We start from the raw sequence: 143,863 nt of genomic DNA on the forward strand, positions 1-143,863 counted from the left end.
GAGCACACGAGCGAATGAATTTCCGCAGGTAGTTATACATGCCACGCCAATAAAATCTGAGTCGAAGCCTAGCGTATGTCTTGAAGAGGCCTGCGTGGGCACACTGTGGGTCCGCGTGAAAAGCTTCGCAGATAGCAGCTCGAAGATGGCGGGGTATCACAAGGAGGCACTTGCGACCGTCAGAAAGGTAGTTGCGTCGATAAAGAAGATCATCCCTTAGGCAAAAGTTGCTAGCCTGGCGGCGAAGAGCGCGAGACGGCGAAGGAGTGAGAGGATCAGAAAGAATGCTTATGAGGCCACTGATCCAGGGATCCTTTTGTTGTTCCACCGTCATGTTGCGCAAGGCGGATGACGCAAGTGCAGGCTCGAGGGAAGAGAGGCAAACACCTTCATCCGATATGGGTGAGCGAGAAAGGGCGTCGGTGTCCGTGTGCTTACGACCAGATCTGTAATTAACGCGGATGTCGTATTCCTGAAGTTTGAGCGCCCAGCGAGCAAGTCGTCTGGAAGGGTCTTTAAGTGTGGATAGCCAACAAAGGGCGTGGTGGTCAGTGACGACGTCGAATGCGTGACCATACAGGTAGGGGCGAAATTTTCCAAGGACCCAAATAATAGCTAAACACTCTTTCTCGGTCACGGAGTAGTTAGCCTCGGCTTTCGTCGAAGTTCGGCTTGCGTAGGCGACGACATATTCATCAAACCCTGCCTTTCGTTGCGCGAGCACAGCGCCAAGTCCAACACCGCTGGCATCAGTATGAACCTCCGTGGGAGCGGCAGGATCGTAGTGGCGGAGGACGGGTGGTGAAGTCAGCAGGTGGTGTAATTTGGTGAATGCATCGTCGCATGCTGGTGACCAGGTGGAAAGGTCCTTGTCGCCGCTAAGAAGGTCTGTAAGGGGCGCACATACGGAAGCAAAATTTCTAATAAAGCGTCGGAAGTATGACGACAAGCCAACAAAACTTCAAGTTCCTTCAAGTTCTTTGGCTTCGGAAAATCGGCGACTGCTCGAAGCTTGGCGTGGTCGGGAAGTATGCCATCCCGCGATACGACGTGGCCAAGAATGGTGAGCTGCCGGGCACCAAAACGACACTTCTTGAGGTTGAGTTGAAGGCCGGCGTCGGTGAGACGTGTGAGGACGTGCTCGAGACGATTTAAATGGGTGTCGAAATCGGTGGAAAAGACAACCACGTCATCGAGGTAGCATAAACTTGTGTTCCACTTGAGGCCTCGTAAAATAGTGTCCATCATTCTTTCAAAAGTGGCTGGAGCGTTACAAAGGCCGAAAGGCATAACGGTAAACTCGTATAATCCATCAGGTGTGACAAATGCTGTTTTCGGACGGTCAGATGCTTCTATAGGAACTTGCCAGTATCCAGACCGTAAATCCAGCAAAGAGAAGTATTCTGCTCCCTGCAAACAGTCAAGGGCGTCATCTATTCGCGGTAACGGGTAAACGTCCTTGCGGGTGATCTTGTTTAAACGTCGATAGTCCACACAGAACCGAATGGAGCCGTTCTTCTTCTTAACAAGAACGACCGGTGACGCCCAGGAACTGTTAGAAGGCTGTACAATACCCCGCTGGAGCATGTCAGCAACCTGGTCGTCAATAACACGGCGCTCCGACGCTGAGACTCGGTAGGGGCGCTGCCGTAGAGGCATATGGCTTCCTGTGTCAATCTTGTGAGATATGTTCGATGTGTGACTGAGGCCAGAAGCGTGGCTGTCAAAAGAAGTACGAAACTTTTGCAGCAGGTTCACTAACTGGCTTCGTTCTGAAGAAGATGTTGCGACATCGATGGAGCGGTGGAAAGCGTCAAGGAGTGACTGGTCAACAACAGAGTCAGAAATGAGTGCGCTGAGTTTCGTAGAAAGTAAACTAGATGGAGCGTCAAAAATGCGACGGGCGTCGATCGGACGCACGTGACCGAGACATTCACCGTAGAATAAAGGTAAAGGCCCTTCTAGCGTATTGTACACGAGCGTCTTCGTGACGCCATGGTGGAGAGTAAGGAGAGCAAGGGGCAGTAGAGAACATTTGCGTTGAATGAACAGGGCAGAGGGCGTAAATAGAACATCACCGTCGGAAATAGCGTCACACGACACAGTCACCATCAGAGAAGAGCGCGGTGGTACGGTGGTGTCGTCGGAAACAAACAGTTTATAACACGGCAGGGAGGCTTCGACAGCGTCTACATCAGGAAGTGCAGATAGCTCAAGTTCAGCGCGACAGCAGTCAATGACGGCATTATTATTCGCAAGGAAGTCCCAGCCGAGTATCATGTCATGGGAACACGAGGGCAGCACTACGAATTCGACGATATACACAATCCCTTCGATGACGACTCGTGTGGTACAGGCTGCGAGAGGTGTTACACTTTGTGCGTTAGCCGTTCTAAAAGAGAGGCCGGATAATGGCGTCAGAACTTTGCGGAGTTTGCGGCACAGGTTGATGGAAACGACGGATAGAGCGGCTCCGGTGTCGACAAGCGCCATGACGACGATACCATCGACTGACACTTCAATGACGTTAGCTGGACAGGGGCGAGGACTTGTGCATGGCGACGGGGACGCAGTTCGTGCCTCGGGAACTGCGGTCGTTAGTTTTCCTGGTCGGTGGGTCCGGAACGGCGACGCATAGGGGAAAGTGAACGTCGACGTGGGGATGGGGAGCGGCGGGTCGGGCCGTGTGGACGATCAGAAGGAAAGGAAGAGGAAGGAGGGCTTAAAGGCGTAGAAGAAAACTGAGGGTCGAAAGAGGGCATTCGTCGAATGTTCTGAGCAGCCTGGCGACGATGACAATAACGTGCCACGTGGCCAACACCACCACAAGCAAAACATGTGGGACGGTTGTCGTAGGTCCGCCATTGGTCGGAGTAGACTCCGACTTGCGGCTGGGGGGCAGAAAACTGCGGCCGAGGTGGTATCGGCATAGGCGGCGGTGAATAGATTGGCGGCGAAAAGGGCGGCGGCGAATACATAGGCGCTGGCTGGAACGCAGGCTGTCGACGTCGAGCAACAGCCTCGGCGTACGTGAGAGGTGCGGCGACTGTGGGCGGTTCACGGGCGGGAGGAAGAACTTGTGCGACCTGGTCTTGAATGAAGTCGCGGAGTGTAGACGTCAATCTGCGTGGTTGATCGGGTACGCCGGACATCAAAGAGAGCTGACGAGCGACTTCAGCGCGGATGAACTCTTGGATCTTGGAGAGAAGAGGGGCATGTTCTTCTCCTATGCCAAGGGTGGAAAGGTTGGACGAAGAGTCGACGAGCACCGATGGACGTCGGGTGGAAAGACATTGCCTGCTCAACTCGTCAAAACTCTGGCATAACTCGGTCAGTTATAGGACAGTGCGAGGACTCTTAGAAAGCAACATTTGGAAAGCGTCGTCCTCAATGCCCTTCATGATATGCTTGATCTTAAGCTCTTCGGACATCGACTCGTTGACTCGCTTGCAAAGGTCCAGAACGTCCTCAATATAGCTTGTGAAATTCTCACCAAGCTGCTGGGATCAAGTATGTAAGCGTTGTTCGGCACGGCGTTTGCATACCTCAGGCCGCCCAAAAACTTGTGTGAGGCTCGTTTTGAAGACCGACCATGTAGGGAGTTCCGCTTCGTGGTTTATAAACCACAGCTTGGCCACATTCGACAGGTAGAAGGAGACGTAGGCCAACTTGGCGGCGTCATCCCATTTGTTGTGAGTACTCACTCACTCGTACATTGAAATCCAGTCGTCAACGTCCTTGTCTTCTGTGCCTGAGAAAACAGGGGGATCTCGCAGACGCAGAGAACCGGCGCAGAGAACAGTAGGCGGTGCCAGTGGAGGAGTTGGAGCGGCGCTTGCGTCGGTAGGCATAATGGATGGTAAAATGCGATTCCGAAGCTCCAGGGTGATTGAAACCCAGCATCTCCACCACTTGTAACGGGGTTTACTTGCAGAGCAGAGCACAGAAAGCGAAGCAGTCAGCAGCGTCCGGCGAAGCGCAGCAAGCACGAGCTTATGCTAATGGCGATGCCCCTGATGCGCCGAGAAATGCCGCTGAAACTCCTCCTCTTCACTACAATCTATTTGTCAGAACACAACTTCATGTAGACATTAACTACATTGTAGCCTTGAAACCCATTAAATATTACTGTTCTACTCAAAAAAAGAAAAATGTTATTTACTCATAAACTTGCATTGTTTTGCCCATTTTAATTGGAGCCTGCACCACTTTCTAATTACTTTACTTGTAATATATTTTCAAAGAAACCTTGCATAACAGTTCATTAAGAGGCTCAGAAAATTTCATTTGGTTATGTTGGAACAGTTTTGCTGCACTGCCAGTACAATCGAGGCTTGTACAGCAAAATTTTTTGTTCACAGTTTTCATTGCTGTGCAGTACTGCTTCGGACTAGGCAACAATGCTAGCTGTCATTAGAAAGTGGAGAACGTAAGCTGTCTAATGCAATACAATGCACATCAATACGACGAGTGGAGTAAGCGTAGTTCATCAGCAAACAATGACCGAAATGCGGAGTGGGTGTCGCTGGAGTGGGGCTGCCACCTTAAGTTATTAGCTGCATTATCGAGTGGACACCAGTGCACGGCAAATTGCAGCAAATTTTGCTTATGAAATGCATCACAAGCTTCAAGATGTTTATTCTGTCTAAAGGAGTTACTGGTACAGCAAGGTGGTTTTCTTTCCGTGCACTTTATAATCTGTTTGTCCATCTGTGTGAAACGCTTTTTATGTTTTTTTGTTTTGCCTTCCTCTAATCAGGATATGCAAATATGTATTGCACACTTGCAGTAAACCCTGCATTTGCTAGCAAATGCCTTTGTTCTCTCTCTCTTGTCTCCATTGTGAATTCTCCTCCTTCCAGCCATAGTCATGGTGACGAATGTATTTGAAAGTTTACAAAAGTATTTGTAGAATCAAAAGGTGAATGTTGTTATTTGCATGAAAGTCCTTCAGCCAAGAATATGGAGGTTGTTCCATTATTTACTTTTGCATGTATGTGCAATGACACATTGCATCTCTTTCAGGTGGCATGTTGAGACCACGAAGAAATACGCTTTTCTAGGCTTGTACGAATAGTGAATTTTCGGTCTCCTTTCTCCATGGTCTCCTGCGCCACATGGCGCAGCAGCCAGCCTCATACTAGAGTTATAGTGCCTAGAATATATTCTAGGCACTATAGTTTTTGTGTGGAGGTGGCTCGTGCGCCGCATGGCGCAGCAGCACTCTGCCTAAAAAAATGCAATGATGTCTGTACACATGCCTTTTTTTTTGTTTTTGTTCTCGTTCTGAAGAAAAGGAAACAACTTTAAATAGTAGCAGGATTTGACTTTCGGTAGAATGCAAGTGATTAGTGATTACCTGTAAAATATGTTACGTTTTAAAGTTTACTATACTTGGAGCATATAAGCCAATATAGCAGTATTAAACCTAAATAATGATTAATCAATGTGAGGGTAATATGATCATTTGACCTTGAAGTGGAGCTTCACGTTCTCATTTCAAGGTTTCCTTCTGATTAGGTGTTTTTCAAGGCTTATCACTCCTTTGGTGCAGTGAAACTGCCTTTACGAGGGGGATTACATGCGGATTAATATACACCTATTTATTAGTTTTGAACATTTCAAAATTTTGAATCATATAAGTGTGAATTGAAGCAAATTAATATACTGTAGTATTCGTTTGAATATTCGAAGCAATCGAGTATTTGCACAAGCCTACACATTTCACTTACCTTCTGTATGCTAATTATATAAATGGCACGACTGTGTTCATGATATTTTGTCCCTACCATAAAGTTGCTTTTGCTGTGAATAGTATAAAAAAGTTCTGACTTCATGTGACATAGCAGAGAAGGATTAAATGTGGCAAGCATTATTTTCAGCATTGTGCGTGAATATTGATAAATGAAGTGTAGTTAGTTGTGAACCCAAGTGACTTAAAATTTACATGACACTCACGTACACAATTAACTGTGGTGTATGCCGACATGGTGCTTTGAACTTTTTATTTATTTGCTTATTTAATTATTTACTTGTTTACTGTTTTTAAATGAAAGTACTTAAATTACTAGAGGAAATATTGGCAAGCCTTGAAATGTACTGAATAACTCGCTATGACAGTCTGTCTGATACCAGTTTTGGTTTTGTTCTTGAGGCGTGTGATGACACTTACACACAGACAGTCTCGAGTGTAATGTCGCAAATTTTGGTGCTTGCTTCAAATCATTTGGCTGTCTATTACTCTGATGCATTGACCCGTGCACTGAACAGTTTCATAACAACTGTGGAGCAAGCAAGAGAGGTGTTGAAATGCATTATAAAAGAATGATGGCCCGTTGCTTCAGAATGTGACCTTTTTTTTTTTTTTTTTACTTTCCAAGAACTATGCAATGCAAGAGAATCTAATATCCATGGTAGTTGAGTACATTAGTCTTGCAAGTTCGCTACTTTCTCTCTAGTCCCTATAGTGTGTGCTTGTCTCGAAGCTGCTTGGTCCAGCTTTAACTTTAATTAATTTTTGCTTGTTTAAAGATAACTCTGCAGTGATGGAAGTGCTGCTCCAATTGCTCCAAACTACTCCAAAAAAGAAATGTTGTACCATGATGCTTTAATCTTTAATTGTTGTTACTAATTGCTCCAAACCTACTCCAAAATGACATTGAAAGATTGAGAATGATGAACTTTTACTCGGTAGTCCTAAAAACTAAAAAGAATCTGTACTGTCATCTGAGTGTGCTAGTATAGTGTGCAGCATAGTCGGCTTTGATATCATTTATGCAACAAGAACTGGCATATTAAGCAGATAGCTCATTTGACAGTTTTTTTTTATCTAGACATGCAGTCTAGTGAGATGAAATCTGAGCAGGATAGCTTTTGTCTCATACCGATTATCTACTGCTTATTTGGCAACAATTGTATGGGACTGTGGTTACTTCTAAGATATGGTGCTCAGCCTTTCCCATTTGACGATTTCTGCCACAAATATATATTTTAATTTATAGCTGATTTCACAGCACAATTTTGACAACCCGCCATTGTTTGCTTCATGAAATTTACATTGATTGTTGTCGGTTAAATATATTTCATAATAAATGTTAATATTCACAAGATGCTTCGAAAATGCTTCCAACTCTAATTAATGTATTGAAAATTTAGTATCAGCTCTTAAAACACCAATAGCTGTTCCAAACTAGAATTTTTTCTGCTCTAAAAACACTTATGGCTGCTCCAAAGCAGTAATTTTCCTGCTCCAAAGTATGCTCCAAAAAGTAAAAAGTTACTTTCATCACTGACTCTATTTTTTTAAGACTACTTAAATATGTTAAGGTAACTGGATTCACATTATTAAATCAGCTACTTTGTAGTGATAAAAATCATTGCTGGTATTTTCTAGGTGTTCTACATGCAATGGTTGTACTGCTTAAGAATTTATACTACATGTTATAGTACAATGTACTTGAACAATGAAACAGCTTTTTCAGCTCTCAGCCCCAGTATGTGTATTTGTCATAGTATTAGTTAGCTTTGTGTTATTAAAAGCCACATGTCTTGTATTGCCAACTGAAAGTGAATCATATTTGCACACTTATTTCAATTTAGGCATCAGGCTACTGGGCAAGCAGTCATGCTTTTATAGACGATAGTCTATCTTGGGATACTTTGACGGAAAAATTTTGGTCTGTCTGTTAATCTAAACGGCTCATCTCTTTGCCTTTTATTATGTTTGCCTTTCAATTCTAAAATCCAACCACATTCGCAGTGCCCACCAATATTACTCTGGTTTCTGCATTGACACTTGTACGTAGTATCGATTAAAAAGCAAATTTTGTGCATATCAGAGGCAGAACATTAAGACGTCAATATACTGTGGCAGGTTTCTTTATACTATAAAAGCCATACATAAGTAATTCTAAGGAACATAGCTTTTATTACTCTAAGCTGACAATGGAACGCTATGCATGAAAAAGCGGGTGTTTCCTGCGCTTTGCTAAGATGATACAGTGGTGGCACCTACCCACAGCGTGCATCGAGGCACTTTAACGCAGCGCCTCCAGAATCCCATTCACCGACTTTATCATGCAGAACATCAAATAAATGCTTTATTCACTCTCTCCAGATGGAAAACTGTCGTCATTCGATGACATTTGCAGTGAAACATCCAGATACGGGCCAATTTTTTTTTATTTTGTGACTTAACGATATTTTCATTGTTTATATTATGCTAGTATGGTAAGTTTTCTTTAAATGAAGCTAACCCGAATCAAACTCGTGGGCAAAGGAACTATGGCATGAACTTCATTTGGACGCTTAGATGCAGACTTCCAAACTTTGTTTAAACAGAGCTTCTCTTTATTGTGAAATGAAGTTAAACAGAACCAATTCTGAAAAAAAAATTCAACCCTCGCCAGCTGTAACAAATAATATAAGCAGCAGCACTTGAACTGCAGTGCGAGGTGCTAACGCAAAAGGCGAGAGATGTTCATTCCATTATGCTACTGGTAGCTGTCCGTTTCTGCACAATAAATGAGTGACCACATTAAGGTCCTATCCGTCACTGTGGTCTTCCACATTATCCCAATGATTTGTTGCACTAAAGTAATGGTGCTACTGAGACAGTGAAATGCAAGGCTTTTGTGACTGTAACGTGGATAACTGTGATACATACACTGTAGTATCGCACCAACTGTAATGATAAGGAGTTGAAATCGTGCAGTTGTACTGCATGATTAAACATGAAGTATGCGCAGAATTTCTGAACTACCTTTTTCTATAGGAAATTCGCCAAGCGAAACTCAGCTGCAAATATTGGAAGACGGTCACATGGTACACTTGAACTCCTTTATAATAGATGTGCACCAAATAACATTGAAGACGGTCACATGATGCACTTAAACTCCTTTATCAGAAACATGCACCAAAGAACAAGTCTCGTTTTTTATATGGGGTGCCTCTTATAGGCATGGTACCACACATGCATTTTCTTATGAAACCCCTACTTTAATGCAGGCTTACTGGTGTCTCTTATACCCATTTCTCTTTTACATTAGTGCTTCTGATAAAGGGATTCAAGTGTACGTGCTTTTCAGCATTTCACTAACACTGTGGTGTCTTGTTATACACCCTGTAGTATAAACAAAATTTTTAGTGAGCGCTTGTTGGCCATTCGCTGCTTCATTAATATAAAAAATAGTAGTCTGGACTATAGACAGTTTTTACAAGAAGAAATGTAGATAATGCATTCAATTTTATTTTTATCATTTTTTTTTTTTTCGAGATGCTGTTTCACATTGGATCAAAGCAGTGTGCAGGTGGGGGGCAAGCAGGAAAAAAAGGCACTTGACAGTGCTGTTTACATCAGGACAGCCAAACAGGAACAAAGTGTAACTTGATAACAGTAACACCATGATTCTGGGGAAGTTTGATAGCAAAGTTCTATCCACCTCTACTTTGCCCCTTGTCTGATCTATTAACCTCTGGTGTGTCATCTGATATACAGTTTTAACCCTTTTATAAGAGACATGCACCAGGCAGCAATTATTGTCTCTTGTATGAGGTGTCTTTTCTAAGCAGAGTACAGTGCATACATTTTTCTATCGACACCTATTTTAACGAGAGCATACAAGCGTCTCTTATATCCATTAGTCTGTTGCATCAATGTCTCTTATAAAAGGGTTCAACTGTACTAACACTACGGGGGCATATGAAGGTCAAGGTTGAACACCCTCTGGGCAGTTCTTAGGCGAAAGGAGATTGTAGCAAGTGTAAAAGATAAGTGGATGCAGCTCTCTGCTCAGAAAAGCGAATCATGCAAATTCAAAGCAGCCGTAAGATATTCCAAATATTCATTCAGAGCGGCTGACATTTTGTGCATCTTTTGCCCTGAGGTATCATTAAAATCATCAGTGCAAATCTTCATTTACTCACTTTTGACTAAATAAATGTTGTGTTTTCATGATGCTTAAAGCTTTTTTGTTGTTGTTTTCGTGGTAATCTTGATACATTATAAACAGCTCACATTATTCATGGTTTTCCTGAAAAACATGAACATCCATATTAATGACATGACTGTACTAACAACACTCCACACCTTTAAAATGAAGGGTTATGCAAGGGCTTTATTTACCTTACTCGACAGACATTAATTTTAATTGGAAATTGCAGGAATGAGACAAAAGTGTGGGCATGCACCCCAGAGTTGTAGCTATACCCTTCTCCCCCATCATTAAGCGGAAGGGGTGCCATCTGCCTCGTACCTTTACTTAGATCTGACCTGTAATTGTTTAATGTGGAGTATTATGGCCATGCAAATGTTTTGTGATGATAACGACCAAGGTCCCCTGATGCTGCATTTGGAGAACTGTTGACTATTTTTAACTTTGCCCTCTCGGAAAGCCAGGAACCAAAGGGATTCCTGGCTTTTTGTTGTTACAAGCACGTCTTTGCTTCTTGTTTTATTTTGCATCCAACCAATGTGAGAGCTGCAGGTAAACTTGACTCCTCCTAATGTGGGACTGTGCACATGCCTGTGAACATATGCACAAATTTCAGCAGGCAGAAATGCACCAGAAGCAATGAGCAATCGTGGTCGTAACTAGAGGGGGTTCTGACACACCCTAAAATTAAAAATTTTCAGGTGATACTAAGGTATTTACATGCCCTCACATCGACCACCGGTTGCCATAGTTAGCCGTTCTGCACACAAGAACACGCCCCGAAAAAAATTTCTGGATACAGCCCTGGAGGATGCATACTATAAGAATATACCAAAACAAACCAGAGATGTGGCTTGTAAGAATGTTAATTCAATCGTTACAACTTCAGGAAACAAAGAAATATTAGAAGCCATTGTTTGCTCCATAGAAAGCATTTATTATGAGGTCATGTCTTGTAACACTGGCCTTTGAGATTGTGGTATATAGCTGACCTGGTTTCATTTCTCTGGTACTGATAACTGTCAACTCTGGCACCATAAAGAAAGCATTTGTATCCTAAACTGACACCTAAAATGAAGGAATACGAATAATGTGGCACACTGCTCAAATTTGCCTTTCTTTTTTGTGATTTTCTTAGAAAGTGCCTAGCCAACGATATTAGTGGAATACAATGGCATGCGAACTCATCAGTACAATAATACAGAATGCGATATTTTCCCCCTGCACTCACTACATCCAGTGGCGTGTGATTATTTCTGCTGGCTGCCTTGAAAGAGGACAGACAGACAGACAAAGAACTTTATTGGGTCCTGAGGAACGCTGCTCCTTTAGAGCAACATCGCGGGGCGCTCCCATGTAGGAACGGGGAGGCCTAGCCTCACCACCGCATCGTGGGCTCTCTGGACAGCCCGTAGTTGTGGTAGCAACTCTGAACTTCGTAAGGCAGAGTCCCAATCTTGGTCTGTGAGCCGACTTGGGCCCCGTAACGAGGGGCACTGCCAGAGCATATGTGCTAAGTCACTAACCTCACCACAATAAGGGCAAGTAAAGTCAAAAGCCTCTGAGGAGACTATGCTGAGGAAAAATAGGCTTGGATAGGACCTGGTCTGGAACATTCTAAACCCGATGGCCTGAGGTCTAGACAACTTGTTGTGCGGAGGAGCAAATGACCGCCTACTCAACTGGTAGTGTTAAGCCACTTCACTGAATGTAAGTAAAGCGTCCCTGAACATCTCACTGCCAACCTGCGGACCTACGTCCTCCCCAGCGTGGAGGGTTAGTGCGCGCGCCCGGGAGTGAGCAGTGTCATTCAGGTTTACTAGAGAGTCCAGTAGAGGTTCGAGATGTGCAGGAAACCAGGTAATGGTATGTGGAGAAAGTGTCCTATTTTCAAGTAGTTTGAATACTTCAGTACAGATGGAACCAGATGCGAAAGCCTTGACCGCTGACCTTGAGTCGGTGAAGATTTGCGATCTACTGTCATCCAAAAGGGCAAGGGCTACAGCCAACTGTTCGGCTCTTGAGGGAGTTGTGTCCCTAACTGACGCAGCATTGATAGTAGAACCCACATGATTGACGGAAATAACAGAAAACCTAGCTGAGCAACTGTACTGAGCGGCATCGACAAAACACACTGAATGAGGATCGTTCCTGATGTTCTTCAGAAGTGTGATGGCCCTAGCCCGGCGCCTTCCTACATTGTGCTGAGGATGGACGTTTCGCGGGAATGGAGAGACCTGGATGGCAGTACGCTGTTCATTCGGTAGTTGAAGACTGTGATCCTCTACGAGCACCGGACTGAGGCCTAGGACGCACAGAATCTTCCTACCAGCCGGCGTACACGACAGGCGCATTAGCTGTGCAGTCTTTTGGGCTTCAGTGATCTCATCTAGGGTGTTATGAACTCTTAGCTGCATAAGCCGTTCAGTGCTTGTTCGCACGGGGATACCCAACACCCTCTTTACGCTTTTTTGATCAGAGTTTCCAGCTTCTTCTTTTCGAATCCATACCAAGAGTGCATGGCAGCAATGTACGTTATGTGACTCATCAGGAATGCATGAAAGAGCCTCAGTAGATTGTCCTCTCTGAGTCCCCCCCTTCTGTTCAAAACCCTATTAATCAACCTGATCATGTACTTTGTCTTGGTTGAAATCTTAGCGATGGTTTGTCCGTTGTAGCCGTGCGACTCTATAATCATGCCCAGCACTCTAATAGTGTCCACTCTCGGAAGGGGGGTGCCATTTTCGGTGTGAAGTACTATGTTTACCTCTGATAAAGGCTTCAAGTTTTTTGGCCTGGCTCCTTTTCTATTGGGCCTGTATAAAAGCAGCTCCGATTTACTCGAGGAGCACCTCAGCCCTGTGCCAGCGAGGAAGAGCTCTGTCTTCCTGGAGTGCAGTCTCGACTTCCTCTTTGCTACCTCCGGGACACCAGATGGCAATATCATCAGCGTAAAGCGTATGGCTGATGCCCTTCACGTTAGATAGCAGTGGACAACTTGCGTATAGCGAAGTTGAAGAGAAGCGGAGATATCACCGCTCCTTGCGGCGTGCCTTTGGGGCGAGGATAATCTTCCCTGCCAAATTAAATTTCATATTGAGATCATCTTTCACCACTTGGAGCGAAATTGCAGCTTCAATGTGACCTTAGAAATATTAGAAACCTAGTAGGGTGAAATGCTGGATGAATATTTTACTCGAACTGTGCTAACCACAATATAGAGATTGCAATTTTATAGCCTGGTACTATGCATTGACAGGTTCAGGTTCAATTCTTCAATTATAGATTATGGCATTGCTAGACTTCAATAAATATTTTACACGATTTACATGCAAACACTGCTTAGTTACCATGAACCAGTACATGGACCTGCATTTTGCTTAGAGGACTTGTTTCATAGCATGATTTCAGCTTGTAAAAGCACATCACAACTGTCCTTGTAATTTGGTTTATGGGTGAGTAGCTCTTCAAATTTGAGTATCCCATGTATATGGATTCCTGTAAAGCAAGTCCATGTGCCTGCTTTTTGTAATAAGTGTTATCAGTTCACATGCATCACGACACAATGGTTGCCAAGGTGTGCAACAAAGGCTTTTTTTTTTAACTGCAATACCACTTACTGAGGGTGTTGAACGTAGCAAAACTGACAGCAGTTGAAAGACAAGTGCATAATAGCAGTATGCACATAAGAACAACACTAAAGCTTGTGAAATGCTTTGTGTACACTATGGCTTAGCTGAGCTAGAGGTTTGCATTGACCAGTGGCCAGCACTGTACATACAAAAACCTGCTTGTCGTACATGATAGCAGCTTGGGCTAGGCAGTACATAACGGAACGCTGTGTGCTGTCTTGTCTCCTTTGCCTTAAGCCTTGAATCAGGGCAACTTATATTTTCAACCTTAGCACAACACAAAACTTTGTGTACAGAATAAGCCAGGGACCGGTTTTAATGGGACGCAAAACAGGGTTTAGAGTGCTACTCTAGTTAGTGTACATTGCTCTAAGACGTTAAATTTAAATTACCCTATTTACTGTCCTGTTGCTTAAGCTGTTGTTCTTACCACATGTCTTAAAACAGCAAGAAAAAAAAAACTGATCTTCAAATAAAACACTGTTGTAAGAGCAGACAAAAACCGACTGTTAAAATGTTTTTAGTCACTGAACGATTTTAAAATCAATACTTTTATATTGAAGCATATTCATTATTAAATACCTAGTGTTCTGTCACACACTATGTCACTAGCTTACACCATCAACATTATTCACTAGGTAATTATGGCATGGAGCAACTAAATGGAAAAAGGCACTTTTGGCTGTTGGTTCAAGGTTATATTAACGTGGATGGAAGTGCTAATTCTGTGCTTCTCTGTGCCTCATCGCACAGCATGGAAAGAAAAAAAACATAGGTTACTTAATTTAATGTACAAGGAATTGGGTGCCCTGGCCATCGCAAAGATATGGCCAGTTGTGTTCCTGTGCGGTTGGTGCACCCTAACTATGGGGTTCTTTCATTTCCAGCGGCACTACAAAGGCTCACATGTATGCATATGCTACACTGCAAACAGCACAGAAAAGCTTGGCATGTTTTGGCGACGGCTCAAGCACTTGATTTCCTGTAATCGCTTAAAATACTGATCTCTCGTTTCTTCAAAGAACTACACTATGCATCAACAAATGTCCCGTGGCAAGGCTTCCAAGAACACTTGAATTTGTGCATACACATAATTTGCTCACAACTTTAAGAGCACATTAATTGTATATGCAAATGTGACTGCTTGCTTGGCATCAATTGTCTGCTTAGCAGAAAACCATACAGCTTCTAGGGGTGCGATATTGTAAATGTTTTATTGTAAAGACCATACAAGATTGCACCCCTGGTAAGCCAACCTAGCCATAACATAGGAAAGCAGGCTATGGGAGCACTACTTACCATCCACAGACTAACATTAACAAAATTTCTTTTGTATCATGACCCAAATGGAAGAACAATGAAAGTCCACTTTACAGATGACATATTTGCTAAGCATTTATTGGCTCATCAGATTCACAAGAGCATCTAGTAGCCGAAAAAAATCTTTACATAAAATGAGTTTCCATTTACACTTTAAAACACTGATCAATGCCAGCAGCATGCCAAGTTCACTGCCTGCAGCAAAAATATTGTGCGAATACCCCCCCCACAACACCAAACACAATTTCCCTGCAAGTGCTCGTTAACACCTTGGAATAGCATAACGCTTGCAGTATGCAACGAACACCTGCCCACGAATCGAGGCTAACTATCAACAGCAGTGTATAACACTACATTCATGCGAATGTCACACGACTACACAATTTGAACAATTTGAATGCTTCAAGCAAAGCTAGTTTCTTCACATAGCCAAATGCTTTGCGAAACACTTAGTAAAGCAGCAATACAGTTATGTTCATGCTGCCTTTCCAAGCTGAGGTGTGTGCAATGCAGAGTTTGGGAAAGGTAAGAATGAGCAGTTCTTTATTACAGCGCCCAGAGCAACATTAGACAAAACAAAAGGCCCAGTGGTCATACTGGAGAATGTGCACAGTGCACATAACCATGTTTTATCAGTGACTTAAATATAACTACACAAGCCCTTTGCAATGTAAACATTCAAACATGGCACAATCTGTGTGCGAAAAATTGCAGGCTTCATTTTTATCAGTTGGACAAGAGTGGTATCAATGCACAGCTACACTAAAGTTACAGGAGTACACGTAAGTCCCGACAATGGACTTTACAGGGAACTGCAGGTGTAGAGGAAAAGCATAACACACTATATTGGAATGTCAGGGAAGCAAACCTAGAATTTCACGCCAATAGGTAAATTGCAAGCACAAAACTATTACACAGCTATTACACCAGATAAAGTAACCACTTAAATTTTGAGGAGTTACAAAGACCCTCACAATCTCAATATCAATGAGAATAAACAAAAGACAGCTTATTACACAGCCTAGCCTACCATTATACTACAGCAGCACAAACAAGATTCATTTCAAGAGCGTGTGACAAAAGGACAAAGAACCAAAGGGCACATTTCAAACAGACAATGGTGACCATCACATGCGAATAACCGCATAAAAAGACGAGGTATCACAATTGACCATAGTGTAACAGACAACATGAAAAAAAAAGGACCTCTCTTGTGCTTGAATCTCAATGAAGTGAGCTACTTAATCAGTAGAAAAAAATTAAAAAGAATGCAAGTGTCACACTGTACTGTGTTGCTCTTGATGTGACTAGCTTAAATCTTGCCACAGTTTGACATTACACATTCCTTTGCATGCTTACATAACCGGTACATTTCCATTTTCCTGGGACTTGTAGGAAAGGAGTGATGGAAAATACAACTGATCTGAGGTTTGATGAAAACTGCTCTGCTCATGCTAAGTACACAAACTAACAGCATAGAACAGTTACTGGCCAATAAAAAAAATAAGTGAAATAAACACATCCACAGGAAGAAACTCCAACACCAAGCTATTTAAGTACATTTCTTTTTAACAGCAGAGTAAAAAAAAAAAAAAAGGATCAGTCAGACTGATGAGGCCTGAAGATGGGCACTCTAGAAGTGCTCCTGGAGAAGGTCAACTAGTATTTTGGACACTCCATCCTTGCTGCTTCGTATGGTAAGCCGATACATCTGTGCTTGCCGGTTGGGCTCAAGTCGCAGCAAAGAACCAATTTGAAGAGCACGAGTGTGGATGATGCCAGCGCAGACAAAATTGTCCGGGTTCGGGTCGATACCATCCAGGAGCTGCATGCCAAAGCCAGAGAGTTTGCTGCGGATGCCCTCATTCTCCATGGGAAAACGTGCCTTGAATATCTTCTGTTCTTCTTGACCAGGGCTACTTAGGTTCTTCCAGCGTGAGAAGAATGACTCCGAGTTCATAATTGTTGGCTCCAAAAACTTGTTAAGAAATACTGGCAGCTGTAGAGTAAACTTCTGCTGCACACCACAATAAACAAACTGCACAACCAGTCCGGGAGCTTCTGCAAAGTCCTGAACGCACTCAACATTGACCATCTGCTCAACTTGTGCTCCTGCTTCAATGGCTGGTTCCACTGGCTTCAACTGAATGCTTAGTGCCATGTTGTCAATCGTCACGTTGGGCAGGAAGCTCTGAAACTGGGATGCAGTCTTGTTCCCATAAAAGAGCCCAACACGGCCAAGATTCTGGCGAAATTCGGCCTTGACACCAATCTGTAAAAGATCATTTTCAAACAAGATGCCATTATGCTTGCACACAAATTTTTTGAGACCCTCCTCACTAGAAACCACCACAGCTGTGCCGCCCTGTGCTCCTGAAGACTGGTCTTCAAACACATCTACTAAGCAAGCTGTTGTGCCATTTGTCGATGCTGCTGGGGCAGGTGGAGCAGTCTGGTCAAGAGAAAGGCCAAGCAGGTCCATAGTTGCAGGGGCTGTGGTTCCATTTGCAGGAGCAGCACCATCAACCAACAATGGCGCTGCACGAAGGTTTTCTTTATTGCTGGCGTTAATGCCTTCAGACATGCCCGGTTTTTTGCGCTTAAGGATTGCCAGGATTGAAGACTCTCTTTCAGGAAATGGGGGCATTTCTTCCAGAACTGTTGCCAGTACATCAGGTGAAGCAATCTGGCTCAAGCTCAAGTATTCGACTGCCCGCTGCTGTAATTCTGAGTCAGCACAGCGAATGTTGCTGTTGCTACGAAGAATGTTCTGGATTTCAGTTTTAATCTCTGGGAAAAGATTGATGAATTTTACATAGGTGGTCAACAGAAGCGCTCTGGTGCCAGCAGAACAAAGATGATATTTCGAGTGCAGTAGTTGAAACTGGATCAGCGGACTGGAACGCTGATCACCAGCAATTAAGTTGCCAAACTCTCCGAGGATATAACCAGCGACCTTGACCATGTTTTCGTGGCAAGCAGGTGCTTGCAGTGCCTCAAAGACTGTCTTTGCGGCATAACCTTGCACATCCTCTCTGTTGATAACTATTTGGATGACTCGGTACCAGACCTCCTCACTGACGTAGTCCCCAGCAATGCGGATGAGGTTCAGGATGACATCGACATACCACGTGTAGTCAGAGGCATACTTTTCTGCCAGAATGGCAACCTTGAGAACCATCTCTTCGCGGATGGAGTAGTCTGCTGTTTCAAGGTAAGCCAGCATCTCTGCCACAATCTCTTCAGCGTTGGACTTGTCACACATGGCGTAAAGCAGGTCAACGGCTCGCTGACGAACGCTCACATCGCGCTCCGTCTTGAGGGCATTCACAACCGTCTCCTGGTGCTTCTTCACGGCCTCGTGGGAGAACTCCGAAGTGGCCAACAGGCAGAGGCTCTCCAAGGCCAGATACCTCAGATTAGTCTCACGATGCTGTAAAAATTGCCCTAGCTGGTTGCAGGCTCGCACAAGCAGATTCGGCTCGATGACAGCGCCTAGGCGGTCCATGTGGATGATGAGCGATATCGCCTCAAAGAGCACCGCATTCTTCGCGTTGGAATGCTGCACTTTCTTAGATTTGGGCGGCTCCTGAGCCTTGTTGAGGATGGTCTCGAGACACTCGTTGAGACGACCTCGAACACCAGGGTCGTCAGGGGGCGGATAGTTCTGCAGCAGGCGCAGAAGCTTCATGCTCAGCCAGGGAGCCGGCACGAAGTAGTACGTGTAGTCTTGAAGGTCCGTGTACGATGCTGTCACAATGCGGCTAAGCCGAGACACCGCCAAGGACACGCAGCCCCTGTACTCGTCCGGGTTCTTTTTGACCAGTGCGTCAATGAGGCTCACGGCAGCAGTAACGACGCCCATGTGCTGGTCGTTGAGTAGGTGGATGATGCGCGACGTCCATTCACCGCTGGGTGTAATGTCCGGCAGGGTACGCAACAGCCGCAGCAGGCACAGCGCGGCGCTCTGCTTCACCACGTCGATGGTGTCGCCAGACACCAGGAGCTTGGGAATCTCGCCGCCAAATGTCTCGGCCATCTCGCGGCTGCCGATATTGGCGATACACTGCAGCGCAAGGTTCACGTGGATTGGGTTGCGGGCGCACAGGTCGTTTTTGATGCTTTGAATTATGAGTCGCATCAACTCGCTGTTTTCGTTCAACAGCACAGAAATAAACAAGTAGCCTATTTGCTTCTCGGAGTACTTGTTCGAGCTGAGCAGGTTTACCGCCTCCATGTGGCCAAAGTCAATATCGTGGCCCAGAAGGAAAATGAACAGGAGCTTACACACGTACTTCTTCTTTTGGTAACCATCAAGTGTCTTGTCCCCCTTAAACTTGGAACGAATGTTTGCAAGCTCCTTATTGATGCGCTTGATCTCCGCCTCCTTGCTCTTGCAGTTTCGGATATCCGATATGAACACCGCCAGGCCACGGATGCCGTCCCCTCGCACTGCAGGCATCTTGGCGCTTAGCAAATCGATCGGTTCTTCGTTTGCTCACCTTTCTCGCTTGCTCGCACAGGCGCGCGGATTCTCCAGCCTCTCAAAACGGCGCAATTACGGGAGAAAATGCACTAAGTGCAACGGTAACGTAAGAAACCCTTGCGATGGGCTCCGCGGAACAACCCCTCGAGAACGCTGCGGCGATCAGGGTTGTCTGCGCTGACCGGCGATTCCATGGTTGTTTATATATTTGCCTGAACGTTGTCCTGCAGAGAACAGCCACTGTCTCAAAAAAAGTTAGGAAATACTAACATCAATATTTTTGTTGGTAATTTTAACTAGTACGCATATGTTACTCAGCAACGCAGCTTTTTTTTTGTTTTGTGTAAAAAACTTGCGCTAAACACAACTTTTGTACTTTGTACATCAGTATAATTACTTTGCAACGTTAAATTCAAACGCAAACATTCATTTTAATATAATTACAAATATAGTTACATTGTGTGCTGTTCGCACTGTGAATACGCAACTTCACGTTCTGCAATGAAGTGGCCAAATTGACTCCGTTCAGTAAACCACGGTGTTCGGTAAATTTAGTGTGGCAAACATAGTTGTCCAGCGTGAACTCCTCTTCAATATGCCACGGGGGCCAGCAGAGGTCGCAGGCGTCTATATGGGGGTGAAGCTTCTTATTTTTCCAAGTCATTTTTAAGAGACTTTAAATAGGTGCAGATCATGCCTGTCGTGCGCTTCGCACAGCAGTGTAGTTGTAGTGGTGGTTCTGTGGAAGAAAGCAAAATGCCCGTATTTCTTTCACCTTAGAGGGGACATGGCCATGCGCCAAACAACAATGCAGTGTTGCTTAACTCTGCATTTCTGTTTTACTTTCTCCAACCATACACGCATACATGCGACCCCCGGCCCCGTCACTAGATAACGGACATTTTTCTGGGAAATCTTAAGTCTTGATGAAAAGCGTGTGTACTTGAAAAAGACTTTCCTTTCAGCTGCACATATGCACGCACATATATGTAGTCCACCAATGATTGTCATTTAGGCAAAGACTCCACTTTAATGATTTATTTGTTTCATCACCAAAGGTGTTTACACCTGATTCACGGATACAAGTAAGGCCTAGACACATCTTGTCTCCGAAATTTTCACTTTCGAACAAACACACAAGTGTTTCACTTTATTTGTATTAAGTACCCAAAAACATTCATTAAAGAGAAATTCTACATTGCAATAAACGATTCTTAGGCATCCACGTTGAAACAAAGCAGAAGTTTAGCATGTTTTTAATAAGTGTTTTGTGTTTTGACCATCTCTTGATGAAAGCACCCCTATTCGTACTGCAGCGCTCCACGCGTCAGTCAGCTGTCGACATTCATCGCATGCGATGCCACGCGGGAGCCTGTGGTTGATACACTACCTGTAGTTCTCGCTACTGAAAGTAACCGAAACGTATCTCTCCTACGCATGTATTAGTGTCTGGAATGTTATCTTCCAATTCTTTTTCAGGGAATAATTTTCAGAATTGCACCATAGGTCCATGGCACAATTATTGATTGATGCGCTAACAGGTAACTATTATTTGGCTCTTATTTCCTTTGTGCAACCTGCGCTTAACTGTGGAGGTATAGCAGGCACGTTTTGTTATATGCTCGCGCAGTGTTTCACTGAACTTCATTTGGATTGGCGTTAATTGGATTAAGACATCCGACTAATGACACTGATTGGGTACTGTACTTTATTATTCATCGTCATTCATCATCATTGATAAGCCATTACGTGTATTCATTCGTGCAAGGCCATGGCACGTACGTTCGCTCTGTGCAGTAACCATAGCTTGTGTCGTTCACGTTCCAACCGCTTTTTTGGTATCGATTTTCATTTCGCTTTCAGTAAGTTACATCGTGCATTGTTTTTTTCCCATTGCCCGTATACTTGGCCTAAAGTATTTGTTTGTGCGAATGTGTTGTCCGGCTACAGCGACATTCGAAGATTGTGTTTACGTTAAATTCGCTCACGGTGTGCTTCGTAAACACACTTCGGGGACGTCATGTGTGCTTATTCATGCAGTACCGTTTAGTGATAATTTGTTGTGTTTGACCCGTATCATGGTGTTTTTTTTTTTGTCTGATACCAGAGATGGGAGAACAAACTCGGATGATTATTGTCAACGCTACGAAAGGGATATGACCATTGATAATTAAGCACCGTAAAAGAGCGGGAAAGTTGGCCTGCCAGCAGTGAAGAAAATGTAATCGACACGCGTGCTCTACAAGTGACCGCATTTTGCACGGTTCCTATCGTTGGTTTTAAATACACACATTGACATTTCGAGAGGCACGGATTACACATTGTCAAGTCAACAGAAACGTTTACAGCACTTTTTCGGACTCCTTTGCGTGTGTGTGTATGCGCGCGTGTGTGCTTAAAATATAAAACGTCATTCGTCTTTAGCATGCATGCACGAACGTTAACCTTATTAATTTGTGCGGGTGACAGTCTCGACAAATTTATTTGTTAGGATGTCCAGCATGTTTGAAGATTGAAGAAATCGTGAAATGTTTTCCAAAAATTTTTCAACTACCTGTGCATTCAGAATCCATTCAATGCTATACCGTGGCTCGTTTCATCGTCTGGTTTATTTAATAGCTATTTGCAGCACCTATAGGTGGTGCAGCACTCCGCTGTACCAATGCACCGTGAGTGGCGACTTGTGGCCACTTCAGTTCCAACTAGCTTGCTACAAATTGTCTATGTCAGCTACACCCACGTTGTGTGCAAGTGCGTGTGCACTAAGGTGTCAGGTTTGGGCTTCCAGAAAATTAACAGTGCATGATTTTTTGGGGGTCCCAAACGAATAGAAAGGAATAAAAAAAACGTATGAAATCAATCATTTTTCGATGTGACGTAGCACAGACACGCGATCAAAGTGTTTTGAAAGGGTGATTCGAGAGGCCGGCCTGCGTAAAGCTCAAAGCATAAGTCGTCACTATCGTTGTTTCTAAACTTTCTTGTCATTTTGCCTGCTTATTGTTGAGTAAACGATGGTGTTTGTGGCTGGGATGTGTTAGACGACCCCTTGCTTTGCACGCAAGTAGTCACCAAACTGCACGTGTTGCATTATTTAGTAATGCGCCGCATTTGCGCGAAGTTTTGTGTGCAGAAGTTCAGCTTCAGTTGTTGTTGCTCAGACTGCATGAGTCTATGAGTAAATTTGTCACATTCCAGCTTTGCGTGCGATATCTCTGCTGTCACCTAGCGCAATAAAACGGGGCCGCTGCTTCGATCACTTGCATGCACAGTACTCTTAAGGGCTATGGCAGTTCATGGGAAATAAATTTTAAAGTTATCATGGTCTGCAATGCATTTTGCATGGCATAGGGACTGCTTCATTAATATTGGTGTTTATGAAGTGTGGTACAGCGGGAAAACAGCAGCAATGTACAGGGGAGTATGGTACGGTGGATCTGTTGCTAGATTTGTTGATTGCTTTTCATCCATGAAATGTGGTTTGCAGGCTCGAGATCACTTTCCTGGCTGCCCCTCGGTTCCTTCAGCACAGTAAAAAAAAGATATCAGTTCACATGTGCGCAGAGTAGGAGAGATAGAAAATGAGGTTGAGTGAAAGGCAGGGAGGTTAACTAGAAGAAAATGACCATGCCAGCGCATCACTTGCTTCGTGCGGCGTACACTAATTCAGTGTTCCCGCCGGTTTCTGAAGCACAGTCACGGCCGAAAAACGGAAAAACTTTGTTCCAGTTGCGTAGTTCTTATAGTTAATAGCACAGCTTATGACACAGCAGTTCATATGCGACATTGCAAAGCACTGTCAACTACCTGACACGGCTGCGCTCACGAGCAGGCTGTTGCACAGAGCATGCCGATTCCTTTTGTTCCCTCCTGCACCACGACGCCACCAAGTCAGTGCATGTCTCCTATGAAAGCACAACTTCGATTCCACAGCACATGTTCCTCTGATGTCCCTTTAGGTTAGTCAATGAAACGTCTCTGTTGTCGACAAAACATGGGGACGCTGCGATATTTTCTGAGCCATAGTTGACCGAGGTTTGTAGCATCGTACCAGTTCGATTGCGGCACCCTTAAGACGTCATGAACGTTGTTTCCACTTTGATAAGTTGTGCGGCATTGTCTGACAATGCATACAGCAGGCGCAGTAAGGACTAAGCCACCCAAAATACGCTGTAAAACGCAACCTAATGCAACCAGTAAGAAAACTGGGATGTTACACTGAGCGAGTGAATCTCAACACATCACAGGGCCCGGATGGGCTTCAAAGCGTAACCAAGCAAATCACTTGCTTCAGTTGCACAGTATACAACTCGGAGCACCAAAATTGCCGTGTTATTTTTTTTTCTTCTTAGTTTTCTGAATATTTAATACTTTAGAGTAAGAGAGACCTGATGCTGTACTCATAACTTCTCTTAGCATGATGTAACACTGATGGCACTTGTTTGTGCCTATGGCAGCCGGTGGTGCTGCATAGTCTTTTATGAGCTCAAGAAAACTGTGACTTTGAACGAGCATCAATAATTATAGACTGAATATTGTGCTAAAAGATTTCAGAATCGGTATGTCTAATCCTAATTGAAGCAGGAAAAAAACATGCCATTCACAGTTGCTTTGTCAAAACTGGTGTCAAAACTTGTGTCACTTGTGCTTCTCAAATAACTTGTAGACCTCCATTCATAGCTTTCTATCCTTGCTTTATGATTCTGGCTGCACTGTCTGCATTTTCAATGGAGGCGAAAATGCTGTAGGCCCATGTACTCAGCTTTAGGTGCACGTTGGAGAACCCCAGGGGGTCTAAATTTCCGGAGCCCTCCACTACGATGTCTCTCATAATCATATGGTGGTTTTGAGATATTAAACTCGACATATCATTATTGCTTTGTGGTTCACACGATATAACAGATAGAAAAAAAAAGTTGGAAATTCACTACTTTGCATTCTTCAAAGTTATATCTAATAAGATTTTTAAACTAATGTTATAAGTACAATCATGCTGATTATATATTCACTTGGTCACTTTCTGGTCGAGTACTTGCCTTGTGGTTTACATTTGGCTGATCAAAATTTCAGGTGATTGAGAGTACCCTAGTAACATGCAAGTAGCTGATGACATTATATTGATGAGTAATTTGGGGTTCAAATTACAATTCATGTTTACTGAATTGGACAGGGAATGCAGAAAGATAGATCTGAAAGCTAATATTCAGAAAACTAAAGTAGTGTGCAACAGTCTCGGAAGTGAACAAGAGCTTTGCAAAATGTAGCAAGACTCTGGAATACGCCTACTTAGGACAGATAGTGACGGTGGAGCCAAACCATGAAAGTGAAGTAACTATTAGAATAAGAATGGGGATAGAGCAACTTTGGCAGGCATTCTAAAATCGTAAATCGTAGTTTACCGTTATTCCTCAAGAGGATAATATACAGCTGCATCTTGCTGGTACATAACGACGGGGCAGAAACCTGGAGGCTTTTTGTACCAAGAGGGTTCAATTTACATTGAGGTCAATGCAAGCAATAGAAAGGAAAGTGATAAGCGTTATCTCAAGGGACAAGAAAAAAGTAGTGTGGCTCAGGAAACAAACAGGTGCTGGGAACGTCCTAGTCGAATTGAGCCTACTGCATGGTAGTCGCGTATCTCGGGACAGTTAATAAGCTTGACCAGCCAGCCTCCCAGTTGGTGTAAAGCACCTAAAAAATGGAGCACATCTTAGCGCCTTTGTGGAAGGAAGAGAGAGGGTGAGACATAAAGTAGAGGTGGAGAACAGGACAAAAACGCATGCACTCTGCACCTGTCGGGGTGGTGACTGTTACGTCCCAGCTCATGCTTGGGTGCAGCTACTGGGATGGCACGCTGACAATCTTCTTAAAATACAGCCAACTGTGCAAATTATGTGAAATGAACATTTATCAGAACAGTCATGTCTTTGAGTGGAATTTTTGTGTTTATATATATATTTATTTTTCTTCTTCATTGTTCCTTCAAGCAAACGAGAAAGCAATGTGAAAATGGCCCGATAACATTTTTCGTGTCTTACTCTTAGAGGTGAATCTTCTTGCAAGTTATACTCTAAGGCTGTTTATTCGGACCTTCTGTTGTTGCATTGTTGGCGAAGTCACACTAAAAAAGGTCACGTGACCAGGGTGGAGAGGAAAGGTCTGATGAAAAGAGGAAAAGGGGATCACATGATGATTAGGCAAGGTGGGGGATTCAAAGAGTGGACTGAAAGGGAGGGTTGTCACTAGATTAGGCTCGCGTAAAGTAGGTGTTTTAAAGAGTGATCATAAAGGGTGGGGGTGGCTGATGTGTTGAAGCTAGCGTGAGGTGACGATTAAACAGTGGATCGAGAGAGGAGCTGTTGCCTCTGATATGGCAGGAGGTAGTCTAGGGTGGTGACGGGTGACGACTTGCAGAAAGCAAGAAGAGTCTAGGGTAACCTATACTAGCCAGAGCCATGTAGTGCAACTGAAGACCTGAATTAGGTTAAATTAACGAAACAGTAACGAGAAGGTTTTAAGTGGGTAAAATGGAAGAAAATACTTGAAGGAACCAAATGAAAGTGGTAAAAACTACAAAGATGTGCTGTCTGCACAATAGCACCATACCACTATGTGGAAGTGCCGGGAATTTTATGGAAAATAATGTTCCACACTTGCCGCCATGGCTACTGGTGGCGCTGACTGACGCCCCCATGTTCAGTGCACATATATATCCCATAAAGTGGGCGGAGAGGTAGCCGTCATGGTAGCTCAGTGTATAGAGCATCGTACCCGTTATTTGAAAGCCGCAGGTTAGTCCTGCCCACGGCAAGTTATCTTTTTGCCCACTTTTCTTCTTTGACATTTACATTACAATTACTTCTAATAACATCTCCTATCCTTTCCTTGGCATGATTGTCTATTAGATCTCATTAATATTGTGTCTAACAAAAAAAACGAGCTCTTAAATGTACACTTCTTTCCTTTAGTGGTACTGTGGTGACAGTAGTCTGTAACCACGCCGTATTGCATGTTGCAAAAGGTGGTGTCCTTGAATTATTTTCGTTTGAGCACTTACTATTAAAATATAATGTCTTTTGAAGATGCTGCACTGGGTACCAAACTTCTCCTTCAAGAATATGCACTTGGAAGTACTGGTTAGCTGATGCGTATGAGTAAGGAATGGTATAGGTAGCCTACGTGCAAGATTTCCCTTGCATTCAGGCTCTCTGGCATCATGGTGAGGAGAACACATAGTGCATCATAGCGCCGTAACTAATAGCTTCAAAATTATGCTAAATACATTCCTAAATAGCAACTGGGGTTGGCTCTCTATATATCTTTATATGTGTAGCCGAAACTTACAAGGGAACACGTTTTGGTTAAATAACTTTGAAATTTGTTTTGTTCAGAGTGTGAAATAAGAATGACTATGCACTGAATGAATCTATCGTACACCCGTGAGCAGATGTGTAAGTACCAAGAGAACCTGTGTGCCGTAATGCCTGTCTGCAACATCTACTAGCAATCCATCTTCTGTTGAGAGCATTGCTCTGGCAAAGCTGTGGCCAGGATAATGCTCTTGACAGCAGACTACACATGCTCTCAACGACCGTGTACTTTTGCTCACAGGTGTATGTGTTCTTTATCCACAGAAACTATGATCCTTGATTTTGCAACAAAATAAGGTTGACATTAGTGTTATTTAGTTGATACATGAGACAAGGAGTCTACATTTTGCAAGCATTTACCTTATCCCATTGAGCCTGTACAAAGAAGTATCATTTTATAGTTATAATGCTGCTCCCTACAGGAAATGTCCTGGATGCCCAAACAGTATTAGCTGTACAGGAACTTCTTGAGGCTAGCCAGCCAGGAGCTCAAAATGAAAGGGGTATGTACAAAAAGCTTTTTCTTCTCTTGCAAGTTTTATTCCTGAAATGTTGTGCAAGGTACATGCAAGTGACTTGAAAAGAATTTTTGGCAGATTGTGAAGGCTTCCAAAGTGTATCGATTTCATATATACATTGTTTTATACTATTACCTGTTGCTACAAATGCACTACAAGGATTTTAATTTGACTGTTTTAGTGTCATAGGGTGGAAAGAAGGCATATTGGCTTACATCGTATTTCATAATGCCGCTGTTGTGAATGGCGCATGTTTCTCATTTTGTTGACGGTGACAAAACCTTTTCCTGCTACGCCGCTTTAGTGGGCCCCGCTTGGGGAAAGAGAGGCGTATATGAGGTGAAAAAAGTGTGCTCCGGGGGGACAAGTGGCGGCGGAGCAGAGAGTCTAAAAGAAAGAGCTGTTGAGTAAAGACGCACGGAGGGCCGCTCAGATGTTTTCCTTGTGATGTTTGGAAGTGCCTTTTTTTTTTGTGCCTGTGAATAGTGTAAAATAAATACAGTGTACTCTTATCGAACTGTGCTCTCTGTGATCGACATCTTATACAAGGAATTCACTACATTTTTTGGTGCCGAAACTCGGGGATGGATTATTCATAGACATCCACCACATTGACCGGACCCAAGCCGTACGGCATCAATGACAGTCATGGAGATGCTGAAGAAAAAACGACGGGTGCTTCGCGCTCAAGTAACCCGCATCACTAACATCATTAATGAGGCTGAAGAAATCTTGGGAAACAAACGAACCTCTGACATCGTTACGGTAGGTGCGCTCATCAAGCATTTACTTTTTCTTCAGAAGCAACTAAGCGATGTAAACACCGCTATTGAACTGCACTTATCAGACGATGCAAAGTTCGAACAGGTGCTGGAATGCGACGATAAGATTGCCAGCTATCTCAGCTCACTGAAAGCAACAAATCGAAGTTTCATTGAGAGAGCACAATCAAGAAATCTCCCTCTGAATCGACCAGCCGTGAAGTCCGGATTCAATCTAAAAAAACAGACTTCCCAAATTACAGTTTATCAAATTCAATGGCAAAAAGGAAAAAGTGGCAGCCATTCTGGCAGCAGTTCAAGGCAGCCATTCACAAAAACCCCGAACTGTCTAATATATACCGATTCAACTACCTCAAGGCACTTTTGTCAGGAGAAGCTGATGGAGCCATAGCAGGACTGCTGGCAATGGCTGAATGTTACGCAGATGCCATTGACATCTTGACCCAGCGGCTCGGAAACCCAACGGCACTGATTCAAGATCATATGCAAGGACTCGTAGATGTCAAGCTCGTGACATCAGCCCAAAATGTTCACGACCTGAAACGGCTCTACGACGACCTGCCACTGCACATGCGTGGACTAAAGGCACTCGGCGTTGGGGAAGACAGCTACAACTCCATGCTCTACCCTGTGCTGTTTCAGGCACTTCCGCGAGAAATCATCCTCAAATATCATCGTTCTCAGGCGCAAACACAGCAAGAGCAGAGTACTTTATCCATGGGTTGTAGCTTTTCATCAGCCGAATCGGCAACCAAGCATTGGACGGCACTCACCACTTTATTTCCCTACTTCAGATTGTAGTTGCACTGCCACGAAAGGACACACTATTGTCGATCCGACAATTCAGTAGGTAAGCCTGCATTTCCTTTCGATTGTCAGAATGCGAGGCCCTAGCAATCGAGTTGTCCAACATTGTCCGCTGCATCATCTTTTAAAGTCGCATGTAAGATTTGTGAATCCACAGATCATGAAAGTCAGTACTGTAACTCTAATTTGAAACTGACAGAAAAAAGGCGATTCTTGCTTCCGTACATGAAGAAGGGGCACATTGCAAAACACCAAGGTCGGAATCGCATGAAAAAAGCGCAGCCGCCAACATGTTAGGTCAATGTACAATCCCACCTTTTCCAGCGCCCAAAAAGACATGAATGCCAAAATGGCAGAAAATTAACTAGTGAGCATGCACACATCAGAAGCCAATGCTGTTGGCACAATGCAAACGGTATTAATGCCAACTATCGCAGCATGGAATGAGGAAGCCAAAACGAAAAAACTTTCTCGGATCCTTTTTGACAGTACTAGCCAAAAAATCTTTGTCACTGAAGAGTGCTCGCGAAAGCTTGGTTGTAAGCTCCTTGGAACTGAAATTCTCACAACTGGTGTTTTTGGGGGACAGAAAAAACAGAACAGTTTCCGCAGAGCAGAAGTACGTCTTCTTCCAAGGGATGCCTCTAAAGAAGAGCACGTATTTGATGCTTTGAAAGGGCCATCCATATGTGAGCAAGCCATTTCTTGCCCGGACGAGCAAACAAAGGAGACCTTGCGGGAACTGTCACTGCCCCTTGGTGATGATCAAATCAGCCCATGCACTATAGATGACGTGCTCATTGGTTTTGATAGCTTCCGAGAATGCCTGACCAGCAGAACAAAGAAAGTGAGCAGCAAATTAACAGGTATCGAAACCATCTTTGGCTGGGCAGTGCAAGGGCCAACCGTATTGATGTGCAAATCAGTTAACTGTGCCCAAGCAGTCAAGTTAAAAGCATTGGTGACTGAACAGAAAACTGAGCCCATTCTTCGGCTCTTCTGGGAGCTTGAGAGTGTTAGTGTGTCTGACCCACCGACAGAGTCCCCAAATATGCACTTGATAGAACACTTGAATGGATACTATAAGATGTCTGACAGATGGCATGAAGTAAAGCTTCCTTAGAGAATGTAGACCTATCGAACAACCGCTCCGTAGCAAAAAGACGGTTTTGTCTTTTGAACAAGAGGCTTGTCGAATCACTCGGCCTCATGGGCGAGTATGAGACCTAAATGCGACAACTGTTAACCGAGGGAATAACAGAGCCAGTTGCAGATGGGGTAGAAAGCGATGGTCATACCATTTTATATATGCCCAATCAGCCAATTCTTCGACAGTAGAGCAGCATGAACTTGAGGATCGTGTTTGATGCCTCGTCACACGGTGTTGACGCAAAATCAGTGAATGAAAACTTGAAAAGTGTTGTGCTTGTGTAGTGTGCATAGGTTATACAGTGCTACAAAAATACAGCTATTGACGGGACTCTTCTCACCCAATCGTACCACGCAGGCTGACCCCTTCGAGGTGGTTGGCATTGACGTTGCCGGACCTCTGTTCGTGAAAAAAAGATAAGAAAGTGAAATCATACATTTTACCTGTGCTATGGCGAGGGCCGAGCATTTTGAGCTGGTGACTGACATGAGTGCTGCCAGTTTTGTTTGGGCATTTTGCAGCTTTGTATCGCGTGGAGGACTGTGCTGGGTGTTGTATTCGGACAACGCCCAAACGTTTGGGCACGCTTCAAGAGAGCTAAAATATGTATACTTAGGGCAGGTAATAACTGCGGAGCCAAACCACGAGATTGAAGTAACTAGAAGAATAAGAATGGGGTGGAGCACATTTGGCAAGCACTCTCAAATAATGACAGGTAGATTGCCACTATCCCTCAAGAGGAAGGTATATAACAGCTGTATCTTGCCGGTACTTAGCTACGGAGCAGAAACCTGGAGACTTACAAAGAGGGTTCAGCTTAAATTGAGGACGACGCAGCGAGCAATGGAAAAAAAAATGGTAGGTGTAACTTTAAGAGACAAGAAGAGAGCAGAGTGGATTAGGGAACAAACGGGGGTTAAGGATATCATAGCTGAAATCAAGAAGAAGAAATGGACATGGGCCGGGCATGTAGCGCGTAGACAGGATAACCGCTGGTCATTAAGGGTAACTGACTGGATTCCCAGAGAACGCAAGCGGGTTAGTGGGCGACAGAAGGTTAGGTGGGTAGATGAGATTAAGAAGTTTGTGGGTATAAATTGGCAACAGCAAGCACAGGACCGGGTTAAGTGGCGGAACATGGGAGAGGCCTTTGTCTTGCAGTGGACGTAGTCAGGCTGATGATGATGATGATGATGAAGAGAGCTCGCACTTCTTTGCAAGGCTTTCTAGCCCCCTGAAATTGTAAACATTTTTGCTAATGCAAACATAGAGTGGAAATTCATCGAACATGCACTATGGGGGGACGGGGGGGGGGGGGGGGGTCAGCGGAATAACAGCTTTGAGGAAGGTTGTAGGCCACCGGTGCCTCGGCTTTGGTGAGCTTTCGACAGTACTAGCAGAAATATAGGTTGTCAAATCTCAAGTTCTAATGCATGTGCAGGACGATCCGAGCGACAGTGTCCCATTGACTCCAGCCGGTTTTCTTGCTCTCAGGCGTCTTAAGCCTTCCGTAAACAGAAACCATAACTTGAGAAACACTTCTTCCTGACATATACTTCGGAAGTGGTGAAGGCGGATACTCCACAGGTTTTGCCAGGCCTGGCGGCAGGACCTTAAGTTGGGGACATTGTATTAGTGCAAGGAAATATCCCATGCCAGCTGTGAAAACATAGTGCGATTGTTACAGTCCTTTTCGGAATGAATGAGAAGGTCCGCTCGTGTCTGGTCAGGATGCTGGAGGGCAAGCTTGTGAGGTGCTTCGTGCAGCGATTCTTTCCCGTAGAAGTTTCAGAACGTTGGAATGAGCATGCTTTTTTTGCGGGGCAGTGTCGTGAATGGTGGATATTTCTCCTTTCATTGACGGGAATACGGCGACAAAGCCTTTTCCTGCTACGCCACATCAGTGGGCCCGTTTGGGAAAAGAGGTGCCTAGGGGGAAAACAGGAATCTCCGGCGGAACAAGTGGCGGCAGAGCATAAAGTACAATAGAAATAACAATTGAAGAAAGATGTATGGACGACCGCTCAGATGTTTTTCTTGTGTTGTTCCGAAGTGCCTTCTTTAGTGCCTGTAAATGGTGTAAATAAATCCAGTGTACTCTTATCGAACTGTGCCTTCCCTGATCGACATCTTATACAAGGAACTCTCTACAGTCACCTTCACCATGTGTTACCAGCATAGAAATTTCTTCTACAGTCATTGAACAGCTTTGCCAAGATTTTTCACTTTCATTATCCAACTCTAGAATGGAATTTTATTAGAAAAGTGCTTGCCTAGTTTATTTGTAGTAAAATGCTATACTATAAAGTGTAGTTGTCGAATACGTGAATCGAACCTATGCTCTCACTGTCGGAAGCCAAACTCATTAGCACAACTCAAATAGACAAGCTATTTAGGAGCATTTTTTGTGAAAGGCAACGTTGTGTCCACAACATGCACACATTGGATGTGCATTCATGGCATGGAAAACCTTGGTTCATGAGTTTGTGAAGGTGCCAAGTACAAATGTGCATCATATGTGTACTGTTGCCAACAAAAAGATGTGGTCCCTCAATGTTGCCTGAAGTACTTGCTCCCCTCAGAAAAAAAAAATTGAAGCTTTTGTGCAGCGGTGACAGTGAGTAGATCCTGCAATACGATTCTGAAAGAGAAAGTGGCAGCTAATGTCAGCGTGAGATGTTTGGGTTTTTGCCTACTGGAGTTAAAGGGACACTAAAGGCAATTATTAAGTTGATGTTGATTGTTGAAATAGCGGTCCATAAACCTCGTAGTGTTTCATGCCAAGGAAGGGCCTATTCTGAAATAAAATCGCGTTTTAATTGTCCGTATCGGGTTAGCGCACTTCAAATTACGCGCCTCAAGAAGCAGACCGACCGGACCGACTCGCGTTGCTGTTGCCGTGCACAACGTTGCCCGGCTTTACTGCGCCAGTAGCAGCAGACGGAAAGCAGCAGGAGCCACAGCAGCAACAACGGCCATTGATCAATTTCCTGCCATTGGCTCCGAGATTGAAAACGTATTTTAGTTCAGCTGGGCCCCACTAGATGACACGACCTGTCCAATTTCACCACGGGGAAAAATTGAATTTTTGAACCACTCATTCCATTCCCCGTCAGTAACGTCCAATGCTTCTTTTTTTATTTATCAAACAAACGATTAAGCAGCATTTTATTGTGTCTCTTGATGAACGGAAGGTTCTTTATACAGTCCAGCTAGATTGATTACTAGTGATTAATTGTAGACGGTTCGTCTGATGTCATTTGGATCATTTTGAGAATGCCCTACTGTGGCGCATGTGTTCTTGTGCATTTACCTTAATTTCTCGGTAAGTGGGGCACTGTTGATAATATTGTCATTTTAGATGTTGTCATACATTGAGCTTTCACTCTGATGTAAACTGTTATTTGACTTTAGTGTTCCTTTAAGGAGGATGAATTGTGCAAGAGCTTGAAAAGAGACCAAGACAGAATGTCCTGGCATCTTATACTCTTGTACTATTCGTCCAACTTGATTATGATGTTCTGGGGTGATGAAAAGAAATATGAGCAGTGCAGCACCTTCGTGTCTTGCTATTTTTGTTTTCACCACACTCTTACTTTGGTGATAATAAAGACATGCAGTAGTTACATTTTATTGTATTGTGAGCGACTCTAGTTGCATTATATTACCAGGTAAGTTACAAGCACTTGGAAATCAATGTGAATAGCGAAGCATATAGGTGCCGCACTTGTCACATTTCTTTTTATAGGCCCAGTTCACTGCTGTAGTGCCTACTAACGCTCTTAGCCACATAGTACCAAGTAAATAGTTGAAGATGCTTGTCGCAATATGGCCGTTTATGATAGTTTATATGCTTTCTGTGAGAATTACTATAAAGGATCCTGCAGGGGTGGTGTCATCAAATATCTAGCTGGCACATTTTTTTGTACCAAACATTTCTTATTGCTTTAAGAAGCATGATAGACGCTGTAAGATGAATCTATTCTCTCTAAGTAATTTAATATCACCTTATTAATGTGAATAACTTTCAGTTTCCGTTTCTGGGTGCCAACTTTGGCAGGGACGTCACTTCGTAGGAAGCTTGGGCAGGCGGGTCCACAAAACTGTGATAGACAGTGCTCCATCATCTGCTCTCACATACACAGGGGCAACTATCCGGATGCCTTCACCACTCACTGAAATTCTTTTATAGAGAATATTATCATGTATGGTATTCTGACATGAGCAGAATTTTTCTGGAGTACCGGCATATGATATTAACTTCTTATGATGTTTTGCACAACTGCACTTATAGGTGCTTCTTTTTTACTCTAGGTAAGTGACTGTGGGGAGAAAAATGTTTAAAATGCAATGCATTTCAAACTGTGCCCCTGCCAAGAATTTATGCCAGCAGAGAAGTAAATACATTAGATTTCTGCAACAATAATTCTGTGCTTGCCTGGTTTATTTTAGTGCCACAAGGTGGCCCCACTTATTCCTCCTCATTTTCACGGCTACAGCAGCCCGGTAGACTAAAGCAAAGTTGTGTGTGAACATACTGAACTTCTCTAATGTTGTCTTCACATGTTTGGATGATGATGAAAAGCATTTTGCGAATTGTGAGCAAGTTCAGCTACTTGGGCAACAAGCTCAGAAAAAAGTGTGTAGTTCGCAGCCCACGCTATCTTGGGTTGCCTGGTGCTTTGGAGCAGGGGATCACAACTCATAACACATCACTTTAATGTGCTCTGATATCACTAAAACTTTGGTTACGATTTGTGGTGATGTCATGTTAGTCCCCCTAGCAATGAGTCTCAATTGCTAGAATGGGTATTTAGGCCCACTTTGGAAGTGAATTTAGATATTCTAAACATTTGCTGTGCCCTTCACTTCGTTTTGAGTCTCCTTACATACAGAGGTAGCTTACAGCATGCTTTTATAGCCTGAAAATTTGATGATACCATCCCTTTAAAAGCTCTGGAATCTGAGCAATCACTGTGATGAACAGTTTGGCCAAATTTTGTAGTCGTGCATGGCATGTAGGGTTTAGAAGCAGTGGGCAGAGTTTTCATATTCATTAGTGCCCTCATATCATAAGGAGGCCCATCCTCACTCTCTTTAAAGCTGCTGGCTGCAGCTCTATTTTGTCATTTAGCAGATTGCTGCTATTGGCAAATAGCTGACATAAATCATGAGCACCGTTTGAATCAGATGCTCTTCTTACCATGGGGTGGGGCCACAAGCCAGCACCACGCTATTTAGTCAGATAAAATTACACAGTAGCAACATTGACATACCTTCCTGCCCCCTTATGTAACTGTGTAGGTTCCAGCACACCTGTCGGCAGGCAAGAAGAGAGAAGGCGCTTCAAGTCTAACTCCATTCATACTTGACAAATCAAATGAAAAAAAAATTGCAAAAATTGATTCGTGAAGCAATGAACTCTTGGTAGTGAGATCTGTTGATAATTTCCTGAACTCTTGGTAGTGAGGTCTGTTGATAATTTCCTGGAACTCTTGGTAGTGAGGTCTGTTGATAATTTCCTGGAACAGTGCTTCAGACACATTTAGAGAGAGCCTGTGCTACAGGTGGTCTGTTAAGCAATGGGATAGATGCCAAGGGATGAGAATTGCAACTGTGGATGGCTGGTGTGATGAAATTGAGAAGTTCACAGGCATAACATGGAATCAGCTCATGAAAAATATGGTCAGTCGGAGATTATTGGGAGAGGCCTTTACCCTACAGTGGGCAGAAAGAAGGCTGACAATGATGATGTGGCAGTTATAGTCGTACTGGCATGTTCATCAGTGATTGCAGTCATGCCTCCATGTATTCCCAGTGCTTATATGTATAGCCATCTCCGCACATACCCTTAAGGCAATAGACCAAAAGTTCTTTTAGTGAAATAGTTGCATCAAATATTTAAGTCACTTTAAATACTTCAAAATTTTCAAATATTCAGTTAGTGAATCCAACATAATTAAAGCACATGTAATATTCATCTTGCATTCTCGCATCTCTACCTATTTGATAATACTTGCTTTATTCATAAATTCTTGACTGGGCTCATCAGGCATGCAAAAGCAGGCCTATTTTGTGGAGAGTGGCAAGTTATCAAGGAAAAGTTCATTTCTGAGGTTGCCATTGCTTGGGCTGATTCTAAGGAAAACACAGTTGTGTTCATATAACAGCATGCACTATCTGAAGGGTTTTCTCTCCTTTTTTGTTACTTCATTGCATGAAAGTTGAGCACGCGACAAGAAGCAAAAGTAAGAATTTCTCTTGCTTGAATGTCTACAGTGGAAGTGGTTCCGGCTGCTAATGAGAGTGAAGAAGAAGGGGAAGAAGACACATTCAAATGTGGCAAGTGCAAAAGGAAGTTCACCCAGATCACTGCCTACTTTGCACACAAGAAGGAGCCATGCACAGGCAAGCTACCAACGAGCCTGTGGCACAGGCCCACTCATAGCACCTCAACCACCGTGGGCTCCATTGACCGGTTGGCAGCTGCTTCTCAGACGGTGAGTTCTTCACGAATTTCAAGCGAAGATGTGTGGCAGTGTTTATGGTATGCTTGAACGTAGCCTGCTATATTGTGCTATATTGTCATGGGGTCGTGATGTAGACAAAGGCAGCAGTTGGCATGTCCAGGGATGAAACTTTATTTGGTCAAATTTGTGGCCAGTAAATGGTAATTCAAACTGCAGCAGTGCACACTGTATGATGATAGCGGCAAGCAAAGCTTCTGCCGTCGATAAACTGATCATCGTTGGGACGCGTCGTCTTTTATACACCACGCATTGAGCTTTCCAGCCTTATCACTAGTGGTCTTGCAAGCTCCTGAGTAATCTTGACTGTTCGCATCTTGAGCGCGATTTTTACAAAACAATCTACTACAATTGTGAAGCTTCTCGCAGACTGATGATGCGCAGTCTGCGCCAAGCACTGTTGAGAGTTTTGTGGGCGTAAACCGAGTAGTATAGCAAAGTTGCATGCAACAATAAAGATAAACAATAAACAAGTTAAAGCTTCAGTACGCAGGTTCCTTAACACGCATAAAAAGGTTAAAAGAATGCCACATGCATGACCTCCGGATGTGCCTAGCGTCGCTGAAAGTTTGTTATGCCGTTGGGGACAACCTCGTGGTTCAGTTCACCGGGACATCGAGGTACCCTAAATGGTCCAAAGTATCGTCGCCGAAGTTTTTCATTAAGTCTGCGCCCGCATATCGGTGTTCAGACCCACACATGGTCACCAGGATGGTACTCCATGTGGCGTCGCCGAAGATTATAGTGACTGCTGTTGATCCTCTGCTGGTTTTCGATGCCCAGGCAGACGAGCTGTCGAGCTTTTTCGGCATTTCACAAATAAGTGGTCACGTCGAGATTGTCCTCATAGGTGGACATTGGCAGTATTGTGTTGCACATTGTTGCCAAGCTTCTTTCGTAGACGAACTTGTACAGCAACAGCTGCGTCGTTTCTTGCACTGCCGTGTTGTACACCAAGGCCTCATACAGAAGGGTGGCATCCCATGTTACTTGAAAGATATGGTGAAAACTTAAAATCGAGAAGAACGAAGAATTCAATTTCTGTCTCTTCTTTGTTCATCTCGATTTAAGGTTGCTTGCCACGTCTTTCAAGTAACGATGCACCAACCGGCCCAACATAGGGTATATTAATCATCCCATGTCTTGTGCTTGACATTGACATATATGGCCGGCATGTCAGTGATGGTCTTGTTTAGGCGCTCGTTGAAGCCATTGGTCTGTGGGGTAGTAGGGAGTGGTCTGGTTGTGGCTTGTTTGGCTGTATTTCAAAATTGCCTGAGTTAGCTCCGCAGTAAAGGCCATATCTCTGTCAGTGGTGAGGACCTCTGGGGTGCCCTAACTCGGGACGATGTATTCCAACGAAGAACTTGGTCACACGTGCTTTTAACAGGCTTAACATGCCAAAAAACCCACATCATTTATTTCTTTATCTCGTGAGAGACGCCAATTTGACAACTTCGCTTTTAACGACACCAAAGCTTAAGCAATAAACACACACGTTCTTAGGCGTACTCCTTCTGCGGGGTGCTATTTCTTATGGTCTAGGCAGCTGTGGTGAAGTGACGCAAAATTGCTTGTAAATAATGATGCTACTATTAATTATACAATATGTTATGTTAGAGCATTTACAATTCAATTTCAGGATTACAAGACACAAAGCTACAAATCACAGTAAAAGAAGACAAAAAGCGAAATTTTCCTGTTAGGGGTCCTTAAGCAATAAGGGTGTTGTGCTGCTAATTTTTAGGGTGTGGGTTCTATTCTTAGCCACGTCGGCCATATTTCGATGGGGGTGAAATGCAAAGAACACTTTTGTACTTTCATCTAGGTGCACGTTAAAGGGGTACTGACATGAAAATTTTGAGTTGTTGGTCAAGCACGTCAAATGAAAGACCAAGACCTCGAAACTTTAGAAAATGTGCTGCTAAGTGTGAGCGCACCCTGAAAAACTAATTACACCATGTTTTGAAAAGATAGTTTTGGTTGATACTGTACGCTGACATCACAAGAAGCTTCCCAACACGCTTCCTAACCTCTCCCCGTGGCTCTGCTAGTGATGCACAAGCAGCTATTTTGAATGTTTCAATGATGCCTAAGCGATCATTTTGGAAGTTTTGATTGTTGACGTCGTCAAAACTAGCCTGACCTCAATCTAGTGCCGATGTCAGTTGATGCGCTATGGGAAAATTGACAGAATAAAATATCTCATCAGCATTTGCTGAGCTGTCTCTGTATACAAGAGATTTGTATAGAAGAGTAAACTCTCCTTCAAAAATGGTGTCCGTACCGCTTTAAAAAACCCTAGGGGATCAAATTTATTGGAGTCCCTCCACATTGTCACGTCCTGTAACCATATTGTAGCTTTGGTATGTAAAACCTTAACAATTATTATTATTACTTTCTTGCTTCTTGGAACAGGTGGAAAAATTTGTTACATAAACTTCATGCATTACAGCTGACAGCTCTGCGGCAGTCCTTACCTCGAAACGCACGTGTCATTTTGAGTGAAGCTGACCTTTTGGCACTTTCAAGCTCACTGGAAGGAGCCCCCCAGATTGCTCTTGAAGAGCAAACTGGCAACAGTGGCGAAGACCCCATGGGACAAGATGTTCTGCTGTCATCAGACCTGTCAGAAGCTGCCACTTGCTCGGCCGTTGTCACTGTGTCACAGGTTCGTTAGCTTAGTTATGCAGCTCTAATTTGCACTTTTAGTCAAGGTTCAGTATTTCAGATTGCAAAATTTCGTGCTCATTTTCTCCGCTTTCATGGCAACCGCCTATACGTATCTTCTTGCATGTTTTTGTATGTGTGTACATATGTATACTCACACAGATTGTAAATTTCTGTATGTTTAAACCCCTGAAGCTAATCCCAGAGGTGGAATTGCATTATTTTGCGCCAACTGTACCTGCTGCAACAGGCTGTGCATAAACGGCAATTTCAGTGATAATTGTCGATTGGAAGTGTAAACAGCCAAATCTAGCCCGTTATTATCGCTGATCTAGCAACACTGAGCATTGGCTACAGTACATGAAGGACGCGCCCGCATCCATATCCAATGTAGTTCTATCACACAATTCGGTTCATTCATCGAGCTTGCTAGTGCTCGTCTTATCACTGTTATCGCTGTGGTTTCTCCGCAAAAGCAGTGGCACCAACATGAGTAACTGTGAATTATCTAGTAATGCAATGAAACCTCGATAATTTTTACGTGCCAGGAATGTGGCATGATAATACACAAAATGGCAGTGCTTGTGCAAGTACAAATGTGCATCTCATGTGCACCATTGCAACCAATGAACAAATACAGTACCACAGCGGATGCTGCCCAAAGTACCCACCAGAAAGCCTTTTCTTCCTTTTTTTTTTTGAAGAAATGAGAAATAAGGAGCGTCACACAGAGACAACTGCTAAACTTGCACGAGCGTTTACTAGGGTGAAGACTGGCTACGATACACGCGGAGTAGTACATTTGCAGCATTGCACCTGATGTGTGAAACGGAGTATAGCGGTCATAAAAACAAGAGGTAAACATCGCTTATCTCTTGTTTTTTAAATTGTTTCACTGTAAACTGTGGTGTTTAATGATGGGAACACACACACACTTTTGTGGGTGTTAAGTTTGGTAAGCTCAGTAATACTGAATGTTTAGTGAAAAACCATTAAAACTTGTATTACCAGAAATAATGCTGATTGACGGTGATGTTCGACCCTAGACAGCTGCTTTAAAATTAACTCGCTTTTTTCAAAACACACCTTTTGGTGCTCCGAACCTGCTTCAACACACCTTTCTTGTGCCAAAGCTGCTCTAAAACCGCATTATTCCTGCTCCCTGAGATGCTTCAAAACACTGAAGTCCACTTTCACCCCTGTAACCCCTTGGCTATGGCACTGCTACTTTGTAAAAACAAGAAGTTTGTGTTTGAAGTTGTCATTTCACTCTACTCCCACCATGGTGGCTTAGCAGCTGTGGCACTGCACTGATAAGCGTGAGCTTTTATTTTCAATTCTCAGCCACAGTGGCTGCCTTTTTATTAGAGAAACATTGGTCTACTTTGATTTTGGAGGACATTAAAGAACACGAGACAGTCGAAATTTTCAATACAGCATGCTTCATAATCGCATCATAATTCTTTAGTGCCTAACACCACAGAGTTATTAATTTTTCTTCCTGGCAACATTTTGGAAAAACGGCATGTGTTCGCACAGCGCCACATTTGCTGAAACTGTATAGCAGCGCAAATAGTGAATTTTAGAACTGAATCAAATACAAACGTAATTCACGGGTGGAAGTGCTGTGCCAGTAGATCTCTACCAGGGTATGTCACAGCATGACGTCACCGGTGCACGTTCAAGGCGGCGGTTGGCAAAACACTCCCTCCGGTGGCTGAGTGGGGTGCAATTGCTCAGTGCTTGGGGCAAGTTATTTTTTTTTCTTTTTTAAAGCTTAATCTTCATCTCACAGTGGCAACATTAGCTACGGTATGTGTCAGAGAACATGTGTGGTAAAGTGCGTGATGAAATATTTGCCACTCTGGCTGGCTGTTTATCTCCGAGAAGTGAACACACATGGCGGCCTGTGCGAGGAACAGCAGCATCATCTTCGAAAATGTGCAGTGTTGACTGTGGCGTGTAGTGTGTGTTGGAAGGCATCGACAATATTGGTTCACCTTTACGAACTGTGAAACTGGGAATAGTATTGTGCACGGCGTGCGCAGTGTGAATAACGCAATGCATCCTGTTTGCGAAAACACTGGTATTTGTTGTGGGCCGGTTGCAGTAGCTGGTTGTCGATAGAACTTGACAATCTGACATTTTAGTCAAGGTTAGAATGCATTTGACGCGATCATCTGCGAGTGGGTACATCTCAGCGTATGCGCGGCGTGCATAAAAATTAAAGTGCATGATCTCCGGGTAATATATACTACTACGCGTGAGCTGTAAGCGTGTTGTAACCTTGCCGAATCTACATATACGCTTCACCACGGCTATAACTTGTATTAACGGATACCTGATACGTGTTAATGGAAACAGTGGAGATTTTCATTTCTAATATAATTTGTACTTCCACAGCTCTATCCTTATAAAGTGATAGTGCGCATTGTGTATGGGAGTACGGCGGCTTCATATGGTGGCTTTTCGTACTCTGTAATGTCAACGCAAACTGCGGCCCATTTGCTGATGTCTTGTGAGATAGCATGTGCGTTAGTGCAAACGATTCTTATTGTCAAAGTTCCAAGTTGCTGCTCTAACGACGCAGCCTCCCCTCACGCTGCTTAACCCAACGATAGACAGGTGGCGCCTTTCTGCTTTGCTTGATGTGCTATCAACAGCATGCTTCACACACAGGGCACCTTTTGTGCTGCGGAAATGGTCGGCTTGTTTTATATCTGTTTCAGTTGCGTTCGTCACAAACACTTACGCACACATGCTTGAAAATTTGGACGCTTTCACGGGAGCTTCACGAGCCGCATAGAGACGATGTATGACAACATCTGAAGTTTTGGATGCTGAAACTCTTGCAAATCTAAACTTTTTATTAAAAGTGCATGTCTGAAAATGCATTGACAAAGCCACCACCGCTCCCGTGCCGTAGCGCATTATGAAAGTTTACTTTGCTGCCATGCTACAATGCTGTGCGATAAAGCATTCCGCTGATTCCAAAGGGCACTGGGGGATGTTGGGGTTGTGAGTGGTAGTTCAGTAGATTCAATTTCTCGTGTTTATTGTTCTTTTCAAAGATTTCAGCTTTCATTACCTTTTGGCACAGACACCCAACAGCCGGAATTCATTTGCAGCTGCTGCATTTTCGATGAAGGCGAAAATGCTGTGGGCCCGTGTGCTCAGATATGAGTGCACGTTAAAGGAGCACTGACATCAAATTTCAAGATTGAGATGTGCCCATCATTCAATCACTCGGTATGCATAGGTCTTCTTGGTTAAATTTCAATGTCGTCCATCGCGTCAAAGTTATTTTATTTCAACGTCAAACAGCGTAGAAAAGCTAAGCAGAAAAAAAAACGAAAAATCGGCTGCCCTGCGACATCGATACTTGTGCTACGTGTTCGGTATGAGACATTCCACAATTACCATCCTGAGTGACGATTCCCTAGTATCGATGACGTGTACGATCCGAGTGTTCTTATCGTGGCGCCGAAGCGCAGAAACGCACTCGCTAGTCACGTCTGAGATTCGTCGCATTGGTTTGAATGATTTTGTGAAATTATCGAGATAAAAACCACCTTTAAAAGAACGCCAAAAGAAACGAGCATGATTAAACGTGTGCTTGTCGGTCAGCAAGTCGGGGAATCATTGCGAGTTGCAGGTGAGTTGCAGTCGTCTAGTTCGAAGCACGGAAAAAGCACAGTGAGGGTGTCTTTTCATATCCCGTATGTGTTGCACATCAACACGACCACAAGCTATCAAAAGTGGACAGCTTATAGTCAGATATCATCGATAACAAGTAACACGCAGGTATTGTTGAATTTTAGTTCATTTGTAGAATTTGCGTCCACGTAACAGTAGTAATACCGCGTTAACCGCGAGAGGCAGGATAAGTGGGTCCATCTGGAGGCGCAAAAAAAAACCTGGCAAGCAGGAAACGTATTCTATTTCTCCGCTGATGCTCATTCGCGATAACTATATTGCATTGACCCCTCTGCATATACCTGAATGATTTGCACGCCAAAACACACCAATATAGCTAATTGAGACACACGAGCGAACATGGCTGAAGCATGCATCCTCGGGCACCTCTGCAGTGCTGCTTGGAACGGCATCCATTTCGCAATCAATGTTCTGCAAAAGGTCGATCGAAGCAAAAATAATTCGCGACGTCGCGAATCACGGGGATTCCAAGCTCCAGACTATCGTACAGAACGCCAGTCGACACTTTGTATGGCAACAACAGCAATGCAGGTGACAAGGCATAACTGAATGTGTCCATCTAGCAGACGAAATGTTTGCAGAGCAGCTGAGCCTGACGTCACTCTTTTTTGTGGAGGTGTGGCGTGATCTGGAGGTGACTGTGAGGTAGCGCCACTGCTGATACTTTTAGCGCTAGAAATGGCAGGATTGTCCGCTGTTTTGAATAGTGCTAGATACCAGTGATATAAATCAATAAAAGTGATAGTTATTCATCCTTCAGTTGCGTTTTAAGTCGCGAATCGCTGCTATGGGGTCTATAGCTAATCGCTGACGCAAAAATCTTGGCATGAGTAAATTTGATGTCAGTGCTCTCCTTTAAAGAACCCCAGGTGGTCTAATTTTCCGAAGTCCTCCACTGCGACGTCTCTCATAATCATATGGGGGTTTTAGTACTTTAAACTTCACATACCAATCAATCAGCCAGAAAACATTGTTGTAATTGATTATGCAGCATATGGACACTGATATAAGCATCTAAACAGGTTATTTCACCATAAAACATACAAAAGCTGATGGTGCAGTAGCTTCTCGTTGTTATAAGTTCTCATTCTCAATGGGTAATGAGAACTTCTCATTCTCATTCTCATTCCCCATTGTATAGTGTCAGTCATTTATGGATGGGCAGGTGTGTGGACAATGAACAGTTCCATGGAGCCTGCAGTTTTTCCAGGCGGCATGTAACTTTTAGTACTTAGACTCGAATCATCTATGATGCTACAAGCCAAAATGAACATGTAGGCTCGCAAGGTTCAGAGGATGCCTGCTTGCTAGAAATAGTCAGCAAATCACTTGACCAAAACTAATGTCATACACTGCTCGACGTTCTATCTAATAACTCGAAAGTGTTCGATTTTTCTAAAAACAGCCAAAAGCCCTCAATTCCAACGTCCCGGATACGTCATCAGATCCGCACCGAGTCGGGGCATCCCATTATGCAAAAACCTTACAGAGTGGCATCATCAGAGTGCAAGATCATTGACGAGCAATTCCGAGAAATGCTGGAAAAGGGAATAATACAGGAATCGGCAAGTCCGTAGGCTGCTCTCGGGATTCTAGCGAGGAAGAAGGATGGTACGTGGAGATTTTGAATTGACTGCCGCCAACTGAACTCTGTTACCAAGAAAGATGTCTATCCAATGCTGTGCACCGATGACGCTCTAGACTGCCTGCATTCCGCGTCCTACTTTTCTTCTGTTGGCCTGATATCAGTTTACTGGCAAATTCCGATGCACACAGCTGGCAAAGAAAAGACGGCATTTGTTACGCCCAGTGGACTTTACCAAGGCATCATAATGCCATTCGGGTTATGTAATGCTCCTGCGACATTCGGAAGATTTATGGACTCTCTATTGTGTGGTTTAAAATGGCATATATGTATGTGTTACCTTGATGTCGTAATTTTTGGACGTACGTTTCAGGAGCACAACACTTGCCTACACCTCATGCTCAACTGCATTGACAAGCTTGGCCTCGTATTGAAGTAAAAGTGCCACTTTGGCCAGCGACAAACATTGGTGTTGGAACATCTCGTTGATAAAGATGGCATTAGACCTGACCCACAAAAGACAGCAGCCGTTGAATCGTTCGAGCGTCCTAAATCTGTGAAACAACTTCGTAGCTTCATCCAACTCTGCTTGTATTTCTGCCGGTTCGTATCCAGGTTTGGGGATGTCTGTGCAGAACATCGTTGGCGCAAACTTAAAAGACGTCGAAAGAAGAGACTCAGAAAAGCGCACACTCGCAACTGACTTTTATTGAACCGAAGCTCGTCTTATAAAACCCTCACGCATGCGTACAACCACAAGAAGAGACCAACGAACTATAATCACAATCTATCAGATAGAAAATCAAATTCATTATCATACAATGACAGAGATGGAACACTGATACATTATTCACCAAATTGTCTTATAAACATCCCCTCTGCCAATTCACATGCCGCTTTGTCTTTGCTTCTTAGCAATATTCTCGTACGGTGCAGTAGCGGTTCACACGAGCATTCCTTACAATGATACGGCAAATGCGAACCCGTGCCGTTTCTCATTGACAGTGCATGTTCCCTTAAGCGATCGTTTATACAACGGCCCGACTGGCCAATGTACACCTTGCCACAACTGAGCAGGATCAAGTAGACAATGCCTACCAAGCAATTCAAAAACTTCCTTTCGTGCTTCTTTAAACAATGAGCACTTGGTACGCCACACGAATGAGCACAAATGCGCGAAAGCCTCCGAGATGCCGAGAACACAACAGGGACCTCAAAACGAGAGGCGACGTGCTTCAATGAATGAGTCACTCTGTGCACATAAGGGATGACAACAGGTCGCTTCTTCTGTGTTTTTTCCTTTGTGCCAGAATCGCCGGTGGTGTCATGTCGACATTTTCTCAGTAAAGCTTCGCACACTGTTGTTAACACCAACAAAGGAAAACCCGCAAACACGAGCCTGGTTATTTGCTCCCTAAAACTTTCATCAAGAACGTGGTTGGCAAGACCTAGTAAAAGCCAACTGTAAGCTCGTACTAGCAATGGCCCTTTTTACTACTTTAAAATGAGCAGAATGATACGGCAAAAAAGCCTTCTGAGCACGAGGGTGATACATCCAACACACATGGTTTTTGTCAAGCCTGAGATGAAGATTCTAAAAACTTCAATTCGTCCTTGACAGGAAGCTCATGTGTAAACTTGAGCCCTTGTCCAAATGCTCTAAACTTATCTAAAACAAAAGTGACACATGCAGAGTAGTGCCCATTTGACTCCTTTTTCAAAAGAACCAAAAAATCGTCGACGTATCTAAAAACGCGTAACACCTTGTCTCTGGACAAAAAAATAGAGTCAAGGTGTCGGTCAGTCTGAGCCAGGAAGATATTACACAGCACAGGCGCTACACACGAACCAATACAAATGCCTTCCTTTTGTACAAACAACTTGTCTTCAAATGAAATAAACGTTGCTCCAAGATAAAAATCTAAGAGGGCTAAAAATTTCTCTACCATAACTCCGGAATGGTTCATAAAAGACACAGACCCATTGTTCTCTATGCACGATTGCTCGCACCCGAGTAACTCCCTGTGTGGTACAGAATAAAAGAGATCCTCGACATCGACAGAGAAAAAATGTCCTGCAGAGCTACTGTCCTGAAGATACTCAATTATGTCACAGGAATTCTTGACAGCAAACGGGTCATCTAACAAAAGAGAGTTAAATTGTCGTTCACCCGCTAACGAGCCTTCTACACAAGAACAGCCTGTTTCAGTGGACCTTTCAAGTGTGATGCCACTTTTCACCAGCTGAAGTGTTTGTTCACTTCGCAGCCAGTACTTCGGCACTTCAATCCTTCATCGCCCACGGAAATTCACACATGCGCAAGTGGCATCAGTATCGGCGCCGTTCTCGATCAGCGCTCTGGTAAGAAGGAACACGTCATGGTGTGCGCAAGTTGTTCTTTAAGGAAGCCTAAACGCGACTACACTGTGATCGAACAGGAATGCCTAGCGGTAGTCTTTGCCATGCAAGGGTTTCGCTCATACATCTATGGTTGCCCGTTTGCTATCGTCACAGATCACTATATCCTGTGATGGCTGGTCAACCTTCGTGACCCGTCCGGCCGCCTCACACGATGGACCATTCATTCGCAAGAATATGTCTTCTCCATTTCATACAAGACTGACCTTGCACACGTTGATGCGGATTGTCTCTCCAGGATGCCGCTACCGACGACAGATTGTGAAGCCGATAACTTCGACCACCTTATCGCTTTTCTGTCGTCTGGCTTTCCTGATGCCGTGACTTTCGCGGCTGAGCAGTGTCTGGCTTTTACCCAAGCTTGAAAGCTCTCTTCCCTGGAGCAAAAAAGTCAATAAGTGAAGGCCTATTCTGCGTCCGAAATGGTCCTCTTTACCAGAGAAACTTGTTCACGATGTGCGCCCGCTTTCTGCTGGTTGTTCCTGTGTCCCTTCAATCGTCTTTTCTGCGTCTCGCGCATGACGACTTGACCTCTGGCAATCTAAGAACCGCACGAATAGTTAGTCCCATGAAATAGCGGTTTTATTGGCCGAAAATGAGCAAGACAATTCAAAATTATGTGGCCAGCTGTACGCAGTGTCAGGGTCTCAAGCGGCCCACCTCAGGTCCAGTCGGTCACCTGCAGCTTGTAAAGCCCCCCGGTGCCCCTTTTGAAAAGGTCAGCATTGATCTGATGGGACCATTTTCATGCTCCTCAAAAGAAAAGGTAATCGCTGGTATGTGCTGACTACCTGACGCGGTACTACAAGATGGCTGCCTTATTCTCCGCCACGGCAGTCCGGGTTTCGGAGTTCCTGTTGCATTCAGTCATCTTTCGACATGGGCCACTTCGCGTGATAATAAGTGGCCGTGGTCGACAATTTACTACTGATATTGTGGATTCATTACTTTGTTTGTGTGCCTCCAAGTTCTGACACTCAATTGGGCATCACCCACAAAGTAATGGCCTGACCGAGCGCACAAACTGAACGTTCACCAACATGTTGTCAATGTACGTTGCCTTCGACCGTAAGAACTGGGATGAAGTATTACCGTTCGTCACGTACACCTTCAACACGGCGAAACATAAAACGACAGGCTACAGCCCTTTCTATCTGCTTTAAGCTCACTTACCTCGACATTCGCTGGACACTATCTTTCCTTTTGTCATCCATGACGATTTCACAATTGCGGAAACTTTGTATCATGCAGAAGAGGCACGTCGACTTGCATGCTTACGAACACTGGCAGCACAAGAGTCCTCCAAAACTCGCTACAGAATCAAAACCGGCATGTAACCTATGCCCCCGGTGATCTAGTGTGGGAGTGGACCCCAATACGCAGACGTGGCTTGAGCCAAAAGCTATCGGCACACTACACCGGTCCGTTCGTGATACTCAGATCGTCTCAGTGAGGTCAACTATGAAATTGCACGTGTCACCACTAGTGGCCAACGTTCATGCAAGACAGAGGTGATGCATGTTGCCCACTTGATGTCGTTTACATGAAGGATACAGGAATGACTCGCCTAGAGGGCTTCGTCTGAGAGTGAAGGAATGATACGAAGTGTCACTATCAGGAAAAACAAGGGAAGCGTGGGTAGAGAAGGAAGACGACGTTGCTTCTTTGGTAATCGCGGTCTCTCTCTCTCTCTGTGTGTGTGTGTGTGTGTGTGTGTGTGTGTGTGTGTGTGTGTGTGTGTGTGTGTGTGCGTGTGTGTGTGTGTGTGTGTGTGTGTGTGTGTGTGTGTGTTTTCATCAGCATTGAATATTTTTCTTAAAACAAAATTCAATTTTTTGGTTGGCACAGATCATGGCACAGAGATTTGTAAGACACAGATCACAGTTATCACAGCATGGGTCTTAGCATAGAAAGGAGTTAAACATCAGTGTTGAATACCGTATCAGTGAGAACGATATATGCAAACACAGAACTTGCACCTGTTGTGATTCTTGCAAATATATGTAGCGAAAGCATGTGAGAGAGGGTTCTGATCTCTCTCGTCAAGATTCCGGCCTATTAAAACACCAACCTCATAATCATGATAGCAGATTGACAACATACTCGCTTTGGTGACGCTGCAATTTTAAGCAAAAACACCTTCATGCAAGGATCAGTTTAGTATTCTCATATAATCTTGGGCTGGATTCTTTTGTAGTTTTCCAATCAGCACTGATTGCCTCTGAAATGTTTGCTTTTTAAAATGTGGACCATTTGATTTGTTATTTGAAATTTGCCAATATTCACACCAGTTTATGTGTGAAAATTTCTGTCTTCTCGGTAGCTTGTATGTTTTGCTTACCAGTTGTGCTCCTATTTTCGCCGCTTCAGCCGGAATTTCGATGATATTGCGCGGCCTCTCACCGAGCTTCTTAAAAAGACGTCCCATTTGCTTGGAATTCGCCTCAAAGTGCTGCATTTTCGGCGCTCATTGCAGCCCTCACGACTACGCCAATATTAGCCCACTTCGATCAGACTGCCCCGACAGAAGTTTGTACTGACGCGAGTGGCCACGGAATTGGTGCTGTTTTAGCTCAGCGCCAGCATGGACGTGACTGCGTCATCGCCTACGCCAGCCGACTTTTATCCCCTGCCGAGAGTAACTATTCCATCACCGAAAGAGAGTGTCTTGCTCTTGTTTGGGCTGTCGCTAAATTTCGCCCGTACCTGTTCGGTCGCAGTTTTACTGTTGTAACTGATCATCATGCACTCTGCTGGCTTTCCTCGCTCAAGGATACCACGAGACGTCTCGGTCGTTGGTCTCTCCGCCTCCAAGAATACACCTTCTCGGTCGTATATAAATCTGGTCGCCTCCATCAAGACGCCGACTGCCTGTCACGGCATCCAGTGGATCCGTCAGACGCCACAGAGAGAGCTTCTGAGGCTTGCATCTTATCAATATCAGACTTTCTTGATATTGCTTGTGAGCAACGCCGCGACCTGGATTTACTTCCCATCATAAAAAAGCCTGAGTTCCGCTACTCCACCCACTTCTCTGAACTTGTATTTCCTTCATGAAGGTGTTCTCTACCGCCACAACATGCGCCCTAATAGTCCTGACCGCCTTCTTGTCGTGCTTTCCCATTTGCATGTAGATGTTCTCCGACAGCTTCACGATGAACCTGGCGCTGGTCACCTGGGAGTCACCCGCACTTATGATCGCGTCCGGCGCCGTTTTTTCTGGCCACGCCTATATCGCTCTGTGCAAAAGTATGTCGCCAGCTGTGACCTTTGTCAACGTCGAAAACGACCAACATCGCTTCCACCGGGCCTTCTTCACCCTATTGAGATCCCTGCTGAACCATTCTACCGCGTAGGGCTCGACCTTCTCGGGCCGTTTCCCACTTCGGCATCCGGGAACAAATGGGTTGACATGGCGACTGACTACGCGACACGTTACGCGATTATCCGCGCTCTTCCAACCAGCTGCGCTACCGATGTCACCAACTTTCTACTGCGTGACATCATATTGCATCACGGCGCTCCTCAACAGCTCGTTACTGACTAAGGCCGATACTTTTTATCTCGCGTCGTCCAGGATATCGTACGTTCCTGTTCCACAAACCACAAGTTCACAACGGCATACCATTCACAAACTAATGGACTTACAGAGCGCCTGAATCGCACTATCACTGACATGTTGTCAATGTATGTTTCTCCAGACCACTGTGACTGGGACGCAACGTTACCCTATGTAACCTTCGCTTACAACTCCTCCAGACATGACACCGCAGGCTATTCCCCGTTCTACCTTCTTTATGGACGTGAACCCTCTCTGCCTCTTGATACACTGCTTCCCGCTGGTTCAAGCTCCCCTGTCACATACGTCCGCGATGCCATAGAGCAAGCCGATGCAGCATAACAGATTGCCCGAGAAGGACTCATACTTTCTCAAGCCTCTCAGAAAGATCGATACGATCGTCACCACCGTGAAGTTTCGTATGCACCAGATTCTCTAGTACTCTTGTGGACCAATGTCGTTACATCGGCGTCTCAGAAAAGCTTTTATTTCGCTATGACGAACCATACAAAGTCCTACGCAAGATCACCAACCTCACCTACGAGATACAGCGAGTCGTCGATGAAGCGCACTCAATGCCACCACTATCTACTGTTGTGCACGTCATAAGACTGAAGCCTTATGTGTCACCCAACACTCCCCTTTCGTGACAAGCGACAGGTCGGCGCTTTAACGCCGCGGGGTAGTGCCACAAGGCAGCAGTGGGATTGGGGCATAAAGCGGTAGAGGGTCTCGGCCTGGAAGAAAAGACTACGAAGTGGATAGAGACTGGTCCCAGCTCGCCAGTGTGCCAGGCATTGTCGTCGCATGTAAACGTCGTAAATATCTGCAAATATATGTTTCCTCGTAAGATTATAATGCAAATTATTTTTATGAAATTAGTAGCTTAGGAGTACTTTGGTGTTTTATTTAAGCCATACTTTCTAGTCTTTGTGTTTGAGGGGCTGTTGAGCACATAAAAGCAGCATAGTTGCACGTATGTTTCGCTCTCAGTGTAAGAATGGGGCATACATTCGAAAATATTCCCTTACAGGCAACTTTAGAAGGGGACCAAGCTGAGGCGAATAAAAGTCCAGTTTCTTCTCTCTCAGTTTACACTCGGCCATTGAATGCGATGACTACGACAGGACTCGCCCAAGACCTTGTGGCTGTGGAGAAGATGACTGCTGGTGTGAGTTGAAAATAATGTTAATCTCATCACAACTAGCATCACATGTAAGTTTAGCAAACCATGTGACAAAAAGTACAGCTTGCTAAAGTTAAACAAGTGGTTCTGGCACCTGTCCATGCTGACGTTTAAGAAAATCACTGCTGGAGTGAGTTGACAACAAAATTTATCTTATGATAACTAGCATTATATGTAAGTTTAGGAAACGTTATGACAAAAAGTATAGCTTGTTAAAATGTAACGTCTGGTTCTGGCTCCTGTCAATACAGGCATTTAATTTGACCACAAGCTGCTTGAATATACATAAGGATGGGATATATGTTTTTTAAAATGATATTAATTATAATTGACTGGCATTTTACTTTAAATATGACCAAAAGCAGGTCAGCAGTCTGTGATCTTGTTGGGAGATATGTTTTCAGTGCTGTTGTCTGTACAAATAGTGCTTATGTTACGGTCCCAATTGGGGCACCTTGCACACAACATAAGACTGTAATGCAAAAACAAAGGGGAAAAACACAGAAAAGGGCATGCCAAGCAATGCTTTTTTCTTCAAATTATAAGTTGTCTTGACAAGATGATAAGTGTACGTATGAGTAGCACATTTTATGCCTTGTGGTGGTCTCCAATTGCAGGGCTTCGCCTGATTAACACATGTGCTACAGAGTACTGCCTTTAAATCGATTAATAGCATAGAATGACGGCAGAAGTCGTATTTATTCCTTTTACTGACAGCTTGTGCACAATGTGTTTATGAATGAATAAAGGGAAGCCATCTATTGTTAGGGTGTCAAATGATTTCAGTAGTGAACTTTTAGAGCATTGCTGGGCTTTGGTTTCACCAGAAAATACAAGGCAAGGCAAAGCAACTAGCATATGCACATTGCTAGTGGTGAGCAGCGCACTTCAAGGAGTTAATATACCAGATTGTTTCAGGCTACAAACATGAAGGTACAGTAGAGCAGAGGAGGGTCTTCTAAAGCATCTATACGCTTGAAATTGCTTAATCTGGATTTGGCTACTATTCGCTTGTCAAGTGTACGCAGGACAAAGCTGTTTCAGACCAAGTACTTGCTTAGCTCAGCCAGACTATAGGGCATGAGCAAAAGCTCTGCACAGTTGTACGTCACTGCTTCCGTTATGTGTTGCAGATACTGTGATCACCAAAGTACGCTGCCAGTGCCAGGTTCTACAGCACCATATGCTGTGGCCTCAGCATCCTAGAAGTGCTTGTCAAAATTGAATTTCGCACTTACAAGATTTTGGCAAAGGCATGAGCATTTAACATATGACAATTCGTTACTGGTATGGAGAATTTATAGGCAATGAACATAAAAAAACATCACCGCAGAAATGTGTTATGCAGAATTGTACGAGTGAAATTTCATTGTGCTATTCTTACTAAATTCAGTACTTTTGTTGATTGTGGAAGGCCGATTTAGATTTCTAATTCAGTTTATACAAAGGATTTTTTTGGAACTAAATATTACAAAGTATAAATTAGTGGTTCCCTAATGCAGGAGAGCACCGTGATAGAGATGCTGCCTTCGGGTGACTTGATGACCTCAGAGCTCCAGGTGCAGGTTGATGAAAAAGGAGTTGAGTTTATTGTTGCCAATACTGCTGAGCTAAAGGAAATACCACGACCTGCTGTACAAGCTGTAGCAACAAGTGTCACCCGGGGCAAGCGGCGAAACCAGATGGCCTCGGAAACCGCTTCCCAGAAAGGGGTGAGTAACTACTGCACTTGTGACCATAGTTAACTGAATTGCCAGTTTGAATGCAACTGTAGCCTTTCTTTTTTGTGTGTGTGTGTGTGTTTGTTGTGTGTTTATATGCCTACGTGCACACACATGCACACATGTACTTACGTGTGGCAGTGCTCACTGAAGCTAGTCAGCCAATCAACAAACTTCATTGAAGTCCTATGGAACTACTAAATCGTAGTTGCGCGCTGCGTACCTGTTGGCACAAGAAGACCATGGTCCTATGCCCGTTCACGGGCCCTTTGGACCATCCTTAGTTGGTCCTAGGAATCACCACTTTTAAGGGCTTCCTCCCAATCCTCTTGTTTTTTGAAAGAGGTGTTTTGTAACACAGAACATTGGCAGAGCATGTGTTCTAGCAGGCAGTATTGTTCATTGCACTCAGTAAAGTGTGGGCTGATGTCCAGAGCAAAATGGTTAAACTTTCCTCTTGACTGGAAAGATCCCATTTGTTACATGTATAATCTGCTCAGATAATCCCCAGAGTCAAATCAGTCAGGATTCCAGGTCTGATACTGAATGCTATGGGACGCAACAATGAAACTGTTGCCCGTGTCAAGGCAAAGACTGAAAACATGCTCCATTTAATCACAAGAGTCTCACTGAATTGTTTCCAAACACACAGACTCCTGGTCCTGAAAAAATTTGTAGGGTATCTGTGGGTACTGCTGGAAGCATCTGAGATGAGACAGATTTTGATTACCTGCACAGGGAACACCAGGTACTCTTGCTGAAGAGTTGCGCAGAAAAATGAGCATGCCTCAATGTGTTGGTTTTAGGCTTCATACATGTTACCGTAATTACTCGAATCTAACGCGCACCGTTTTTCCGGTTAAGCGAGCTCATAAATCGCATGTGCGTTAGAATTGAGTACGAACAAAAAAAATACGGTACGTGCGTCGGCATTATATCGGCATGGCGCGTCGGCCATTTCTGCCTATGGGTTTCCCATGTGCGGCACTTCGTACGTGTGCTGAGGAGTTCGTCATCTAGTAGTGCATTAGCATCGACGGCGTGGAAGGGCAGACTCCAAAAACTCGAGTGCACCACGATGCCGCTTTTAAAAGAAAAGTCATCGCGTGTGCAGAAACGGACGGAAATCGGGCCGCATCGCGGTCGTTCGGAGTTCCCGAAACGTGCGTGCGGGACCGGCGGAAACAAAAGCAGAAGATTGTCGACAGCAAAGCTTCACGCAAAGGCTTCAGTGGACCACAGCAGGGTCGGTTTCTGCAAATTGAAGAGCTGCTCGCCGAGTATGTGCTTGAGCAGTGAGCGGCACAGCGGCCCGTGACGACAGAACTGCTTCAAGTGCGGGCTATGCAGTTAGCCTTAGAAAAAGGGCTAATGCGGAGCCAGTTTAAAGCGGGCAGGTGCTGGCTAACTAACTTTATGAAGAGGAAAGGCTTTTCCCTTCGAAGGCGAATGGGCATATGCGAAAAGTTTTTCGGAGGAGTACGATGAAAAGCTTCACAGTTTTCAGAGGTTCGTCCTAAACTTGCGGCGCAACAACGGCTACCTCCTTGGGCAAATCGGGAAGGCCGATCAGACGCCTCTTTACTTCGACATGCCTGGCACCACAACCGTCAAGAAGAAGGAGGCGAAGCAAGTTCGTGTGCTGACATCGGTCCACAGTAAAACTACAGTGACGGCAATGCTCTGTTACATGTCAAATGGGCACAAGCTTCGCCCGTACCTCATATTTAAATGGAAGACGCTCCCGAAAAGAGTAGTTTTTTCGAGTGGTGTGATCGTGCGGACCAGCGAGGAAAATGGATGCGCGTTGCAATCGATGTCTTACGTTTTTTTTTTTTTTTTTTTTTTTCGCGGTGGAAATCGGGTGCGCGTTAGAATCGAGGGCGCGGTAGAATCGAGTAAATACGGTATTCTTTAACATTGCGGGCCACACTATGAAATCTTTGACAAAGTTTCAAAGACATAGTCATCCAAAGCTTCTCTTAGGCAGTTGGAGTAAGAGAAGCTGGTCATTCATTGGCTCACAAAGATCCCACTCAAAGGCTTTAACAGTGCGGTGGTCTAGTGGCTAAGGTACTCGGCTGCTGACCCGCAGGGCGCGGGTTCGAATCCCGGCTGCGGTGGCTGCATTTCCGATGGACGGGGAAATGTTGTAGGCTCGTGTGCTCAGATTTGGGTGCACGTTAAAGAACCCCAGGTGGTCTAAATTTCCGGAGCCCTCCACTACGGCGTCTCTCATAATCATATAGTGGTTTTGGGACGTTAAACCCCACATATCAGTCAATCAAATCATCAATCAAAGGCTTTAACAGTGGCAGATATGCAAGAAAAAAAAATTGAAGGACACTTTGTAAATTCCAAAGTGTGTTCAGAAAAAGCCTGTGCCTGATGAAGAAGTGTTACTACGCATGTCGCGGTGCCATCACGGGATTGCTGAGAAAGTGTTACGGGAGAGGCCTCAGCTAGCACTGTTCCAGGGCACAGATGGAGGGTCGGGCATTGCAAGTATGAGCCATTAAAGGCTTTCTTCCTAAAAAAGTTTGAAAGTATTAATGTCCACCATACATGTACATGAAGGAGTAACTGTAAAAATCGAGCTGTACGTTTAGTTATTCACGTTGGGGGCAGCTGAGGATCCTGATGTTACATTATGAGGACTGCTTACTTTCCACCTTTACCCTCGGATAGCTGAGGATCAAAGGCACGCCATTATGAGAAGCATATTGTTTGCTCGCACTTTCATTTTTGCACCTATTGCAAAGGTTTTCCTTCTGATTCGGCCAGTAAGGTTGGGAAGGGGGGGAGCTTTGGTAAAACTTGGCTCCCCCTTCAGTGGAGAACCTTGCAAACACCTATGCACATTTAGAATTTGCGTTTTTCAGGGCTCCCTAATATGCCAAGTTTGCACATGTGACTAAATACTAAATTTAGCATTTATTTTATATGATGCTCGTTGAAGGTTTCAGACAGTAGTGTTTAGAACTTGTTGCTGGACTTGTTTGTACGTAACTTTGAGGCAAAATTTTATATGCCTGAGCCACGGCTGCTCGATCTCCCCCATTGGAGCAGCCCGTCGAAGGCTCCTCCCCGCCTGTGAGAGCGCTAGCACAGTGGCTAGAATAGGGAAGTGTGATGAACGCGCTGGCTAGCGCGTAGTGCGTTGGGAGGAAACCGCCAGGTGGCGCTGGCACACATTTGCACGTCACTCAAGGCGGCGATGCGCTGCGCAGAGACGGGAATCAACCACGCGTGCGGGCATTGTGGAACATTTAAAATATATTTTGTTGCTCGTGCATGGCCTCAAATGGCGACCGAGAAAATATGTTAATTAGCTTCTGGAATTACAGGATGCCTACACAGGTGTGCGATTGAACTAAAGCATCGACCGGGTGCCGGAAGTGAGCACGTGACGGCACTGAAACATTTTATCGATGTGAAGTGGTAGAAGAGTGAAACGATGAACTCCGTTATGAGCCGTTGCTTGCAACACCTTCCACGGCGAAGCATCATTTCCTCAAGCACTAATCTGTAAATAAAGCCCCATCATTCATAACGTCAACCTCAGAGATGAGAATCACGAGCGGTATATGGATGAAAACCTCTTATTTTCTGCACACTGGTCATACAACGCATTTCCGAGTAGTGACTCACTATCTGTTCACAACAATGCATTCTTAATAATTGGTCACACACTTTTTTTTTTATCGCCAAGAAAAAATAGTTTTATAGTTCACAAGCGTCCCACAAAAAATTGTTTCCCTTGGGCTGCAAACCTAGGTGACGCGCCTGAGCTTCAGATACTTCCTCTTTTCACAGGAAGATGCTCGCTCATTGTGGAGTGCCTTTGTGTAAAAACGCAAATAGGTGAGCTGAAAAAAACTTGGTCATTTGATTGGTGAGGCTCGGACCATGTTTTGCGCAGCCTGTGCAAAACATGGTCCGAGCCTCAACAATGAAATATTTATTTATTTATTTATTTATTCAATACTGTGGGCCTTTTCAGGCCTATACAGGAGAGGGCGTACAGAGCAAACAACGCTTCATTTCGAAAGATGAAAAGGAAAGAAAAATAACGATATAACAGTATGAAGCAATAAATGAACAATGCACATGTGTTTCACCGAAAAAAACTACCCAGCATGATAACATCAACGGTAACACTGACACGCAGATGCAGGCGGCCAAGCACATGCAGCAATGTGGGAGCACATGCGCAATACACTGTTTTAACCTTTATTTCGGCGAAGACAGCACAGGATCTATTGCAATGCCTCCAAATGAATTTCCAACAGCGATGAAAATGACTCAGGTGATTGCGCACTGACGTCATTTGGCAAGTCATTCCACATCTCTATAGCTGCGGGAAAAAAAGAATACCTCAACGTGTTACAACGTGACAGGAAAGGGCGCATGCATTTGTCATTGTTAGTTCTACTGGAGTGACGGTGCGGAACTTTAAGGTAATCATCCTTATTTAATTTACCAGGTTGTTTGAAAGAAGAAAAAGAAATTTCAGGCTGGCTAATTTTCGGCGGCTAGCAAGAGTTGCGACACGTGCTTGCAAACGCAGCTCGGAAACACTCTCCCGCCTGGCATACTTTGAAAAAATAAACCTAAGAGCCCGGTTTTGAATCTTTTCCAATGTATCAATCATGTTCTTTTTGTGCGGGTTCCAAACTGTAGCTGCATATTCCAGGATGGGTCTAATGAGCGTCTTGTACGCTGTTAGTTTAACTTGAGGGGAAGTTCCAGTTAGTTTACGGCTTAAAAAACCTAGTTGTTTAAATGCACGTACAGAAATTTGATTAATGTGGACATCCCACTTTAACGATGATGTTATTGTGACCCCCAGGTACTTTACGGTATTTACGTGCTTGATGTCTGCCCCAGAGAAGTTGTACTGAAAGTGAAGTGGTGTCTTTCTATGGGAAATTGTAATGCGCATGGTTTTGTCAGTATTAATTTGCATACCATGTTTTTCACACCATTGCCCAATATTTTCTAAAGATTTGTCAAGTTTCACCTGGTCTTCTGTAGTGCTAGTGGGAGAGTATATGACGCAGTCATCTGCAAAAAGCCTCATTGTAATACCTGGTTCCATAGCAGTGTAGATGTCATTGATGTGTATGAGAAAGAGTGTTGGTCCTAGTACGGACCCTTGGGAAACACCAGAGAACACGTCGGTACGGTCGGACTCGCTATTATTAAAAGAAACATACTGGGTGCGGTTGGAAAGATAAGCGGCAATCCAATGGACTATTTTTGAGTCAACCCCAAATGATTCAAGTTTTTGTATGAGCAACGAGTGCAGAATGCGGCCTAATGCCTTAGAAAAATCAATAAATATTGCATCTATTTGCAGTCTAGAATCAATAGTGTTGGTTCGGATATAGCAGATTATTTTCCTCTAGATAGTTCATAAGTGCCTTGTGTATTATATGCTCCATTAGCTTGCAGCATGTACTTGTCAGTGATATTGGCCCCTATGTGTTTATCAGTTGTTTGTTCCCACTTTTATGGATAAGAATTACTTTTGCACACAACCAATCATCAGGAAGTGCAGCTGTTTCTAATGATAAGGAAAATATCTTTTGCAGAAAAGGGGTTAGCTGAGCGGCATAGCGCTTAAGAAAAGCATTAGAAATTTCATCCGGGCCTTGCGATTTTTTGACATCGAGTTGAAGAAGCAGGTTAAGTATGCCAGACTCTGTTATTGTTAACTCTGGCAGGTGATTTTCACTGTTAGACGATGGTAAAAATGAAGGCTGCGTACGCGTGAAAATTGTTTGGAAGTAAATGTTGAAAGCATCTGCAATAATCCGTGCATCTTCAACAAGACTACCCGATATTTCCATTTTAGTTACTATGCTATTTGGCTTTGATAAGTACTTCCAAAATTTACGTGGTTGATTTGTCATAAACTCAGTCAGAGTGCTTGAGAAAAAGTGGTCTCTTGCCATCTTTATTTCCGTTTTTAAGTGGCGTGAAAGCTCATTGAGCGCAACGGATTTCTTTTTATGTTTGCGGAGTCGTCGTACTTTTCTCTTTAGGTGGATTATGTTTCTCGTAATCCACGGCGTTTTACGCTTAGTTTTTTTTAGCTTAGTAGGTATGAAGGTTGATTCACAATGCGTGATTCCAGATTTTAGTTTGTCCCATAGATCCACGACACCCGATGATGTATTAAAGAAATCGTCTTGTGATGCTTCAAGAAAATCTATAACACTTTCGTCATTCGCTCTGTAGTAATTTTTAACTGATATGCGCGTCGTTGCGTGTGATGCGCGGCTGCCCATGCCATGAAATGTCAACAGAATGAGCTTGTGACAAGAGATTCCCTCTTCAATACTTATTTGTGGTGTTAATGAGCCAGACACAAATGCAAGATCAAGCACTGAACATGCCGACCCGTGGATGCGAGTCGGTTCTATCACCAGCTGTGTCAACGAGTGACTAAACATAATGTCAAAAAGTATATCTGAACCTTTAGCAGCAGTATTTCCAATGGCAAAAGTGTCCCAGTTTATTCCCGGCATATTAAAATCACCAGTAAGTATTAGTTTCGTTCGCTCACCTACACAGCCGTGAAGAAAGTTCTGTAGCTTTACAAGGTATTCATCAGGAGCACCCGGAAACCGGTATACTCCACCAATCAACACAGGGATGTTATTAATAAGGATTGAACACCACATACTTTCGTGACCAGCAATGCCACTTTCTTTATGAAAAGGCGTGTTTCGTTTAATGGCGATGGCCACGCCCCCGCCACGGCCATCCCGATCTGTACGAAGCAGTGCGTATGCTGGTGGCACTATCTCTGAATCGTGAATATCAGGGTTTAGCCACGTTTCCGTAATGACCACTACATCAGGTTCATACAAAAGTAACAGTTCTTCCAACTGCTGTGTTTTGTTTACGATACTTCTTGCATTAAAGCAAAGCAGCGTAAGTGGCTCTTTTGTTTTCGGTCACGCTTGAGAAGTGCTTGGCTTATTGTGACCATCGGTACCAGCACGTTTCACGGCTACCATTTTATTTTCCATTTCATTCCATGTGAAGCGTTCTCCGTTGATTTTAAGTTTGTCGTAAACTAGTGTCACCTTATCTACGTTACTGCGATTCAGCGCAGACGCCTGCCACAGCTTCCTCCGAGTTTCACGAACAAACTTAGAATAGTCTTCTGATACAGATATGGGTGTATTTTTTAGTTTATAACAGTTTCGTAATACCAGCATTTTTTCTGTAAAATCATAGAAGCGCAATATAACCGGTCGGTCGCGGTTAGGCTTCCGAAGACCGAGCCTGTGCATACACTCAACAGATTTCACTTCGATGCCCAACATTTCAGAAAATATCCCTCGCGTCACAAGTTGTTGCACCATTTCTGGTTTTTGTTCTGTTTCTTTAAGACCATAGATAATGATATTGTTTCGGCAGCTTCTATTTTCTAGTTCTTCTATTTTGTTGTGCATTTCAGTGAACTCACTGTGCATAGCCGATACGGTTGCTTCACATTTTTCTATCTTCTCCTGACATTGCTTTAATGACGTAAGGGTACTTTCAATCTGAGATAGCCTTAGCTGGACATCTTTAAGACCCGTCTCAAGAGCTGTATGAGATGTCTTAAGTTCATTGACGGCCTTTAGTATTTGATCTATTTTGTCAGGACCTGGGTTCTCTTCTACGTCACCACTCAGTTGTAATAACAAAAATATCACGCGAACACACTGCAGGTAGCAAAACAACATGTACTGTGGGCTTGGCAGCACAACTAGTCCAACGTAACTAGTTTTAGTACATTTAACAAAGGACCGTTTATCACCAACCTGTATAACGAAGAGCACGTAGTTTAGCATGATGCTCCGAACGGTGCCACCAAGCCCAGTGAAGCGCGCGCGGGTCATGTTCGGCCTTCTATGCAGTCCCGTATGTAGTAGTATAAATGTATATTTATATATATATATTTTTTTGTTAGCAGGAAAGAAGCTCTTCCAAGCTGTCACTGTAAAGCTCGTTGTAGCTAAACCACTTTGAAAAAGTGATTTCAAGGGCATCTGCAAATGCGAAGAGCTTCTCTGAAAGGCCTACCCATAGGCGTCCACGCAATGGGGGCACAAAGGGGGGGGGGGGGTGCCCCCCCTAGTCATCTGGCAGGAGAGCGCTAAATCTGCTCTATACATTGACTAGGTGACGGGGCACTCTTTTAGTCACGTAAAGGGGGGAGCAAAATATGCCTCATACACTAACTTAATAGGGAGGAGGGGCTACAATGAACCTTCACCCCCCCCCCCCCTTTTCCTGAAAGGGAATCCTGCGCACGCCTATGGGCCTACCCCTTTCAATGCTGACTATTTCGCTGCTTACAGTGTGCTCGAGGTGCCAGGAGATGTGCCTCTCGTCGAAGTCCAGCTCGCACACAGCCATGTTTTCTTGAAGCAGCTTGTCAGCGTGCGGAATCGCTCTCCACCACTGTGCTAACAGAGCTTCGTCCTTTGGAACGCCGAACAATGCCCGTTTCTTTTTAGATGACTTGTAGCCTGTAGTGCATCTTGGGATGAATCAATGACTTTGTTTTCGTTCCATGAGAGTGCATACAGAATCATTGGTGTCAGAGTGCATCCGCAATAAAAAAAAAAACGGGAACGAACACGCCCAACGAAACTGTCGGAAACATGCAAACAATGTATAAACGACTGTGCGCACCCCCTCGCGTCTCCTCCGCCGAGGCTTCAGTGCACTCCGTAGGCGCCGCTTGCCAAATATCGCACTTCCCTATTCTAGCCACTGCAGCGCTAGTTCCCTTTCAACTCACCGCATCAGCTATAGTGCTGGCTATCGGCGACACAGGTGTTTCTCCTAAACCTCCCTTCAGCTACAGTGAGCCATCTGCGCCGTATAGTTTCACATGTTTCTGATCAGTGCTTTGTCATCACTTTAGCCGGATGAGTGGCTGATTATTAGTGGTAGATGACAATATTGGCAGTCACGCTGGCTCCATAAAAGATACGTTGTTTTGAGATATATTGTGCTGCCGTTCGTGGTGCTATCCGTCCATCTGGAATCTATCAAGTGACCGTCCCGCACTCTGTAGCTCGTTAGCTACGTACTGGTGCGTTTACTTGCTTTAGATTCATATCCTTAAGCTTCGACAGCAATGTATTTGCGTGGATTCGGCACCATTTTCGGAGAACATAGTAAAACAATCAATGTTGCAGGCTTCGTGGCACACTTTTAAATCTCAGAGAACCTACACTTTGTGTTTACGAGTTCTTGCTTATCTTCAATAACTGGCGCCACTTGACCATGCAGTTGGGCAGTGCATGTTATTCGCCGCTATGCTACGCCTTTGCGCTTTGTGTTACCGAACAAACTAAGAAGATGCTTTCGCTTTCAAACTCCTGTGGCAGAGCGCCAAAGGCAGGTGTTCTTTTTTCGCCGGTCGTTGACATGCCAGGCACGCCGACTGGCGATGGTTGCTAACCAGGCCACTCCCTGAATCATGACCACTCCCTGATCTAAGGTGGATCGACGACGCCCGTTGAGAAGCCTGCATTTCTACTGGACAGAAATAAAAAAAAGCATTGGTGCTGGGGGACATTCCACAACAAGGAGGAGATAGGGCTGCAGGAAGGGAAGGCGAGAAAGAAACTGCTGTAGCACTGCACCGTGCTCCCTACCGGGCTGCAGAAATTAGGTGCCTTTTTTCTATTTTAGGGGCCCTTCAAGTTTCCTAGCAAGTACCTGAGCCCCCTTCCTATTTTTACGTGAATTGGGAGGGTGGCGTCGACTCGTTCTTACTATTATTAAGCAATCAGTTATTTACTTAACATGCCCTGCAACAATCATGAGGTCTTAGTGCTGGCACATGCAAAAATAAAACAATACAAATAAACAATACAATACATACACGCTTCAGAAAAATCAAATAGTGAAAATACAGAAAAAAGAAATCGGCGCAAAATGGAAAAAATAAAAAAAAAGAAGAGAATCATGGAAAGGAAGCGAAAAATAAATAAATAATTAAATAATAATGATAATATTAATAAATTTCCGTGGTGCAACCGGCGTGCAAACGAAGAGACTTTGGACTTTTGGATGCCTTGAACTGGTGCGCCTCTCCAAGTCGGCGAACGCAATAAAACGGGCTGGGAGTGCGAAGCCCCTTCTTCCAAGGACTTCCCCCGAACTAGGTTTCGTACCCGCCGAAACTGCTCGAGCGTTTGCCTCCCTCCCCCTATCTCTACAATCTCTACCATAGAAACGTACGCTCGTGTCAAGGCACGGACAACTTTCTGCATCGGAGGCGTGCGAGTGCCTTTCGCGCCAATTGTTCTCTTCGTTTTCTGTGTTCGCCGCGCTACTACGCACGCTTGGTTGATTTTGGAAGTTTAGGTTTTGCCATCCGTCCGTTGCTACGTTTTTACTGTTTTTTTGTGATGGCCTACGGTAATTATATGTATATGTGGGGGGGGGGGGGCAAAATTCAATCTCGCTATTGTGAAGTTTTCTAAAGAAAACTGGAACCGCTCCGCCGCCAAGCACTTCAGCATGAACAATGTGTGAAGATTGGCACGTTTGGTACAGGAGAGAGCAGAGTGCATGCTTGCTAAAACAAGTTTTATGCCGTTGAAGATGGGTGGATGGATGAATGGATGAAAAACTTTATTGTGGTCCTGAAGGATTCCACCCCCGTTTTAAAGGGGTAGGATCGCGGGCCGCTCCCACGTAGAGACGGGCAGGTCTAGCCTCACTGCCGTATTGTGGGCCTTCTGGACAGCCTTGAGTTGTTGGATGAGAACCGGGCTCGTGAGCATTAAATGAAAGGAATTTTCGGAAAATTCTTCATTTTTTTCTTGTAAAGAGGGGCACCTTCTAGGCATGTGGCTAAAATCACTGCGATTGTGGCAGCCTGGACAAAGTTCTGAAATATCGGAGTAATGGCTATAGGTTACAAGGCTAGGGTATCTTCCCGTCTGAAGCATGCGAAAGGATATTGTCTGTGGCCTAGACAACTTTTTGTGTGGCAATGGGAAGGACCTACGGCCTAATTTGACCCTAAGTATTTTCGGATACTACTGCAAAGTGAGTGGAACGCCGTACTGGGCGGCATCAACAAAGCATGAAACAGACGAGTGGGTGTTTGCCATCCGTCCATCACGTTTTTACTGTTGTTTTGCGATGGCCTACGGTAATTATATGTATATGTGTGGGGGGGGAGGGGCATAATTCAACCTCGCTGTTGGGAAGTTTGCCAAAGAAAACTGGAACCGTGCCGGCGCCAAGCACTTCAGCATGAACTTTAATGTGTGATGATCGGCGCGATCGGTACAGGAGAGAGCAGAGTGCACGCTTCCTAATACAAGTTTTATGCCGTTGAAGAGTGCCTCTTCAATTATATGCGAATGCTTAGGTCCTTCGGTATTGCCATGTCACGGGACCTAGTTTCTCCCAGCATTGTCGAGATCGAGAAAATGGGGCATTCGAACGCGCTCAACAGAACTGAGGACGATGCACTTTAGGAGGGTGGTGACAGTGCTCGTGACGATGATTCTCAATAGAAAATTTCAATCAGTGATTCCGACTAGACCGCGCGTGACCGGATCTGGCTGGTTAAAGTACGTGCTAACGCTGTTTAATTAACAAGTACACTTTGTCTATGCTTCATTTTATTATATTTAGTGTATATACTGGGGACGTTAGGACTATTGCACATTATGTCGTATGCGTTCGAGAAATCCCCGCGTAATTTGCGCACCCCTTTTTCGGAGCCCCAAAATCGTGAAAAAAAGTGCGCAAATAATGGGAGTAAATACGTTATTGTCCCATCGCTGACATCAGTGGTCTGTTATGCAAGTGTGTGACGTAATAGGCAGCACATAAAATAAAGGTCCTTGAAGCTCTAAAGGTCTACCGCTCGTAAACATTTTTCTGGTTGTGGCGAAAATGAGAAGATAAGTCATCACACTAGCAGCAGTGAGCATGCTTTTATCCCATAAAAAAGGAATTATAATTTTAATATGTTGAAAGTTGACAAAGGATGACCCCTAGAATTGCCAATCAGTGATGGGGTTCAGTCTACTATCAAGACAAGAAATCTTTACAGGTTGACTCATTTCGCCTCAAAGTAAGCATGTATAACTTGAAATTGTAGTTTGCACACTTCAAGTAGCTTTAGGTTAATCCAGAGAGTAATTGTTACTTTTTTTCTTACACATTCAAAGAAACACTTGGTGGCGCTGCCGGCTTTAGCCTGCCTGCCTACGGCAGAGAAATGTGAGCGCTGCGTTTGGTGCCATTCAAGAAAACAGAAAAAAAAAGTGCTTTAGATCAATAGCAGCGCGACTGACTTCAAAATTTTCGGACCACACCAGTGAGTCCAATGTAATTGAATAATGTTGGGTGGGTCCTCGTGCGTAAAGTGCACACCAGTATTCATTGAGGTTCAACATAGAAGAAGGTTTTGCCATCACGTTTCGCTTTACCAAGGGCTCCGTACTGGCTCTCGTATCATTTATGCAGCGTGGAAAACCTGAACATAACTGAAACACAGCAAGGGCCTTCTGTTCTTTTGTGAAGCACATCTTATGTTTGTTTTAGTTGCAAATTTGGCATGAGTGGAACCATTGCAGTTCGTTTCCCAACGCTGACATACCAAAGTTGCTGGAACAGATCAACTTTCCTGCTCGACTCTGGTGCTTTTTCATGCTGTCTAAACAAAGCTGGAGAAACCGTGGTAATAATGCTTTATTGGACAATTTGCATGCTTTAGACAATCATTATGATATTGTTTTATTATTAAACAGAACTTTATGAAGCCTGCAAACACTGCATGCGGTTTCAGTTTTCAACTTCATCCAGCACTGCAATCGTCATCACCTCCACCAACCAAAGTTGTGGGCTTTCGCCACACCAACGATATTCAGTTCTGTTTTAAAATTTTCTGTTCACTTTCCAGACAAATCATGGCAAGGTTGCACACTTTAGACGCTGCACTTTTTATTGCAGTGCAAAACAGAAAAGTGATAAAGGACGGTAGATTTGTGGGCTTTTTTATGTGCCAGAACTGTGATATGATTATGACGCATGTCAGCGAAGAGGGGCGGACTTTTGGGTTAAATTCAATCACTTCAGACTTTTTGACCTGCTGCTAAATCAAAGCACATGGGTGTTCTTTACATTTCACTCTTGTTGAAATGCAACCATTGCGGCCATAAATCAGATCTGTGTCCTTGGGCTTAGCAGTGTGACACCTTGCATGCTAAGCTACCACAGTCATTTATGTGAGATTGTTGGCTTCCTTCTACATACAGCAGCATATTTCTATTGCATTTTAATGGGTGCATTGTCTACGGATTATGAACATTTTCTTACCATGTTCTTATGTTGAATAACTGCAGCCATTCCGTTTGTTTGTCTATTTAGATGAGGTAATTACTAGAATTTCATTTTCGGTTTAAGAGCTATTTTTCTGTCTTACGAATCACTTTATGTCTTTCAAAATTCTTCATTGGTTGCCATTTGTTATTTCATAGAATGGATATTTCAAATAGGAATGTGTCATGTCTTGGCAGAATTATGCAGAGCACTTCATGTCAGTGGGGTTGTAAACAAACATTGAATATTTTTGCCAAATTTGTTCTAGGGGAAGACTCAGACGTGCCCGTTCTGCAGCAAGGCCTTCTGTAAAAACTTTGACCTGCAGCAGCATATTCGCTCACACACAGGGGAAAAACCGTTTCAATGTGTCATCTGTGGTCGTGGCTTTGCCCAAAAGTCTAATGTGAAAAAGCACATGCAAACGCACAAGGTAAAGAAAACGTTTTGCTCTTGTTGTAAACGAAACATCTGTTTTTACATGTTCTTTTGCTATGTACACAAAAAGTAGAGATGCTGTATGCTGCTATACTCTTCACAATTACCTTGCAGCGCTGCCAAAGCTACAAGGAGTACACAGGCAGTATGCCTGTGTAGCACATAATATAGTTCCGGGTGTAATTGTGTCTTTATAAACAAGATACAAGGGTTCTTGCTGCGCTTCCTGCATGATTTGTTACAGCTATGCTCGGTACATTAGGCCCTTCGTGCATGCACTTCGCATTTTCTGAATTGTTGTTGCAATTACCCACTCGTAACATAATAATCACCCTGACTGCGATGATGCACAACAACATGGAAGCCCCCATACTGCCCAGACCGCCCGCTTCCATCCCAATTCATGCTTTTTACTGGCTCTTTGCCTAGATAGCAAGAAATAGGTTGCACAAACTGTCATTGCTTTGTCCAATCTAACGCTGAGGGCAAAGCATCAGGTGTTATCGCTATTATTTAGATTGCTTGTTTGTTTTGATGTTGCTTGAACAACTGAGGCAATGCGAAGCCGTAAAAGTGGTTTTATGCCTGCTGAGCAGATGGCACCGCAACTTAGTGATGCATTGAGGATGTGAAACAACCTGCGTTTATGCATTGTTGTCTGTGCCAATAATTAGCTGTTCCACTCAAGTGCCATGTAGGAATTAAGAGCGCTATGGCATGTCCGCTGAAAGAGCATAGACTGAATCTTCAGAGCACTGTAGATAAAAGATCCAGTATTTTCCGTAAAAAGCAAGGTTAGTAGTGCTAAATGCATATGGGGCTGTCTAAAAAGAACTCTGTGAAAGCACCAGAACTAGCCCAATCCCACACTTTACCCTAGAATGAACGCTGTTATGAAATGGACTGCATTTCTCATCAACGCCAGCAAATGCGTCTTGTGCAAATGGGTTTCTGAACATCCAAAATAAAGGCGAGGTGGTGTTTCCGAAGAGGTTTTTGCGCGTTATTCTAACTGCTTGGAGCAAGTATCGATAAAGTAGATGAGCCAACGTCAAAGATGACGAGCAGACAACACAACACAAATGGACGCATTTTAGGCAGCTTCCGCCTTTCATATTGGGTAACAAGCCCTGAAGCTTCCAGAGGGTCAAGGTACTTCTCAGATGGAGCAAATGCTTAAACTTTTAGGTGAATATATGAGGCACTTCAAGAAATGTGTTGAAAAATGCTTGAAAATTAGGGAAATGCCATATTTGTTTGCTGAGTTCACTTTTTCTTTGTTGCATATATCCTAACATCACCAGAGACACTAAATACAGCTAGTTTAAAATAATATATAACATCACTAGAAACACCAATTATAGCTAGTATTTGAAAATAACATAATAATTGACTTTTAATTGGTTGAGGCATGCAGTTAGAAATAAATTGGAGTTTGGGCATCATTTTTTTGGCATTTCTTATCGCCAGATCGCGATGAAATTTTTGTCACATATTTTTTAACATCAGAAGAGCGCAGTTATTTCCGTTAAAAGCTCATATCACCTATACAATTATTATAAACTTGAAGTAAGCAATTAGTATAGGCTCAGAATTTTAAGACTTCTCACATTACATTTTTTCTTGTTCATTTATTATATGAACTTTCTTTATAGTTATTTGCATTCTGCACTTAATGTTGAGCAATATGAGTTATTAATGGCTCATTATCATAAAGGTCTGCTTGCAGTTAAAGTTTGTCCACAGAAGAGCTGTATATTACACATTGTCATGGTACAAAACAAAACTGTGCAACTTCATATAAAGTTGATTACATATTTGATATTGTCATAAAAACCTATATAAATGATATTTAATTGCCCTTGGCCACAGATCAAAATAATTTCTTTTTTTTTTTTAAGGAAGCATCTCCTCTTAACACGAGAGGGTCGAAATTTCCAGAGTTCTCCACTGCAGCATCTCTCATAATCATTTCATGGTCCTTGGATATAAAATACTAGATATTATTGACCTATTGTGCTTAAATAACAATTTATCAGTTTGCTTTGTGGGTGTGCCTGCTGTGTTTGCGATCGAACATGCATGTCGCATATAATAAATGCAAGAAAACTGACACCAGTGAAATTGTTTTCATGAACAGTAATCTCATTCTGGTAGTTTGTTAGTTGCGCTAATCGATGCTCTGGTTTCAGTTTTGCTGGTGAATTTGGTCGAGTTTCTTTTATATAGCACTAAATGAAAAGCTAAGTGGATTTCTTTAATTACTAACATAATTGCTGTCTGTAGTCATCCTAAGATATCTGGTGCTATAGAAAGAGTAATTTGAAAGGCAGCAAAAAATGACTTTTTGAGGGTCTTATTTGCTAAAGGTCTTTCTCTCGCTCTCTCTACCCATTGTTTCAGACAATTTTTGTGGATACATTTCTTGAAACACCTTGAATGTTTTGCCGCTACCAGCATGCAAACTGTGGGAACATTCATTAGCAAAACTTTCTGATGTCAAAGTCATTGTCTGTTTGATTATAAAATTTGGTTTTGAACATTGTGTTACAGCAAATTACAACTCCTTTTGTTGAATTTATGTTGTTAGTCAACCTATTTTTGTTTCTTTGTAACAGGTTTGGCCCAATGGCTTGTCGTGTACACTGCCACCACAGCTTGTTTCAGATGGCTCACAGTCATCTGTGGAAGACCCTAACGGCAAGGATGACAATGCAGGAATCAAGAAGGTCGAAAACCTGGGCACTTTACCACTTTCTCTGTTCCCTTTTTAGTGCAGTTTCTGCTATACATGATGCATTTTTGTTCTTCTTCATGCTCGTTTTTTAAAATGTGAGCTCTTTTCAGGCGGTTACTGCAGATGACGTAGCCCTGGTGAACAGCTATAGCTGCCCATTCTGTCCTTTTGTGGGGAAGACTTACTTTGAGCTCAAGAGTCACCTGACATTCCATAAGCAGGAAAAGGTATCTATCGTTGCATCCAGAATATGCAGTGATTTAGTGCTTCGAGGTGTTATATGTACTAATGGCATTATGCTGGGTATGGTTTGTGTAAGTCGGCAAAGAAGGTGGAGCTTACTCAGACTTGTCAAAATTTTTGTCAGCCGGACTCGCTCAAACTCAAACTCGCCAATATATGGCTCACTCGTACCCACTAAAGCTCATACTCACGGCTTGATTCGAGTGTGTATGAATCTGAGTGAGTTGACCCATGAGTGCATTAGCATATAGTAGCTTGTTATTTTCATTGTGGTGCGACACCACGGACCCGAGCTAACGGGGGAGTTTCTACTCCCTCCCACGCCTAGCCGTGCGTGGCTTTGCCGTGTCCGGGGAAAAAGGGATCCTGGGGGTTGAGCCGACGCTGGGTGATTGGACCATTAAAGCCCCCCGGCAGAGGCAACACACCCCTTTGGCCCCGGCTTCACGTAGATGGCACCCCTGGGCTGACCCACCCAGGGGAAATCGGCAGTCGCCTTTTCCTATCTCTCTCTCCCTACATCTTCGTCTTTCGTTCTCACTTTACATCTTTCCTGTCTTCTCCTCACTTCATTTTACTTCCAATTTTTCCTGGCGGCAAGGGTTAACCTGGTGTAAATATCCAAACTTGGATAGATATATCAGGTTATGGCAATGGCGTACTACTGGCGTTGTGCAGACATGTTTACATGTTCTGCCACGTCCCCTTGTTGGGCTCCGTGGTGGGTGGTAGGCGCCATTACTGAAGGAACTGCACTTTTCTATGGGATCACGAAACCCCTTATCTATTGATCGCCCCTTCAAAAGGTGGCGCACCGAAGCAAATGTAATGCCGATTTCGGAAAAACAAGACCATTTCCCTAAGTACCACGTTATTCATTGCAAAAACTCGGACAAAAAAGCTCGCAACATCTCCCCATTCCTCGTGTCCAGGTGCCTAACCGAGACTATCGGAACTGGCTATAAGGCTACAAAGATGGCAAGCGGAGACTTGCTGGTAGAAGTTAAAGACAAGACACAGTGTCAGAAACTAGAAAAATTAGTAGCATTTGGGGACAAGCCCGTAACCGTCTCTGCGCACCGAACGATGAACACTGTCAAAGGCGTTGTGTCAGACGATGACCTAAAAGACCTAACAAATGATGAGCTTCTGGCTGGCTGGAAGGACGAAAATGTCATTCACGTACAGCGTATCGTAGTGAGAAGAGAAAACAAAGAAACTCCAACCAAGCACATAATTGTGACCTTCGGGTGCTCCACACTATCGCAAGAATTAGTTACCGGCTACCTAAAACTGTCTGTGAGACCCTACATTCCGAATCCGCGGCGCTGCTTCAAGTGCCAAAGATTCACACATGCTTCTCAGAGTTGCCGTGGGCAGCTCACCTGTGCACGGTGTGGTATCACAGGCCACTCTGCAGATGATGACTGCAAGGCCGAACCCCACTGTGCGAACTGTGATGAAGAACACGCGGCGTATTCTAGATCCTGCACAGCATGGAAAAAAAGAAAAAGAAATTATTACCATCAAAGTCACCCACAACATCAGTTTCCGCGAAGCAAGGCATCGGGTCTCCCCTTTCTATGCAACAAAATCATTTGCTGAAGTGGTGCTGCCCCCTCACCACCACAGCATCAGGTGGCCGCCCAAGCTACGCACAGCGTGCTGGAGCGACCGCCGCTTGCCCCTACTGCGGGAGCAGCCAAGGCTGCTCTGGCCTCAGTCAACTAGGCCCCACCACGGGCGTCGACATGCATTGGCGGCACGAGCCAGGGTAACGGGCCGACTGCGGGAACCCTGTCGACGTCCGGTGTAGAGGGTTTGAAGGCTTCGTATCTTGAGCCGAAGCCCACAACGCCCAGGGACCGCTCGGCAGAGCGACGGTCCAACGCTTCTCATGAAGCTATGGACACAACCGCCAGTCAAACGGCACCTGCAGCGCCGAAGGAGTGGCGAGTTTCTCTCGACCGCTCCAAAAAAGACAAAAGACAAATTACAGGGCCTCCAAAAAGCCCTGTAAAATAAGTTTCGTTTTCCATAACCTGAAAGGTTATGGTACCATTCTGTTTTGTCCATGAGCTTACTTTCCATCCTTGAGCACACAACACAAAACACATCTAAAATGGACATACAAATACTACAGTGGAATGCCAGAGGCCTATTTAATAACCTAGATAATATCAAAGACTTGCTTAATGACTATCAGCCAAAAGTGTTCTGTGTTCAAGAAACTCATTTAATGTCGACTCATGTGAATTTCTTAATTCAATATGTGGTTTTTCGTAAAGATCGAAATGGTGTCAATTTCTCTTCTGGAGGTGTGGCCATCATTGCACAAAGGAGCGTAGCATGCCAGCACATTGTGCTACAAAGCTCTCTTGAGGTTGCGGCTGTTCGCGCTATTCTATTCAACCGTCTTATATCTATCTGCTCGATCTACATAGCCCCTGACGAACCATTCAATAAAACAGAGTTCGAAAAGCTTATTGATCAGCTTCCAGAACCATATGTGTTAATTGGAGATTTTAATGCTCACAGTTTGCTATGGGGTCATACCAAATGTGATGCGAGAGGTCGTGCAATAGAAAACTGTCTTCTCGCATCTGGAGCCTGTCTGCTCAATAAGGCAGAGCCAACATACTTCAGTACCACACACAATACATATTCATGCATAGATTTAGCCATTGGGTCACCGTCACTCCTACCTTACTTAGATTGGAAAGTTATTAATAATCCATATGGAAATGACCATTTTCCAACTCTTTTAGTAACAAAACAGTGGGTTGACCGGCCGTCTTATCCTAAAAAGTGGAACTTTCATGTTGCAAACTGGGTGAAATTCAGAGAGCTATGTACACTACACCTCGAAGAGGTAGACCATCTGGAAGTAGAAGAGATGGCCAACTATATTTCTGAATATGTTCTTACTTGTGCAAAAAAGTGCATACCGCAGTCCAGGAATGATAAGGTTAACACAAAGCCATGGTGGAATCGGAAGTGTGAAATTGCTAAAAAACGGCAAAACAAAGCATGGAGGACTTTTTCTCACAACCCAACAGCAGAAAACTTGATAACCTTTAAAAGTTGCAAAGCGAATGGCAGGCGTGTTCGCCGTATAGCCAAACGGGAAAGCTGGACACGCTATACATCCTCAATAAACTCCTACACAGACGTCAGCAAGGTTTATAATAGGGTGCATAAACTTAAAGGACAAGGCCCAAATTCCTTCCCTTTGGTGAATGACTGCGGTGATACAATAGAAGAACAGGCAAACGCTCTTGGCGAACACTTCGAGAAAATGTCAAGCTCAGAAAACTATACCACTAAGTTCTTACACCACAAAAGCATAGCTGAAAGTGTACCTCTGTGCCGGAACAAGCCTGGATCAGATGGATACAATAAACCACTAACAGTATATGAACTGAAGCTCGCCCTTGGTTCCTGTGGAAGTTCTGCTCCTGGTTCTGATACAATTACTTATGAAATGATCAGAAATCTCCCTGATGAAACCCTGAACTGCCTTTTAGCACTTTACAACAAGATTTTCAATACCGGCAAAATACCCTCTGCTTGGAAAGAGGCAATAGTACTACCAATCCTTAAACAGGGCAAAGATCCCTCTTCGGTAAATAGTTACAGGCCTATCGCCCTCACAAGCTGCCTACTCAGAGTGTTTGAAAAAATGATTAACTGCCGCTTGGTCTATTACTTGGAATACAACGGCATATTGGACCCGTGCCAGTCTGGTTTCCGTACTGCTAGATCCACAACCGACAATCTTGTCCTCCTCGAGTCGTATATATGTGACGCGTTTGTACACAATCAATACTGTCTGTCTGTTTTCTTTGATCTTGAGAAGGCATATGATACTGCCTGGCGATACGGAATCCTGCAAGATCTACTGTCTTTCGGAATATGTGGCAGGTTGATTACCATCTTAAAAGATTACCTGTCTGAAAGGAAGTTCCGTGTAAGAATAGGTACTGTGTTATCGCGCACATTTCTTCAAGAAAATGGAGTGCCGCAGGGAGGAGTATCAAGCTGCACACTATTTATAGTTAAAATGAACTCTCTTCGCTCTGTTATTCCACCCGCGATATCGTACTCTGTATACGTGGACGACATTCAAATTAGTTTCAAATCGTGTAACTTGACTGTATGCGAACGCCAGATACAGTTAGTAGGTGTTAACCGACTTGCAAAATGGGCTGACGAGAATGGTTTTAAGTTTAACACTGACAAGACTACTAGTGTACTAGTGTGCTGTTCTCGAGACGACGAGGTGTGCATCCTGACCCCTGCATACTAATGAATGGACAAAACATAGTCATCGCGAAGGAACAAAAATTCCTCGGTGTAATTTTTGATTCCAAACTCACCTTCATCCAGCACATAAAACAGCTGAAGTTAAAATGTCTCAAGACCATGAACCTTTTAAAGATTTTATCGCATCAGTCGTGGGGGACAAACAGACACTGTCTCATATCTCTGTTTCGAAGCCTGGTTCTGTCACGCATAGACTATGGATGCATAGTATATCAGTCAGCTTCAAGGACAGCACTGAAAATGTTGGACCCTATATACCACCTAGGTATCCGGCTGGCACTTGGTGCCTTCTGTACCAGCCCTATTCACAGCCTTTATGCAGAGTCAGATCAGTGGCCACTAGACTATCAGCGCACGTATCTAGGAGTCAACTATGCAGTTAAAATCATGTCTCTGAAGCAGCACCCATGCAAAACACTTATGAACGATGTGTCTGCTACCCAGTTATACCTAAACCGTCCTTCTATCGCCCCACCGCTTCCTTTGGCAATAAGACCTGCAGTAGAAAAACTTGCAATTTTTTTCAATGACTTGGAGGAAAGTGACCATGTCGAACACATCCCTCCCTGGCAGCAATGTCCAGTCACTTGTGACTGGTCTTTCAATGACATCATAAAGGAAAATTGTCCAAGTGCACTCATTGAGCAACATTTCTTGGCCCTTGAACACAAATATCGTTCAACCGCGTTCTTCTCTGATGGCTCAAAGTCTCAAACATCTGTATCTTGTGCAGCCTATGGACAAAAGTTCTCGGACACCAGAACCATGCATACACATACCAGCATTTTCACAGCGGAAGCCTATGGTATCCTGCTTATTATCCAACACATTAAACAACACAAGATACAAAAGTCTATAGTGTACACAGATTCTTTAAGTGTTGTCAGGGCCCTGTCTTGTGGCAAGTACAGCAAGAACCCCTACTTTCAACAAGCTCCTTAACGAAATCTATGCAGCCTACAACCTAAAACTTTCTATTGTTATTTGCTGGGTTCCAGGTCATTCTGGAATTGCGGGCAATGAAATAGTGGACAAGAATGCACGAGAAGCCGCTGGTCGGCAAACCATAGATATAACCTCTGTTCCGGGTGTAGATCTAAAACCTGTTGTACGTAGAGGTCTACGCAACCACTGGCAAGCTGAATGGGACAGAGAAGTCGACAACAAACTCCACCTTGTAAAACCCCAGCTGAGAAAAGTTATCCCACAAAAACTCAACAGGTTCGCCGAAGTCACTTTAACACCGCTCAGAATAGGCCACACTTATGCTACACATAAACACCTTTTGACAGGTACTGATCCACCTACATGTATACACTGTGGAGAGAGTCTAACCGTTGTGCATGTCCTCATACAATGTCCTGTGCTTCACCAAGCACGACTGACCCATTTCAGGGAGCTCTATCGATATCATATCCCACTTCATCCAGCACTGTTTTTATCACTTGATGCAGTGGTTGACCTTAAGAGACTTCTTCATTATCTTGGGAAAGTCAAATTTTTAACAATGATATCATTCCATCCTAGCCACCAGGCTGCGCCTCAAGTGTGAGGTACCGCCTGGTGCATAAAAAAAGTATGTCTGAGCCTTCGCAGTTCTTGCTCAGGCAAGGACTTCAGCTGCGAGGGTCTTGGGCCTTGCAGACTAATTTATCATCACAGACTTCAGCCAACGAAATGAAGGTTTTAGCAAAGTGACATTCCTTTTAAATGCACCGTGTTTTAAATGGTTCATAGATATTTGCTACTCATCATTTGTCTTAATTTTTTAACTAATAACCGAAATGAAACAACACTTGTACTGGCACTCTTTGGCCTTAGATGCCCTTGCGCCAATAAAACTTAATTATAATAATAATTTTTATTCTGGTGTCAATGCTCTTTGAAGCCAATATCTCACATAATCAATGCTCTACATTAGCTTTTTGATGTCCTACCTTCAAAAAGACAAGTTATTAGTGGACTCAATCCACTGTTCGCCGCCATGCTGTAGCAGTTACAGTGCTCAGCTGCTTACCCAAAGGTTGCAGGTTTAATCCAGGCTGCGGCGGTCGCATTTCAGTAGAGTTAAAATGCTAGGGCCCCATGGCCAACACCAAATAAATGAAATTTTTGAAGCCCTCCACTAAGCGTGCCTCATAATCATATTGTGGTTTTGGCATGTAAAACCCCAGGTATTATTATGGTTGCAATCCAGTAAGTGGATTTTTATTGAAAGTCTTGATTCACATGAGCTTGGAAGAGATTGTGGAGGTAAGACAAGACACGACCTCTTTCTTTCTTTAACTCGTGCATCTGTAAAAAAAATATTGAGCTGGCACATAATGCTGGTGCCTTGAAACATGTGACTAGACATGGCTATACATGTGAGCAGACATAAGGCTGGTGGTAATGCTCAAGACGAGTAGGTAGGAATATAAGTTGGCAAAAGAAATGGGGCTCACTTGCAGTTGAACTCGCCAAATCTTTTTTATAGGCTCACTCGGACTCGGGCTGACTAAAATGTTTTCACTCCCACACTCACTTGGACTCACTCTCCAAAATACTGCTCACCAGACTCACTCAGACTCATGGCTCAATCTGAGGTTGAGTCAGTCGACTCATGACTGAGTTTGCCAACCTATGTTAGTCTAAGACTATTGCTGATCATCATGATAGCCACCATCATTATTGTATTTCAAATAGGCCAACACCAGTGAATTTTTCAAGTCAGTGATTGTCAGTGAAACTCACTGGTTACATACTCCTGCATGTTTTTTTATTTATGCTAAACTACAGACTTGAGAAGTGCACAATTTTTTTGTAGATAAGCTTTTTTACTACCTTGAACAATAACCAGGTAGAAAATTAGCAGGTTTAACTGTGGATGCTATTACCGGTTACGCATTTGCTGTTTCTTATGTCCTGTCAGTTACACCTACGTAACTCAGATAATTCGTTTGTCCTTATGTGAGCAAAATGTGCTGCTTTGCTGTGTTTTATTATATAACACCGCTGAGGCATGGCTTGCATTCTGTATTAAGTGAATGACTAGTGGTTGGGGTACACGTCAGTCTAAACAAACGCACTGAATATTGTTTTGGTCTGTCACCAGCACACTTGTGGAAATATAAAAGCAGAGGTTAGGGCTATCTTGGTCTTCGCTGTGCAGGGGAATGTGCTGTGCTCACTTCGGAACAGTTGGCAGCAACTGGCAGCGGTTCAAGTGCAAATGACAATCAATGGTTGTGAAATTTGTCAGTTTCACAGCTCCAAAGGTGGGGTTATGTGATAAAGAGCACCCATCGACGAGTAGCATCTGCTAGCTTTTCGCCTTTGCCGTTTTTGTTCTCTGCTTTGGCCAGACTGCCTTGCTTTGTCTTCCCAGCCTGTCCATCTAAATAGTATGTAGTATAAAGGAGACACCATCAGGCTCACTTAGCTTTTGGTTTGGTTTTTGTGCTTTATTGTCAATTAGCATCTTCAAATCTGCTGAGCAATTTTACTATCAGTGACACTACAGAAGTGTCTCAAGAACATACAATTGCCGTTACCTTGACATTGTACAAAATTTCGGAGTTGGGGATTGAATGCCCATGATATGGGGAGAGCAAAACAAATGTATTTAAACTGAAAAGTAGAAAGTATTCCAAGAAAATGTAAGCAGGTAAAAGGTTTCTATAATTGTTATTTGTGAAGTGGTGTGCTAAGTGTGACATTATTAGATAAACCTCATGTTTTATGAAATTGTTCATCATACTAAGCTTATTTTTCAACGGGCATAAGGTGAATTTTGTTTTCTGAGGATGTGTTAACTGTCTACTCTGTTTAGACACAATGATGGTTATAAAATACTGGGCCACTACCTTGTGACAATGATCTTTATTATGCTCATGCCTCCTTGCACTTTTTGTGCTTTATTTGGGGTCATGGTGACAATATGCCCAAGCTATCAGTGTAACCAGTGGGTCATAATGGATAAAGATGGCATGTAATTGAGCGGAAGTCATTGTTGCAAAATTGCGGCTCTGTTGCTGTGATTGTGCTTATGATAGTGCCTTTATTCCGTTTCAGGTGTTCAAGTGCATAGTGGGAAAGTGTGGCGAGACATTCACCGAGCTAGATTCCTTCTTGAGTCACGCCAAGAGTCATGAGAGCAACATGATGTATCGTTGTGGTCACTGTCCACGCACTCTGGCCTCCTTGTATGAACTCAATGTCCACCAACTTACACATTCACTTTGTGTGACCAGTGACAATCGTAGCATCAGTGTCACCATTGGTCGGGGCACAACTGCTGCCAAGGCCAACAACAGGCAAGTCAACCTGGGCAATGATAATGTCGAAGCTTTATTGGGTGCACTTTTTTTTCATTATTTGCCATTGCGAGTAGATTATTTGAAAAGTGAGTGCAATAATATTGCCTGTAGAGCTACCCTTCTGACGTACAAGCGTGTTCTAAATTCAGGATTAGTTGTAGTAGCAGTAGTAGCATACATTTGCAGACCTTGAGCATTCTGTTATTTAGGGCGCATAGTTAAACCTTGCTACACCAGGCTGCACTTTGGTGGAGGGAAATTGTAGTTTAATTCATCAAGTTATCACAGCAGATTCATTCAATGCTCCTTTATGCTATACTCTTCTTTGGTGCTTCATTACGCTGCTTTACTGGTTTAATTCTGCTGTATCTTCAAGCTCTGTAGTGCTGACTAGTTTGCTTTCTTGCTTTTGTGAATCTTTGTTGCCACTGTACAGGTTTCTGTAGCTCAATATTAAAATGTACCATCCAAGGGCTTGCTGAATATGCAGTGTGACATGACGTTGGCACGCAAGGTAATTCTATTCGCGGCAAGTTCAGGCTACAGGTGGCAGCACCGTCTCCACGTAAGTGTGGATAGGCGGTCAGCGGCAGGTGTACAAATACATGCGACAGCGCTTTGTGGCGTGCGGTCTGAGCCAATTGTCGGTGAGTGAAATACGTTGACTACAGTTTACTGAAAATATCTAAGCTCCTCTCTACTGAATCGATGCACGAAGCGTTGCGAATACTACCGAGTGAAGCGCATTCTGCCTTTCAAAGGGATGCTTGCCCTGGGTGACTGTCTACGCTCTTTCAAACTAAATCACACTCTTGCTGTGTTTGTATGTGTTTAGCTTGTGTTTCACCTGCTACGCACTGCTGTAGCGGGACTGAACTACTTATTTACTTCTTCCTGATCTGTATCCAACAAAGAATAGAGAAACAAAGATTCTAGAAAACTTGCACATCTGTGTGATGAGTTCAGTACCACCATTCACACTTATACACATATGCATTTTTTTCTCATTCTGTTCACCATGAAATGTGGTACAGTAGATAAGTCTGGACAGGAAAGCTTAGTGGCTGATGGTGCCTTGTGTTACATTGTGTTCACCATGTATACATTCATGTTCTTGCACGAGTAGATATAAAAATTTTGCAAGAGTTATGAAGAAAGCTTTCATCAATAAGTTACGTGTGTGACACGGCTACAACAAAGGTCTGGTTGTTTCGTGGGACAAGCGTTTTTTTTTTTTTTTTTTTTTTCAAACGAGAAATGACCACTGCCTTCTGTCAGTCAATAACAATGCCACACAAATGCTTAAGGTAACGTAAAAAGATGAGATTTTCAGTGAAATGATATAACAATAAATGTAAGACATGCCGTCTGAATTAATTTTGAATGTCTGGGCTTTTTAAAGCGTTCTTCAATCTAAGCACCCGGTAACTCAGATTTAAGTGCAGTTTAAGTACGGAAGTGTCATAGTTTTTGTGATAGCAATATTTCTGTGTCGTGGTACGACGGCCAGATAAACACAAGTAATGCTTCTCCCATAATTGAGAAACTCAGAAACTAAAGTGCTGTAGTTGTGCACCTATCAACAACGCGCAAGTGTGTGGCCTAGAGCCTCGTTTTTGTTTACAACCGAGTTGTTAAAATTCTGCATTCACACACCATTTATTAGTCCTCATGTTTGGGAGGATGCCAAGAGCACTTTACAATGTGCTTGAAGCAGAAGGTGGCACTCACTCAAATAATTCTGGTGAATGGGGGTACGACGACAATAACAAGCACTCTGGAAAGTTGCACTTGCTGTTGTTATTACAATACTTTAGCAGCTTAGCAAAACCAAATTCTTTTTTACGTCGTTTCAGGCATACGTAGAAGCAGTTACACTCACGCTGACATCACCGGAAAATTACCCTTTGAGAACGTGCATGACGTATGCGCACATAGAAATACGACGTGGCTAGTAGATGACACACGGAACAATCCACACTCGCGCGCTTCAGCCAGTTGCCGCCAGGCGGGGACTCCGCTCGATATCGCAGCTAATGCAGGCAACTTGTAGAAGTGTCTCTATAATTTGTATATGAGCCACATATAATTAAGTAGAAAAGCAGCGTGCTTTTGGTCGTGCTTTTGGTCGTGCTTGTTCAATAAATCCAATATCTTGAAGATGTAAACATGTCATTGATACCTGCCCAGTGTTGAAAAAGACTGCCCATTTGAAAGAGGTTATATCTCTATACAAAAGTGAAGGACCTTGTGTGACCTACTGCAAACACGATAATTTTAATGTCTCCTGCAGAATCTGTAGTAAATTTTAATGTTTGGAGTACAAAGCATGTCCCCATTTTCTGTCCACTGCTTGTTCAATAAATCCAATCTGTCAAGGATGCCAACATGTCATTGATACCTGCCCAGTCTTAAAAAAGACTGCCCATTTTGAAAGACGTTATATCTCTTTGAAAAAGTGAAGGACCTTGTGTGACCTACTGCAAAAACAATAATTTTTAACGTCTCCTGCAGAATCTGATGGGGAAAATTTTATGTTTGGAGTACAAAGCATGTCCCCATTTTCTGTCCACTGACTTTTCATGTGCACCTTTCACCTAAATCTTGCCTGTTGCCAAGTAATGAAGCTGATTTTAAAGGAAGTAAATAATATGACGGTTTCTTTACATAATAAATAACTTTTTTTTTTTTTTGCAGTGTCTTTATCTTAGTATTAAATAGCAGTAATTTTTAATGTCGGTTTAAATGGTAGAAATATGAGGTTCACATGTCTGTTAGATATTGCAGTGAGTTACAATAACACCTCATTATTCAATGCCCTCTTGACCTCTAGCACTATCTTGTAGTCCAGGAAAATCGACAATGTTACCACGTTGGAATCCAGTATGTTTACGACTTTCTTGCATCATATCCACTGACTACATACTAAATGAACAAGGCACGTGACTGGGTCAGTTTTATTATTAAAGACTGTTTCTTAGGATACTTCAACGTGAAAAAAATTGGTCTGTCTGCCTGTTGGTCTTTGTGTCCAACGAGTAAGCCACCCGGCGAAAGTTGAGCCCATGCTCAACGTCCACCCATGTTGATCTGGTTGCTGTGTTCATACTTATGAACATTTTAAATCAAAAAGCAAGTGGTACGTGTATTTGAGGTGCAACATCAATATGCAAGTATTAGGTAGACTTTTCTTATTTAGAAAATGCATAGGTACATAATTTTAAAGACCGAAGTGCTTATTACGCTGTGCTGGCCATGCATTGCTATGAACGAAAAAGCGGGTATTTCTTGCGCTTTGCTAAAACGACACGGTGCTGTCACCTACCCGTAGCAGCTCTCCATTCTAAAAAACTTTAGTTTCTTCACATTACTGTAGCATGTTCAGCAAGGGCAGTCAAGGCCATGCGTCATTTTGTGGAGTCATATTTGTGTTCTTTAACTCTTTTCTTGAAATCCCCAATTTCACCGATGCACTGGCTGTCGCAGTTGTGGCAGGCTATGGCATAAACTAGACCAAGGAAATTTCTGCTCGGCAACTTGTCCTTCACATTAGCTGAAGCATTCCTTAGCTTCCATATTGATACGTCCACTATTTTCATATCTGTTGCTTCTACACATCACACGGCATATCTGACTTTCGAACCACATTTTTCATGTCTGTAAATTTATACGTGTTTGTCTAGGCCACGATTTCGGCTCGGCTTGAAGGCCGCCTGGTTTGTCTTGGTTAGAACTGCCATCATCAGAAGCTTTCCGGGCTACTCATGCTTATTATTATTATTATTATTATTATTATTATTATTATTATTATTATTATTATTATTATTATTATTATTATTATTATTATTATTATTGGTGATGCAACTGCAAACATCCTCAGCTACACACTTATTGCTGGTAGCTCGTGTTTCAAGGGTAGCACTTGGGTAACTTCAGCTAAATTTCTTATTTCAGTTTCGTGAGATCGTGTAAATAAATCTGCATTTATTTTTCAGCATCACGTCCACAGCACAGTACATGAAAGTAACGTGTTGACATTCGTGATTCATCTGTGGGATCAAGGAAGCTGTTGCACCTTGGCAGATTCTTTTTTGCCACCACTATTCCAACGTCGGCACTTTAAACGTTGTCCCCAGGTTTCATTGCAGCCGTACAAGGACTTTCGTTGTACTTCAAGTGTCAGAATCCTGAGACAAAATACTATATGGATAGGCTTGTTGGAAAAAGAAAGAAAGAACATTTTGCAGTACGGCTCTGCTCTTGCATCGTTGTTGTTACTAGTTGCCAAGGCAAGGTACAGAGAATACACGAGTAGTAGTTGTTCTTTTTTTTTTAGTTTTTGCTAAAAAGTATATTTTAGAGGTGCGCAAATTAATCAGGTACGTAAATCGATAGTAAATTGAGCATTCCAGGTCGAGTCAGGTCTAATCTAATCCACATGCTAAATAGTTGAGTCAATAAATACAGCAGTTTAGGTGGATCTAATTCAATCCAATCCGCATCCCAAGTGGCTTGGGCAACCGCCATTATAGTAAATTAGGTTACACTCCAATGGCAGAACCGGCCAGGCTCCCGTGTCCTGATTTTATACGCATGCCGCAAGATGGCACCACTTCTATGTTTTCTAGCAGCATTGATTGCGATGTCGGAATAGCGCAGGCTCCTTCAAACTTTCATCTGCGGTTACGTTTAACTTGTGTGTTTGCTTTCTGATTCTTCTGAACATCGAACAGCTGACTTGCTGCTCACTGCTTAACTCAGGGGTTTTATTTTGGCTAGATATACATATTTTTTCACACTTACTGCATGCACTCAAAACATTCTGAGTGCATCTGGTAAATGTGTTTGCTAATATAGAGTGCCTGATTTTTTTTTTTACCACTCGAGGGTTCGTTTTCAGTGCACAGAGTTTTCTATGCAGATGTGGCGGTCATGGAATTTGCTTTTAATTATCATGGAAAACCTGGAAAAGTCAGGGAATTTAGAAGTGTGAAATTGGTAGACACCCTGGTAATATTCAGTTGTGCCCCTGGCTAGTGTCTCTTTTTTTTTTTTTCATTATTCTTCTATAAACATACCGTAAAAACCAGAATATAGGTTGGACGTAAATATAAGTCTCCCCCATACTTTGAAACTCTGAAAAAGAAAATTTTGAAAATCGCAAAGTATCGCGACCCACTCTTATCTTGGTAAATACACGACGCAACTAGCTGCACTGTAGTGACATTTCTTTTTATTTGGACACTAATCTTATGTAGTTAAATGCCAAAAGGCCACAATGTGCTGTCTCTCAGACTCATTTAAACTCGAGTCCGACCGTCTGTTTTTCACTAGTAACGTCCCAGAGTGCATCGTCCTTCCTTCTATCTAGTGCGTTACTGATGCAGCATTTGCGGAAAGACAGAAGTACGCCACCTCAGCGCAAAGCTCTTCAACTTCATAAATCGGCGCACCAATGATGGCGACCCCTTGAATTGCACCCTCGTGAGCCCAGTCGCGTGTTAACTCGAGAGCTTTCACATGGATGCACTCCGCTGTTACGGGTAGCGACCTTGCACACAGATTCCGCACAAATTTGGCAAGTAGCAGCTTTAGTTCAGGGTGCATTGCTGTCTGTCCACAAAATGATGTTTTTTCGGTTGCTGCTAGCTGTGATGTGCTGCTTTTGGCTCCTTCAGTACCTGATGCATTTCTTCGATGCACCGAATTCTCGTTGTGCCGCCAGGTTACCGTGCATTTCGGCATACTCGATAACTTTTTTCTTAAGACTATCGTAAACTGCCGTCGACTACCACTCATTTCTGAATGAAATAGAGAAAAGAAAACAGCAGACTGACAGCAGATAACCGAGGTGAAAGGGCATTGCTAGAACACTGTAAGTCAATCTTGCTAGGTCGAACAAGGTGATGTAGCCAAAAGCCAGAGCAACCGTAGCCCAACGTAATCAAAGACAAAAAAGAAAAAAATTATTGCAGCCAAATATAGCCATTCACTTTTGCAGCTTTATTTAAACTTATAATTTCACTTTTGACATTTGCAAAATCTTTGTACAATCCGTCCTCAGTGTATCTTCTCTAGTGCGTCCCGAAACCACGATGTGATTATGAGACACACCATAGCAAAGGACTTCATAAATATTCACCAACTGCAATTCTGCACCTAAATCTAAGTAGACGGGCCTCGTTTTTAGTGTACCAAACAGCTTGCGTTGGAGAATGTGAAAGTATCAATATTCAGATGCTTCTTAAGCGAACAACCGCACTTCAAGCTCTTATGTTGTTGGGCAAGCTTTTGACATTAAAAAATTTCAAGAAGAAAATGAAAAGAAAGCAAAATTGTGAAAGTAACATCCCAAGGCGAGCTGTTCTATAGAACCAGCTATAACCAACTCAGCATTATTTAACATATGAAGCAAAACACGACTAAGAATTATTTTTGTACTTCTCCACACAAATTTTATGATCATAGACACCTGCCTTTGCCACCGTCTGTCTCTATGAACATTCAGAAAATGCGCCCAGTTCAGTTTAGCACCACCAATTAACAAAAATGGCTCCTTATTGATGTCTAATGTGGGTTAAAGATGTTTTTACTCCCAATGAATGCATTTCACCTCCTAATGAATGCGTTAATATTGTTGTGGCTGTGAAGGATAGAGTAGTGAATACGGTAGATATTGATCATAGTCGAGGTTTCACACGCCAAAACGACAACATAATTATGAGAGACGCTGTAATTGAGGGATACGGCAACAGCGACCACCTGGGGTTCTTTGAAAGCACGCAGCCCTCTGTGGCATTTCGTCTTCATGGAAATGCGGCCACAGCGGCAGGGATTCAATCCCACGACCTTCAGTCAACAGTCGAGCCACATAACAACTAGCCCATGAGGGTGGGTAAAACTGGATAAAAAATATTTTGGCTAAACTTACTGCAAGTAAAACATATGCCACGCAAAGCACGAGAGGTGAGCACAGGTGCCGAAATCTGATATTGGGCGAAACCCGTGAGCTCATTATTCATCACCATGGCCAGGTGCATGACTCATCACTTTTTGCAAGGTATGCACTCGGACATGTGTAGGTCTAGCAGCATGCACAGCACGCCTATTTGCGTTCCACCAGTAATCTGATTAAATATAGGATTAATTGTTATGTGATCGGCAAAATTGCTGAGGGTTCTGATAAATGAAAGCCCACTTGTACCTATAACTACAAATACCTATCTAGCTCCTTCGCTTTATGTCTTGAATTGTGTCCTGAAATCGCGGGGTTCACATGTCAATACAGCCAAAGTACGGCTTCCGTAAAGGTGGAAAGGCATTCCACAGTTGTGCGAGTGAAAATGGGTATAGACCGCTAGTGCTTATCGCACGGTTTTCTGCTCGCTTAGGCGACAGTCGACACATGTGGACTTGTGGTGAATTTTGAGGTTCTCGGCTTCTTTAAGGTCAATCGGCTTCTTTAAGGTCAAATGTGAATGTGTCAATAGAGGTTTGTGTTCACCCTATATGAGTCACATCTGGAGAGTTAATTGCGACGCCGGACTTACAGCCCAAAAATAAGCCAAGTCTCCGATTTTAGTAGCCCAAATATAGCCACATAGCCAACTAGCCCAAGGCAATGCCAGGACTTTTTTTCTGTAGCTCAATTTGCTAATATAGCTTAACCTGGCAACACTGCTGTAGCCCTTGCCTGGCCTTGCCCAACAGCACCGCTGCTGATGCCTACGATAGCAATGGAGGCTTTGGAATTTAGCTCCCCGTTGTTGCGAGACTTCCACATTTTTTCCTGCCAATGACCGTTATATAAAACGAGGGTCGACTTTTCATTTTTTTTATTCGACGTGTATTCCAGTTTTTACGATAGGCTTGTGCAAATATTCCAGCACTTCACATATTTGAAAAATATATTGCAGTATTAAAATTCACTTCAATTTGAATTTTTATTCTTACAAGTTTTGAAGTATTTGAAATGAATGAACAGGGGTATATACCCTTCAGGTGCGAATTATGATGCATTGTCTACAAATGTGTAAATTCACATAGCATAATTCCAATACACTGCATATTACATTTTAAAAAAAGCAGAAGCAATATGTTATTTCATGCGAGTTTCACACATTGTTATTAGCATGTAATCAAATATATTATTATTCTATCCTCAGTCACCTTCCATTTTGACATAAAGGGAATGATAGCATAGGCTCCAAATGTATGCACAATTAGTTTTTGGTTGTATTCACTTACGTAAAAGAAAAGTAGTACTCTTGACATTGATTCTGGAATAAGCATGTCGAACATCTTAATGCCTTCACCAAGGTGATCGGCAGTAGTGATATACAGTGATGTTAAGTCTAGACATAATGCTTATGCAGAAAGTTCAGTACTATATGCAATCAGCAATGTATATTGCTCTCTATTCGCCACATGTGGACACAACTGGCATAAAGAAGTTGCATACACAAATGTACCACTGCTGCTGAATGGGATATTAGTCTCCTCGACCTCTCCCTTTCTCTGCTCTTAAAGGTGGTTCCACTGCATCGTAGGGGTGCTGTACCATGAATACACATATCCAGGGAAAATCAGCATTGTTGCCAAGCCTCACTTAAAAGTTACCCTCACATTGATTCATCCTTCTTTTTTTTTACATTTAGAAGATTGTTATACTGGCTTGTATACTATACTATGCTCTTGGCAAATTTTAAACTGTAATATACTTTACAGATTATCACTTCATTCTACTGAAAGTAAAATTTGGCTACTATTCAAAGTTGCTTATACTCTTTTTAAACCAGATAGAATACATTTGCACAAGCCTTATTTCAGTTTTTATGAAATATTGTGCAGGTTGAATGCAATTTGAAATTATTTGACCAAATCACTATCTATTTTGAATTTGCTTCATACCTAAAGTTTACTATTTGCAAAAGCCTAACAAACATAAGAAGTTTTTCTTAACTCCTTTCTTGCAGACCGATATCTATTTTATTGTCCATAGTAATTTTAGTGTTGTGAAGTTTAGGCATTTTCAAAGTAACTTGACATTGTGCTTGCAGGCCCCACCAGTGCCCTCACTGTCTCAATCGATATGCTACGCCAGAAGCATTAGCTCATCACCAAGCCACCTGCAGTCACAACTACCCATGCCCAATATGCCGAAAAGTGTTCCCTTGTGAGCGATATCTTCGGCGCCATTTAATTGTTCATCGAGCGTCAACACCCCACGTCTGCTCAGTGTGCCACAAAGGTTTCAAGACTGACCATTACCTTAAGGTAAGCAGCATGTTTGTCTAACCTAGAGAACTCACCATGGTTACTCGGCACATATGGCTTTGCATGGCTGAGCGTGAGTTCATTCTGAAATTAGATCTCAGGCAGCAGCATCTCATTTCAGTGGATGTGACCAGATGCTCATGCACTGAAATAGCATGGCATGTAAAAAATCCTGTATGATCTAAATGAAAGATTCTCTACACAGCATCTTCAAGCTGGCCAGCATCTGTGCTAAGCACATGTTTGCTGAACCTGTCATTCCGATTGTGGCACTTGGTGTTACAGGCTGATGGGTGCTTTGTGTAGTTGTGTAAAGGGAACAGCACACTGTTGGTAGTGACCATGTTGCAAAATGTTTTACAGAGAGTCGCAAAGGTGAAACCTTTATGCAGTCTTGAGTAAGACCCACTTCCGGAGCATAAGATGTGTTTACATTGTCTACTGTCCATTGTGTTCACGCTATTTACAAAGTCAATAGATAATAGTATTAGGGCCACCTTAGAAAAAGATCAACCCAAGTACAAAGTAGGATTTCGTAGAGGCTACTCAAAAGTAGACCATATTTACACTCTTTTGTCAGGTGACAGAGAAATGAGCAGAATATAACCAGTCCCTCATATAACCAGCTTTCATAGATAACACGGCTGCATTTGATATTTGGTAGAAACATCAGGAGTCATGCAGGCACTATAAAATGACTGTATTGATGAACCATATATAAAAATACTGGAAGAAATTGCCACGAAATGCTGGAGTCTGCATCCGGTGTTGCACGGGACACGCCAAGGGACGTAAGTGGGACTGTTTGTAGTGAGAGAGCCTGTTGCGCGGCAAACTGCTTCCAGCTGTTCATCACATGCCTACAGGAGCTTTTCGGGGCTGTAGATTGGGAGTATTTAGCAATATAAGTTAGTGGAGAGGGCCTTAGTAACCTGTAATTATCCGAGAAAATTGTCTTGATTTGGGGGACTAATAGCAAATCATGACAGAGTTGAATAAGAAAATTAGAACGGTAGGTCTGAAAATCAATAGGCAGAACACTGAATCAATGTTTAACAGTCTTGGAAGAGATTGTTTTGCACCACGTAGAGAGGCACTGAAAAGGAATATGTTTACATTGACCACAGATCCGAAGAAGAAGTCTTAAGTGACAAGAAGAAAAGAATGTGGTGGGGAGCGCATTTGGCTGGCATTCTCAAATCACAAATGGTAGTTTACCACCATTTCTCAAAAGAAAGGTATAATATAGTGGCTGCATCTTACTAGTTCGTACCTGCAAAGCAGAAATCCAGAATAAATGGGCATCATCAGAGTATTTAATGGGAAGGCTAGATAACCACTGGGTTAAAGGTACATAACAGGTCGGATCCCAAGAGGAGGCAAACGCGCAAGTGTGAGACAGGAAGTTATGTGGGCAGATGAGATTCAGTAATACCTCATTAACTCGAACTCGCATATCTCAAAAAATCAGCCAAGTCAAAATTTTCCGCAGCACCGAACCTTTTTTGTTACGTTCCATGCATTTTTTCCCCTTTATCTCGAAGTATTTCTGGATAGGGTTGCGGATATCTCGAAATCTTGAGTGGGAGTAAAAAAAAATTTCGTCATTGGACCATTACACAAGATTTGCGCGATGCTACTATGCCTGAAATCCGTCAAATTTTTACTTTTTATTTGTTATTTAGCCGTGCCTGCCGCTATGTCGATACTTTCCACGACCATGAAGTCTGAGCCTAGCGGCATATCAACTTTGTCGAGCAACCCTGTAGCACATCATGTGACTCCCACGCAGCAGGTATAGACGGTTTCGGTGTTCGTAAACAAGCTGACTAGCGTTGAACGGCCTACCCCAGCAGACTTCCGGTGCGGCACTTTCGGCAATGCTTTTTCTGTAGTTCTGACAGTGTTTTCGTGGTGTGTTTCAGTTTGCTGTTCTTTTATTTCTGGCGCATTCCTTAGGATGTGTTTGCAGCAACGTCTAGCGGCTACATGAAGGGGCTCACTGCTCGCATGGCCGATGGGCGCCGCGCAAAATATCCGTCGTGGCGTTCCGATCAGCGTGGCACCCTGCTCTGTGTTGCCTCTGATAGTGGTCGCGCCTATATACTCAGAAAATGCATAAACTGCAGGAGAAGTTTGTCAGTGAACTTAATTGGGCCAGTTCGTTCTGCATGGCAACAATGTGGATGCGCTTTGAAGACGCGGAGCGGGAATGGACAGCGCACGCACGTTGTCGACATGCAGAAGAAGAGCCGCTCGATTCATTGTGCAGTTGTTCAATTCATCAATTCATCTTTTCGACTAGAACTATAAACCTTCCTCCTGTTGATTCCCGAATTTACTTGTGTTTTCGTCTAAGCATACAACCTCACCATAAAATGCTTATTTCTGCGCCTGTGTCACACCGGGCACTTTTTAAAGGGATTAGCGGCGATCAGAATAGATTGTGATCTGAAGTGTTCATGTGACTGAGAAATTATAAAATGTGCTGAAGTGATGACGTCAAGTGCGGCTGCAGGGTCACGCGAACTATTATGGTTTACTCACGAATAAGCTATTCATGAATCAAACTTTCTAGTTGAACCTACCTAAATTTTGCAGTCTATGTTCACTCCTAAAGGATACATTAGCGATAATGCGGCGATGTTCATTAGCGGCAGAAAGGCAGGCGATGAGTCATTTGCTCGCACCTATGAGAGCCCACTCGCCGGCTTCGCTTTAAAAAAAAAAAATCAAATGCACCGACAACGAAACGTGAACACCACAACGTACACTGTGCGGCGATTCATGTTCAGTGCGAGTACTTCGCGTCCCGTGTCGTTTCGAACAGTGGACATAATTGATATCGCTCAAACCATAAAATAAACAACTTTGAGATGGATTTTCAGTGTTGGCATTCACGTTTTGCTGCCCATTTCAGGCGTCAGTACACTTATGTGCCATGGGTGCAACACGACAGTGACTGCATGATGTGTTCCCAGTAACCGGGCGCCTTCTACTAGTTTAACGTCTGAGTATCGCCTCTGTGCCATCAGTCTGCGCTGAGCTTTAAATTGCTTTTGATGAAGTGCCGAACAAACCTACACGCTCTTAGTGGGAATCCAGTTTTCTCGCGTGATCGCTACAATGCAGGCGCTCTATCTTCATCAGTCCGTAAACAGAACGTTTTGACTAGCATATAAAATTAATTTAGGCCTGTAGACTGCATTGTGGCTTGACACAGCTGTGCTCGAGTTGCCAACGCTTCATCGGAATAACTCTATCCTCATAAAACATCGGAACACAAGTAGCCACGGCCAGCAACAAACGCTAAAACCACGCAAAAACAAGCTAAATCAGAAGTTTCCAGAGGTGGTTTTCCGGTGAATGCACAATGTTGCTAGAGACCGGCAGGCTCTGGCGAAACCGTCTATAGAGGCTAGAAAGGTTTTCCTAGTGTCGCGAACGGGCGCCTTCCCAAGCGGTGGCAGAGAAACTAGAAACTAGATTTAAACATCCTTCGTGCGTCATCAAATACATACCAGCGATGCTAGTGTTGTTAGACGGCGACCATATTGTGTTTCCCAGTCTGAACGCCAGGTCATACAATGAGAAGTCGAGAAGTCCATGGGCGTCACCTGTTGCTTTAGTCAAAAAGGATGGCAGCTGGAGATTTTGCGTTGACTACCATGCCTTGAACAAGATAACCCGCAAAGACGTATATCTGCTGCCACGAATCGATGACGCCCTTGTCTGCCTTCATGGCGCGCGATACTTCTCATCTATAGGTCTGTGTTCAGGCCACTGCTAAATTTCTGTCGACAATTTAGACTGAGAAAAAACTGCCTTCATCACAACGGACGGCCTTTATTAGTTCAAGGTTTTGCCTTTTGGGCTGTGCAGCGCCACGGCAAGGTTTGAACGCATAATGGACTCTCTCCTTCGTGGTTATAAATGGTCCATCTGCCTTTGCTACCTCGACGATGTGATTGTTTCTTCCTTAACATTTGAAAGCCACCTAACTTGTTTGTCGACCATTCTAGCCGTTTTTCGTCGAGCAGGACTCCAGCTGAACTCTAAAAAGGGCAATTTCAGCCGACAAGAAATCACGGTCCTTGGTCATCGTGTAAGTGCTGCTGGCGTCCAACCAGACCCTGACAAGATTAGCGCTTTCAAGAATTTCCCTCTGCCTTCTTCCACCAAAGATGTTCATAGTTTTGTGGGCTTATGCTCGTACTTCCAACGTTTTATACGCAATTTCACTACAATTGCATGACCACTAACTGATCTTCTCAAAAAGAATGTGCCCTTCTCGTAGGGCCAAGACCAAGCAGCTGCATTTTCCACGCTGATCGACCTGCTCACTTGATCACCAGTACTAGCCTACTTCAATCCGTCCGCGATGACTGAAGTTCGCACAGACGCCAGTGCTCACGGCATCGGCGCCGTTCTCGCTTAACACCAGGAAGGTCAAACACGTGTTATTGCGTATGCCAGCCGCCTTCTCTCCACATCTGAGCGAAACTATTCAATAACGGAGCACGAGTGTCTTGTGTTGGTCTGGGCTGCAGCAAAATTTCACATTTACTTGTATGGCCAGGAGTTTTCAGTTATTGCGGACCACCACGATCGGTGTTGGTTGCCGTCGCTCAAGGACCCAACTGGTCGCCCAGGTCGCTGGGCTCTACATCTCCAGGAGTATAACTTCGACGTAATTTATAAGTCTGGCAAGCTGCACCTAGATGCCGATTGTCTCTCCCGTTATTCGGTGGACACTGCTAGCCTTGCTGTCCATGAGAGCGATTCTTGTGTACTCGCCATATCTAATTTGCGGGACATCGGCACAGAGCAGTGCCGGGACAAAACCCTCAAGACGGTCATTGAGCGAGCGTCTTCAGGACATTCCGACCTTTCGCTCTGTCAATATGTCCTTCGCAACTAAATTCTGTATCGCCGCAACATGAAGACTGATGGCCCGGAATTTTCGTTAGTTATTCCCCGACACCTGCATGTCACTATTTTTCAACATCTGTATGACGCTCCAACGGCGGGACACCTGGGTCTTTCACGCACCTATCACCGCGTGCGGCAATGGTTCTTTTGGCCTGGTGTGTATAAGTTTGTGTGCCGTTATGTCGCTGCTTGCGAGCGCTGCCAGCGTCGCAAACGTCCTGCTCTCCATCCGACTGGTCTGCTCCAACCTATCAACATTCCCCTGGAACCATTCTTCCGCGTCGGCCTCGACTTTCTCGGGGCTTTCCCGACGTCTGTGTCAGGCAACAAATGAATCGCTGTCGCAACTGACTATGTGGCCAGATACGCTATAACTTGTGCCTTACCAACTAGCTGCGCTACAGACATCACAGACTTTCTACTGAATGACGTCATTCTGCGGCATGGGCCTCCGTGCCACCTTCTGGCGGTCGTGGCCACTGCTTTCGCGCGAAAATTATCAATGAAATCCTCTGTAGCTGCTCTACCAAACGTCGCCTTACTACTGCGTACCATCCCCAGACCAACGGTCTCACGGAGCGTCCCAACTCTTACAGAGATGTTGTCTTTGTACGTCTCTGCTGACCACCATGACTGGGATTGAATGCTCCCCTATGTTACGTTTGCGTATAATTCGTCAAGGCATGACACTGCGGGCTATTCTCCGTTCTTTCTTCTGTACTGTCGCAACTCTGCGCTTTTTTTTCGCAACTCTGCACTCCCTCCTTCTGATACTATCCAACCAACAATGTATGCTCAGAACGTTGCTTCTCGAGCCCGCGCTGCTCACCAAATCATGCACACTAGGCTCAGTGCTTCTCAGGCCTCACAAAAAGTCCACTACAATGACTGGCACTGCGACGTTGACTACCCTGCTGACTCTCTTATCCCACTTAGGATGCCGTATCGACGTGAAGGCTTGTGCGGGAAGCTCCTCCTACGATACACAGGGCCCTACAAAGTTCTCCGCAAGGTCACCGACGTTGACTACCTCATCACTCTCGTTCAACCACACTCATCTTCTGCCACACCACCTACTGATGCTGTTCATGTGTCGCGCCTAAAACGCTACTATACTGCCAGTCCTAATTGACTTAGGGGCGCTGTCACGGCGCTTTGTCCGCCGGGGGTTATGTTGCAAGGCAGTGGAAATGGCTTCGCCGTTATAGACGAATCGATAAAGAAGCGGACTCGCTGCGCGAGATGCTGGCAGCCCTGGGGTATCACACCTACCTGTAAATGTTGGAAATGCACTCGTTTCTCTCTTTCATGTGTTTGTAATCCCCGTGACAGTACTCAAACGCAACTGTGTGGAAAAGAATGCTAGTAAACTGGAACTGAAGCCCCGAATCTCCTACATTCGTTCCATGTGCGCTATATATCCCGCTTGTATGTGCTGTTCAGATGAAGATAACGTGGCAGCATATTCTGAAGGTCAGTTTTCTTTCATTCGTTTACAATTTATTGGCACCCTGTGTGACGAGCACAGCGACTTTCTTCCGTTATCACAAAGCTTGTTTTGAACGAGAAATGCCTGAGAGCGCGGACCCAGACGTGTAAATGCAGCACGCCAGCAAGCGGTTGCGCCCTCTGGAGGCTGTATCGTAAACTCTTACAGCTTTGGCGCCTCATTTACGACACTAGAAAAACCTTTCTAGCCACTATACAGCAGGCCTAGCTCTTTGCCCCATGCTTGGCGTAGTCGCGTGGTTTGGGGGGCGAAGCTCCCTATGCTGTGGGTCGGGCGTCCGCGATGTATGTAGTAGTAGTAGTAGTAGGTAGCCACCTCCACGGCCGGACTAAAGGAGCGGCACGCGTGCACCCTTTTCAATTCAGGAGGAAAGCAGCGACGTTAATCATAAATTAAAAGATAGTTGTTTCTGATGAAATAACTTACAGAGACGAGTATTAGTGACTTAATCTTCAATAAATTTTGCCTTGAATTCGATGCTTAAAAAAAAAAACTAGTATCAGAAGGACGCACTGTGAGCACTATCTGACCAGAAAGGGTTGCTGGGCATAACCTCCATGGTTTTAGCAAGGTTTAGCGAGGGTTTGGGCGCAGTGCCATGAATATAGCGAACTAGTATATAGCCACGAACTAGAGGCGGCGAAAGGTGGGATGTAGACACAACGCGCAGGCCGTAAGAAAGTGCGCGTGTACCACCTCTCGTTCAGTCCTTGGAATGTCCGATGAATGGTGGTACTTCTATATGCTGAATATATGATGAAAAAATGCGAGATGGCGGTACTTGGATTGTTCACTATATTGACGGATGGACAGACAGACAGATGCACGGACGAACGCAGGGACGGACGCACAGAGGGATGCACGACGAACGGATGCACTGACGGACGCACGGACGGACATGCGAAGGCTTTGCCCCACTCATCATCATGCACTCCGTGGATATGCTGTGATTTATTTCTTGTTCATGTGGCAGTGCTTGTTGTTTTTCTAAGGTGTGATTTCCGTTCACTCCAATCTGCTCAACGCGCATGCGGTACATATTTAACGCCGACTTTGAGGAGCGGCGACTTAGCGCGAGTACGGCAAGCATGGCGTCACAAAAGCAGTGCAAGTCACTAACGCTAGAAAAGAAGGTTGCCTTAATTAAGGAAGTGAAGAAAGGAGGCCAAACGAAATCAACCATCGCGCAGGAGTTTGGCACCCCTTTGTCTACGCTTTCGAACGGCGCTGATGAGCAAGCAGATCGTGCTCGATAGATATCAGCAGAGCTTCTCAAGCCAGTGGAAGCAGGTTCGAGGCTCGAAGTGTGGTGACTTTTCTTGAATACGTGCTGTGCGAGCAGGATATGCCGGTGACCGGAGAAATGACGGATGCCAAAATCGTTCAAGTGGCCAATAACGTAGGGGGCGGCGGAAACGACGCCGATGACGAACCACCTCGAGAGGTGCCGACATCTGCAGAAACAAGAAATTTGCCACGTTTGCTTCGAAATAAGGTGGAGTGCAGCGGCGGGGAAGATCGTCTAATGCGATGCGTGAAGCAGCTGGAGGACGCCTTCCTAGGCCCGAGCACGACCGCAAAGCAGACGAGCATTAGGGAGTTTTTCTTCACGAAATAAAATGGCAGTGCTGCAAAATCCACCTGGTTGTCTCTTGTGCGATATTTTTTTTCTCTTTAAACTTTCACGATAAGAAACATTAGATACTGCTGCTGAAGAGCCGGTAAGTAGTTGTGATTTTGTTAAAAAACGCTTGATTTTTCCCGGCGATTTGCGCAACTTCGCTTATATTGATTTTTTTTTTTTTTTTTTTTTTTTTTTTTTTTTTTTTTACAACTTCGAGTTAACGGGGTATTACTTAGTTTGCGGGTATAATGTAACTCCAGCAAGCACAGGACTGGGTTGATATGGTGAAAGATAGGAGAAGCCTTTGCCCTGCTGTTGGCCTACTCTGGCTAATGATGATGATAATGTTGACTACATATTTTTCGCTTTGTACCTTCATCGTGCTTTAGGAGCAAAGTGAAACAGATAAATCAAACAAGTCACAGTATGAAACATTTTCTTTATTGGCCTGGGCCATTTACTCAGCTAGGCCAACTTGACATGCTGATTTGTGTGTTGTTTTTTATTTGTCTTCAAAGAGATATGGCTGAAGGCTAACTGCATAAAATTACATACCTCATAAAATGTGTAGTTGTGGCCCCGCTGCGGTGGTCTAATGGCTAAGGTACTCGGCTGCTGACCCACAGGTCACAGGATCGAATCCCGGCTGCGGCAGCTGCATTTTCGATGGAGGCGGAAATGCTGTAGGCCCGCGTGCTCAGATTTGGGTGCACGTTGAAGAACCCCAAGTGGTCGAAATTTCCGCACCGCTCCACTACGGCGTCTCTCATAATCATATGGTGGTTTCATAATCATAAGCTTAGTTCTGGATAGTGTAGGTGTACAGAAGCATCACAGAACACTTAGAGAAGAAAATATTCTTCCTACTGAAACTGAAAATGAAAAGAAAAAAAGCCACGATGAATTTTTTTCAGTTGAAACAACACTTCCTATCCTGTACAATCAGAAAATGCACATCTGTGTCTGTAATTTTACCAGCTTTCACAAGACCCCACACAGACAACACGCATGAGAGGATTAATGCGTCAAACATAAACAAACCTTTAAATGTCTTCACTATTTTTTTGATTTATTATTATTGTAGAAGAATGTTAATAAAAAAAATTAACCTGTGTTCCACTGAGCACTCGGTAAAAGCTGGGAGGAAGGACTTCATAAGTTTGTCAAGTGCTGTATGCTGTCACTCTCTTGGACTGGGTGGTCAGGGCGTCCAGCTATGCCCCTTGAATCCCCGCATGTATGGACATACTCATATGATTGAAGAACTGTTCCTTTAGCCTTGCTGCCTACATGGAGTAGAAGTACTTCATCGAGGCTGCTGAGGACTTGCCCTGGCATGACATTCCTTGAAGCCCTTGCTCTGATGGTCTTGCTTCTGTCGTGACATTCAACTGAATTGTAAATGAGACATGCTTTATAAGGGGAGAAGTCTGTGAACCTTGCCTGAATTTTTTTTTTTTTTCACTTTAAATCTGCATCATTGTTTTAGAATGACTACGATTATTCTCTGTTGCTTCTTGATATCAATTTTTTTGCTTTACATCATTATCACTTTCATAAAAACTAGACTTGTTCTTATGCACTCAGTGGTAGTTTTCCCCACTTATGTTTCATTTATTTTTCTCCATTTTGAACAGGTCCATGCAGTTGTGCACTCTGCAGAGAAGCCTTTCCTCTGTTCCCAGTGTGGAGCTACATTCAACCGACAGGACAAGCTGAAACGGCACTACCTTGTTCATGAATCAGTCAAACGATTCAAATGCCCTTTTGCTGCGCACCTAGGCTGCCGCAAAGAGTTCAACCGTGCTGACAAGCTGAAATCGCACTTATTGACTCACAGTGGCGTGAGACCCTACGAGTGCCGCACATGTGGTCGTGGTTTCACGCAGAAACAAAGGCTGCATGAGCATGAGAAACTTCACTCTGACGTTCGCTCATATCAGTGCACCAGTTGCCAGCAGAGCTTCTTGAACCGCAAAGCACTGGATGACCATGCATGCGCTGGCGCAGCCCACCACAACCGACAGGCATGGTCTGCGGCACTTCGAGGGCGGCGGCGGCGCTTTAACAGCCCAAGGGCAGTCAAAGCAAGAGCGCGATTGGCAAAAGGGCGATCGACTGCAGCTGAGGATGGCGTGGATGAACTTGCTGGCGAGCCTGTTGAGTTAGGTAAAGGTGTGGGTGAGAAACAGCTTGACTCTACTGGGCCCAATTTGGAAGAATTGGAATGTGCAGAGGATATTCCAACAGCACACATTGAGATTATTTCAGCAACAGGAGATTTGGACACTGCAGTTGCTGCTGTGACACAGGTGTACCAGCCTGTAGAAGAAACCGTGGTGGTCAATGGTGTAGAGGAAACTACTATTTTATATGAAGCTGTAGACGAACCTTATAGTGAGGTAGTTTAAGAAGCATTGCATATTATGACACATCCTTCTGGCTGCTGGCAACTTGCCAAGCATTCTTTTCATCACGAGACACTACTTGGTGCTAAACATAAATTTTGAAGGCTTTTGTCGTGTTGATGACATGTCTGTGTCTTGTTCAGTCTCATGAGTACAGCTGTCGAGCTTCAGTGTCAAAGAAAGATATTTCCTGGCAAAGGTCAGGAATGATCTCTCTTTGTGTCCAAGTGTTCAAAGAGGCTTTACAATAATATACAGACTTCTCGTAGCCTAAAACTGGTTGTGAATGGATTGTGAGACACATTTTTTAAGCAACTTCATTTTGCGTGCTGTGTGAACAGTGCAAGACATGCTGTGCATATCTGTCATCATCGCACCCTCTTGAGGGCAGAACTTTTGTGACAACTACACTGTTCGTTTGCAGATCTGTTCATTCCTTCTGAAGGGGTGTACAGAATTTTCTGTACGGCAAACTGTGTATAGTTGATTTTTTCTAGTGCTTAAGATTATACGACTGTAATCTTTAGGAGAGCTTATAGCTATGGCAACATAGTAGCCTCCTTAAAAGGCAGGGTTAACCTTTTTTTATTGTGAGAACAAAACAGCACGCACAAGTAACACTAGCTACCTCCTGAAATTTAAATTGGCTAAATACTATTTATTTAGTATGTTATCAAGCACATCGCTATGAATAGTGGATCTTCTTGTATTGGAATTTGTTTATTGGTATACGAAAGAGACATGTTTAGCTGATTTGATAAATTTGACCTTGTCATCATCTGAAATGTCAACCTTACCTAAAGCGCAATGCAATTTGGAAAAGAACATAAAAACTAGATAGGATGTACACTAGTCCTCATGCTAGGTCTTTGTGATGTATTGAGAAAAATAGCATCTGCTCAGGACTAGAGTTTGTAAATAAAGATTTCATTTCATTATAAAACCAAAGATTGAACTGGACTGATGACATTTTCAGAACAAGATTGCTCAAACAAGAAAAAATCTTACTTGATGTCATGCTAACAGTGCCGGGGTATGGGCAAAAATTCAAGAAGGTGAGCTACCCTCCATTTTTAGCTTTTCACTAGTTAAATGTGTGCTTGGCTTTGAATGTTTCACTTGGCCTAAGTGTTGCTCTTATTGCCCCTTTTAATTTCTGCATGTACAACAATAGCAAGTACCAAATAGAGAAATTTGTGGAACCTAATAGTGTCTTTCTAGTTATTAGGTGTCTTCCCCACTACACGTATGATAATTTCATTGATCGAAAGTACTGCTGTTCAGTGCTTCTTCTAATGGTCCGAGCTTTTAGAACAACGGAGATATAATCATGCTCGATACGAAAAGTAACACTGAAATCACCTTCGAAATGCCCAAGGCTAAATAGAGAAAGCAAGCACAGAAATGTTCGCAACTGAACGTTAGTGGAAAGGAATCTCTCGGATACTAATGTGACAGATTCCTGCCCGCACATTCGACTAATCGTTGGTAAGCGTGAACTTAGTAGTTCCCCCCTTTCACATCGCTCATGTCTGTACATACCAGACAAATATGAATGTGTCTTCAAATGTCTTTTCCCCTTAGTATGATCAAATGAATTTTATAGGTACCTAGTATTTTATTGCCATAACATTATCTTTTTCCGCTATTGGTGTAAATACACTGGGAGATATGATAGTAAGTAATACTAATTGTAATGCCTGTTTTGGCATATAATTAGCTTCATAGAACACCTTATACCAGGCATTTATTTTTACTCTGAACATTTCAATAAAAAAGTTTTTTTGGCCCATTCCATTGTTACTGGGATGAACATTATTTATTGATTGTAAAGGTGCTAATTATACAATGTTAGCTAAAACAATACAGATCCTGTGGTTATCATTGATAATACCAAAACCAATAGCAAGTTGACTCCATTACTATAATATGCAAGACAAAAGTGAGTTAAAAAAGAACATTGTATTGCTTAATAGATTACTTGCTTCGTTATGATTATCAGTTTGGTGGGATATGGCTCTAGCTTGAGGAGCAGTTAATCAGATTGTAAACAATGGCTATAGAAGCAGTGTTAAAAAACAAACTTTTTGGTGAGACGCTAAAGAAGCAAGTGCTGGGAAAGTTCGCATGGTCAAGATGCTTGGAATTCTGTAATATTTGTACAGTACAAAAGAAACTGAATTATTCTGGACAAGTGGCCTCACATGGCTGTATCATACTCTAGTTAAGAGTGTATCAGTGTTTTATTAAGTTACAATTGGCCTTAAGAGAGTTATCTACTATCATTTCACTAATTAGAATACACAGACTAACTTTTTAGCTGACTTAAAATTGCAAAGTTAGGGCAAAGTCTTTGTGAAGTAATGCACCAAGTAGAAATTTGAAGAAATGCACTTCATTCAAGGTATACGTACCCAAAATGTGCTTGAAAAAATGCTGTGGTCCCTAACTTAGAAGGCACCCTCTCAGGAGACTATTATTTAGTGGAACAAATAGGGTATTTTGAAGCACATGAGATTTTCTCGAATGTTGTGCTTAGTGTCATGGTTTCTCATAACGCTCGGGGAGAGCTTTTCTGGCGCTGTTGTAGAAGCTATAGAACTTAAACGCATGCCTGCCAGCGAATTATAAAATACTAATATGAACCTAATTTTATTAAGTGTTCTCATTTCACTTGTTCAAGCAAATATTGCTTTATTTATCATGAAACTAGAACAGTTGTGGTAAGTGATTAGTAAATAATATTGCACATGCTACTATGATTTGTTTTCCCCCATGTCAGCACCACATTTTCCACACACCTGTTCTCCGCAGTGGACATGGCGCCCCAGTGTGCGTTGGTCTTTGTGGGCTGCAAAACACGCTGTTTAGGTCTCCAAGAAAAACATACCCAAATGTAACACTGAAATGCACAATGAACGATCAGAATGTGTCTTTCTTACTAACATTTTTATATATATGTTTTTCTAATTGTATTGAGGCAGCAAGCAAGTGAAACCACAACTGGGACTGATGTCAGATGCAAGATGCCATGCTACTAGTGGAGTAACATGAATGGGTGGAAGCCCCGCCTCTGGTAGCTTTGGCCCCACTACTAAGATAAGTTGTCCCGAGTATAAGTGGACTTTATTCCTCTGCTTTTGTTTAGAAATACATGTGTCCTAAAGTCAATGGTTCCGTGGATGTGTCGCTGCACAATTGTATTACATAACTAATTGAACTGTGAATCCCTTCTTACCCCATCCCTTGTGAGCTACTGTTGAGGTGTCGCACTGATGCAGACAGTTATGGGGCTCACATTTCTCTTCTTTTCTTTTTAAGAATCACATAAGAAGAAAGAATGGCGAACATGCGACAGACAAACATCCCGCGTATTTTGCCGCTGCCCTGTAGTGAATATCGGGACTTCGAAAGTTTTGGTCATATGGTATATTTCTCCGCTCGTCACCTTCTCACCTGCTCTCCAGAAGCGTGCCGCATTCCAGTAGCAGATTGAGTGGCCCTGCTTTCAGTGCTCTGCCCCCTACTCCTCACTGCACGACACCCCTACTCCTGTTCTCTCAATGGAATTCTTCATGTAACCCTACATCTATTGGCATCTCCTACGAAAATGTATAGTAACAAATGGTCACCTAGCTTGACCCACTGGAATTTAAGCCTAGCATTTCGCCCATTTCTTCTTGATCTTTTTTATCGTGATTAAAACTTCTGTACATCAACCCATGCCGGTATTCACCTCCGCTTCATCAATATTTTGCCTATATTGACCACAAATCGTGCTTCCATCCACTTTGAGTCCCAACACTGCCAGAAGATGGTTGTTGACTGCAGTTCTTGCAGGGTCAGTGATGGGATAGCTGTGCTCCATTTTCCTTTTCCATTTCCTGTACTGTCCTCTGATGTTTTGGAAGTGTTTGGTAGGAGTTGGGGGAAAACTGGCATTGGAAGAATGAAGGCCTTTGAGACAGAGACGTTTCGCGACTCTTCCGCTAGGGAAGGGTGCATGCGCTGCGGCATCGGGGAAAAGGCAGATCGCATCAAGCGACAAAACCTGCTACATAATGAAGTAACGGGCGTGGTTACAATCTGGGAAAAGTAATAATGACGTAGTTGTTCTTGTATGTCAGTTTTACTTGACTGACTGTATTAATTACAGAAGGAAAGATGGAAATTTAAGGCTCGTTTCTCTTTGTTAGTCACAATGTTGAAGGGGCCCTGCAACACTTTTGAGCTGCCGATCGGTACTGGAGGCTCTAAAGAACACGGGAGCCAAATATTATAGTGCAGCACTCTGTCTGCTGTTCACAATAAATTATCAGTCAGCTGAAAATTGCTTTCTCTTCTCTCAACAAATGACGGAAGACACTCAAAAATCATTCATGGAAGACCTTCTATGATTTCAACATGGCGTGATCGGTTGTTACAGGGATCGCTGTGGGGGCCACGACTTGTCCACGCATGCGCACGCATTCGCACTGAAAAATCCGGGTATTTGAATAAAAAAAATAAAAAGTGCTCAAGGTCGCGAGGCCCGCATGATGTATTCTCTGTGCCCATGCCATTCCTTCCCCCCCTGCTTAGCTTCCAGCGCTTTCGTTGGGACAAGAAAAGAAAGAATGCGATTGCAACCAGGGTTACCAGATTGGGCTATTAATAGCGGAATCGAACTACTTTTTGTTCGAGTTGGCATCAAAATTTTCTCTTTTGCTATGTGGCTATTTTTGGGCTACATAGTTACCGACTAGGCAAGAACTTACAATGGTGGAGAATTTTCTAACCAGGGACCCTAAACGGCTTAAGCACGTACGCATTCCTTTGTAATCTCAGCCTCCCCTATGGATATACAAAGAACACAAGGCCCCAAGAACATGCGCGTGCTTCCTGGGGGCCCGCCACCATGATACTCCAATGTGTTCAACGATCCTTGCGCTTGGAGACTTAGTCCAAGAAAGAGCTTGACGTGTCATCAGACTCATCACTTTGAAAATGTGTTTTGAGGGCGAGCGGGCACCGGCCCCCTCTCACCCCCCGGGTCCCTTTGATTATTCTGGGATTGAGCAAAGGGAGCCTTTAAATGTGGTCTTTAGACAAAAGGTAGGTGAACTGAGAAAAACTATTTTAACTCCAACCAATGTAAAGTTCGTGAAACCGACTTGGCTCCTCCATCAGGGAGACCATGGCGACGTTACAGCAGCGTCTTGAAAGCACTTGCATGGTGGTTAATGACCCGACATTTTGCCGTGGAGCGGAGTCTTTGTGCATACACCGGGGGAGGGGTTCTGAGGGAACAATAAATATTTTGGGCCATTCGCTGTATATGCCACGATTTGGTTGTAGCGTGCTCCTCCAGTTAGTCTCGCTTTCCAGGATGGTTGTATGATTGATATTTATCTTTTCGAACGTCTCACAATATTACAGCGAAAGCTGTTATGAGATCACAACTCTGGTCACGCGCAGTTGTCCGCTGCCGCCGCCTGTGTCCGTAACCACATTGCGCGAAATTTTTAAAAAACGTTGCATCAAAAGCACAGTGGGATTCAAACCCGGGTCTGCTGGGTGCCAGCCCAGTATTCTACCACTGAGCTGCGCCGGTGCTTGTGACTTGTTGGCAAACCTAGCACCATAGATACAGTGGGGCTCGAACCTGGGTCTGCTGGGTGCCAGCCCACTATTCTACCACTGAGCTACGCTGGTGCTTGTGAATTGTTGGCAAACTTGCCTTAGGCAGGCTTGATGTCGAGAAAGCAATCGCGTTAATACGACTTATAAAGCGTATTAAAACAATGAAAGAACAACCAGTCGTCGCACAATGCGAATAGTTTGGCGAGTGCGCCGTCTAATGCTCCAACCCATTATAAAAGCTTGTTCTTGTTCCCCGATTAACTCTAGCACATATCCGCTTCAGCCATAATTCCTCATCGTTGTCAGCCACTGCATGAACAATTGGCACAAAATTCTTTTCAAGTGTTTAGTGGAAGCGGATACCACACTTCTCAGAATAATGACAAAAAATAGTATAGTGAATGCCGGCCTACTACCCAAAAGTTTATTAATAATACCCTAGTGGGTATTTAAGGGCCACTCACCAGGTTTGACAATTTTGAGCTGACAAGCGCAATGCGTAGGCGAGGTGTTCATGATCACGTCTGCCAAAATTTGCAGCGGTACGGGCCGCGGAGATGGGTCAAATTTCAAAATGAACGCTGCTCCCCCTTCCTTCTGCCAGCGTGCGCCCAGAGAATGAGGGCATGACGTGCACGAAAGAATGGCCTTACGTATACGGCAATGCAGTGACGTTGGTCCTCTACGTAGATGACTCTGCTCTGACGTTACAAACAGTGGCACGTGACATGGTGAAACTTATTGAACACGGCATGCATAGTTTATGTAATTTGTTGCTTGAATAGATTAATAAAGCTGAAGATAACTATTAAGATGCAATAAGAGAATGTGAGCGTCGTTTTTTCATTTTTCTCCCGTGAATTCCAACGAGATGCGGGGCTAATGTGTCGGCGTTTCGCATGTGTTCGTGTCCCCGCGGTCAGTGCATCGAGCAGACGACTGCCGTGGAACGCTCCTACGTGTTCGCGCACTCATTGGGCTCATCCATTCTACCGCGTCTTAGCCAGCGTTTCCAAACCACCCTGCAGAAACAGGCAGAAGACCACAAAATAACGCTGGTCAACAAAGCAACGCCACTCGCGTGCTCGGGGGTTGGATTTGTTTGGGCACGTCATGCGCACGTGACCTCTGGGTCGGATGCTGGAGAGGGTGGGGAGGAGATTTGGCTTGTGAAGGCTACACGGAGGAGCGGCAAGGATTTCGAGCTCGCCTCCTCTCATTTTCGTTTCGCACTGCTTCAAAAAACCTATTTTCTCTGCTCGTGATGAACTAATTGAAAAAATGTTTTTAACAAAATGTTCCTCATCGGACACTCAACAACTTCCACTGTCTAAAATTTGATATGTAGCCTGGTGAGTGGCCCTCTAAGCAAGTGTGCTTGCAGTATACCCAATGAGTGTTTTGAAAAAGCTCTGGAAGGCCGTTCTTTTAGCTTTCACTGTGACTGCGCTGCGCCTTCCGTGCAGGCCTGGAGTTTTTGGCAATGGCTCTGCGCTCTTTGTTCAGCTTCAGGACATCCTTGTTGTGTTGTCAGAGTCGTTTTGATAGGTTTTTGGTCTCGCCAATTTACGAAGAAGGGCCCTCGGCGCATGGGATTTGTTCTTTTTTTCTTATGCTCTCTGTGTTTCTATAACAAACTAACATTTCACAAGTCCTATGGAAGTAACGGGGCTGTATTATCATCATCTTGATAAGAATAATAGAATTTTGGTTGATAATTGTTAACCGAATAGGCATATAGTTTTGCGGGAAATAATTATATAAATGCAAAAAAAATGTTGAAAAAACAGCTGACTTGGGCGATTTTTAGGCTACTTCAAATTTACGCGTTGGGCTAAGTTTGGGCCATATTGAAGTCGAATTTGGCAGTGTGAGGCTCACGTCATCCGGTAACCCTGATTGCAGCTTGCGACAAGTCTTTAACTCCGTTCGTACTGAATGGATCCTTAAAATTTTTACACCATAGAATTCAGGAGGCAATAAGCTCTTTTAATTAATCCATTCTATGATTACTTGAAAAACTGTTTCAGGGCGCCTTTAATGCTCGAGAGCTAGCAGAGGATGATACCAAGGAAACGATAGGGGAGGTTGTTACTAGTAATTGTAATGTAAATGGGGAGAAAGAAAAGTAGACATAAAGATAACTTTCCGCTGGCAGTGACCGAACCTGCGACCTTTGAATAACAAGTTCGGTGCTCTACGAACTGAACTACAGAAGCAGTCATCGCCTTGTTCGTTTATGTGGTATATATTGTAGCAATGCTGGGGTAGACAGGCTAAAAAACAAGCGTCTTTATTAGGGCGAACTTGTGCCCACGAGTCTAATGACTATGGTCGTCGAAGTCCGAGTAGTCGAGTTGCATAGATCCAACTGTCTTCCTCTTCCTCGTAGCCCGAGCGCACCAACGCGTGGCGCATGCCAGCCGGGTCTTGCCTGGTGCTCGTGCCATGATGATTGCGGTGGGCTACTTGAACGTGGCCAACCTGTCGCAGCATTATCCCCCTCCTCAGGCGCATCGTCCTGATGCTTGTGACAGTGAAAAGATACATGCGCACTCTCACACGTTTTCCAACAATCAGTCATGATAGGGCTTCATGCGGACTACGTGTACCACTTCCGTGGGATTGTGTCATCTTGAGCTCTCGTGTTCAGCGGATCTGACTTCATAAGTGACGTCGCTGATACGGTGGAGTACTTCATAAGGGCCGAAGTATCGGCAAAGAAGTTTTTCAGAGAGTCCACAGCGGCGCACAGAGATCCATATCCACACTTTGTCACTGGGATGATAAAGTGCGTCACTGCGTCGCTTGTTGTACCGACTAGAATCGACGCGCTGTTGCCAGCGTATTCGGTATCTTGCCATTTGTCGTGCTCCTTCGGCCCTTTGCAAGAAGTCACCTAATTCAGGTGGATAGCTGCTTTCGTCCCGTAATGGTAACATGGCATCCAGTGGAGTGGTCACTCTTCGGCCGAATACTAGTTCGAAAGGGGCAACGTGGGTTGTTTCTTGAACGGCTGTATTATATGGGAATGTTATGTAGGGTAATATTTCATCCCACTGTTTATGTTCAACATCAACATACATTGATAGCATGTCGGTCGAGTTTTGTTGAGGCGTGTGGTTAAGCCATTTGACTGAGGGTGATACGCCGTTGTTCTTCTGTGATCGTTATTTGTCATGCGCATCAGGCATTGCATTAGGTCTGCAGTAAATTCGGTACAATGGGCGCACCATGTCTGAGCCCTATATTGTTCACAAAGAACTTGGCGACTTCGGCAGCTGTCGCACTGTACAGAGAGTCAGTCTCAGCATAACGAGTCAGATAGTCTGTGCCTAGGACTATCCATTTTTTGCCTGCACACGATGTCGGGAAAGGTCCTAGGAAGTCCATGCCGACTTGTTGGAATGGGGCATCCGGAGGCTCTATTGGCTGGAGAAGGCCGGCTGGTTTTACGGATGCAGTTTTGCGCCGTTGACATTGACAAGTTTTCACATAGCGCTGCACTGATGCAAGCAACTTAGACCAATAGTACTTCAGGCGAATCCTGGCGAATGTTTGGCTCACACCCATGTGTCCAGATGTTGGCTCGTCGTGGCATGCATGCAGAATTTCCTCTCGCATGGCTGTGGGCACAACTAGTAAATACGTTTCGCCATTAGGTTCGAAGTTCCTCCTGTAAAGGACACTTCCTTGAAGGCAGAACGTGGGGAGCCCTCTGGAGAATATGCGAGGGACTTAAACATCGAGACCCTGCATGTGTTGTATAGGCGCCAGCAAGTCCGGTTCATCTCGTTGTTGTTGAGCGATTTCGGATGCGTCGACAACGCCTAGAAACGGGAAGTCTTCATCTTCAGGTACACTTGGATCGACGGGAGAGCGTGACAGGCAGTCGGAATCGCTGTGTTTCCTTTCAGATTTGTATGCGACAGTAATGTCATACTCCTGCAGCCTAAGGCTCCATCTTGCTAGTCGACCTGACGTATCCTTGAGATTTGTTAGCCAGCATAGAGCATAGTGGTCACTGATAGCTCTTAACGGTGTACCATAAAGGTAGGGTTGAAACTTGTCGCCCTGATGACTGCGAGGCACTCTTTTTTAGTTGCAGAGTAGTTTGCCTCAGCTTTTGAGAGTTTGTGGCTGGCATAGGCTAACACTTTCTCTTGACCATTTTGCCACTGGACCAGGATGGCGCCGAGGCTGACATTGCTGGCATCGGTATGGACTTCAGTGTCGGCTGTCTCATCAAAATGGGGAAGTATTGGTGAACCCTGTAGCCATTTTTTTAATTCGTCAAAAGCTCTCTGTTGTTCGCTTTCCCATGTGAACGGCACATCTTATTTTGTTAGTTCTGTAAGAGGTTCCGCAATCTTTGAGAAGTTTTCCACAAATCGTCCATAGTAGGCACATAAATCCAAAAATCGACGCACTGACTTTTTGTCTCTGAGTGTAGGGAACCTCTGAACAGCGGCTGTCTTTTCGGGATCCAGACGAACGCCGTCAGAACTAATGACATGTCCAAGGAATCGCAGCTCTTCGAAGCCGAAGTGGCATTTTTCGGGTTTGATTGTCAAGTTTGCTGACCGGATGGCTTCCAATACTGTGCGTAGTTGCTTTAGATGATGGTCAAACATTGCAGAGAATGCCACCATATCATCCAAATACACTAGGCATGACTGCCATTTCAATCCCGCGAGGACAGTGTCCATCATTCGCTGAAACGTCGCTGGCACGGAACAGAGGCCGAATGGAAGTGCTTCGAATTCGTAGAGGTCATCTGGTGTTACGAATGCCGTTTTTTCACGGTCCCGCTCGTCGACCTCTATTTGCCATTATCCGCTTTTCAGATCCAAGGAGGAGAGAAACTTTGCGGATTGCAGCCGATCTAGTGTATCGTTGATACGTGGCAAGGGGTAGACATCTCGTTTAGTTACTGTTCAGTTTTCGGTAGTCGACACAGAATCTAAGTGTGTTGTCTTTCTTCTCAACAAGCACTACGGGGGCCGCCCATGAACTATTCGAAAGCTGGATGACATCATCCGAAAGCATTTCCTCCACTTGCTTCTTGATAATTTCCAGTTCTTTTTGTGACACTCGATATGGATGCTGGCATATAGGCCTCGTGTCGTCTTGCGTTATAATTCTGTGTTTCGTAATTGACGTGCGCTGGACCTTCGAGGCAGTTGAAAAGCAATCAAAGAATTCTTTTACCAAGGCGTAAATCTGTTTTTTTTTACTGTCCGGAAGGCGCTCTGGTTGACGGTCACAGATGTGTCTATGTTGCAGGTCACTGGTCGAGTGGTTGACGTCGTTAACCTGCGTAGTTCGGTCGCCATATAGAAGTCGTGTAAATAGGCAGTAGCCGTGCCTTAAGTGATGTGTTCATTGGAGAAATTTGTGAGTAGGATATCTGCACGGCCATTCGTCAAGTGAACAAGACCCCGAGCTACGCAGACACCTTTGTTCAAAAACAGCCCTACATTTGTATCCGCTATGCCTTCGCGGTTGTACAATGCGTCATTCTCTACGAGCACCATTATACTGCATCGTGGCGGCACAGTTACGTCATCATGAACAACGCCTAGAGCAGTTAGGCGTCGTTCCTCAGATTCCTCCACAGGTATAGCTCGTTCAGTCAAAAAGGACACGCTGGACCTATGCAGGTTAATTACGGCGCCATTAGCTCGCAAAAAATCCATTCCTATAATAAGTTCCCTTGAACATTCTGGTAGCACACTGGAATCGGCACCTTAAATAAAGCCCCGTATTTCAAGTCTAGTAGTGCATCTGCCAAGGGGCATAATAATGTGACCGCCTGCCGTGCATATCTGAGATCCATTCCACTGCGTCACAACTTTGTTTAGCTTTTTCGCCATCTTGTGACTTCTCACTGAATAATCAGCACTCGTGTCGACTAAGGTATGCAGCTCCCATTCTTCCATTCTCAACCGCAAATCTGAAGTAACGCTTTCGTTGCCGCACCCATTTACCAGAAATGCACCGTCGTCGCCCTCAAACCATATTGGAGAATCTTTGTAATGGACGTTATCAGAGGCCTCACCTCCACAGGTCGCTTGCTTCAGTTTTCCGGGAGTGGACTTGGAGAACGATGACCAGGCTGTCTTGAAGGTGCACGTGGACTGTATGACCGGTAGCGCATAGGCGATGGGGACCGTGACCGATGTTGATGTAGAGGTGGCGAGTTCTGGCGCGTGGACAAGTATTCCTCAATCTCCGCTGGTTGTTCGCTGTTTCAAGGACACAGTGCATACGATGGGAAGCCTCTTAATCCAGCCTGTTGGTAAGGACAGAATCTGTACAGATGACCCACTTCACCACAATGAAAACACGGAGGCCTGCGCTCGTGATCAGCCAGACGCCACTTTTCCTGGGCCTATGCTCCACATAGCGAGGTATGCTACATACTGCTTGGGGCAGATAAGTAGCTGTTCGTTCCCGTGGACGAGGTGCGCTGCGTGCTGCAGGTGGGAGAGGAGTCGCCGCCATCGCAACTGCATCATTTCTGTGTACCATAGGTTGTCTGAGAACTTCAGAATATGTTCGGATAGGTCGAACCGGCTGCAGCTCACGCTCTGGCTCTCGTATGCCCTGCCTCAATTCATCTCGAACAACTTCGGTAACAGATAGTGCAGTTGGAGTCTGGGGCATTCGCAGTCTGCTCAGTTCTTCTCTAATAACTGATCTAATGAACGCTCGCAGTGCTTCAACGTCGTTTTGCACGCCTCCAGAGAATACCTGTGCAGGTGCCCAGTTTAGATTCCGGTTGTACTGCCGAGGCCACTGTTCCAGTGTTTTTTCGATGGCCGTCGCTTCCGAAGCAGCTGTGCTTGGAGGGTTGCGGACGAAAACGGCAAACAGCTCTTGCTTCCCTCCACGCATCAGATGATGCACCTTCTTATCCTCAGCCATGTTGTAATCCGCACGCTTAAACAGACGGACTATGTCCTCAATGTACATAGCAGCACTCTCGTTTGTGAGCTGGTTCCTCGATTGAAAAGCAGCCACCGCCTTTTCTTTCCGGTCTATGTACGCGAACGTAGGCACGATTGTCGAAATACCTCCCAGGTAGACAACGTGGTTTCATGGTTCTCAAACCATGTCTTTGCGAAGTCTTTCAGGGCAAAGTATATGCGACAGAGCTTCTCTCATTCGTCCTATTCATTCAAGCTCTCTCTCGAACAGGTCCAACCAATCTTCCATGTGAAGATTGGTTAAACCTAGTGGACGCCACCACTATGAACCTAGCGTCCATAGTGGTGGCGTCCATTGTTTGAATTCCCCCTGGTGTGAAGTGAAGAGGACTGAACTCAAGTGAGTCACCTCGAAGACGGCGACTTGCCCTCTGGTGTACAGGAGTCACTTCCACGGGGTTGACATGCTAGTCGTCAAGGCTACGCTGTTTTGAGCTCGCGGGGCTTCGATTCATTACCCAGCGCCTCCACCAGAAATGTAGCGATGCTGAGGCAGACAGGCTAAAAAAACAAGCGGCTTTATTAGGGCGAACTTGTACCCACGAGTCTAATGACTATGGTCGTCGAAGTCCGAGTAGTCGAGTTGCACAGATCCAACTGTCTTCTTCTTCCTCGTAGCTTGAGCGCACGAACGCGTGGCGCATGCCAGCCGGGTCTTGCCTGGTGCTCGAGCCACAATGATTGCGGCGGGCTACTTGAACGTGGCCAACCTGTCACAGCAATATGTGCACCTGAGTGTTAGTCGGCGCTACTAGTAGCCATGATGGCCAGTGTGAAGCACTTCTTCCACCAGTTGTCACGTAGCACATGATCTTTTTACAAGCTGGCAGCTGACCAATAATTCCTCGCATGCTACTTGAACTTGAAGCCATCAAGTCTGCTAGAACGAGACCCTTGCAATGAATGAAGGAGAGAAGTGGAAATCTAGGGGCTCCTTTTTCTTTGTTAGACACAATATTAAGGAGAACTGACAGACAATCATGCCAAGGAAAGTATAGGGGATGCTATTAGAAGTAACTTTAATGCAGTTGTGAAGAAAAAAAAAGTGGACGAAAAGATAACTTGCTGCTGGCAGGGACTGAACTCTTAGGTCGCACGTTCGATCTCTGCCGGCGGCGAGTTATCTTTTTGTCTACCTTTAACACCTCCTCTACTTTACTTGGCATCATTATCTATTAGTTAAAAAACGTCTTAAAAGGGCCCTGCAACACTCTTTGTGCATGGTCAGAGAATGCTGTTGAATGGTAGTTGAGGCTGCTGAGGACATGTGAGCGAAACATGATACAGCACGTGGCCTGGAATTTCCTGTTCTTTAATATCGAATTTCATTGAGAGAACCGGAGTAGAAGGGTAGGGAATTGAGAGGTGGGAGACAATGCACTGGGAACAAGGCCGCTCGATGGAATGTTTTGAATGCGATCGAAACATTTCAAGCCCCGGCTTTTTATCTGTGGGGCAGCATCAAAATACATGTGAAATCGGTCAGCCACTTGTTCTTCGTTATCCTAATGCATAGTGTGTTTGTGCAATGACACATTTGGCAAACATGCAGCTGTCATTATTGCCATCCATAAAACAGTGGCTTCAAACTTGTAGTGTATAGCGTATCCCGAAAGAGTACGACCACTAGCGTGGGTTCGGTCTTAGCAAACTGTAGGCCGCCTTTACCGTCGCCTTGCGTGACTAATGCCGCTGCGCACGTGCATTCGGACAGCTAAGGCACCGAGCGCAGTGTGGAAAGTACACAGTACTTCTCTCAAACAGGTCGCAAGGCTTTATTGCCTGCAACAACACCAAAAACGCACTACAGCGCCCATGGAAGAAAAGCAAACGAGGCTTATTCCTGCCATGAGCGGAAAGTACTACACAAAGGGTGCTGCGAGCCACGTCTACGTGGGCAAAAGGGCTCACGGTGACATGACGCTGAGAGAAACGGGTCCTCACGACTACGCTGCGCGTTCTCGCGATCAGGGACAACAGGGCCCGACCGCGCGAGTGAGGACAAACTTCGCTTGCATTGGCTTTGAGAGGTACGAAGCGGGGTAGTAGGATCATGTGCAAAGACACTACACCGCTCTTCGGCCTAGCGTTCTGAAGGGGCAACAAAAGGTAAGCATTCGCCGCGGGCGCAAGGCGCCATTGGCAAACTCCAAGCAAGCCCCATACAAAGGGAGCTGACCGACGGGAAGCGAATGTGTGCTCACCCTTGGTCGTTCGAAGAGGTCTCTGACCGACCAGCGCGCGCTAAGTGTCCTGAAAGACTTGAGTACAGCTTGACAGTCTACATCTGGTCATGGCCTCCGAGACGGCGGGCGTGCCTCGGAGGCCATGTCCAGGTGAGAGGGGTCAATGGCACTCCCGCTCCCCCAGTGCCGACGGACCACGGAGGACGGGAGAGTCATGTTAGGACATGAGACAGAGACCGGCAAAAATAGGCGACAAAGCCCACGTAATAATGGCGGGCTGGCCTCAATTCACTCAAAACTACACAAGGTTGCTACCATTGCTGCCGCACTCGCAGACTCAAGAAAAATTCGTAGACTGTGACGTTCAAAGGCCATGTGATTCATCTTACTGTGCCTACTCCGTTTTTCATGCGAGAGCACTGCTAACTGCTCTTGGCTGCTCTCGGCACAGCAAAAGCATACTCGCTCTGCCATTGGATGACAGTGCTCCTGTACCTGTTCAGCCACTGAAACACGCCGGCTCTGAAGTGAGCACTTTCAACGGGCTTTTGAGTGTTCCTGCTCTCCCAGTGGAATTCGCCATAAGTCAGCTACAAAATTCTCTCCTCTCGACAAATGAAGTCATAAATCCAATCGGTCATGGTCGTTGGCTGATTTGAGCATCGTGAGCAGCATAGTTACCGCTATACATGTCCATGATCGCTGAGAAAGTAAGCCGTGCATTCGAAGGGAAAAGAAAAGCTTAAGGTCATGACGTTCGCTGATGAATGGGCATAGCTTCTTGCCCCTTTGTAATTTCCTTAACCCCCTCCTCCCTGCTTATTTTTCAGTGCGCTCGCGAGTTCGAAAGTTGAGAGAAAGCGCTTAAAGCATACGACGAATTCCTTTTACACCGCTTGTATTTCATGGATTTAAAAAAAATAGCGCCAGTCGATTTGTAAGGCAATAAAATCAATTACTTGAAGCTATTTGATGATTACCTGAAAAAGTGTTGCAGGCGTGCTGTCCCAACTTGGAATCTTCCGCCGCGCTAGCTCAGTGCTTGCACATACCGGAAATGCCTGGTACGCATGAGAACTTTATAACTTTTTGCAACTCTGAGCTTGCTTGGAATACTTTATATTCTCAGAAAAAAAAATTAATATGACGCGGCTCGCTGATGAGGCTGCGCGTTTGCGTGCATATCCTAGCTATTTGCGCTCTTTTGACGCTGAAATTGTCCCGACAAATCAATATATCATCATCGGCAGTAAGCACCTTTCTGCTTTCGACGGAACGTCGCGATGCAATGCCACATTCCACAGAATTCAGCGTGGCATGGAGCGAAAGTACGCACATTTAAAACTCGCATTAATGAAGTGATTAGCATGCTTGGTTTATTTTGTTAAATGAGGAAGTTCGTTAAGTCAAGAGATTTTTTTTTTCAGTTCTTCATAATCTAAAATTGTAAATTGGGATGTTCAAGAGCTACCGCGGCATATTATTTGCCACTAACATGCGTTGCCTGCACGTCTGGGAAGCCCGATCATGGAGCCTCCCATGTCTGAATGACACAGCTGTGGTAAACTCGCATGAAGCTGTGACAAGCTTCAGATATGAAAATACTTGTAAAGTTTATTAGATATTACAGATTTGATTACATGGTTGGAATAGTACAAAAGGAGGTCCCAAAGTTTCAGAGAAACTGACAGGAGGACCTCCTATGGCGACGTGAATAGTGTAATTACAAAAAAGTACAGCAAAAGGGGCAAATTTGTGAGCAATGACTAACGTGTCTAATTAACAGTAACAATACAATTACTACATAACATGATGTAAATACTACTGATAAAGTAAGGCATGAAAATATTCAATAGCAAGGGATAAAACTAAAACAAAGCAAGATTATAGAACTGTACAGGACAAATGCAACTAGTTTTACATCAGTTGCGTAAATTGTACAAAGGCAAATGTTGATTTAAAACTAACACAGAACTTTTGAAAGCTATTAACAGTTAATCACACCAATCAGGTAAGTTCATCGATTCGCCAAGAAAATGTTTTTTGCCACGCAAGGTGAAATTATGAACGTTGTGCGATGATTTTAATTCGAAGGGAAATGAATGCCAAATCACTATGCTTGTAAACAAGGTTGTGAGCAGGCCGTAGTTTGTTCTTATGGCTAGTAAAAGAAGATGATTGCTCTGGGAAAACTGGGTAATATTGCTATTAGTTAAATGATGATCAATGCATGTAATGATAATATTATGCATGATGAACCCATAGGCTATTATGGAAAGTCTGTGGCAAAATAATTGTCTTAATGATAGGATGTCAAGCTTTGGAAACAATGAGCTACAAGATGAATAAAATGGGCTAAAAGCCATTAGTATAACCGCTTGATTCTGCAGTTGCTGCAATCGTTCAATGTGTGTGCAGTAAGTGTTGGCCCAAGACGATACACAATACAAAATATGTCTGTGAATGAAGCCAAAATACGAAGAACGTATGACGTGAGGCAGAAAATACGTACATGTATTGATAACATTGATTCCAGATGCAATTTATTTAACTAGTGAAGCGGCATGTTTCTTAAGTTTTAGTTCAGTATCTAAGGTCACACCAAGAAACCGTGCTTCAGTAGAAATGCTTACGATGTTATTGCCGATGTGAAGAGAAGATGTTATATAAAGTGAAATTCGCGGAGAACAAAACACCATAAAGACAGTTTTAGTAGCATTGATCTGCAGCTGATTATTCTGGCACCATAGAGCTGTGTAATGTATATCTGTGTTGAGGTCAGTCTTGAGCGCAGAAACTGATTTAGATAATATAAAGATGGTTGTGTCGTCAGCATACAGTATGCACTGGGTCCTAGTAAGAATGGTAGGTAGGTCATTAATAAATGTCAAAAATAATAGTGGGCCTAAAATTAATCCCTGTGGCACATTTAGGTTGATGAACTTGGGTGATGAAAGATGGCCGTTTACGTGTACCATTTGGGACCGATTACTGAGGTAGCTTTCAATAAAACTTAGAGGAGGGCCAGACATGCCGAAAAATTCCAGTTTTTCAAGTAGTATGCGATGATTTATTGTGTGAAAAGCCTTTGTCAAATCAAGAAAAACAGATCCCACAAGTAGTCCTCTGTCACTAGCTTGTTTAATTTTGGCAGTTAAGGTAATTAGTGCCAGCTCAGTCGAATATCTGGGACGAAATCGAAATTGTTGTGGAGACAAGAGCTTAATTTTTTTTTTCAAATAACTCATTAGTCTTATGTGGAATAGCTTTTCAATTACTTTACCAAAAAAAAAAAAGGGAGTATACAGATAGGCCTATAATTCTGGACAGAAGTTTTATCGGTCTTCTTAAAAACGGGAACTATTTTACCAACCTTAAGGCAGCTTGGAAACGCACCCGCAGAAAACAGCTTGTTGATAATATGTGCCAAAAGTTGGGATATTATGCCTGAAACTAGTTTCACTTTGAAAGGATCAATATTATATAAACCAGCAGTCGTGGTCTTCAATGATACGATGACCTGAAAGACTTCATCTGCGGTCGTCGAATGTAAATAAAATGAATGACTACACCGTGGTACATTACATACATTATTTTCTGACTGCTGCTTCTCCGCAGATGTGTGCAGAAATGCTCACTAAACGCAGTGGCCACTTTTTCATGGGCGGGACGCCCACCACTGGACGAGCAAGCACTGCAATCGCGGTGACGTGTAGAGTTGAATCACATGATCTCGCCTTGCTCTGGGGAAGGAAAGCTGGCGGTTGAATGCGTTGTTTTTAACCGCGACATCGCGGTGTTTTAACTTTTAAACAGCGTTGTTTTGCTCTCACTTGATGTATGCGGACTTCTACAGACTACACAATCCAGAAAGTTACAGCAAAAGTTATCGGCGGTACTCCGCAGCGCGCTATGTACATGAACGGCAACTGAAAGTACCAATGTGACCTCTCTCTTTCTATGTTTTGTTCGTTAATTCAAGCCTATGGGGTTAAGATAAGCACCGACCATGATTCTTCACATGAAAGCAGAACGTTTCAGTTACCGCACGGGAGCCTCGTTCAATGGAAAAATGAATGCGCGAACAGTCCGATTATGTATATTTTAAAATACGATGTACGTACGTACGTGTGGCAGAACTTCCGTCATTACATTTAAGAATGTGCGCTGCCGTCTGAATTCTCAGCGAGTCAAGATAAAGTGCGAAAGTCCAGTTCTTTCTCCTAATTTTTGTTAATTTAACCCTAATCCGATCTATTTTGTGGCCAGTTGCTTCTATGTGTTCAGCCAGCGCGTTCGAGGAAACCTTCGTTTTTACATCATACATGTGCCGCTCCTGTCTGCTAAAGCTACTTCTCTCGCCAAGGTAACTTTTACCACAGTCTGCGCCACCCCCCTCTCCTTCTTGGGTGTCTGTCCCTATGTGTGTACTCAACCACATGGGTTTCTGTCCGCCAGTGGTGTAGCTTGGGGGTGGCACACCAAATCAGAGTCCCTCCCCCATTCCCTCCCCCCATTACCGAAATTTTTTTCTATGGCAAGCAGCGCACGAAATAAGCCGACCACATCTGCCTCCCCCCCCCCCCCCCCCCCCAAATTTTATCAAGATGATGCCCTCTCTAGAAAAAGTTTCTGCTTATGCCCATGCCGTCCGCGACTTCAGCTTGCATGGTTCCTTGCTTATACATCTGTAGAATGGGCCCACAGCCACTTCTCAATGTTGTTTTGATCTACAGGCGGAAACACGGCCAGCTTCGAAAACCGATTCCTCTTCTAATAGCCACCGTGAAATGTCACACAGCTTATGAATGAAGCTGTAAAGAAACTGGACACTGGCATTTTTACTGAAATATGAAATTGCCGTTTAGATCAAGGTATACGCAAGAAGTACCTCGCAGAATGTCCTTTCAAGGGCACAAAGTAATATGGCTGGTGCGCAGTCCATTCGCTATGCTAATCGAGACTGGTTGGGATCGCCTTTTTTTTTATCACGATTTACCTCTTCGTAGAAGCTGTGGAACTGGCAATCATTCATAATTTTCACTCATGTGTGGCTTAATGGTGATCGAATGCGCATCGTGTGATGACCTTACAAAATTTCCGCCACAAATATTAGGATCGTGCCGTAGAGAAACTTTTCCTCGTGTGAAATTTTACTTAAAATTCTGAATGAGGCACGCGCGTGGATGTGACTCAACGTTTGCCCTGTATCGTAACAGAGAAGTTGCGGCTGTAAGAATCCTGTGTTGCTTCCCAAAAAGCGGGGAATCCACTTGCGCTGTGCTTTGTAAGGATATGTGTGCTAAACAAGATGCAAATTTGTGCATGCTTGTCGTATCAACCGTGGGCCGTCTTTAGATGCAAACGTACAATGAATGAAGAAGCGTGGTTGCGCGTACTTCTTTCAGCAAAAATAAGTCTTTGCCACAAGCACGCGTGAATACTCATTTGATGATAAAATTCTACACAGTATTAGTTGCTATCTTTAACAAAAACAACGCGCTCGGTCACCGTGGTTTTCATATATGTGGCCATAGCGGACGACGCCGGCAGTCACGCATTATGATAAGTGCAAAACTTTTCTGGAGCAGTTATTTAGCACTTCATACAGTCAGCGAAGAAGCTGCGGCAGCATTTTTATGATTTCGTGGAGTGAAGTACGATAAGAATAAGAAAAAAAAAAGGAGACGTTAAAACGGCTGTGGGCTGTGTGCCAGAGGGCTGGCGGAGTAATCCAACCACGTACGTCACAGAGATGCGTCCCTATGGTGGCACCATGCTCCCAATACATTCCTTCACCTTGCTTTATTGTTGTTGTGGGTGCTAAGCACTCTTTCTTGTTCAAAAATTTTTTTATGATTTGCCAGCAACGTCTTGTGTTACCCGTATTTAAAAAAAATAATATCCTAGTAGTAATTGCGCTTAGCACGCTTTAACAAAGAAGATAATATCACTGAATACCTCTGAAATCGTGATTTTAATGCAATGGTTGAAAGGCTGCGACATAAGTTTTTTGTGAAGGTTATTCTTTTTATTAATGGACCTCAATAATGAGTTAGTTATCCATGGATTTCTAAGTGAACAACACCACTTCGTGACTGTAGTGGAAGTGGTACAAGCCTTTATACCTTTAGCAATTACTTTTGAGAAAGACTCAAAAACCTTTTCTGGGTAGTCCTCACGAATCACTGAAGTCCAGTTGACTGCACTAATTATATGCATAAATTTAAATGAATCAAAGCGGCATTTAGTGAAAACGTTACTGGCCTTAATGTTTTTGGAATCCAAAATGAAAAAAAAAAACGGAATTATGATCTGTATAAAATACTACGGTCTGTTACACCAGCACTGTGATCACTTGAAATATTCGAGATTATATGATCTAATAATGTATTCGAACCTAGCAGATTGCTTCTAGTTGGTGCGGATATATGGAAGTAAAGCCAGTACAGTACGAACAGTACATATATTCCAAGCACGGTGTGCCATCATGATCTATGATATCTATGTTAATATCACCACATAAGACAACGTTCTTATTTTCTTTCACTAGGTGGTTAAGATTGTAAAGGGAATGTAGTTAATGTTCAAGCAGCTACAGTGAGAAAGTTGCTAAGAGATGATCGATGCCATCTGTTGCGTAAACAATTTAGTAGTGTGTGGTTTTAAGCCAAAATTTAACGATGGCATTTCGACGAAAGGGAGTGCAGACGCTTTCGTCGTAAGCGTTTTTTTGGTCTATACTCCCATTCGTCGATAAAGTTTCATCGTCAAGTTGCCACTCTTCAAACCACAGTCACGTGAGGCCTACAGGCAGAAATTAATAGTGTGTTCCACACTTTTCGTCATGGCTACTAGCGGCGCCGAGTCCTGTCAGCTCATATTCAGCATTACTGTAAGCATTATATCGGCTTAAGGTTGTGCTCAAGTTTCTTCACAAAGATCAAAACAGTGCACTACCGATATTTGTTGATCAGAGGCACGAGTGAAGGGAGGGAAAGGGAACACGACCTTCTCCTGCAAATTCGGGCAGGAATTCTTTATAAATATATCTTGTGCAGGTCGCGTATGTCACAAATTGCCTCTATTCGATTGACCCTACTGATAACTCGCGTTTGAGGGTTCAAGATATAAATGTGTACCTTAAAGTGCCGATTTTGTGGGGTATTTGTGGTAAAGAACATTGACACCAAGAACATTGAAAAAGCTTTTTTTTTTTTTTTTGCGCTTGCGGACTCGGGAGTCAACTCACTCAGACTCAGGTGAAGCCGTGAGCCAAGCGATTCCGGTCGAGATAAAGGACTGTGAGTCCAGCTCAGAACAATTTGGTGAGTCTGAGTCAGTCCTTGGAACGAAACATATTTCATTAATGGGTCTGAGCGAGCTCCAGTTTCATTGCAGAGCTATGGCACTGGCTAAAACTCCCAGGTTCAAGTGGACACATATACCCCTTAAAGTGGACGGGAGCTGACAGCTCCTGTTCGGTCTCTGCTAGCGGCAAGTCATCTTATCGTCGACTTTTCTTTCTGCACATTTACATTACAATAATTCCTAATAATGTCCCAGCTGTCAGAGGCAGCCCCTACCAGCAGTGTTTGCACGTCTCGAGGGCCAGCCGCTATCTGAAAAATTAATTTTGGAATGCCGGAAAGATCTAGCTTCACGCCGAAAAGTGAGGAAGGAGCTGTTGAAGTTTCTGCGAGTGGCCCGCCTTGTCGAACGATTGTGTTTCCGCTTCTCTATCTCCCTCTCTCATTTTCTCTTTCTTTTCTGTCTCCCCTTTCCCAGTGCAAGCCCCATCATGGTGGCCTAGTGGCTGAGGCACTTGGCTGCTGACCCGTAGGCCGCGGGATCGAATCCCAGCTGCGGTAGCTGCATTTTTGGTGAAGGCGAAAGTTGTAGGCCTGTGTACTCAGATTTGGGTGCACGTTAAAGGGTCCCTCCAACATTATTCAACTCTCCATGTTTTATTCGAGGGGTGTGTAGAGTGAAATACCGATAGACTAATGCAGCGAAAACGGCAGTGATAACTGCACGCAGTTTGAAGTTATTCAACTTGGGATATTCAAAAATACGAGAAAGAAAATGCCGATCCTCAACTCCATTTTTTGCAGGGTTACTGGACCATATTTCACTACTCCCTGACGTCGGAAGGCTGCGTCAATGAAATAAGCGGGTAGCGCCTACGTAGGGGAAGCTCGCACCCCACTGTTGCTTTTTTTTTTTTTTTTAAGAAATGTTGACCTTGTTGCCACAATAACAAACGTGGTGCCTGACTTTCCAGAATGTGAGCGGGAGCTACAGTGTCAAAGCGAGGTATTTTCTGCTGTTTTTCACAACATTCCAAGTTACTTCTTCCTTTCATTCTGAGAAAGCGATTTGTGGAACGGCCAGGACAGTGAAATACTGTTGACCCTTCGCGCGTTGACCCTAGGCAAAATGGCAGTCAACGTTTCTGTCGGGCTTTGTAATCGCAGTGATCTTTTTTATTATTATTTTTGTGTGTGATAGCGTCTGTTCGGGGTTCGATGAAAAGGCACAGAGAAAAAAAAATGAAACTGATTAGTAACCTCAGTTTTCATCCTACACCACGATCGCTTCCAACGTTACATTTATCGAATCATATGGTGGCAACCTTCCGGCGTAATTTCCGCCCGCAATGTTCTGGCGAGCGCTACTACATGGTGATGCAGTCGGCAGCGATGTAGTGACTAGAGTGACCTATTCTAGGTCACTCTAGTATTGGCCTTGTTGCATGATTAAAATACTGAATGATTTGATATGGGCACTTAGACCTATGCTAAAATTATCTTCAGCTATTGGTCTATGCTAATCACAAATAAAAAAAAAGGTGCTTCAATAGTGTTGGAGGGCCCCTTTGAAGAACACCAGGTGGTTGAAATTTCTCAATGCCCTCCACATGCGGCTAGGTGGCGTTAGCCGCCGCCCAATCTAAAGGGTCAGTGGCGTAGCCAGTGGTGGGGGGTTAGAGGAGTTCATACCCCTTCCCCAAAATTTTTTGTCCAACACCGCCCTCCCCCCCCCGCCAATTACTCAACTTACTTTTTTTCGTCACTTCACGCTGACATTATTTAGAAACTAAGTGCTGCTGCTATCACAGTATCACTGCTGGGCAGTTTTACAATGTATAAAGTCTGCATACGAAAAAACGTATTGTGGTATTTCTCAAGGCTTAGCATTTTGTGAGATTTTGGGCAGGAATCTCGGCTGCAAGTGTTTTAAGTTGGCTCGGGCTCGAGATAAATGCTCCAGCGGTGGTCATATTTGTACCCATCGGAACAGATCTTGCCAGAGTCTATCACTACGATAGTTTTCAATAGGGAGAGATTCGTTTTAATGAAAATAGCCAGACACAGTTCCAAGGTCTGATAGGCCACGTTACAGCATATTACAGTGTGACTCTTTTTATGTGTGCTAAGATATACTCAACCCAAAGAATAACATTTCTATTTAACCTTTGCACGTTCTACTAACATTTAAACACGCTCACACATACACACGCACATGCACACACGTGCACGCGCGCAACAGAACATTCGATTTACACACCTTACTCGGCTTGTATGCGAGTGTACAATATATAACTTTATTATGCCTTAACGTCTAAGGCTCTCCGAAGTGTTGTCTAGGGATGAAGGTGCAACACAGGCAAACATGCAGGCTAATCACAGCCTTAGAAAGGCCTACTAAAATACTCATCATGTAACTTAGGCTCATAAATAAAAACATGGTTGTCATAAATTTAAAGCAGCATAATGATAAATGCAATGTGGGCAGCTGTAGTGAGCACAAGCTTTATAGTACAGCACTGTAGCAAACAGCGCAAGAATGAGAAACATAAAGTTGAATATATTTACGACAAATTATATATATTTATTCGTTTCATCTGTTTGTTTCTTTACGTTGACATGGCTAGAAGAGCACACCAAGCAATTTCTGCAACTAGCGACATGACACATGACAAGAAATGCACAAAATGTAGAAACATTGATGGGCGTGTTATCATGTAAAATTACGAGCAATATGCATAGTAACCATAATTTTTTACAAGAAATGAAATAAACTTTGTGCAAGTAATGTCTCATGCCGCAAACAGACGCATTACATAGCAGAATACTGTTCGTTATCTTTTTCATTTGACACAAAGATTATCCTGTGCATTGCATGTCACATTATATGCTCCATGTGTTAACTAAAATTTGCTAGAGTTGTCACATGCAAATTTGGGTTGTTGCATTGTCGTTCACACCTTTCGTATTCGCTAACCACATCTGCAAGTGAAAGGTGCCACTGAAAAGCAAGGAGTGGGCAACGGGAGAGCACAGAATTACTCTGCCATGCTGTCTGATTTTCGGCAATATGTCTCATACAGTTGAATTGCTTTCTTACAGCTGGACGAAAAGTAGCGCATACTGACTTTACCAAAACCGTCTTTTTTACTACCCACCAGGGTGGTCCACTGGTTGTGGTGCTCTATTGCTGACCCGCATGTAGCAGGATCGAATCCCCATCGTATTTTCGATGTAGGTGAAAATGCTTGAAGCCCGTGAATGTTAAAGAAAAGTGGAAAAAATTTACGAAGCACCCCACTACATTGTCTCTCGTAGTCATATCGTGGTTTTTGGATGTCCATCATTATCATCATTAGCCTGACGACGTCCACTGCAGAAAAAAGGCCTCTCTCATGTTCCACCAGTCAACGCGGTCCTGTGCTTGCTGCTGCCACTTTATACCCACAAACTTCTTAATCTCATCTGCCCACCTAACCTTCTGTCTCCCCCTAACCCGCTTGCCTTCTCTAAGAATCCAGTTAGTTACCCATAATGACCAGCGGTTATCCTGTCTGCGTGCTACATGCCCGGCCCATGTCCATTTTCTCTTCTTGATTTCAACTATGATATCCTTAACCCCGGTTTGTTCCCTAACCCACTCTGCTCTCTTCTTGTCTCTTAAAATTACACCTACCATTTTCCTTTCCCATCTTGCTGCGTCATCCTCAATTTAAGCTGAACCCTCTTTGTAAGTCTCCAGGTTTCTGCTCCGTAGCTAAGTACCAGCAAGATGCAGCTGTTATATACCTTCCTTTTGAGGGATAGTGGCAATCTACATGTCATTATTTGAGAGTGCTTGCCAAATGTGCTCCACCCCATTTTTATTCTTCTAGTTACTTCAGCCTCGTGGTTCGGTTCTGCAGTTATTATTTGTCCTAAATAGACATAGTCTTTTACAACTTCAGATGAACTATTACCAATATCGAAGCGCTGTTCTTTTCCAAGGTTGTTGTACATTACTTTCATTTTCTGCAGACTATTATTAAGGCCTATCTTTCTGCTCTCCTTGTCTAACTCTGTGATCATGAGTTGCGATTCGTCCCAAGTTACTCAGCCATGCGAGGCCATCGGCGAAGCGTGGGTTACTAAGGTACTCTCCATTAACTTTTACCCATAACTCATCCCATTCTAGGCCTCTGAAAACCTTCTGTAAGCATGCAGTAAATAGCAGTGGGGAGATTGTATCCCCCTGCCTTATACCCTTCTTGATTGGTATTTTGTTGCTTTTTTTTTTTTTTTTGAGCACTATGGTGGCAGTTGATCCCCTGTAGATATCTTCCAGGATGTTAATATATGCTTCGTCGACACTTTGATTCTCTAGTGTCCGCAAGACTGTTGATATTTCTACTGAATCAAATGCCTTCTCCAAATCTATGAAAGTTATGTATACTGGTTAGCTGTATTCTGAGCATTTCTCTATTACCTGATTGATAGTGTGAATGAGGTCAATTATTGAGTATAGCCTGTCCGAAATCCTGCTTGTTCTTTTCAATGATTGAATTCTAATGTTGTCTTAATTTTGTTACCATTTATCTTTGTAAATAGCTTGTATATGACAGAGAGCAAGTTGATCGGCCTGTAATTCTTCAACTCCTTGTCATCTCCTTTCTTATGTATTGAGATGATGTTAGCATCCTTCAAGATTCTGGTACTGTTTCTGTCAAGAGACACTTTGTAAACAGGGTGGCTAGTTTTTTTGATATAATCTGTCCTCCGTCTTTTAGCAGATCTGATGCTATCTGATCCTCACCAGCATCTTTGCCTCTTTGCCTTCCCTCCAAGGGTTTTCTGACTTCTTCTATCATTACTGGTCGGATGCCATCTGGGTTACTGCTAGTTCTTATATTAAGGCTGTGGTTGTTTCGGCCACTGTACAGATCGCTGTAAAACTCCTCCACGCTTTTAACTATCCTATTCGTATAGGTAGTTACTTTGCCTTCCTTGTCCCTTAGTGCATACATCTGGTTTTTGCCTATCCCAAGTTTTCTCGTCACTGCTTTGATGCTTTCTCTATTCTTCAGAGCGTGTTCAATTTTCTCCATGTTATACCTTCTTACATTGGATACCTTACGCTTATTAATCAACTTCGAAAGATCTGCCAATTTTATTTTGTCTGTTGTATTTGAGGCTTTCATGCTGTGACGCTTTTTAATGAGGTTCTTCATCTCCTGGGACAGCTTGCCAGTGTCCTGTCTAAGTACCGTACCTCCAACATCCACTGCACACTCCGTAATGATACTCGTCAGATTATCATTCATTGCGTCAATGCTAATGCTGGTTTCCTCAATAAGAGCCGGGTACCTGTTCTGAAGCGAGATGCTGAATTCCTGTACTTTCCCTCTCAGTGCTAGCTCATTTATTGGCTTCTTGCGTATCAGTTTCTGTCGTTCCTTCTTCAAGTCTAGGCGAATTTGAGACCGTACCATTCTATGGTCACTGCATTGTACCTTGCCAAGCACTTCCACATCCTGCATGAGGCCTCGGTGTGCACTCATTATAAAGTCTATTTCGTTCTTATTTTTGCCATTAGCGCTCCTCCATATCCACTTACGGTTCCCTCATTTTAGGTAGAAGGTATTCAAGATCTGTAAATTATTGCTTTCTGCGAATTCTACTAATAGCTCCCCTCTGGCATTTCTAGTACCATTGCCATAATCTCCTACTGCCTGATCCCCAGACTGCTTCTTCCGTACCTTGGTATTGAAGTCGCCCATCAGATGCTAAACTCCATCAATTGATCATTAACAACTATGTTTTTACTGTTGTTCAGAACATCTCAATCCAAGAGTAACTTCACTTAACTTTCATCCTTGATTGAGCTGGCGCCTATGGTTGATATTACACACACATTCAGCTGAAGCCAACTACGTTGCCATTAAGAACAGAGGAAATTTCTTTCCCGACGGACTGGTATTTCACGGTGGACGTTCAGAGAGTGATGTCAAACAATCTTTCATGTGTTGTTCTAGCTCTCAGGTACAACGTTAGGCGTCTCAGCGATTAAAAAAAGCATTCTGCTTCAGCTGTGCTTACCGGCAAAGTTGCCAAAATCTTTAGAAGATGGTGCACGTTTGGAAAGAATACCTCTGGGCAATTGGCAAGCACTTGCATCACAGACATGCTCAGGGTTTCTCGCTTCTCTCGCGTGTCAGAGGTTCGGACACGGCTGCCAGAGCTGCCGAGGACAGCTTACCTACGCGAAATGCGACACCAAAGGTCACACTGTTAACGATGACTAAGTTACAAGTCCACGGCGCAAACTGGGAGGATGACCATCCCGCATATTCCAGGTCATGTGTGGCCTGGAAAAGGAAAAAAGAAATAATAATCACTAATTTAAAATTGAACATAAGCTTCCGTGTAGCGCGGCAGCGCGTTTCCCCGCATTTCGCAGGGAACAAATTGTATGCTGAAGTGGTGCGAGGGAAGTCAGCACCACTTCCGTTTTCCGCAATGCCTTGGACCACGCCTAGCATGCCGAGGCAAATGCCACGAGCCCCCATGGAGGGAGCAGCCTCGGCTGCTTCACCCTCCCTGAATACAGCCCCACCGAAGGCCCCTGTGAATCCTGGCAGCAGCCAGGGCACCACACAAACTTAAGAGGTCCCCTCGACCTCCAGCCCGGTGGGATCGAAGGCTCCGTCTGTCGCGACGAAGCCTACAACGAAAACAGCACTGTCTGGTGCCTCTGCTGAGGCGATGGACACATTCAGTGCACTGGCGCAGACTGCGCCAAAATAGCGGCGAGGTCCCCTCGACCGTTCTAAAGGAGCCGAAACAGTAATTACAGGGCCTCCTAAAGTCCCTGTAAAATAAGTCACTTTTCTCTTTGAGACATCAGCCACACTGATTTTGTACACACAGCGCTTCTTTACTCCCAATATGGAGACACAAATTATGCAATGGAACGTCAGAGGACTACTTCGAAACCTCGACGATGTCCAAGAACTTCTACACAAACATTCACCAAAAGTGCTGTGTGTACAGGAAACACGCTTCAAATCCAAGAATACTAATTCTTTGCATCAATATGTTGTCTTCCGAAAGGACAGGGATGATGCTGTAGCGTCATCTGGTGGTGTAGCCATTATTGTTAATCGAGAAGTGGTATGTACTCGTGTACCGTTACTAATATCCCTAGAGTCAGTGGCTGTTCGAGCAGTTCTATTGAATAAGCTCGTCACCATCTGCTCTCTATGCATGCCGCCGCAACACCGCCTGGAAAAACATGAATTCCAGTCTTTAATAGATGAGTTACCAGAACCTTATCTGGTTCTAGGGGACCTGAATATGCACAGCATTTTATCGGGTGACTGTCGATGTGATGCACGAGGTCGTCTCATCGAACAGTTCCTCGTTTTATCAGGTGCTTGTCTGTTGAATAGGAAAGAGGCAAAATATTATAACCTTGCCAACAAAACTTACTCCTTCATAGACTTCAGTATCACATCTCCTTCACTTGTACCATTACTCCAATGGAAAATTATAAATAATCTCTATGGAAGTGACCATTTTCCTGTCGTTTTGAGTTCACCAACATCATACGAATGTCCTTCACGAGTTCCCAAATGGCTGACATACAAAGCCGACTGGGAACAGTTTCATAACATTACTCATTTAGGTTGGACTGACATATGTGGGTTAAGCATCGATGAAGCTGTGAAGTACTGCACAGCTTTCCTTATTGACGCAGCAGCCAAGTGCATCCCGCAAACATCTGGACTACCCGGCAAGCAACGCGTCACATGGTTGAACACTGAGTGTCGTGATGCGCGAAAGGAGCGGAACAAGGCATGGAGGTTGCTTTGGAACTCACCGACAGCGGAAAATCTTCACAGCTTTAAGAAAATAAAGTCTCAAGGCAGGAGAATGTGTGGGCAGGCCAGAAGAGAAAGCTTGCATAAGTTCTTATCAGGGATCAATTCATATACACAAGAGGCTAAAGTCTGGAACATGGTTGGTAGGGTAGCAGGAAGACAAATACATTTACTCCCACTCGTAAACACACAGGGTGACAGCCTGGAATATCAGGCGAACTTCCTCGATGCACACTGCGAGCAGGTGTCTAGCTGGTCACACTATACTGAAGCTTTCTAAAGATATAAAGCAAGGATATAAAAGCAGAAACTAGAACACAAGTGTACAGAATACGAGGCATACAACCAACCTTTCAACTTAGCTAAGCTACAAACATCACTAAACTTTTGCAGTAATTCTGCCCCAGGCTACGACCATGTCATGTATGAAATGTTGAAAAACCTGCCGCTCAAAACGCGAAAAGCTTTACTCTCCTTATACAATACTGTCTGGCTTTCTGGCACCATGCCTACTTCCTGGAAAGAGGCTATTGTTATCCCTGTTTTGAAACAGTGCAAGGACCCTTCCTCAGTTTTGAATTATAGGCCCATTGCACTTACAAGCTGCCTCTGTAAACTTTTTGAAAAGATGATAAGCCGCCGACTTTTAGGTTTCCTTGAAACACACATTCTGCTCGACCGAATCCAGTGTGGGTTTCTAGAGGGTAGATCCACCACCGGCCATCTGGTGCATATCGAGGCAGAGATCCGAGACGCTTTCATCCACAAACAATACTTCCTCTCTTTGTTCCTCGATATTGAGAAGGCTTACGACACAACATGGCGTTTTGGCATATTAAGAGACTTGTCTCACCAGGGTCTGCGCGGTAGAATGCTTTCCACAATTGAAAGTTACTTGTCCAATCGGAGATTCCATGTCCGTGTGGGCAGTGTTCTCTTCCAAACATTTGTCCAAGAAACGGGAGTACCGCAAGGTGGTGTACTTAGTTGTACATTTTTTTTTATTATCAAGATGAAGTCCTTGCACTTGTCCATTCCCCGCAAGATGTTCTATTGTGCATATGTCGACGACGTCCAGCTTGGCTTTAAGTCATGCAACCTGGCAATGTGTGAGCGGCAGGTTCAGCTAGGTTTAAACAAGGTCTCCAAATGGGCAGAGGAAAATGTATTCCGACTGAACCCACAAAAAAGCATGTGTGTCTTATTCTCCCGAAAGTGTGACATGCACTCAGAACCTGACATTCAACTGAATGGTCAACATCTGTCTGTTGATTCCGAGCATGAATTCTTAGGCCTAATCTTGAACAAGTTGACTTTCATACCGCACATGAAGTATTTAAAAACAAAATGTGTAAAAGCCATGTATATACTAAAGCTGTTGTCACGTTCTACATGGGGTAGTGACAGGCAATGTCTCATGAATTTGTATAGAAGCCTCATTCGCACCTGCTTAGACTATGGGGCCGTTGTTTATCAGTCTGCGACTCAAAGTGCTTTGAAGATGCTGGACCCCGTGCACCATTTGGACATTCGCCTTTCTATGGGTGCTTTCCGCACCAGCCCTGTGGAAAGCCTGTATGTGGAATCAAAGGAGTGGTCACTCCGCTTACAGAGATGTTACACATCTTTTGTGTACTACCTCAAGGTGAATGCAGACAAAAAACACCCCTCTCATTTCACAATCAATGATCGGTCTTATTCTGCCCTGTTCCACAGCCTTCCTTCGTTGAGTCAGCCCTGCTCACTTCGTGTGAGAGGCCTCGCTGCGGAAACAGATGTGCCACTTCTAGAACACTGTTTGATGGCTCCTGCTGCATATCTGCCGCCGTGGCAGTGCCAACTTATAGACAGTGACATATTTTTTGCGGAAGTCACAAAGCATGCGCCTGTTGCACACATCCGCACATACTTTCATGAACTCCAACACAAATACAGTTGTCCCGAATTCCACACTGATGCCTCAAAGACGAACACTTCTGTCTCGCACGCTGCGGTCGGTCCATGCTTTTCAGATCCCGGTACTCTTCATCCTAACACAAGCATTCTTACTGCAGAAGCTCATGCGATACTTGCGGCCGTTAAACACATTAAACAAATGAAACCACAAAGCCCAGTAATATACACAGATTCCCTAAGCGTTGTAAAAGACCTCAAAACCCTGAAAAAACACAAAAATTGTGTTCTTGTATCTCTTTACTCGCTCCTATGCACAGTATACTCACTCAAACAGTATGTCGTAGTGTTCTGGGTGCCAGGACACCGCAAGATAGAAGGCAACGAATTGGGGGACCAATTGGAAGCATCTGCCAAGACAACCAATGCCAATACAACAATGGCGATCCCTGCACTCGACCTGAAACCTCTCCTCAAACGAAACCTCGGGGCTTTTTGGCAGTGCACGTGGGATACGCACACACGAAATAAATTGCATGTTACCAAGCCACAACTCGGTCAGTGGCCGGCAGTATCTAGGTCACGCCGCACCCAAGTTACACTAACACGGCTAAGGATAGGACACACATAGACGACTCTCTCATACCTTTTGCCTGGTGACGATTCACCATTGTGTGAGAGATGTGGTGAAGCATGAACTGTGCTTCACATTTTAATTGAATGTAAGGAATTAGACACCCTTAGAAAACAGTTCTTCCCATTACTCTACCAACAACAAATACCATTCCACCCCGCAATGTTCATCGGTAGGGAACCACTTTTCAAACTCGAGTCATTGCTGTCATTTTTAAAGCAGGTGCTAGATTTTCAAGTGACTTACCCAGGGAATTCGTAGCACGACCTCTGAAGAGAGGTCGCTGCTGCGGTTATTAAAAAAAAAACACAGTACATGCCTCCCGACCCTTGTATACAAGGGGCCCCGCCGCGGTGGTCTAGTGGCTAAGGTACACGGCTGCTGACCCGCAGGTCACAAGATCGAATCCCGGCTGCGGTCACTGCATTTCCGATGGAGGCGGAAATGTAGGCCTGTGTTCTCAAATTTGGATGTATGTTAAAAAACACCAGGTGGTCGAAATTTCCGGAGCCCTCCACTACAGCGTCTCATAATCATATGGTGGTTTTCGGACGTTAAACCCCACATATCAATCAATCAATTGTATACAATGGCGTTCAAGAGGCATTTGTGCTCATGCCAATTATCACCATAGTTTTATTATCACGATCCGTCGCCACCCATTCTCACTAGACACCTTTCACGTCACTGTCATAATTTTAATACTGCTATGTTTTACCTGCCACAGTGCATGGAATTTTAAGGCCCTTATACAGCCACTTACCATAAACATTGCCCACATCCCTTGTCTCATGAAATAGCGCTCTTTGGCCATCATATGGCCCTTGCGCTGTAAAGCACCACACATCATCATCATCTGCTCGACACGGTCGCTGTGCAAACGGTGCCAGAGCTAAATTAGGAATGTGTTCTGCCTATATAATAGAATGAAAAGACCGGTTTCAGAACGTTCATCACACCATTACACATCTGAGGCGTCTGCGAAGTGCTTCTATGACCTTCAGATCTGCAGCAACTTGTTTTCGGTCTTCCTTGCTGATGGCGTGTTTTTTTTGTTTTTTTGTTCGTTTCTGCCCTGTACCAGGCTATTTTTTGTACTTCTCAAACACCGAAACATAGAATAGTAACGGGAACGAAATTGTGTATTACCCCTGGTTTCAATCGTGCTGCTTGCCGAACTCATTCTTTGATATTCTGTTGTTATTTTAGTCAAGAAAGCACCCTAAAATCATATTGCCGGAAATATGGCATGGTGCTTGTGCTTCGGCATTGAAAAACAACTTTTTTCGTCAGCTTACTTTTCTTTGTGCTTTTAGGTGAGCTGAACACGCTTTGCGCAGAATACAATGCAAGCAAAACTGTAAGACAAAGCACGTCTGCGAAAATGTTCCTGACATTACTGAGAAATTTGCACTGCGACTCAAGAGCGCACATGCGCTTTTTCATCCAGCGGCCGTGGTAGGGGGGCATGTCTGCCCCAGCAGTTCCGCCGGTAGCCGCCGATGCGCAGGCGGAGAAGGAGGGCACGCTCATCTCTTAAAAATCCAGTTCTCGGGGCTGGAACGTGGTGGCTGTGGGCCCGGGTGGCGAGCAGTGTGACAGAGTGCCGTGTGCGATGCCGCGCTACGTCGAATGTGCTCACCGCTGTGGTCACAGAGGTTCCGGGAGAGTGCGCATCCTTGGCGAGCTCGTCGACCGCTTCGTTGCCGGATATTCCAACGTGCGCTGGTATCCATCGCAACACAAGATCACACCCGATGTCATGCGCCGCTTCGAGCTTTCGCGCGATGCGCGTGGCAACCGGAGGTCTGCGAGAGTTCTGCCAACACCACCTAGATCTAGGTGGTGTTGGTTCTGCGTGAGCAGTTGGAGAGCAGCACGTGAGTTCGAGAGAACGGCAGCCGACGGAACTCCCAGTTAAGGGAGGGCATCGACGGCGTGGTCAAATGCGGCGAGTTCGGCTATCGTCGACGATGCCTCGCAGGCGAGGCGGCACTGATTGTGAAGCTCCAGCGAAGGCACCACACACGCAGCCACGGTATAACCATCGTTCAACACTGAACCGTCTGTGAAGACAAAACGAGGAGTCGCCCCGCGAGAAGTCCGTCGAACGTGCCGGCGGCAGTTTCGTGCCGAAGCGCACACTCAGGCGTCGTCCACTGGCTTTCCACTCGCGGTATCCGTGTCCGAATGTTTAGAGGGCGATGTCGGCAGGGCGGGGCACTATAGTCATTCACGTCCGGTGAGCTCGGGACGAGGGCGTTGAATGGCGCAGCGCATTGCCCCATCCGTGAGTGTGGCGGTGAAGAAAGCCAGAATACCACCTGCTGTCCGTGACGCGAGCGTTTCATGCGCTCTATGTGATTCCGCGCTCAAAGGTCGGCCCCGGGGGACAGTGGCATGCCTCACGCCTCAGCGAGTGCTGGGCCCATTTGAGAGGATCGGGACAAGCTGAAGAACTGGCGAATTGCAGTACGATGTACTGCGTCCCGTGTCTCCCAGTTGGGACGTGTAAGCGCCGCGAGAGGAAGGCCGTTCAATAAGCGCGCCGCAACCATTCCGTTGTAGGTGCGGAGGGCTAGAGTCGGCGTGCATACGTTGCCGCGAGCGAGGAGCGCTCGAGCGGCGGAGGCGACCCTCCAAGCGTTTCGAAGCTAGTCGCTGACAGCTGTTCACCAATTGAGGCGTTAATCCAGCTGCACTCCGAGGTAGGTCACTCGCCTCTTCCAACAGATTGGGATTGTTTGGAGAGTGAACCTCGGTTTGTAGCGCTGGGTGCCATAGCTGGGGTGCAGCAGCATCGCTTCTCTCTTCGCCGGTGAAAGCCTCATCCCTGTGCCCATGATTAATGAGTCAATAGAATACAAGACAGTTTGACACTCGTGCGAACATGCCGGCCAGTGGGTACAGGTCTCGTCGCGAACTCTGCAATGTCGTCCGCGTAGACCGCGACGCGCACATCACAGGGGATGGCACGGGGAATGTGGTCGTCGATGTCAGCCAGAGCCGAGGTTTAACAGGAAGGGGCGGAGTACACCGCCCTGCGGAACACCGACACTCACGGGGCGCAGATCACTGAGGACTCCACCGACGCGCATACGCATGCATGGTTCTGCCGCCGAGGAAGGCAGCGATGTACGCGAAGAGAATACCGGTCACTCCGAGACCGCGCACCGCGTTCAGGGTGCTGGGGTGTGGCAGGGAGTCAAATGCCGCCTTAATGTCTAGCAGTATGAGGCAGCCGGCCTCGCCGTTGTGCTGTGCTTCCTCTAGCGTTGCGATGACGTCGGCAAGGGCGTCGGCAGTGGCACGCGAATGGTGGAAGCCACACTGCGAAGGTGAGAAAACATCGAGTGACTCGGTAATCCATTCGAGTCTCCTCGATGCCATGGCCTCGAAGAGCTTGCCCGCTGCCGAGGTAAGGGAAACAGGGCAATAGGACGCTGGCTCCGAAGCGGGTTTGCCCTTCTTGAGCACGGGGACGACGGTGGCTTCGCGCCACTCTTGCGGCACTATCCCCGTGCGCCACACGTCGTTGTAGGTGGCCAAGAGCAGAGAACTGGGAGCTGGGATGTTGCGAAGCATCTGGTATGTCACGTCGTCCGTTTGCGCGACGCCAACGCCAGGCTCAACTCCCTGAGAGTGAAATCCTCAGTGCATAAAGCGCCTACTTGGTCACTCATGCCAGTGGTGAAGAAATAGCGGCGAGGTTTCTACCCCTCTCGGTGATGGTGCAGCGGGAGTTGAGAAACCTCGGGCAAGCTTCCGGGAGCACTGAGGCAGAAGGTGTCAGCCAGTAGCTCGGCCAGTTGCTGGTAAGTGACACCATGTGCAACAGAACTGGCGAGGGCTGGGAAGCGTAATTCAACGGGGCACAGGATGGCGCTGAATATCCTCCACGCACGTGCGGAGCGTCGCGGTCGTCCAGCGTGACGCATAGACTGCCCTAGGAGCGGTCGCGTCTTTGCCGTGCGTGTCAGCGATACACAGCGTCAAGGCCATTATGAAGTTTCCAGAGCTCCTTGCGGTCGCTTTTGGTCGCACGGTGCTGCAGCCCCTGGTGAGCCGCGCCTAGATTGAGAAGTTTCATGTCCGGAACTGTTGTTCCCACTGGCACTAAGCACTTGCGTGAGGCCGCTTCGACGCAGCGGGCGACATGCGAAAAGTAGGCGACACTGGAAGGTGGGGAAGCAGTCGAGAGTTGGCGTAAACGCGGCCAATCAGTAACCGTGTATGTGCGCGTGCCCGCGCGGCGTCGATCGAGTGGTTCTAGGTGGAGGGGTTTGTAGTCAGAGCCCCGTGTGTCTGCCTCCCTCTTCCACTCGTACCGGCCCTGGTCACTCACAAGTGAGAGGTCTGCGGCAGCTCTTTACCGCGACGCACGAAAGTCGGACAGCCCGTGTTTATAATAAGCAAGCCTGTCCCAGCAATGGTGTCCAACAGGTCTCTGCCTCTGCAGTCTATGTGGTCACTCCCCCACGCCGTATGGTGCGAGTTGAAGTCTCCACAAATAACACAATTACCTTGTAGGAGTCGCACCAAACGGGTCACAAATACCGTGTGCCAACTGTGCCCAGGGTGGACATAAACACACGCCACTGCCGTGTCGCACTGCCCGAGATGAACTCTCACCGCCACACATTCAACCTCACTGCACAAGATGTCAGAAACGTCAACGGTGCAATGTGCGAGTCCATTGCGCAAGTAGGTGGAGGCGTAAGAGCGGGCCGGAGGATGTGTGGGGTCGTAGCACACACCTTAAGTAGCAATCGCGCACTTGACACTTCGCTCTTGAATGGTAGCTCGTGTAACCGGTAAGTCTACATTCGCTGCCGCGTACATAAGCCTCCTGTAATGCGACGATGTAGTACTCGCTGAGCCGCAAGCACTCGACAAGCTCACTGAGACGGCGGCGCAAAGAACGACACTTTTTACTCGCTATGATGTGTCATTGCTTGTTGCATAGCCAGCACTGCTATGCAGAGCGGTCGAAACGGACAGTCGCGAGAAAGGAAGTCCAACGGCGTGAAACGAACTGCGGCCGTGAGTACAGATCGCCGAGGCGTTCTCAGGAGTGGTGGTGGTGCTCGTGGATGCTTGAGCCACCAGCGGCCGCCGCGCGTATGAAAACCCCTCTTGAGTGACAGAGTTCTGTGCCGTGGGGTTGTTCTTGGGAACAACTGCGAAGACTTCTCGTAGCTGATGCTCTTGTTGCCAGTGAGTACAGCGGGGTTCTGTGGCCATATGGGCGGCGCCACAGACTATGCAACGCGGGCGCTGCAATCGGCACGAGGGTGCGGCCCGCCACAGCGCACAAAACGTTCACGGTGCGGTGCAGGCACCGGTTCACGATTTTTCTGCACCTCCCCGCGGCTTGGTGCAGCCGTGCGTGCAGCTGAGCAGACGACGTAGCGCATGGGCGCCGTACCCGCCTCTACTAACCCGGTGTGTTTTGCCAAGATGTTAGCGCGTCATAAACTGCATGATCGGTTTGCCATTGGTCAGTGTTGGTTGAATGGTGTAAATTAGGCGAACAGAAATAAGGCCTGCACCTTGTCGGCACATCATCATTCGTTTCGGGTGTGACGCTGTGCTTGCACCGCTAAACTGGCGCCGCACAATTTCTGGACTTTGCGTGCACTGCCGTGAACCAGTTCCGATTTGTGCAGGTGAATCGAACGGACCTTTAATAAAAGTTTACGCCAGTTCCCGTTTTTTTTTTTTAGCCTTTCAGCCATTTCGCGTTGCTGTTAATTTCCTAGCCACCTGTTACTAAACATGATTACCTAGCAGCCTTTAACGACAGAATGCTCCTCCTACACGCCAATAGAGCTAGAACCTCAAGTGACAAAAAAATTGATTGCCCCCCCCCCCCCCCGCCAATGAAGAAAGACAGGTGGATAGCGTGAGCTTAAGATGTCCAGTTGCAACGTGATTGATTAGCGGCATGCAGCTTGCAAGCAATCCCCGAATGCGGTGTTCTGCACCGAAGGTACTACTTTTAGCGAAATCTTCTAAACTGCGAGGGAAGCACAGTTTTGTAAAGTTCAAAATCGGGGAGGACATGTTAGAGAAGAAGTTTTAATAAGTGAAAAGCGTTTAACGTTGACCTTTACAACGAATGTTGCTGTTGGACATTTTTTGAATAAAAACAAAAGTAATGGTAATGGCATTTTCGTGACAGTAACTGTGTAAAAAAAATAGCAGTGTTACAGTTACAAGCTCCTCAAGCATTAAAGTAACTGGCTACATTTACAAGTTACTGAAAAAAGTAACTAGTTACAAGTAACGCGTTACTATAGTAGCTGTTTACTACGCAAGAATGGCGCCTACAGAACCGCTGTGCGCCTGCTCTTAACCTGTGTAAGACGGTCGTGCTAGCTGGTTTCCGCTCGAATCGTGTATACTTAGTCTCGGCTAACGCAGATAGATAAAGCATATTAAATGTTGTTAAAGGTTCGTCGTCTGGATGAGTAGCGATGTCGGAATCCCTGACGAAATTTGCTAGAACGTTCAAGTTCCCGACCTTGAGACCATGCAGTGGCAGAAAAGTGTGTCTGTATGGGAAAGTTAACTGTACGAGACACTCCAGAAGTGTCTGACGTCGCGAAAACGGATAAGCGCTATTTAGTGGAGCATTCATAATAATTCTCCCTGCGGGGGGAGAGGGGGCAGCGATGGCTGTGGGCGAAGCTGGCATCCTTAGGTTGTAACAGCTCGAGCAAGATATATGGTGGAATAAAGTCTCGATTTTTCACTGAAAAAATATTTAGAGATTTTATGTTGGAGTTAGCCCTCACACTTTTCTGTGAAGGCTTGCGTCCGATACGTCAGTGCGGAGCATGAAGAGAACGTTTGTGCAAACATTAATAGTCACACTGTCGGATTCCATGGAGGCTTGAGATCTTCAAAAGGTTACCCGGCTGTGACCCTTGAAATAGAGGGGGGGGGGGGGTGGCTGCGATGAATCTCCGCCACATCTGAAGGACAACCCCGCGCACGCCTCTGATCTTCGTCCTGTAACATTTCTCTGCCCCCTTCTAAATTATAGACACTATAATTTTTTCCCCACTCTGGCCTTCACCTGTCGCAATAACGCGTCGTCCGCCTTCACTTTGTTTCCTTCGTTTCAGCGGGTTTGTTTGACCCGGGAATGAAAAAATTCCAAGGCATTCCTAAATAATTAGCATAGCAAGTACGTGGTTTTCCCGTTTTCCCAGGAAAGAGTCAAACCTGACAGCCCGTCACTGCTATGATCAATACTTTAAGGTTTGTTTGCGCAAGGCTTCTTCCGGCGAGCAGTATGCCGCACATCGAACAGAATCCAGTCCCTGATTTAAGGCATCTGTGGTATGCGGCCCTATAGAGGGAAGAGCCAGTCACAAGGGTGCCACGGTCGTCTCCTCACCCGTGGGCAAGTTCGAGAACCAAGAGACCTTGCCCCCCCCCCCCCCCCCCTAACCCTTTTCATTCGACCCGCAGTTTGACTGCAAGGTTATACCTAATAAAGCATACAGGCATGCGGTAGCTGACTTCAACGCCATAACTTTATAAGGTCACTTATCGTGGTTAACTTTTCTCAGTTGAATTGTACGATTTCGAGCATCTCGAACAAGGAAAGCAGTTATTTCAAGCGGATGAATACACTCTTAATCACGGGTTGCGTTTTGTTTTGTTTGCGCTAAGCCGTACCACAGTAATCGCCTCGAGACGTCATTCTGTCACTCTTCTGGAGTCTATTTTTCTATCTCTCTCTCTCTCTCTCCCTTTCTTTCGACGTCATTATTTTCACTGATGACGAGAAGTGGCGCTGTGCTTGTTTGACTTTGTCCGTTCGGTATTTTTACAATAGTACGAGGTTGTCATTTTTTTCCTAATTCCGCTGTGCCCCACATATGGCGCTGGTGTGACGGCACGCCATCCTATCCGTATAGTTTTTCAAAGCATTGGGGTTTAGGCACAGGGAGGGCAAAATAGACTTTAAGCGGGTAGAATTAACTAGAAGGAGGTTATCTGATTGGGGGCTAAAGTCAAGGCACGAGTGAAAATTAAACCCTTCACTGCAAAGTACCAGTCCTCTACCTCACTATTTAAAGGGGAAAAAAAGATACATCTAGTTTTTTGTTCACTAAGTATCACGGCTTGGTGGCGCTATATAGCCACCGCCTGATATGATCCAGCCAGCCAGCCATCCAGCCAGCCAGCATCGGACCAGGCTCTCAGCAGCAGTCTGTCAGTATGCTTCGATTGTTTTCTCTGGCTAATGTAGACGAGACTGGAGTTCTATGTGTGGGCGCGTAACCAGCTGTGGCGAGGCGCCCTATCCTATCCGTATAGTTGATGTTACGGGGTCGCTTCTGTTTTTTTCTGCGCAGTGTTTTTCGGCCGGAATGTTTTTTTTTTTGCGTTCCTGAGTGAGCAAACAGCCAAACACGTGCGCTCATTTGTGTGTGTGTGTGTGCGCGCGCGCTCTAGCACAGAGACGGCGGAATTCTTTGACGAGAAGGATAACTCGCGTTCCTCGCGGTACTGTTACGTTTTATACCGCAGGTTGCGGGATCGAATGTCGGCTCCGGCGGCTGCATTTCCGATGGAGGCGGAAATGCTGTAGGCCCGTCTGCTCATATTTGAGTGCGCGTTAAAGAACCCTAGGTGGTCGAAATTTCCAGAGCCCTCCACTACGGCGTCTCTCATAATCATATGGTGGTTTTGGGACGTTAAACCCCACATATCATCGAACATTCTTGTATATACGCCTCCATCGTTTTTCATTTCGGCATCATTTATGAGGGGGGGGGGGGTAATCTGTAGCGTCATCATCATTGCCATTCATCATCATCGTCATTTTTTTCTAGCCATCGCGCTGCGCCTCTCGTACAGCTCATGCCACAGCTCTAAGCGCGAGCTAGGCAGATCGGGCTCACGCGCCTGGCGGTTTGGGACGCTGCATCCGCCGCCGCTCCGCTTCGGCAATCGCCTTTCGGAATAAAGTGGCGAGACCACGACACGACCACGTTGGCCGCTGTCCCGTCTTCCTCTCTCGGTACATATGTAATGTAAGGACATGACGACACACCACGCTCATGATGAGCTTGCGGCCGTTTCGCTAGCTTCGCATATACCAAATATTGTATCACGTGACGTTAATGGACGACGAAGGGAAGTGACACGTCCAAACATGATAATAATGACATGCGTGTCATGAGCATAGCATGACTACGTGCGATGCTCATAGTGCACTCGCGGTTGTTTCGCTAGCTTTACATATACCATAATTGGTGCTACGCGACGTGAATGGATGACTAAGGTATATAACTGGTGCAAAGATGATCATAATTATATGCGTGTCATGTAAGAACATGACGACACACCACGCTCATGAAGCGCTTGCGGCTGTTTCGCTAGCTTCACATATACCAAATTTGGTATCACGTGACGTTAATGGACGACGAAGGGAAGTGACACGTCCAAACATGATAATAATGACATGCGTGTCATGAGCATAGCATGACTACGTGCGATGCTCATAGTGCACTCGCGGTTGTTTCGCTAGCTTTACATATACCATAATTGGTGCTACGCGACGTGAATGGATGACTAAGGTATATAACTGGCGCAAAGATGATCATAATTATATGCGTGTCATGTAAGAACATGACGACACACCACGCTCATGAAGCGCTTGCGGCTGTTTCGCTAGCTTCACATATACCAAATTTGGTATCACGTGACGTTAATGGACGACCAAGGGAAGTGACACGTCCAAACATGATAATAATGACATGCGTGTCATGAGCATAGCATGACTACGTGCGATGCTCATAGTGCACTCGCGGTTGTTTCGCTAGCTTTACATATACCATAATTGGTGCTACGCGACGTGAATGGATGACTAAGGTATATAACTGGCGCAAAGATGATAATAATTATATGCATGTCATGTAAGAACATGATGACACACCACGCTCATGAAGCGCTTGCGGCTGTTTCGCTAGCTTCACATATACCAAATTTGGTATCACGTGACGTTAATGGACGACCAAGGGAAATGACACGTCCAAACATGATAATAATGACATGCGTGTCATGAGCATAGCATGACTACGTGCGATGCTCATAGTGCACTCGCGGTTGTTTCGCTAGCTTTACATATACCATAATTGGTGCTACGCGACGTGAATGGATGACTAAGGTATATAACTGGTGCAAAGATGATCATAATTATATGCGTGTCATGTAAGAACATGACGACACACCACGCTCATGAAGCGCTTGCGGCTGTTTCGCTAGCTTCACATATACCAAATTTGGTATCACGTGACGTTAATGGACGACCAAGGGAAGTGACACGTCCAAACATGATAATAATGACATGCGTGTCATGTATGGCATAGTTCACGTCCTCCTCGTAACGTTGAGCTCATTTTGAAGTGACACGTCAACCTTCTTCATTCGTGCTTCGCATATCATCGATTCAGATTGTATGTGGGATCGCTATTTTTTTTTAATGTACGAAAACGGGATGTTGTGTTCACGAAAACCGCATGTTCCAAGTTTTTTGTTGGTTTCACTGCAACGATGCCACGAGTGTTCTTGTTGTGGTATTGTGTGTTTCTAAAAGCATCAAGGTACTTCAAGTATACTTCGTACCGACTATGGGAGAGCAACGAGCTCTCCCTAAAAGACTGCCCTTTAAGCCTGCGCAAGGAAGGTTGTGTTTAGAAAACGTTTAACGATTTTGAGCACTTGGTAATCAACTATGGGAGAGCACAAAGCCGTCCCGTGGGTCTCAATATGAGTGAAGGGGGGGGGGGGGTAGAAAAAAGTAGGTAACGATTTAGAGTACTGGGTACTCTACTATGGGAGAGCTTAAAGCCGTCCCGACGTTCTTCGATATGTAGTAAGGTTACAAATACACCTGACACGTCGGAGGTGTTCTTTGGTTGTCTCATAACCAAAGAACACCTCCGACGTGTCAGGTGTATTTGTACATTTCAAGCTGGACGGTTGTGCCCTCGCGATCTCCGACTTCAGCGTAGCTCCCGCCGACTGGTTCGCCCTCCGCGGTCTCCTGAAGCCGTGCAGCTCTCGCATTGTGGCACCCCGCCCTTGGACTGCTTCGACCGGATCCCCACTTTCCTATCTCCTTCTTTTTTCCTCTCGTTGGCTGGCTTCTTCTCCGTCTATTTTCCTTCTATTCTTTTTATCCCTCCTTCTTTTTCCCTATATCTTTTATTCCCCATATCCCATTCCTCTGCTGACCTGTTGAGGTGTCCTCGTAAGGAGAGACAGTTACGGGTCGGCACCTTTCTTTTCTTTTCTTCTGATATAACCACTTATATATATATCTCATAACAGAGACCCACAATTCTGTCGCTGGTTGTAAGTTATAAAAACTTGAACATCCTGGAAATTTTAAACGGTATTTTGACTATTATAATTAACTGAACAAAACAATATGAAATGCAACGAATAACCTTTAATTACTAACACGTGTAGTGCCTATGTTTGCTGCCAACTAATACTTGTGGTTTGAGCGGAAACCAACTAGCGCTGCTGTCACAGGGGAGGCGCAGGCGTGCCGGCAAGCGATCCCACAGCAAACGGTTTGGAGAAGCGCCCCCTAGGAACGTGGGTTCCCCCGATTTCAAAGGCTATCAAGGCTATACTGAATTCTACACACGCAAAAAAAATTAAAAATAAACATGCGAGAGTTATATGAATGGTGACAGGATTTCGCCGAAGACACTTTGGAATTCAGAAGGTGTGCAATGTTTTTTTTTTTTAAGTGCGAAGCATTTCTTGGCCAACTACGCAGTCTTTGGCCGTATCTATCTATCTATCTATCTATCTATCTATCTATCTATCTATCTATCTATCTATCTATCTATCTATCTATCTATCTATCTATCTATCTATCTATCTATCTATCTATCTATCTATCTACGACATTTAGCTGTTCTGGCCATTTAGATAACCAGATCTATGCCAAAATTGGTATGCCATAATATGACTGCATAACGAGCATAGGTGAGTAGTCATAACATGCAAATCATGGCTTGTATTTCACGAATGTCATGTTTTACATTTTATGGTATTGCTGCTCTTGCGGTGGTTTCGTTCACATCACATATTGCAAAACTGGTATGACATGACTGCATGGCGGGGATGAGTGACATACCCTAATGTAGAAATAATGACATGCATGTCATGTAAATCACCACTACACGCCATGCTCATGGTGCGCTCACGGTCGTTTCGCTAGCTTCACAAATATCAAGTTTGGTGTAACGGGACGTGAAGGAATGCGAAGGTAAATGACATGTCCAAACATGATAATCATAACATGCGTGTCATGTAAAACATAACGAAAAGCCACGCTCATAGCGCGTTCGCGGCCGTTTCGCTAGCTCCACATATCCGAAATTTGATACTACGTGACGTGAATAGACGACGACGGTAAATAACGCGTCCAAACAAGACAATAATGACATGCAAGTCATGTACAGCAAAATTCACGCCCGCCTCGTAACGTTGTGCTGATATTAAAGTGACATATCAACCTTCCCCATTCGTGCTTCGCATATCATCGATTCCCCCTGCACGTGGGGTCCGCCTTTTTTATTTTCTTTAAACATTTGGATTTACTTACGTGAACAGCTATATACTTGTTCATTATCATTTTTTATGCGAAACTGCCTCGCTATCTCACTTAGGTATATTCGCTTTCCTTGTATAGATAAACTTAATGTCCTTTATCTTCTTCTGTCTCTCTTTTTCTGTGTGTTACAAATGTGCAGGTATATAAGCAGGGCTATTAG

General features: G+C 44.5%; 2 protein-coding genes across 2 annotated transcripts; one reads left to right on the forward strand and one right to left on the reverse strand.

The window, feature by feature from the left end:
• Positions 1–14,933: 14,933 nt before the first annotated feature.
• Positions 14,934–19,669, reverse strand: LOC119177148 (AP-2 complex subunit alpha). The gene has a single exon (XM_037428545.2). It carries the CDS (start codon positions 19,344–19,346, stop codon positions 16,518–16,520), a length of 2,829 nt encoding a protein of 942 aa, XP_037284442.1. The 5' UTR covers positions 19,347–19,669; the 3' UTR covers positions 14,934–16,517.
• Positions 19,670–19,980: 311 nt separating this feature from the next.
• Positions 19,981–99,494, forward strand: LOC119177147 (zinc finger protein 341). The gene is made up of 12 exons (XM_037428544.2): positions 19,981–20,911; positions 27,163–27,243; positions 36,277–36,497; positions 38,980–39,195; positions 51,507–51,644; positions 53,162–53,371; positions 67,023–67,187; positions 69,811–69,921; positions 70,040–70,156; positions 78,552–78,793; positions 87,856–88,072; positions 97,776–99,494. The coding sequence occupies exons 1-12, from the start codon at positions 20,881–20,883 to the stop codon at positions 98,547–98,549; spliced, it is 2,523 nt and encodes an 840-aa protein (XP_037284441.2). The 5' UTR covers positions 19,981–20,880; the 3' UTR covers positions 98,550–99,494.
• Positions 99,495–143,863: the final 44,369 nt, after the last annotated feature.

Source organism: Rhipicephalus microplus, chromosome X (assembly GCF_043290135.1).
Source record: "Rhipicephalus microplus isolate Deutch F79 chromosome X, USDA_Rmic, whole genome shotgun sequence".
Taxonomy (NCBI): Eukaryota; Metazoa; Arthropoda; class Arachnida; order Ixodida; family Ixodidae; genus Rhipicephalus; species Rhipicephalus microplus.

Bases quoted from the DNA above. Each gene is read 5' to 3' on its own strand.
- LOC119177148 (XM_037428545.2), bottom strand. From the start codon at position 19,346: ATGCCTGCAGTGCGAGGGGACGGCATCCGTGGCCTGGCGGTGTTCATA.
- LOC119177147 (XM_037428544.2), top strand. From the start codon at position 20,881: ATGGCACAATTATTGATTGATGCGCTAACAG. The intron at 69,922-70,039 runs GTCGAAAACCTG...AGCTCTTTTCAG, and splicing joins ACAATGCAGGAATCAAGAAG to GCGGTTACTGCAGATGACGT. The intron at 88,073-97,775 runs GTAAGCAGCATG...CATTTTGAACAG, and splicing joins AGACTGACCATTACCTTAAG to GTCCATGCAGTTGTGCACTC.